Source organism: Malaclemys terrapin, chromosome 9 (assembly GCF_027887155.1).
Source record: "Malaclemys terrapin pileata isolate rMalTer1 chromosome 9, rMalTer1.hap1, whole genome shotgun sequence".
Classification (NCBI taxonomy): Eukaryota; Metazoa; Chordata; order Testudines; family Emydidae; genus Malaclemys; species Malaclemys terrapin.
The window spans coordinates 39,878,873-40,000,768 of NC_071513.1; the positions used below are offsets into that span (position 1 = coordinate 39,878,873).

The 121,896-nt window shown below is 46.7% G+C and overlaps 1 protein-coding gene across 5 annotated transcripts; it reads right to left on the minus strand.

Moving 5' to 3' along the window:
* Window positions 1–32,468: 32,468 nt before the first annotated feature.
* Window positions 32,469–121,666, minus strand: GABRE (gamma-aminobutyric acid type A receptor subunit epsilon). Of its 5 annotated transcripts, XM_054040837.1 has the most exons (9): window positions 121,304–121,666; window positions 111,052–111,200; window positions 110,415–110,482; window positions 69,724–69,944; window positions 68,954–69,036; window positions 58,746–58,883; window positions 54,168–54,320; window positions 38,221–38,423; window positions 32,469–37,108 (listed from the first exon to the last, which is right to left on the minus strand). In XM_054040837.1, exons 1-9 carry the CDS (start codon window positions 121,357–121,359, stop codon window positions 36,821–36,823), a joined length of 1,359 nt encoding a protein of 452 aa, XP_053896812.1. In that variant the 5' UTR covers window positions 121,360–121,666; the 3' UTR covers window positions 32,469–36,820. The 5 variants fall into 5 exon arrangements, with proteins under 5 accessions (XP_053896812.1, XP_053896813.1, XP_053896816.1 ...); XM_054040838.1 differs by lacking the exons at window positions 111,052–111,200; window positions 121,304–121,666 and adding an exon at window positions 82,301–82,380 and having other exon boundaries at window positions 110,415–110,427; XM_054040841.1 differs by lacking the exons at window positions 32,469–37,108; window positions 38,221–38,423 and adding an exon at window positions 51,062–51,133.
* Window positions 121,667–121,896: the final 230 nt, after the last annotated feature.

The window sequence follows — 121,896 nt, forward strand, 5'->3', positions numbered from 1 at the left end:
TTAAGTCCATGAAAAAGAGGATACTGGATGAATTTCAGCTGGAGTGCCGTTATTAACTCAGGGTTTTTTTCTTTCTTTTTAGGAATCAACTGTTTGTTACAGTTAGCTTTTATGTCCTGCCCCCGCAACTAACTAACCCTAAGAACCTTTTCTATATTTCTCACTCAGTTTGGTATGTTAAATTGTTTACATGTTTGATGTTCTGCCAGGTGACCTTTATTTTTAACAACTTATTTTGGGTTTCTTGTTGCAACAAATTAATTTTGCTCATAACTAATCTTTTTGTGATTTCACACTTTTAGTTAAAGCTAACAAAGGCCTGAAGTTTACTTTTTTAGGTTGTAATAAGACAAAGTTATTTTATTTTATGTATTGTAAGTACTTTCATTTTTAAGTGCTTTAAACTGTATGAATCCTTCTCCAGGAGAAAACATGGATGGGTAATCTCTCAGACCAAAAAGAGTTGGAGTTTATATACTTTTGGCATAACTTGTCAACTAAGGGGTATCAAAAATCTGAAAAGTCACATTAATCCTTTAAAAATATTTAAAGGGAAAGCATGACATTAATATTTTGCAAAATGGTTTTGTTACTGGAGAGTATATTAGAGTATTTTCTAAAATGCATGTTAAATTATAAATTTAAACATTTTTTTCAGGAGTTTATGCATAAAAAGTTACTCCTTTATATACTTTATTCAAAAAGGTAGCAGTTAAAAATGGAACTCACAATTGATTGAAGCAGTCACTAAATTGAAACATACATTAGCCTCAACTTCTGTGTTGGGTCAACCTGATTATTCACAACTTAACTATTTGGAAATAGCTGTTACACAGAGAGCACTAGCAGCTACCTTGGATCGGCCCAGAAATTCAAAACTCAGGCCAGTTGTTTAAGCATCTCTTCTGAGGGAAAAAATATTCTTGGCATGAGAAACTTATGCTGGCTACGTCTGGGGCTGTTAAACACTTTAACTTATATTGTGGGATTGTCACCTTTCGATCATCAACGCGCTGCACTTCACAATACAATTTCTGTTATCAAGCCAAGTAAAGGAAGGAAAAGTATCAAATACAAGATTAGCCAATGGGGCGCTGTTGTTACAAGATAGAGATGTTACAGCAAACCAAACATCTGGAGCCTTGTTATTGGCACATGACCTATTAAGGGAGACTCACATGAATGTCCTTTGCACATCTCCATTTACAGCTATGGCCTGGCAACAAACAAACAGCCAGGCACTAATGTTTTCATAGATGGTTCAGCATCTCAGGAGTGCAGTCCCAAAGTGGGGTTTGCTATTGAGTGCCAACTTGGAACGACACAGGGTGGAAACCAACTCAGCCCAGTTTGCTGAACTGGCAGCAGTAGTGCAAGTGCTGGAGATTTTTCCTGATTGCCTATTAATCATTTGGGAGTCACAATGGGTGTGCGTATCATTGACTGAGCAGGCTAGAACCGAGGCTGATGTGGCAGCCAAAACAGTATCTGTGGGTGCTCTGCTTTGGAAACTGCCATTCTGAGATTCCCACTGGGGTTCTTACATCTCAGTGGGAGAATATTGATTGGGTCAACTTGCAAAATCAAGCTCCTGCCATAGCTAAATTGAGCTCAGCCAGAGATTCAACAGAATATAACGGAGTTCCCTTCGAGATTATAGAACCCCCTGGTGGAGAATCAATCTAGGTAGCCAAAGCCAGTGATCAGTGGGTTTGGATCATACCACAACAATGTAAAACTAACTTTATTTACATGTGTCAGATGATTTATCCATTAAAGGGGTACCAAGTTGTTACCAATCTGCTGTATTCTTGACAGTAACAACAAGGAGTCTGGTGGCACCTTAAAGACTAACAGATTTATTTGGGCATAAGCTTTCGTGAGTAAAAACCTCACTTCTTCGGATGCATAGAAGTGAGGTTTTTACTCATGAAAGCTTATGCCCAAATAAATCTGTTAGTCTTTAAGGTGCCACCAGACTCCTTGTTGTTTTTGTAGATACAGACTAACACGGCTACCCCCTGATACTTGACACCATTCTTGACAGTGTAGTTTTAAGGATAAATCAGGATGTTAGGCAATATGTAGAAAGTTGTCTAGCATGTGCATGAGTACATTCTGAAACTGTCCAGAGAAAAGCAAAATTGAAACACCAACAAATTGAAGGTACATGGATTTGACTCCAAATTCATTGTATTGGACCATTGCCAAAAACAGCCTGAGGAAATCTATAGGCCTTGCTCATTGTGGATGCTTTCTCCAAATGGGTAGAAGCAATCCCTGTAAGAAAAAACAAGGCAGTTGCTACTGCTAAGGTTCTATTTGAGCATATCTTTACCAGATGGGGTCTTCCATGGGTAACTGATTTAGATCAGTGAACACATTTTACTGGTAAGATAATGCTGAGACTGCAGCAGAAATATCCTATCACTTATCCATAGTCGTCAGATCTGGTAGAAAGAATAAAACTTTAAAGGTTATGATTACTAAAATGCCTTAGAGAAAATAAAAAGATTGGAGCATTAAATTGCCCTGAGTACTGATGGTTCTTCAAGGTACTCCAAATAGAACAGGGATGGCTCCCTTTGAAATCATGACAGGCTGTAACATGGTGCTGCATGAACACCTGCTTTTGTGCTGTGCCAGGCTTGGTACAACACACTGTTGTAATTGATCAATGGGTTGCTACAGCTAAAAATGCTGATGTTAATCGGGGGGCCAGACAAAAACATGGGTGTGAGATAGATTGTTCAATGCTTTGATGCCACAACAACGGTGCAAGAGTGGCAAATAGGAGATCAAGTAATTGCAATGAAAAAGGAAACACAGGACAAGGTTATTTAGTCAAAATAAGGATGAAGTTGGAAATCACGCTGTGATGCTGAGCCAGCGAGGGTTAAGCAGACTGGTTGAACTAGCAGCAACCTTTAAGGACGTATTAGAAGAGTATTGTGTTGAATAGACTAGAGTTCTTGAGATTCAGGCCTGTATTGTCAGAGAATCCAAAGTAGATACTAATTGTATTTGTCTGTGTTTACCCATATCTTGTTAGATGTTTAACAGTGTGATCTAATTATCTCGTAGATGCTAAACTTCTGTTCCTGTCTCTAACATTTCATTACAGTATTCTTTTATTCAGAGATCAAAAAGGGATATTAACATTTAGATGGAACTTGTGGTATAATAATAATATTATCGTCTTTATTTCTCTTTGAAGTTTGTAGTAAAGTACCTATGAACTGTTTTGAATGGTTAATTGCCTTATGCTAATGAAGGCAACTAGTTATCAGTGTATGTCTAGGAAATAGATTTACTTCAAAGCAACAATGTACATCACCTATTCTTCATCCAAGGAATGCCTGCTGTGATCATTTGCTGCCAAAAGGCTTATCAACTGAACTTCAGCTATAAAGGATCTTTCGGGCCTGATCCTTACTATCTCAGATCTGCTTAAACTTTGTCAGGGGAAGTTCAAATTGTAAGACTGAGGTCTCCAGGTCTATTCTGGATGGAATTCTTATGGACGAATTTGAACAAACTCTGCACGTAGACTGCCTATTGGACTATAATTTTTTAAATTAATTCCAGAAGGATTTCTACAAATCAGCAGCCTCACCATCTCTGATATGAAATTGACCTAAGGACTTTATTCATATCTGTATGTATAATGATCTTTTAACCATTCTTTTATTTTTTATTAATAAATCTTAGATTTGTTAACAAGAATTGGCTGCAAGCGTGTATTTGAGATCAGAAATATTCATTGACCTGATGGGTCTATCTCTTGGGATTAGTAGAACTTTATATACGGTGAATAAGGTTTTCAGTAACCCTCACTATATTAGACTTGGCGATCTGGATGGGAGCCAAAGGCTGGATTGCTTAAAGGGAACTGGATTTTAGGTTCTTGGTAATCAGTAAGGTATTACAGAAGCAGTTTGGTTACTGGCTTGGTGAAATCTAATTATAGAATGAACCACCAGTTTTGGGAATTGTCTGCCCTATTCTTTGCAGTTTGCCCTGATTGAGCATGCTCAGTGTAGGCCCTGCAGCGACCATGGTCACACACGCAATGGGTAATATACACATTCAAAAAACCTTCAATATCGAAATAGGGAAAATGCCTAACCTCATTACCAATAAATATTTACTGGATTGGGATAGGAATTGAACACTAGTCTCAGAGGCTGATCGCCTCTGAAATCTAGCTGTGATAATATTATCACCTCTTCATTACTGGGCAGAAGACTTGCAAGTTTATTTCTCACTTTCCCTACCAACCATTGCGCAGAAGGATGTGAATGAGACAATAAGTGCCATCAAATTCCATTTGTAAGGAATCTGTGCAGGTATCGCAAATACTGGTGAAATGCTGTCAGGGATGGTGACAATCCCACCTGCTGGACTGCTGCACAAAGGTGCAAGCCAAAGGGAACTGCTGATATGATTTGCTAGGGGCCATGCCACCCAGCTGTGGTTTAAATCACAGTAATGCGATGGAAACCCAAGAAAGAGCTCATCTCAATTGCCCACTGCCAGGAATGGACATCAAACACGTATGTGGGAGATGGAGCAGTCATAATAGTTAAAATACAATTATGAAGGGAAAGTGTACCCAATTAATTAGTTCAATTGGTATTTTTATTCCTAAATTTTAAACTCATTGGAGCAGTCAAAATTATACCTAAGCCCAAATTTGTTAAACAAGTAGTGATAAAAGGTTAACCAAGCTTTGATTTTAAGGCTATACAGTTACTCATTAACTTGACAATACCTATTGCTAAATTGAAACGACACTTAGTCTTTGCTCAAATGAAATCAAAATAATTTAATTCACATTCAAGAAAATTAAATGCAGTTAGACCAGATGACCTTTGTGGTCCCTTCTAACCCTATAATTCTATGACATAATCAAATCAATACAATTGGGAAATATCCAACTATCACTTAATTCTAAGATATTGTTATGGATACAAGTGTTGATTTTAGTAATGCTTATGCTTTATTCTATAACACATTGTATGTTAAAGCACTGGTTCTCAACCAGGGGTACATGTACCCCTGGGGGTATGCAGTGGTCTTCCAGGGGGTACATTAACTCATGTAGAGATTTGTCTAGTTTTACAACAGGCTACATAAAAAGCACTAGCGAAGTCAGTACAAACTAAAATTTCAAACAGACAATGATTTGTTTATACTGCTCTATATACTATGCACTGAAATGTAAGTATGATATTTATATTCCAACTGATTTATTTTACAATTCTATGGTAAAAATGAGAAAGTCAGCAATTTTTCAGTACAAGTGTGCTGTGACACTTTTGTATTTTGATGTCTAATTTTGTTACAAGTAGCAAAGTAAAAAAAGTGAGGTGAAACCTGGGAGTACACAAGACAAATCAGACTCCAAAAAGGGATACAGTAGGCTGGAAAGGTTGAGAGCCACTTGTGTTAAAGGATTGGCTAAAGAAAGAAAAAAAGGAAACAAGCCATTGGAGTATATAATCTTACTCCATCACGTAAATTAAGTGATACCCTTGAAAACCATTATATTTCTCAGAGTGTTGGGTGTGTGTTTGTAACTTGAGGTACCATTGAAAGCAACTAAATATCAGGGCTCTAAAACTGAGTCACCCCTCAGGATGCATTAAACAGGAGAATTTCTGATGAAGTTCATGTAATGATTCGCAAAGAAAAGTGGACTTTGAAGGAAAAATCCATCTTTAATTAAGATAAGAAGTGTAGACATTTAAAGAATCATCAAGTTTTTCTGTAACTCCTGCTCCCATTTCTAATAGACTAAGGGTAGCACAGAATTACATATACTGACTCATAACATTGCATTGTAAAATGAAAACTTGATAATGGTAAGATTCAGAGCTGTGATAGCTGTATCTTTAATGATTTGTAATTATATAGAGTGAATGAGTACAAATGAGGCAACACTTGCTGGCATAAGTGTGGCTTTGCCCATTCTTTTACACAGAATTGTTAATCTGCTCTAAATGTTGTTACCTTTATTCTGTCAGCAACATGTGTTGGAAGGTGTAATAGAAGATACAGAAACATGTAATGGAAGATAAAACCCTCCTTTTCTTGGGAAGGCCTAGGATTGGGTGACACAAAATCAACATGCCCCAGAAACTGAAAACCCATCAGGAAAAATACAGAAATTGGGTAACTGAAGCTTGCTCATGCTTAATGTTCAGGTTATCTGCAATCCAAAGGGTTGAGGCACTAAAAAGCGATTGGATAAAGATTACTTAATCTGTAATGTAGATCTGTATAAAAGATCTCAGTGGACATGGGCCCCAACTGGGGAAACACCAGACCAGAAACTGAAGAACTGGACTGAAGGGCCAGACCAGGAAATCAGAGACAGCGGCAGCTCTCATGGAATGAGGAAGAACTTCCTGATGCCCCAGAATGCAGTAACTTGGGCCCATTTACCAAGTCTGTCTTGTGGGCTACATTTATGTCCGACAACTATGTCCAAACACTATGTAATAATAATTCTGTCTGAAATGGTATAAATAAAGGTGAAAATTGATTAAGCCAGAACTGGGTAGACTTGTGACTAAATTTTCCAACTTTTAACCCTTAACACACCCTTTCTCCACTGCTCGCACCACAAAAAGGAAAACCGGGGCTGTTCTTAGTGCAAACTAAAAGCTGTTGATTCTGTCTAGGGCACCAGCAATCCAGCCTCCAGCTCTAGGAACTGACTCTGCTCTGTCACAGATGCCCTGCATGGTCTTGGTCAAGTCACTTAGTAGCTCTGTGCCTCAGTTTCCCTGCTCCCCATCTGTAATCTCTGTCTTGTAGGGGTGTTGTGAGGATAAATGTTAGACTGTGAGGCACTCAGATACTGTGGTAATGGAGGTCATATGGTACCATAGAGAGGAATCCCATGTGTGTTTGTGAGGAGAGACTGCTAAGGGGACGTGGGAGGATGGGCTTGTGGTTAAAGCATTGATCTATCACTTAGGAGATCTCAACTCCATTCCTGTGTGAGGTATAGCCTGTAATTTAATCTGTGTCCATTTCCCTACATGTAAAATAGGGATTACAATGCTAATCCACCACCCAGGGTGGTTTGAGAGACTACTGCTGGTCAAAACTCAGGATTTCCTCTTTGCTGGAGACTTTGAAATTTGGTTTCAGTCCAATTAGAATAACAAATATCTTCAAAACTTCCTGCAGCCTGGAAAACTTCAGTTTTGGGAGTCTTCCATTTTGGAATTCCAAAAACTTATTTTCATTTTTGTCTTTCTCTTTTTATACAATGTGTGCATTACTACTATGTCATACGACATCATAGCTGAAATACTCTCTTGTTTTATCTTATCATTAAGGGCAGCTGCTACTTAGTACTAATTGAAACATTTTTGTCTTCTTTTCTAGATCAAAGGGTCGTTTTGAAATAATTCTTTCCTGCGGGAAGACTAGCTGCAGCCACCACGTTTTTGAAGAAATCCTTCTGCCCAGCTCTGGTGGTGAGTACAAATTCACTAATGTTTTTGTGATGTGCTCAGATATTACAGTGCCAAGCCCTCTGGAGAGGGGATGGGGCTCTGATTCAGCAATGACTGGTGCACCAGCTGCTGCGTCCGTTTCATGATCACTTCAAAGGCTTAAAATATCCTTTTGATATGATTTTTCGTATTAAAATTTCAGAACCCCCTACGTGTATGGGGGGCACTTTGGTACCTCTAAGGCATGTGTTAGACAATCAATACTGTAACAATACGGTCACGTATACCTGATCACAGGCCCCATCCAGCACCTTCATCCTTTATTGATGTGCGTCTGCTTTCATCTTTCTTTTCTCTTTTGCTTGGGTGGGTTTTTGTACTCTTGGTTGCTGGAGCAAAAAGAGAAGCTATAAGGGAAAGAATTTAGATCAGGGATACGGAGGAGTGCTCAGTAAGTTGGATGCTTAGCTCCTTTGAGTCTGCAAAACTGGGCTGGGGATAAACCGAGAACTGACTTTTTCATGAGGTTTCAACACTGCCTGGCTCAGCCAGAAACTAGAAAGGAACCCCAAGCAAACAACCTCTCCAACCAACATACCTCAGGCTTTGAGCAGTTTTAAATCTAAACCTACCTCCAAATTGGTGACTGGTCCTTATATCTGTTATCGGAGTCATCAGTCTTACTGAGTCCAGAGGCATGTTTGGGATGTTTGTAATTCAGGACTTAATAAGATGGCTTGGGCCTGTCTTTACCAGAAGGTCCTTGGAGGTGTGTGTGTGCATGCCGCTGCCATCTATTGAGTAGAAGCAGAACTGCTCTTATGTCATAGGCATGTGTCATAGGCTCCGTACTGCTAAATTAGTGCTCACAAGGACTTCCTGTAGGATGTTCCGAGTGGCCCTAGAGTGCAGCCCAGTGACAGCCACTGATCAGAGCCCTGGAGTCCATTTCCCCCACTGCAGGACACTGACACGGGGCTCACGAGGGAACAGAGGAGGAGAATAAATTGTTCCAAGTGTTCCACCTCTTAAAACAAGCCTGCATGACAAGGGCTAATTCCTGCCATGATGTACACCCCAAATGACTCCGTTATGCCCAGTGGGGCTGAGGCAGGGCAAGATTTGTCTTCTGTGTTTAAGAGTTCCCAGCCGCTGGTGCCTGAGCCTGCCAGAGAGCGTTCACAGCTCGTGTTAATGATGACACGTTCCCTTTCTGGAAGGTGACACTGTAAAGCAGCCGTGAATATGTCAAACTGACTTCACACAAAAGCGCAGCTGCTGGTGGTGGAAAAGCCCTAATTTAGGTCACTTTGTGCATCTCCCCTGGCTGGTGCAGGACTGTTCCCGAGGGGGTATCCCACAGCACTTGACTCTTTCAGTTTTAATTCCCAAGGAATAAATATATATAAAGACTTTACAATACATTTTTTGTGCTCTCTTTATTTCTTGAGCCATTTTTAACCTCAGGCTAATTCAGCTGGAAATATTAATAACCAAATAAGGACACCAGCTCCTTGTAATGAAGTGAAAAGGCCACTTCTGTTCAAATCGCACAACTCTTTCATTTTGTTCTCATCTAGGAACGTCTCCTCTCTTTAATTATTCAGTTGGCTTTTATATTCCTCTTACATCCACTCCCTGTTCTCTTGCCTTTGTCTCTCTGCTGTGCTGTCTAATCTCTGACACGTCCCCCATTACACACGCCCCTGTGAAGTGGCACAGAGCTGGATGACTTTGCCTGACCTGTGTATCAGCTCATCCCTCAATGGGCTGAGCTGGTGAGCATGGGGTTTTTAGAGTTGATTTGGAAAATTTCAGCTGGTGAATTGATGGTTTCCTCTGCAATCGCTGAGTGTGGTGGGTTGTTTGAGACTCGGTGGGGTGGGGGAATGGGTGTGTTGCAGTGACTGAGAGTTGGGGACTAGAGTGGATAAATTTGGGCAAATCCACCACCTGGGATATGCATATTCAGGATAGCCATTTATGAATGTTAATGGTCGGACCCTGGCTGGCCCTGCAATCCCTTTGTGTGAACTTTTTGGTGCAAGGTCCATGGGAAGCGCAGCACTCAGAACAGCTACATGAGCCCCAGTGAGGCTGCAGCTGGCTGGGGCAGGTGCATGGCAGCCTCCTCGCCTCAAGCTCTGGCTGGCACTGTGGGGAGTGTCTCTAAAACTAAACTGGCTCTTTATTAAGAGAACTATTTACAGAGGTGCTGCCACTGCAGCCAGCATTCCAGCCATGTGCACACAGACTGCCTTCCTGGTGCCTCCTCCAAACTCTTTCCTCCTGCAACCTCTGCTCATCCCTCCTAGTTCCATGCAGACTGCTCTGGGGAGTGAACAGTGCACCTCCAAAATGCCATAAGGATCTCAGCTGCCTGTACTCCCTGCGAGTGCTGATGTAGGCATGCCAGACTCTCTGAGCTCTGCGCGGGACATACCTCTGTCCATTGCTGCAGGTGCAGGACACTGCCATGGTATCATCCTGTGTCTGGGCCTGGGCTTGCAAAGGGCACAACAATGTGCTGAGACTGATAGGGGATGAGGCCACCAGGGAGAATTTGTGCAGCACTGTGGGATCCGTTGGGGCTATATATAGGCATGCAATTACTATTTAGGGATAATTATTATTATAGCCTCCTAAATAATTAATAACTATAATTAACGTTATAGACTGGAGAAGGGCAGAAACACCCTCTTAGGCAGCTATAACCACTCCCTCCCCCAAGGAGAGCTCCCTACAGAATACCCTGCAATGTTTTCTTCAGCTGAATGTTAAATGACTCGAGCAGCATGGGGCTTCCACCACTTGCCTCGGAGACTACCCAGTCCACAGGCTAATTATAACACTACAGCAGCTATTAAAAACGCCCACCAACAAACAAGGCTCCCTGGCAGCTGGGGTGAGTAAAGGTTTACGTAATCCTGGGAAGATTTGAGCAGAAGAGCCTGTCTCTGCACTCGACATAAATAACTTGAAAGCAAGATGGGAGTGTTGGGGCTAGAGGGGTTTTTATTGCGAGTGGCTGTTGTAGCCTTGGAGCACACCTGTGCTGCCTGAGCACTGTGTGTCCTGCTGGAGTCGAGGCATTATTGAAACCAGAAATCCATGCAAAACCCGGTTCCTGTTAACTTTTTCAGCTCTGAGCATTGCAGCTGTAGGCACAGTCCAATAACCCCTGGAGGCCTCACCTTAGCTCAGGGCCCTGTTACGCTAGTTACTGTGTGGACACGTAATAGGAGACACTTCCAGCCCCAAAGAGCCTATAATGTAAACAAAGTATTATTGCCATCACCAGTTTACAGATGGGGAAACCAAGGCGCACAGATTAAATGACTGTCTCAAGGTCACACAGTGACTATGGGAGAGTAGGGAATCGATCCTCTCTTCTCTTGCTAAAAGAAGTCCACTTCTCTGGCTGGCTGCTAGCTGCATGGCAATGTGCAGGGGTGCTGATTAGAGTTGTGGGAAGCTGGGGTCACATGATGGATTTCAACTCACTTTTTTCCCTTTCAGTTGGCATGCTTTTGCACCCCTGGGGTTTCACTTGAATAGCCTGATCCTTAGAGGAAACAAGTACTCACTGCTCCCACCAGAATCATTAGCTGTTCAAGACCACCCAGGAAGAGGCACTAAGCATATGTCTATGCTGAAAAAACAAAACCCTGCAATACCCTGTGGCAGCGAGTCTCAGATCCTGGGTCAGCTGACTTGGGCGTGTGGGGTTTGTGCTTTGGGGCAGCGGCGTAGATGTTTTTGCTCAGGGCTTTGGAACCTGGCCGGAGAGGGGTGTGTGGGTCTCAGAGTCTGGGCTCCAATCTGAGGGAAATGCTTAAACTGCTGTTTTTAGCCCCCACCAAGCCTGAGTCAGTTGACCTAGGTTCTGTCACTCGCTGCCATGGGTCCGTTTTTTTGTTTTTGCAGTGTGTTGGGGTAGTATGAACCCAGGTTACAAAGGAGATGATTCAATTAATTTTCCTTTCTAATATGGCTAAATAGCACTTTAAGTTTTGCCTCAAAACCAAATTAGACCATGAAACTCTGGAAAGAAAAGTCTGTGACTAGTTAGAGGCAGCAAAAAGGTTTCCCTTTGCATTTTTAATGAGAAGTCAGTTGGGCTGGAAACATATTTCCTTAGGATTTTGCTGGCTTGGGTCCTATGTTCAAACGCAGAATAAGCTTTGAATATTACAGGGCTTGGGGTTTGACACAGCCCTGAGCTCTGCCCCTGATGTTTGTATTCAGTGTCTGACACTAAAGAGTTGGAGATGACACAAGTTTAAAAATAGCTTGAAAAAGAATGGAAATGTCTAATAACATAGGGTGAGGGTTGAATTAATGTTAGGCTAAGGCCAGGCTATGAGAAATGTCAATTTCCACTGGCTTCATTAAGGCGGATCCCAGGTTTTTGATTACCGATGGGTAAATAAAGAATATTTGGATGAGGACAAGAAAAGGAGGAAATGAGTTGGCTAGCTCAAGAGTCTCAGAGGAGCCACTTTTAGAGGTGTTAGGGTAATTCTGTTCCTCTGCTGCATCTGTGTTTGAAACTGCCAACCCAGGTATCATCACCTTAATCATCTGTTATAATAAATTCCATTCCTAGCCAAAGGATGTATATCCCAGCAACAGCTATTGGCATTGTGAATATTCTAGATCTATCTCAGGCAATAGCAGCATGATCTTTGTGGATCATCCATGCAGCACGATGATAGCCTGAACTCGACAGAAATGCTAAGCTCGAGCATTGAGGGCAGTTGCTATAGAATTCAGTAGCTGTTTTTTAACATCAGGGAACAGATGGTGCTGTGTGACAAATGCAAATGGTTTCCTCCCCTTTTTGCTGCTGATGGAGAATCTAAAAGGATTGATGGTGATAATAATGACCTTGCCTGGGATCGCTGGCCTGGGGATTAATAGCCTGCTGGCTGGGGTTGGGTTTAATGGTCCAAGGAGATCAGCAGCCCAAAGCCAGTTTATTAATCAGCTGGGGCTAGAGTCATTAATATTGCTTAATGACAGAGCTCAGGTTGCATGGGGTGGTAGTAGAAGCTCAGGGTGTGCATAAACGGGGCTGACAGTTTAAAAAGCAAAATGTTATAGGGTGTGGTCCAGAGCCCATTGAACTAAATGGAAAGACACCCACTGACCTTAATGGATTTTGGATCAGGCCTATAGCAATTACAGCTGGGATTTGCAAAGGAACCCAAGAGAATTAGGTACACAAAGTGAGCACTTAACTCTCTTGGCCTCTTTTAAAAATTCCTAGCTTACAGCCCCACACAGCACCAGAGCAGGCCAATGGTCCATCCAGTTCAGGTTCGTGTCTCCAATATTAGCAAATAAGGGATGCTTTATCTTTAACCCCCCACCATGCACCTGACTGTAGAATACAATGCTAGGAGGAGTAATTTCTTCCTGGCACCTCTCTAGGGATCAGTTTATGCCCTGAAGCATGAGGATTGAGATCCTTATTATATTTCATTCCAGCTAGACTAATTGCAGAACCTATTCTTATTCATACAAATGTCTAATCCTCTTCCGATTCTCCCTGAGCTGTTGCATGTGCTTAGATTACATTCTACAGCAATGACTAATATAAATTGTAAAATATAACAATCCCTCTCCACTATGCAGCAGAGTCAATGGGGTGAGCAGCCATTGGCGTGTAACCCCTCCAGTGCTAAAGCATACAGGGGGATTCTGGCTGTATGCCAGTAGTATCTAATGGTCCCAGACAAGGTCAGGGTCTCATTGGCCTAGGTGCTGTACATACACTTAGACATATCCTAACTACCACTGCTATAGTGGCACAGCTGCAGTGCTGCAGCGACGCTGCTGTAGTGTAGATGCTTCATACATCTCTGAAAGGGGGCAGATAGGTTGACGGAAAAATCCTTCTGTCAACCTAGCTACTTACACACTGAAGATTAGATCCACCTAACCATGGTGCTTATAGTGTGAAAATTTTCACACCCGTGAGTGATGTAACTAGGTTGGCCTAAATTTTAGCTGTAGACCAGACAAGAGACAGTAACCACCCCAAAAAGATCACAGGATAAAGAACCAAAACGTGGGGGAATGGAACCGTAGGGAGATTAAGGCTTATAAGAAAGTGCCCCTTAGCTGACATAGGTGACTTTCTGTGTCACCAAAACCTGCAGTGTAGATGCAATTCTAGAGCTTCTTGCTAAGAAGTCAGACACTGGTAGAGACTTCCCTGCTGCCTATTCCATAATAGGGTTTAATTTCATCAAAGGCATGAGCAATCTCTAGCCTGTAAGGTCTCTTTCCCTGGACTTTACTGTCATTACAGAATGGCTGGTGATCTGTCAGAAGGGTGAAATGATCAAGACCCCGCAAATATCTTGTGAACCTTTCACATTCCTGTATACTTGCCAAACCTCTTCATTGGGGTTTACAGGCTCTCAGACTAATAGCCTGTGGAACAATTTGCTCCTGGCTTACAACCATCTCTCTGTAACAGGAGAAGCACCCCACTGAGACCACAGCTGCCAGCATCTGCTGAAAAGGCTGGAGATTAGGAAACATAAGGTGAGACATGGTCAATAGATGCTCTAGATCCCTGAAAATGGGCCTCTGTGGTTTATCCTCACAGGGTCTACTTTAAGCAACCTGCCAAGACCGTGGCTTTCTGAGGACAGGTTTGAATTTGCTCCAGAACCTGTCCCCCAGAGGGATTGCTTCAGTGCTGATACATTTTGAGATGGTAGGATCTTAACTGCAGCGTTGGCTTTTCCCAGCTCTGCCTTCCCCCACTACTTTAACAGACCCAGAGTTGGATTGACCAGAGAGATTTTTCCCTGTACTTAATTTTAGTTCAGCAACCACTTTTACCATCTAAACTTTGTACGTTCTTTCTCTGACTTCCCATAACCTCAACTGTATAAACGTCTGCTCCCTATGGGTCTCGCAGCACCTGGCTCATTTCCCTTAGGAAGATTGCTGGAGTGCTTGTCGTTCTCCTTGAGCTTTGAGAGTGAAACTCATCATGCCCTATTCATCACCATTGTCTCACCCCGCTGCTCTGGCCTTTGAAAAACATCATGTACAACACCCTGCGTTGCTGTTAGCTCAGTGTTTCAGACACGTCTCGGTGTCCTCCATTGGAGAAGAGCCCATCAGATCAGCAGGAGAATGCTATTTGTGCAAGAGCTTGTCAGTGGGCGGAAAAAGGCTTGGTGGGGAGTTGTGGAGGGGGGTTAGACATTCTCACTCTTGCCTAGGTTACTGCACATCTCTGAATAGAGCTTTCCAGTTTGCAAGCTGATGGCAGGCTGGATTTAATGAGCCTCAGAACAGAGGGAGGCTAACTCTAATGACATGCTGAGGGCTCGGAATTCCTTTTCCAGAGTGCTGAGACTGGAACTCTAAGCACTTTATTTGCCTTTGCAGACTGGAGACATCAGGAAGATGCATAGGGAAACTTTTAAACAGCTTTCAGGGCTTGTAGCTTACTGGAAATGTCTAGTTTCTTTGCTCTTCTGGGAAACCATTTTATTGTTACACATGCAAATAAAAAACCTTGGTCATGTTAGCCGGGGATTTCCTCACACCCCACACCAAGACTAAATAAAATGATGGGTCTCTTTTACCCTTTGTAACAATCCAGGGCTACAGATGTACCAAAGCCCCAATTTTCTCTATAGACCTTGCACAGAATTCATATCCATGTGCTCCCAAATCGGATGTGTCTACTGCTTTAGCTAGCAGAGTGGGGGGCCATCGCGACCATATATGAAGTGTGATCCTATCAGGCCTCACAAGCTCAGTATGATTGGATCTGATCAACACTTGCTTAGGAGACCTGCAAGGATGAATGAAGCAGGAAGGGGTGTTGGTGGTTCAGTACTGGCGGGAATAAGCTCTTTGGAGTCCATGCAGGGGTGCCCTATAATGCCCTATAATGAAGGGGTGGACAGAGGGAGCTGTGAAACAGAGGTTGTGGACATTGAAAATACAGTGGTGCTTTTTGGGAGTGCCAGGGGGTGGGTGGGTGGGGAAGCATAATAGGACTGTGGTCTCTTGCCATCAGCTGAATGAAGAAAACAATTCACGGAGCAGGGACTTTAATTACCACATTTGACAAAACATCGTGGAATAAAATTTATAAGGACATAAATAAATCAACTATGGACCTGAGGTTAAAATTAATCCAGCCGAAGAGAATCTGCTGGGCTTTGATTCATGTGCTGAGGATTGTATAAGCACACATGCTAGCTGAGGGAATCAATAAGCAGAGCTGAGACCTAGGTTATACCCATATCTGCTGTGACCTGTGAACATTCTCTGCCAGCGTAATTAGGAGAGTGCAGCCTTATCTACACAGATCTGGGGGCTGTGTTTAGAGACTGCGTTTAAGCACCATTGTGTCTAAGCCAATTTCTAAAGTACCTTTGGAGACAGAAGGCGTCCTCTATGCTCACTGACCAAAGCATGTTAGGGCCTGGATGAGCTGAGGGTAAAAATGGGACTCTCCTCACTAGCTACATTTTTTTTCAGTGTGCAAACCCCAGGGATGCGGAGTCTAAATTCAGTTCCTAAATGCTGTAGAAATGCCAAGCTTTCCAAAAAGCAACAGAGGGTCCTGTGGCACCTTTGAGACTAACAGAAGTATTGGGAGCATAAGCTTTCGTGGGTAAGAACCTCACTTCTTCAGATGCAACTGAAGAAGTGAGGTTCTTACCCACGAAAGCTTATGCTCCCAATACTTCTGTTAGTCTCAAAGGTGCCACAGGACCCCCTGTTGCTTTTTACAGATTCAGACTAACACGGCTACCCCTCTGAAGCTTTCCAAAGGCCACATAGGATACTGAACTTAATTTTCCTCCAGCATCCCAGTATATTTGGATTCTGTTGTGAATATTAACAAGGATCAAGGAAAACTTATTTTAAGGGTAAAGACATTAATTCTTCAAACTCGGCCATTAGCCAAAGAAATCAGTGTGGTTCTTTGTGTTGCAGGCCTTTCAGATACGTCTACGCTGCAGTCAGAGGTGTGACTACACTGCAGTCAGAGGTGCGACTGCAGCAGATGGAGACACCCCCGAGCTGGCTTTAATCTAGCTAGCTCAGGTACCCATAGCAATGATGCCACCAGGGCCGGCTCTAACTTTTTTGCTGCCCCAAGCAGCAAAAAAAAGGGCTGCCCCCCGAACCCCCCCTGCCGCCGAGCGCCGTGCCCCGCCCCGCGCTGCCGGAGCCCGCCCCCCCCGCCGAGCGCCGTCGGAACCCCCCCCAAGCGCCGCGCCCCGCGCTGCCCCCCTGGGAGCACCGCCAGAACCCCCCCGAGCACCGCGCCCCACGCCGCCCCCCTGCTGAGCACCGCCAGAATCCCCCCCGAGCGCTGCGCCACCCCCCGCCAAGCGCCGCGCCCGTGCCGCCACCTGCCGAGCACTGCGCCCGCGCCGCCACCCGCCGAATGCCACGCCGCCGGAGCCCGCCCCTCCCCCCCCGCCGAGCACCGCGCCACCGGAGCGCCCCCCCCGCGGAATGCCGCGTTCCCCCCGCCGCCCCTCACCAGGTGCCGCCCCAAGCATGTGCTTGGTTGCCTGGTGCCTGGAGCCGGCCCTGGATGCCATGACAGCACGAACTACCCTCTTGGGTAATTACCCAGCATCCCAAGTGGGCTTGTATAGCCTGCAATGAAGCCCATGGTGCTGTGGTATCTGAGGTAGGTAGATCAAAACGATGATCTGTATGTGTCTATATGTGCTGCAATCACCTCCCTCCTCGGACTGCAGTGCAGACATACCCTTAGGGGTATTGTCCACAGTGCAATTAAATACCTGCATCTGGCCCATGTTGACTCTAGGGCCTGTTTAATTGTGGTGTAGATGTTCTGGCTGGGGCTGCAGCCCGAGCTCTGGGACCCTCCCTCCTTGCAGAGTCCGGATATCTACACTGCAGTTAAACAGCCTCATAACCTGAGCTTGAGTCAGCTGGCATGGGCCAGCCCCGGGTTTTTAATTGCAGTGTATACATACCCTTAGTGACCATGTTCAGCTAGTAAAGATAAAAGGCCCGATTCTCCTCTCAGACTGCCGGAAGTGCAAAGAGGATCAAGTCCAAGATTTCACCTACGTGGTAGAGTAGAAAGAAATCAATAATAATGTCCTTGTTATTTGGGAGTATGAGGCTTTGGCAAAGTAATTGATATTGTTTTCTCTGCTGTGCACACCTCGTGCTGTTTTCCTTTCAGTTGAATGTATGTGTACTTAGCTGTGCCAATATTACGCTAATCATAACAGTCTGACTGTTTCCTTGTGCTCCCCCGTCTCTTTGCTGCATCCACTTGTTTTCTCTCGGACATTCGTAGACTGTAAATATTTTGGGGCAAGAATTGTTGTTTCATTAGAGGTTCCTAGCACAAAGGAGCACTGATCTTGGAGCTGATAGATACTACAGTTATAATAAATTGGTGATGATGCAACTGCTGCTCTCCTCCCTTGTTAAAATAAGGAAACATTTACATTTTATTTTAGAAAATGCTTAGCATTTCTTTTCTTTTTCTTTTTCTTTTTCAGGAGTAGGACTGTTAGATCTAGCATCTGAACCTGTTCCAATCGGGATAGTTACTTTCTGGCTCTGTAAATTCTTCCTGCAGCTTCTTGTGGAGACTGTTTCCTTCTCTTTCTGTCTTAGACTGTTGAGCAGTGTTTGGCTGCTGCTTTTCACCCCAGAACTGGCTGCATTTCTGAAAGGGAAAGGTCTGTGTATAGTTTGTTGGTTGGTCTGATCTAAGACCCAAAGTCAGGAAAGCAGTTAACCAAGTCTCCAACTTCATTAGGACTTCACGTTAAGGAAATGCTTACGTGCTTTCTTGAACAGGGTTGTTTTTCCTGGACGGGGTTATTATTATTATTAGTGTAATTAACACAAATTAATAATATCACAGAGTCTGCATCTTGTTTCAGGCCATTGGCCACTAGATGATGAGGCAATTTTAAGTGGATTAAACCAGCCCTAAATCAGAACCTATTTGAAATCGGAACCTGGATCCAGTTTTGGATAGTGTAAAGGCCTCCATTCTTTATGTTGGGCAGAACTGAAATCCTAGGCTCTACCAGCCCTGAACTTCATGGGTTTGAAATCTGGATTGGGATCTGGATCCTAGCTGTGTGGCTGTGGATCAGGTCTGACATATGTCTCCCAGCAGAGGAGAGCAGCACATACACAAAGGAGCCAGTACATTGCACGCAGTCAGAGTAGATACACTGCATTCCGCCCTCTGTGTGCCTAGTTGGCTCTGACTTAGAGTCAGCTGCTTACCCCACGGTGACAAAAACACTGAGAAAAGCACAATTATTGGAGGGGAATCACTGAGTTTCATCTCATGCGTTTGGAAGAGGTGGTGGCAGAAAACATTGCCGGGACCCATAACAGATGAGCCAGAAATCAGCTGGGTGATGGACTGGAGATGGCCCACTATCTCTGCACATGCCGTCATCCCTCCCTGCACAGCCAGAGGTTGTAGCTAAGCCTGGATTGCCATGTTACTGATACAGCATGGGACGCTATCTTCCACCTCAGGCTTCTGATGAGTGGGAACAAGACTAGAAGTAGTGAGATCATGGCAATAGGAGAAGGGTTATTATTCCAACTGCTCTGTGCCTTGTATTTCACAGTGTTCAGAATCTGCTGTCAACCAGCCAGGCACAGTAACACCAATTCTCCAATACAGATTGGAATCCCAGCTCCATCTGCGCAGTTGCAGGTCTCCTGTCTCCTGGCTGGAGCTGGCCAATGCTTTGTGGTTCTATCATTTTTCATCAACATATTTTAGTTTTAGATGAGCATTTGGAAACAAAAAATGTTGAAAATTTTCCCCAAATGTTGAACTGTTTCATTTTGTTTTAGTGGGGAAATCTCACTGTTTCTCCTGGTTTTACGCCTGCCTCTGTTCATTCCTAGTGAGGAAAAGTGGGGGGAAAAAAGAGATTTTCTATTGGGGGGAAAAAAGGGAGGTGAAGGGGAGAATAAAAAACTACAAAAAATGTTTGTGGTCTTACACTTAGTTGTGTGGGATTTTGTTCGTTTTACTAGCTCTTCTTCTGACTGCTCACCTGACCAAGTCTCTTCTCATTCCAAGGTGAGGACCTTTGCCCTTCAGCTGCATGGACAGTATTTGGGGCCAGATTTTCTAAAGAACTCTGTTCCCCTTTAAGCAGTAAAATGAGTGTCCAGAATTTGGCCCAAAGTCTCTATTCCCTGCTTACTGCTGTGCTGAGAGCCTGTTTGTGGTATCTCCGACGTCTGATGATGTCCCACACCTGGTGTGGTGACTTCACGTGCGGAAGAAAAGAAAGGGAGACCCCACTTCCTTCCCAGGGTCACTAAAAGAAAAAGACATGGGGGTTAGAGAAATCCGTGAGCTCTGTGATATGTGAGCAGGATGATTTCTGAACCAGAAGGGGTATGAAAATTTCTTTAGACCTCTTGGCTGGGCATTTGAATGGCAACTTGGAGAAGTCCCATACTCTGGAAGTTTGCATCTATCTGAGATTCCCTACTCGTCAACGCTGCCTTGGCTAGGACTGTGACTTCAGGAGATGTGCTGACACCCAAGGGACTTGCTCAGTACTGGGCAATGGAGCCTAGGTGCTGGTATTTCAGCCAGGGTACCCTTCTCTGAGTCAGAAAAGAAAAAATGTCTCAGCCTGGTGCTGCGGTGAGCTGTGCTGCTGGAGTTACTGGGCCTGATTTTCAGTTTTTCCAAGACTTATCATGCTGCTTTGGCACCACAGAGGAGCCTTAAAGTGAGTAGAAACACAGAGAATACAGAGAGGTGTAGAGTTGTTGCCAGGGCTCTATGCCCATCCTTCTCCCAACCCATGGTGTAGGGGTTGAATCACTAGCATATCACCGGTATATTGAGGCATGGCTGGAGTGCAATGCGCTGAGATGGTTCTCTGCTTCTCAGATGTCACGGGGCCATAAGCACCAATTAGAGCAGCCTTGGGGCTTCTCTGCCTAGTAAGTGAGAATTGGGCCCATTGTCTTTTGAATAACACCGGAAACTGAAGTCCTGACCTCCCATGGTCATTAAACTTCCCACGTCAATAGAGGTGTTATTCCTGGTGTCCTCACCAAGTTTCAACTTGGACCATTCTGTCCTATCCATGTTTACTCCCCTGACCATTCCAGACGCATATGACATTTTCTGCATCCTGACCTCAAGTGCCAGGAGGTGGTGCTGTGCACAGTTTAACAATTGATGCAGTTCATCCCAGAGGTACTCTGTTTCTGGGGCCAATTGATTATATCCTCTCTACATCCAATTAATTTAGCACTTATCTCTCTGCTGATGGAGAGACCGAGAAAGAGAGCTGATGGGCTGGTATCACAGAAATGTTTTACTGGCACAAGTCTGGAATGGCTGCCTGACTTATTAATGGGTAAGTCTGTATACTATGTGTTTTACAGAATGTTTTAGAGAGTGTTACAAAAAATAGTACCAATAAAATTTTTTATCCGTTTCTTTGCAAAGCCAGACTCCCTTAGGGTGGTAAATCCAGCTGTGCAAGGCTCAGAAGGAGAGAGAGAGATCGTAATGAATACATTTTAGAAACTTGTAAAAATGACTCCACATAGCTTTTTCCATTCATAGTGCCACGATTTTAACATCTGATATCTTGGGATCTCTCAGGGCTAGAAGCAAGTACTGTGTGCCATTGGGAGCTCTTCTCTTTCCAGCAGTATAAAGTCCCTGTGCCAAACTCTTTGCTGGTATAAATGAAAGCTAGTAGAAAATTTCTCCTCCTGGTTTTAGATCTCTGGGGTTGTTAGATGTTGAACTTTACACCTGTCACAGATTGATGAGTGAGTGTTGTCCACTCTAGATTTCAAGCCATTGAAGTCTAGAGGGAGAAATTGCTTATTTAGGCAGCAAGAAGAAAACATTTCTTTGGATTGATTGTATAAAGGGCATCTCTCTGAAGTTATTCTGAAATGTTTGAATAAGTCCTTTAGAGATGGATTAGTGGGCTGAGGTGGTAATAGGCTGGGACAAATGCCATGCTTTGGAAGCAGGGAATATTCAAAGACTATTATAGTGAGATGTGACAGATGCTGTGGACACATGGAATATTCAAATACTATTGCATCAACATATCTTTTTGGGCATTAGTTTGTATTCTTGGCTCAAAGGGTGAGCTAAAAATGTTTCCTCTAGGAACCAAAGTTGCTGGGGGGTAATTAATGCAAATATCTAATGCAGGTAAGTGGTCTGGAAATTTCACCTTGCCTCCCCCAGGGAACGAGGATACAGTGGTTCGACCTGGTTTCAGAGGCCTGATAAAGAAAGAACAGAAAATGGCATGAAGAGACAGCTCTGATCTGGGAGAAGGGTTATTCACTCTCAATTCAAGCATGGGCATGAGACTGGGACCAAGAAAGACAGGTTCTGAGGAGCAGGACCAGCTCCAGGGTTTTTGCTGCCCCAAGCGGCGGGAAAAAAAAAAGCCGTGATTGCAATTGCGATCGGCAGCACTTCGGCGGCAGCTCCACCGTGCCGCTTTCTTCTTCGGCGGGAATTCGGCGGCAGGTGCTTCGCCTCCGAGAGGGACCCGCCGCCGAATTGCCGCCGAACAGTCCGATGTGCCACCCCTTCCCCTTGGCCGCCCCAAGCACCTTCTTGCTGGGCTGGTACCTGGAGCTGGCCCTGCTGAGGAGGGCCTGAAGTACACATCTACCCTGATATAACGCAACCTGATATAACACAAATTCGGTGGCTCCTGAGGACAGTGTTATATCGAGGTAGAGGTGTACTTAAAATCCTACCAGGGTCTCCACGTGGAAGATGGGTAGCACCTGGCAAGCCAGTCTGGTGTATAAGCTGTTCATTGTTTTATGATATGTGTTCTCTGTAATGCTTTTGTTCTGAATATACAGTACTTTGCTTTGTGCAGGCTGGCTGGTAGGGTGACCAGACAGCAAATGTGAAAAATTGGGACGGGGGTGGAGGTAATAGGAGCCTATATAAGAAAAAGACCCAAAAATAGGGACTGTCCCTATAAAATTGGGACATCTGGTCACCCTGCTGGCTGGTCACTGGTTAACCCTCTCATTGCCCCTAAGAGAACAGGGCTAGAGGTGTTGAACTGATGTCAGACCACCTGAGATAATCACAGTGGATTGCAGGGCTTTGCAGCCCAAGTCCCCGGACTGCCTGGAGTGGATTGCAGGATCCCACCCTGAGAAAGGGGATGGCTGAATGCCTCAGACCTGAGTGAGTTGCCCTTAAGAGGGCCACAGGTGACATAGGCACGGTATAAAAACCTGAATAGAGTAGAAATAATATGGTAGTGAGGACCTCGTGTTTTGCTATGATTTGTGAGATGCAGAGGCATTCTCCAGGGTGAAAGGTGTCCACCAAACAAATGCAGAACTGAGGAGCAAGCCTCCCTGAACAGATACCATGAGCATCTGATTTTATATCACATCACAATCCCAGCCCAGTCACTTCAAGGTCACCCGCAGTAGTTCATCTGATGCTTGGGTAAGAAATATCCTTGAAGTGTGGTTCTACTCTGAAAAGTGACGGTAAAAACATCCCCTTCTTACTCAGCAGGCCTGCCCCCGGTGTGTTTCCAGAGTTATGTGAGCTGGCATTTATTGACTAGGAGTATTTTCCATCCTGTTAGCCTGGCAGAGCCAGCAAAGCGAAGGGAGAATGAGCCGGATTCTCTTTCAGCTTCTGCATCGTCAACAGACCTGTTAAATAAATTCTGACTGTAGAATCTTCCTTGTTGTTGATGCAGAGAGAACCCAGCTTGACTCTAAGGTCCCAGGCCTGATTTTGCATGGAGGGTATTTAGGAAACTTGTATTTTCACTGAGCAAAATTGATTGGGAATCATTGTGCGTCAGTCTGGAATCCCACAATGTCATTATTATTAGAGTCACTTGCTTCACTGGAACTGCACTTCAGATGAAAAATAATAACTCCGCCCCCAGCTCTTGAAAGGTTAAAAAAAAATCCCATTAAAATCCCAACACCTTTATAGCTCAAACCCTGCTGGCTGCTTTGAAGGCTTACTGGTTTCCATGGTGACGATGAGGGTCCCAGTGCCGTGCTGTTCCAGATCTTGACCATTTGGAAGCAGGCATTTCATATGGTTGTCCCAGAGGAGACTGAAATCCATGGTGACATTTCAGAAACCCCCCCAGCAGCCCTAACACGGGGGAGGGAGAAAGCCAGGGGAAAAAATGACTAAAGAGGGGGAAAAAATGAAAGACCGGACAAGACCTAGTTGATTGCAGCACGTGATCAGAGCAACGCCCCACTTTCTCTTTCCGTGGTCATCCCCTTGACATGCCTTTGTGATGTTTAATAAACAACATCTGGAATGGCAAACCTCAAGCAGCATCACTAATTACAGCAGCATATTTCCCCTCTCTCTACTCCTTTCTCTCCTGCAGGCCGGTGTGAGCAACTGACTTTGGTGCCCCTTGGGTCACTGCCTGGCAGTCTTCTCGCTGGGAACTTTGCCAGCTTTTCCCTAGTCGACCACCAGACTATCAGCTTCATCCAGGCTGAGCAAGGCCTGTGAGAAAACCCATGCGTGACTATAATGAAAGAGACATGGAGGGAGAGGTTTTCTTTCCACATTCATAGGAGTCTGTTCTGTTTTGGAACAAGGCTGCTATGTTCTTGAGGCCAAGGATCACACAGCAAAAGCTGCATGTCCACATCTCGTTAGAGACCCTGCAGGTCATTTTACACACTGTGATGGCATGAGAACAGTCAACGCAAAGTTGGGTAATGGTGCCACTCTCTGGCTGGTCAGCTGACACTCCCAAGGCTGTGGGCAAAAACATACCCACTAGTCTTACATCAGAGCTTTATCCATTAGGTTTGGGGTCGACTTAAAATTGGGGTGTTTTTTTTAAAACTTTATTTTAATCTTGCCTTTTTTTCTTCTGTGAATCAAAGATCCCCTAGGTAAGAAACACGAAAGATTCTCCTGTATGACAACGATGTGGACTAACTGGCCAATGTGGCCATTTCTAGTGATGCTGTAGTGAAGGTAGGAGACTGGGGTGTTGTTTGCAGAGGTGGGAAGTTGGTGCAGAAAGAAAAGTGTGTAAAGGAATGAGGGGCTGATAGTGGATGGGGAAAAATGTCATACAAGGTACAGGACTGGGAGTCTAGGACGGATGATGAGTGGCTGGGAGACCAAGTGGGAGATTGAAGAATTCCTCTCTTATGAAGTGATGAATTATAAGTACAATTAGTGTTCTATGCTTGTCATAACTATAAAGGGAAGGGTGTAACAGCTGTCCTGTGTACAGTACTATAAAATCCCTCCTGGCCAGAGACTCCAAAATCCTTTTCCCTGCAAAGGGTTAAGAAGCTCAGGTAACCTGGCTGGCATCTGACCCAAAGGACCAATAAGGGGACAAGATACTTTCAAATCTTGGCGGGGGAAAGGCTTTTGTTTGTGCTCTTTGTTTTGGGAGTTCGTTCGCTCTTGGGACTGAGAGGGACCAGACATCAATCCAGGTTCTCCACATCTTTCTAAACAAGTCTCTCCTATTTCAAACTTGTAAGTAAAGAGCCAGGCAAGGCGTCTTAGTTTTACTTTGTTTTCTCAACTTGTAAATGTACCTTTTACGAGAGTGTTTATCTTTGTTTGCTGTACTTTGAACCTAAGACTAGAGGGGAGTCCTCTGAGCTCTTTAGTTTGATTACCTTGTAAGGTTAATTTCCATACTGATTTTACAGAGATGATTTTTACCTTTTTCTTTAATTAAAAGCCTTCTTTTTAAGAACCTGATTGATTTTTCCTTGTTTTTAGATCCAAGGGGGTTGGATCTGTATTCACCAGGAGTTGGTGAAAGGAAGGAGGGGGAATGGTTAATTTCTCCTTGTTTTAGATCCAAGGGGGTTGGATCTGTATTCACCAGGGAATTGGTGAAGGTCTCTCAAGGCTACCCAGGGAAGGGAATTAGCTTTGGGATGGTGGCAGCGGACCAGACCTAAGCTGGTAGTTAAGCTTAGAAATTTTCATGCAGGCCCCCACATTTGTACCCTAAAGTTCAAAGTGGGGATACAGCCTTGATATGGTGGCATAGCGGTGGGATTCATTTTAAACCCAAAAGCCAGTAAGATTTTTTTTTTCCTTCTAGCTGCTTGGAAAGCAGAGCTGAAGGTAGATGCATATCTTATCTCTCCTTGCCTGAAGGCAGAGGTGTTAAGTTTTTTTAACAAGAGCCTTTGTTAAGAGAAGGGTTCAATTAATGAGCAAACGACTGGTAAAAGGAATTTACAAGCTGAATTTTTTTTTTCTTTTTACATCATCGGGAGTAGCTAGTTAGAAAGTCTCTGTTAACTCAGCAGCAGCCTGAGCTAAGTGCATTCCAGTTTCAGTCAACTGCAGAGGGGTGTGACCCAGCACAAGAAAACAGGAAAATGACTACCAAAGAAGTAGCTAACAAAATAGAACTGGCCAGACTAGAAGCAGAAGAAAATGAGAAAAAACATCAGAGACTGCTTCAAATTAAAAAACTCGAGAAAGAATCCCATGAAAGAGAAGAGAAAGCCAAAGAGGAGGCCCACAAGAGAGAGATGGAGCTGGAAAAAGCCAAAGAGGAGGCCCATAAGAGAACTATGGAGCTGGAAAAAGCCAAAGAGGAGGTCCACAAGAGAACTATGGAGCTGGAAAAAAACAAAGAGGAGGCGAGAGAAAAAGAAAGGAAGCATGACCTGGAAGGAGCAAGGGCTAGGCAGGATGCACCAGCCCATCCTAGCAACTCCTCTCCAGGTACCACTTCCCATCCCAGAAAATTCCCCACCTACAAGGCAGGCAATGATACTGAGGCCTTCTTAGAAAATTTTGAAAGGGCCTGCCTTGGATACAGCATCACTCCAGACCAGTACATGGTAGAGCTGAGGCTGCAGCTCAGTGGACCCTTAGCAGAGGTGGTGGCTGAAATGCCTAAGGAACACATGAACAATTATGAACTTTTTAAAAACAAGGTCAGAATCAGAATGGGGCTAACACCTGAGCATGCCCGTCAGCGGTTCAGAGCCCTAAGGTGGAAACCCGATGTGTCATTTACCCGACATGCCTACCACATTGGGAAAAATTGGGATGCCTGGATATCAGGAGCAAATGTTAAATCTACGGAAGAGTTGCCCTTCCTAATGCAAATGGAGCAGTTTTTAGAGGGTGTTCCTGAGGAAATAGAAAGGTACATCCTAGATGGGAAGCCCAAAACTGTAACCGAGGCGGGGGAGATTGGAGCCAAATGGGTGGAGGTGACAGAAAAGAAAAAAGCTAGTAGCAGTTGGAGCGAATATTAGAAGGGGCAAGCCAAAACAAAACCTTACCACCGGGGACAACCCAAGGCCCCACCCACATCCCAAGGGAAACCCCAGGCGCCTTCTCACCCCACCACACCAGTCTCCAGCAACCAACATCGCCCCGGTGATACCTTAGCAGGGCGATGTTTTAAATGAAATGAACTGGAACATATAAAGGCTCACTGCCCCAAGAACCCCAACCGATTATAGTTCATTACACCACAATCACACCAAAGATCCCCAGACCCAGATGCCTCTCTCATACCCTCAGAGTGAAGGGAAACCTTGAGAGTGGGTGGAAAGAAGGTTATCGCTTGGAGGGACACTGGGGCACAAGTGTCAACTATCCACCAATCCCTAGTGGACCCCAAACTCATCAACCCGGAGGCTCCAGTGACAATTCAACCCTTCGTGTCAGTCTGTAACCTTGCCTACAGCCAAGTTGCATGTCCAGTACAAAGGCTGGTCAGGAATGTGGACTTTTGCAGTCTATGACAATTATCCCATCCCCATGTTGCTGGGGGAAGACTTGGCCGACCATGTGAAGCTAGCCAAGAGGGTGGGAATAGTCACCCGCAGCCAGGCTAAGCAAGCTTTCACCCCCATCCCTGTTCCTGAGCCGTCCACCAGGGCCCTGTCTGTGTTACCAGAGACCCAAACAAAGGTGGTGGAACCGGATCCCCTGCCAATGACTGCAACAGCTGTAGTGGATCCAATCCCAGAGACCCAGCCAAAGCCAGTCCCAGAACCGGAACTGGCAACGCAACCAGCACCAGAACCATTGCCAGCACTGAGTCCAGCGCTTGCAAACCCGTCTACAACTTCAACGCCAGAGGGCACCAGCGAGCCTGACCTGGCAGAAGCAGCAGATAACCCTACCCAAGAGGCTCAGCCAGAGCCTGAAATACCACATAGTGCACCAGCGGACAGCGGTTCACAGTCAATGGAAACAGCCCCAGCACCTGCATCGCTTCCAGAGGGACCAAGCCCCAGTCCACAGTCCAAGGAGGAACTGATGTCTCCAGCATCAAGGGAACAGTTCCAGGCCGAGCAGGAAGCAGATGACAGCCTTCAGAAAGCTTGGGTGGCGGTGCGGAGCACCCCACCGCCTTTCAGCTCTTCTAACCGATCCCGGTTTGTTGTAGAACAAGGACTTTTATACAAGGAGACTCTTTCTGGTGGGCACCAGGAAGACTGGCATCCTCAAAGACAGTTGGTAGTTCCCACTAAGTATCGGGTAAAGCTCTTGAGCTTAGCCCATGATCATCCCAGTGGCCATTCTGGGGTGAACAGAACCAAAGACTGGTTGGGGAAGTCCTTCCACTGGAGGGAATGGGCAAGGACATTGCTAATTATGTCCGGTCTTGTGAGGTGTGCCAACGAGTGGGAAAGCCCCAAGACCAGGTTAAAGCCCCTCTCCAGCCACTACCCATAATTGAGGTCCCATTTCAGCAAGTAGCTGTGGATATTCTGGGTCCTTTCCCAAAGAAGACACCCAGAGGAAAGCAGTACGTACTGACTTTCATGGATTTTGCTACCCGATGGTCGGAAGCAGTACCCTTAAGCAACACCAGGGCTAAAAGTGTGTGCCAGGCATTAACAGACATTTTTGCCAGGGTAGGTTGGCCCTCTGACATCCTTACAGATTTGGGAACTAATTTCCTGGCAGGGATCATAAAAAACCTGTGGGAAGCTCATGGGGTGAATCACTTGGTTGCCACCCCTTACCACCATCAAACCAATGGCCTGGTGGAGAGGTTTAATGGAACTTTGGGGGCCATGATACGTAAATTCGTAAATGAACACTCCAATGATTGGGATCTAGTGTTGCAGCAGTTGCTTTTCACCTACAGGGCTGTACCACATCCCAGTTTAGGGTTTTCACCATTTGAACTTGTGTATGGCCACGAGGTTAAGGGGCCATTACAGTTGGTGAAGCAGCAATGGGAGGAGTTTATGCCTTCTCCAGGAACTAACATTCTAGACTTTGTAAGCAACCTACAAAGCACCCTCCGACACTCTTTAGCCCTTGCTAAAGAAAACCTAAAGGATGCTCAGGAAGAGCAAAAGGCCGGGTATGATAAACATTCCAGAGAACGGTCCTTCAAAGTAGGAGACCAAGTCATGGTCTTAAAGGCGCTCCAGGCTCATAAAATGGAAGCGTCGTGGGAAGGACCATTCACGGTCAGGAGCGCCTAGGAGCTGTTAACTATCTCATAGCCTCCCCCACCTCCAACATAAAGCCTAAGGTATACCATGTTAATTCTCTTAAGCCCTTTTATTCCAGAGAATTAAACGTTTGCCAGTTTACAGCCCAGGAAACAGATGACGCGGAGTGGCCTGAAGGTGTCTACTATGAAGGAAAAAAGGATGGTGGCGTGGAAGAGGTGAACCTCTCCACGACCCTTGGATGTCTGCAGCGACAGCAGATCAAGGAGCTGTGCACAAGCTTTGCACCAATTTTCTCAGCCACTCCAGGACGGACCGAACGGGCATACCACTCCATTGACACAAATAATGCTCACCCAATTAGAACCCCACCCTACTGGGAGTCACCTCATGCCCAAACTGCTATAAAAAGGGAGATCCAGGACATGCTACAGATGGGTATAATCCGCCCCTCTAATAGTGCATGGGCATCTCCAGTGGTTCTAGTTCCCAAACCAGATGGGGAAATACGCTTTTGCGTGGACTACCGTAAGCTAAATGCTGTAACTCGTCCTGACAACTATCCAATGCCACGCACAGATGAGCTATTGGAGAAATTGGGACATGCCCAATTCATCTCTACTTTAGACTTAACCAAGGGGTATTGGCAAGTACCACTAGATGAACCCGCTAAGGAAAGGTCAGCCTTCGTCACCCAGGCAGGGGTGTATGAATTCAATGTACTCCCTTTCGGGTTGCGAAATGCACCCGCCACCTTCCAAAGACTTGTAGATGGTCTCCTAGCGGGATTGGGAGAATCTGCAGTTGCCTACCTCGATGATGTGGCCATTTTTTCTGATTCATGGACAGAGCACCTGGAAAAAGTCTTTGAGTGCATCCGGCAGGCAGGACTAACTGTTAAGGCTAAAAAGTGTCAAATAGGCCAAAACAGAGTGACTTACCTGGGGCACCAGGTGGGTCGAGGAACTACCCCTACAGGCCAAAGTGGATGCTATCCAAAAGTGGCCGCTTCCAAAGTCTAAGAAACAGGTCCAATCCTTCTTAGGCTTGGCTGGATATTATAGGCGATTTGTACCCCACTACACCCAAATCGCCGCCCCGCTGACAGACCTAACCAGAAAGAAACCACCAAATGCAGTTCAGTGGACTGATGAGTGTCAAAAGGCCTTTAACCAGCTTAAGGCAACACTCATGTCTGACCCTGTGCTAAGGGCCCCAGACTTTGACAAACCGTTCCTAGTAACCACAGATGCGTCCGAGCGAGGCGTGGGAGCAGTTTTAATGCAGGAAGGACCGGATCAAGAAGTCCATACTGTCGTGTTTCTCAGCAAGAAACTGTCTGAGAGGGAAAGCCACTGGTCAATCAGCGAGAAGGAATGCTACGCCATTGTGTACGCGCTGGAAAAGCTACGCCCATATGTTTGGGGACGGCGTTTCCAACTACAAACAGACCATGCTGCGCTACAGTGGCTTCATACCGCCAAGGGAAATAACAAAAAACTTCTTCGGTGGAGTTTAGCTCTCCAAGATTTTGATTTTGAAATACAACACATTTCGGGAGCTTCTAACAAAGTGGCTGATGCACTCTCCCGGGAAAGTTTCCCAGAGTTAACTGGTTAAAAATTGTTCTTGGAATGTGGAACATATTGTTAGTTTTTATATAATCAGTAGTATGTCTAAAGGTACATGTGTCTTATTAACTCTGTTTTCTCCTAGAGCTCCAGGAAGAAATCACAGCCAGTGTGGAACCGGATGTCCAACACTATCTGTGATTTGGGGGGGCGTGTCATAACTATAAAGGGAAGGGTGTAACAGCTGTCCTGTGTACAGTACTATAAAATCCCTCCTGGCCAGAGACTCCAAAATCCTTTTCCCTGTAAAGGGTTAAGAAGCTCAGGTAACCTGGCTGGCATCTGACCCAAAGGACCAATAAGGGGACAAGATACTTTCAAATCTTGACGAGGGGGAAGGCTTTTGTTTGTGCTCTTTGTTTTGGGAGTTCATTCGCTCTTGGGACTGAGAGGGACCAGACATCAATCCAGGTTCTCCACATCTTTCTAAACAAGTCTCTCCTATTTCAAATAAAGAGCCAAGCAAGGCATCTTAGTTTTACTTTGTTTTCTCAACTTGTAAATGTACCTTTTACGAGAGTGTTTATCTTTGTTTGCTGTACTTTGAACCTAAGACTAGAGGGGAGTCCTCTGAGCTCTTTAGTTTGATTACCCTGTAAGGTTAATTTCCATACTGATTTTACAGAGATGATTTTTACCTTTTTCTTTAATTAAAAGCCTTCTTTTTAAGAACCTGATTGATTTTTCCTTGTTTTTAGATCCAAGGGGGTTGGATCTGTATTCACCAGGAGTTGGTGAAAGGAAGGAGGGGGAATGGTTAATTTCTCCTTGTTTTAGATCCAAGGGGGTTGGATCTGTATTCACCAGGGAATTGGTGAAGGTCTCTCAAGGCTACCCAGGGAAGGGAATTAGCTTTGGGATGGTGGCAGCGGACCAGACCTAAGCTGGTAGTTAAGCTTAGGCTTGGTCTACACTACCCCCCCTAATTCGAACTAAGGTACGCAACTTCAGCTACGTGAATAACGTAGCTGAAGTCGAAGTACCTTAGTTCGAACTTACCTTGGTCCACACGCGGCAGGCAGGCTCCCCCGTCGACTCCGCGGTACTCCTCTCGCCGAGCTGGAGTACCGCAGTCGACGGCAAGCACTTCCGGGTTCGACTTATCGCGTCCAGACTAGACGCGATAAGTCGAACCCAGAACTTCGATTTCCAGCCGTCGAACTAGCTGGTAAGTGTAGCCAAGGCCTTAGAAGTTTTCATGCAGGCCCCCACATTTGTACCCTAAAGTTCAAAGTGGGGATACAGCCTTGACAGTGCTGTATTCAGTATGCTCAAGAGCGGTCAATCTAAATGTAGTGAACAGTGTTTTTTGGGAACGTTCCCGTAGGCTCCTGTTGTTCTAGAAGTTACCAAGCATAGCCCCTGATATAACACTCTTCATACAGCTGTTTGAGAAATGGAATTTTCCTTATAGGGAAAATTTCGACACGTCAAGGTTGCTTTGCATACTAGATCGGAACAAAACATCAAATGTTCACGAAATGAAAAAAATTCTGAGAAGTTGTGACTCGGAATTGTCCACATGGAAGATTTTCATTATTTTTGGTTCAATTTTGAACCAAAAAATGTTGATTTTGAAACATTTTTCATTTTGCTTGGAAAATCAAACAATTTGGTCAAAACTAACATTTTCCCATGGGAAAATTTCAATTCTGAAGACACCACCTTTTCCATGCAAAAATTTCATATGCAAAATTTTGTCCTACTCTAGTGATAAAATTTGGCTTATCCATGTGGTATAAATAGGACAAGATAGCACTCGGATGAAGGGGTTTCATTTGTGCTGTATTCAGATCCCCTTGTTGGAACATTCCGTTCCATCTACAGTAGCAGGACAGAGAACAGCTTCATGGATGCAGACTGCTATTAATACTGTTTATTATTTACATTTACAGTTAACACCCAAGAGCCCCAACCAAGATCACAGCCCCAGTGTGCTTAGGGTGACCAAATGTCCTGATTTTATAGGGACAGTCCCAATTTTTGGGTCTCTTTCTTATATAGGCTCCTATTACCCCCCACTCCCATCCCGATTTTTCACATTTGCTGTCTGGTCACCCTAAGTGTGCCAGGGGCTGTACAAACACATAAGAGTCAGTCCCTGCCCTGAAGAGCTTACAGACTCAAACTGTTCCATTATACATCATATTTGTGGGGGGAGGTGACGGGAATGGGAGTCAGTGAAGTGACAAATGAGCCTTTTTCAAAGAAAATGTATAGAACATGAATGCTGGTGTTATGGCTTCAGTACAGTCATTAGTCTGGTGTGTTGTTTGGTCAGCATCTCAGCTCACCTTGTATGGACAACATACAAGGACATAAAAAGTCAGCAGCCATCCCATTTTAAAACAAAAACCAGACCACCATACATTGTTGGTTGTAATATAAACCAAAGAATTCATAATTAAGGCTGCCATTTTTACTTTAATCTGGGAAAGAAAGGGAACTATAGGTAGAGGAGGGTTCTACCCCTAGCTTTGCCACGGACTTGCTTTGTGGCCCAAGGGAAGTCAGTTTTTTTAAAAAAACCCTGTGCCTCAGTTTTCCTGATCTTAAAATGGTAGAATGATCCTTACCCATCCTTGCAAAGTACTTTGAAATTTATGGATAAAAAGTGCTATAGAAATGTAAAATGTTAATGAATACATTTATTTATTTATTGTAATAATTGGGATGGACACATTTTATCAAAGCCAGAGGAAACTCCTCCTATCCTTAGGAATCTGCTTGATTTTGATCTCTTGTGTTCCAGTCCTTGTAATTCCATTTCCCACTCTAAACTCTCCATCTTTCCAGGCCAGATTACCCTTTTTTTGCAGTATCTCATCAAATCCAAGTCCTACCCAGCCCAAGTGCTAACCATCTTTTCCCTTCCCTAGACCTCTCCTCTCCTCCTGTGTAATATAATAATCCTCAAGTTGAGTTGGCCCCAAATTGAACGTAGTTCTCCAAGGGCTGGATCCTACCAAGTGCTGCGTGAGCAGCTCTTTTGAGATGTGGAGTAACTCCCATTCTCATTGATCTGAATGGGAATTGAGGGTTCTGGGCACATTGTAGGATCCGTCCCCAGATCAGTATATACCATCATGGACCCAAGTGTAAACAGATAAAATTCCCATGACACCTCTGCCTACTCACTCAGCACTGATTTTGCCCATTGTTATATTAGCAGAGGGGGAGGTTTGTGTGTGTGTGTGGTGGTGGTGGTTGTGGGCGGGGGAATTCTATCCTCTTTTATAATATACCCAACCATCTATCTTGCTAAGTGCTGTTGCTTACTGGATAATCATGTTTTCCATGACAACCTCCTAAGTCAGTTTCCTTAGAAAAGTGTTCCAAACCCAGGGCTGTATCTGAGGAGTTTTCACTGTCTTTGCTGATGTGCATTACCCTTGTCTTCCATCATGTTTAAACCTGCCTGGAGTTTCTACTGGTGCTAGTGTCACTGGCATATTTCACTATCTGCTGCCCACTTACTCCACTTGATGAATATATTAAGTAATACTTCCAGTACAGACCAGTGGTGCCCCCACACTCACTTCGTTCTCCTCTGAGAACAGGCCTTTCCTATGTTTCTGTCACTTAAGCAATTTTTAATCCATGGCAATCTTTATTTTCTGGAATAGCCTCAAAGAGACCCTATTGGGGGATCATAGAAATTAGTGATGGCAGAACACCTATCTAGTTCAGCCATCTGTCAGGACAGAGTTGATTCGTACAGTATATTATGTTGCCACGTCCAATCTCGCTTTATTCAGCGGTGTAGTGGTAAAAAAGAGAAGTGAGTGAACTAATCTAACCTAAACTCCATATTCCCCAAATGGAAAGTGGGCAAATGCGAGTTACCCAAGTTTGCCCTTGACTACACTGCTGGTTTTACTATGTCAAGTGAGATTTCACCCCCCTTCGCTCAGGAGACAGTTCCGCAGCCCAACAGACTTCGTTGTCAGGAAACTATTTTTATCCTTCTCTTAGACTAGCTTTTTCTACATTAATTTCTTCTAATTAGAACCCCCCTTGTACCACCCTCAATAATTCTGCTCTATCTTGTCAAAAGCCATTGGAAAAATCCGAGTAAATTATGTCTGCTGGGAAACCTTTATCTCCTGATTTATTCAGCATTTCAAAGAACCCTAACAGGTTAGACAGGCATAATTTTCCCTTCCAGAAGCTATGCAGGTTTGACCGTATTAGGTTATACTTAGCCAAGTGTTGTACTATTGTAGCCTTAATTAGGCTCTTGTTGAGTCCCCCTGGAAGCAAGGTAAGGGTATATTTATGAATTAATTAAACATGACACATCATTATTCAGATCACATTCAACAGTGTCAAAATCCATCTTTAAACCAGATCAAATTTGCTCTCTAAGAATATATATCCCTCATGGCCCTATTAGCTGTCCGGTAAACCAGCCATTCCCAGCTACACTCCCTGCAGGTGTTGTCTCTCTACTTGGGACAAGCCTTTAAAGTGACAGTTATTTCTAAAACATGCTCTTTATAAAAGATTTATTTTTAATTTACACAGTAAGTAAATATGAATGGGAAGTCACTTTCAGCAGACAGCATGGTGGGACAGTTGCTCAGCTGGCATAAATGGGGCAGCAACAATTTACTTCAGTGGAGAATCCGGCTCTGTGTTTTTCTGCTATAGATGCAGACTCTTCCTGCTTAGCACTGAATGGCATATTTCCCCAGTCCTCACCAAGGAAAGATTGCTTCCCTCCCCAAGTTACATGGCCACACAAGTTCTGTGACAGTATGTGAGCAAGGAAACACCTACCTCCCCATGCTTGACCTGGCTAAGGGCTACTCAACATAGCAGACCTGGCACTTGCGGATGTTATTGAGTTGCTCTGCCCCGTCCTGGGAGCCACTCACCAGAAAAGGGGTGGGGAGTGTCAGAAAGTAGGCGAGCATGGCTTTCTCCTAAATCTTCCAGTTTAAATTTTCTTTCTGAATCCTAAAGATTTAAAAATAGATGTGTTTGTGCTGCCAGGGCCCCCAAAAGGACCTTGCATGTTTGTTATTTTAAATTCTGCAGGGCCTGATTCTGCCACCCTTACTCAGGTTGAGTAATACCTCAGTCCATGAGAAGCTCCATTGGTTTCAATAGGATGATTTGTGGTGTCAGATACTACCCACTGATGGAGGGCAGTAGAACTGGGATCACACTTTGTTCCCCTGAAGCAGAACTAAAAGAAGTCAGACCCTGTCTACACTACAAATAAAACAATATTAGGGGTAGGGCTGTCAACTAATCACAGTTAACGCAAGCAATTAACACAAAACAAATTAATTATATTAAAAAAACAGTTGCAATTAATCACAATTTTAATCTCACTGCTGAACAATAACAGAATATCAATTTAAATTTATTATAAATATTTTGGATGTTTTTCTACATTTTCAAATATATTGATTTCAGTTACAACACTGAATTCTGAGTAGTAACTGAAAGCAATATACATCTACATGACACAATACAACCAGGATGTAACAACAAATATAGGGTTGTATTTGTAGAGTAGATGGATCCTCACAGACTTATTTAAAACTTTCCAAATGCATAGCTTCATAGACTGACCAGTGTCAGGGAAAGTCCCTACTGCTGTGTCTTGGTACCATCTGCTACAGCAGGGGGCAGCTGTAGGCTACAGTGAGAGTCCCATAGCAACCCTGCAGGTAGAGGCTGCTGGGGGATGCACTGGTCCATCCCAGGTCTATGGCCATGCACCCTTTCTAGCAAGTACCATACACATTTTGAACAACACTGGCTCCTGATAGAGGACCTCCAGTCCTTGTGGACTTTTCCATGGCCCTTCACCAGGGTTTATGTCAACAGAAGCTGACTCAGGAGTAGAGTTGGTCGAGAAATTTATTTGATTTCCTGTAAAAATGAAAAAAAAATTCACTTTCATCAGCACTTTCCGTGAAATTATTGGGGTTTCATTGGAAATGGAAAAAACATTCAGGTTTGTATTTTTGCAGAAAATCGGAAATTTTCACAAGAAATTGACAACTGGTTTTCATCAAAGAGTTTGGCCATGAATTTTTTCCCCAACTGGTTCTACTCAGAAGGGGAGGAAGGGGTTAAGGTTGGGCAAGTGTCAAAAAAAAAAAAAAAGAATGACTAAAATGAGAAGCGACACTGTTTCCCTTTTTTGCAAATCTTGTTGGCCTCTGGTTTGTTTCAGCACAGACTGGGGAACAGCTAGAGATAGAGATAGGCGATCCAGTACACGATGTTGAAGAGCAGGAAGGCGGTGGGGAAGAAAACCCGGGAGTAGGAGTCCAGGCGGGAGATGTGAATGCGGATGCGGCCCTCCCGCCACGTCCCTGTCTGACAGTCCTCGATGCAGCAAAAAAACCTCTCACATTCCTTCCCTTCTAGGCAAGGGGCACCCGGCTCCTCCTCCTCCTCTACCTCAGGAGGCCAGTGCATGAGGTTGTTGATGTTGATGGTGGTGAAGGAGGGCATCACATGGGCATTGGCAGGTGGCTAGAACAAGGAGGAGAATGGGTTAGAGAAAAAGTAAAGATGAACCCTCATTTGCCCAGACAACAGACCCTGCAATTGGCAGTCAATCAGTCTCCTGGCGTCTCCTGGCATCTCCTGGATGTACTCAGTGCACAGGGATACTAGAGAGCTCTACTTTCCCATCTTCCTGTCTGACTGTAATTCAGTTCCCTGGCATATCCTGGGCACAGGTCTGGGGCGAGAAGACCTGAGTGCGCTAATCCCCCAGCACTGTCTCTGACATTCCATGCCCCACACAGCAGATGGTTTTCTCAGCCTGTCACATCCCTACTGAGCCTGGATGCGGTCTAGGAGTGCAGGATGCTGCCCAGACATGTTCTCTGATTGCCATCGCGTTTTCACATTCGCCACGGGAGAAAAGGGTGGGCAGTGCAGTGATTATAACAGCTCACTCTTGGAGAGGAAGTATGTCTTCAGCTCAGCAGCATAGCTCCTCTCCATCAGAGCAGGGCGGGGGCTTCCAGGAGAGATCCAGAATTCAGGTTTTCAGCCTCGTGCCACCTAGGAACTTGGGGATAAAGCCCTGTTTAAGGTCAGATATGCAGGACTGGTTGGTGTGTTGACGGCACCCACTGTGATCTTAAGCAAAGCCCACTGAAAGGCATGAGTACAATGGCTAGATTTAATACGTCCATACACAACAACTCTCCTTATGTACTCTGAAGGGCACTGCCACTCCCCTGGGCGCCCCTTGCTCCTAGAGTTCTGCCTCTTCAAGCATCCCCCCTCCAGGGGCCCACCAGCCTCTCTGATGCCTACAGTTTCTAAGCTTGGCCTCTTGCACCATCACACCCCTTTGGTGTGTTACTGCCTGTCTCTCTGCCTTGCCCAGTCTCTGGAGCCCCACTCCCTACCAGTCTATTGCCATGTGTCCCTCCTTTCGGCACTCTGGAGTGGCACACCATAGCAACATAGCATGAGAACAGGCTTTGCACCATTATGTCTTGTGAATACAATATGCTACTGGCCAGGAGCCAAAGAACACAGCGGTTCTCTGTGCAGACGGGATGCGGTGGCTTCAGGATATAGCAGCGCTAGCTCCCCATCTCTCCCTCCACCTTGTCCCTGCCTACCAGTCTGGGTTTCTTGTTGTTGTGGTCCGGCGGTTTCTTGTTTCCCACCAGGTAGTTGAGTGTGGCATACTCCATGAGAGCGGCAAAGACAAAGATGAAGCACACCGAGACAAAGAGGTCCATGGCAGTGATGTAGGAGACCCTCGGGAGGTGCTTGCGGGAGATGGTACTCAAGGTGGTCATGGTGAGCACTGTGGTGATACCTACAAGGGCATAGAGCACTGTCAGAAGTAGCAAAGCCAAGGACAGGAGCCAGTTGCTTACGTATAACATTACCAGTCATTCCCTTCCTCCATACGCCATCAGCGCAGGATTCCCCAGCGGCTCCAGCATGCCACTTTCCCTGACTCTCCAAAGGGAGCCAGGACGTCCTGACTGGCCGGCGAGGAGGTGAGCAAACTGTTCTATTACTGTATAACAGTTCTGTTGTGGAGATAGTGGAGGGGCAGGGCAGGGGAGTGTGTTCACCTGAAGTGTAATTCTATTCTGAAAGGGATGCTGCAAAAATGCTCTTGTAGGGTTCTGTGCCTATTGGGATTCCTGTGCCAAATATCATAGAATCCTAGAATATCACAGTTGGAAGGGACCTCAGGAGGTCATCTAGTCCAACCCCCTGCTCAAAGTAGGACCAATCCCCAACTAAATCATCCCAGCCATGGCTTTGTCAAGCCTGACCTTAAAAACCTCTAAGGAAAGAGATTCCACCACCTCCCTAGGTAACCCATTCCAGTGCTTCACCACCCTCCTAGTGAAAAAGTTTTTCCTAATATCCAACCTAAACCTCCCCCACTGCAACTTGAGACCATTACTCCCTGTTCTGTCATCTGGTACCACTGAGAACAGTCTAGATCCATCCTCTTTGGAACCCCCTTTCAGCTAGTTGAAAGCAGCTATCAAATCCCCCCTCATTCTTCTCTTCTGCAGACTAAATAATCCGAGTTCCCTCAGCCTCTCCTCATAAATCAATATGCTCAGTTTATACATAAAAGGAAGGCATAAGGGATGGGGCCAACTTGATTCAGGGACTTAACAACATTCTAACTTTCTGTCATTAAAAGCTAGAGCCAAGACTTCCAAGAGAATAGACTAATTTGGGGTGCCTCTGGCTTGAGACACCTAGGGCCAGATTTTTCAAAGTGCTGAGCCTCAAATGGGAGCAGCAGTGCTCCACAACTCTCAAGCTCACACTCTAAGTGGCTCACCCAAGACCACCCCACACCAATGGCTCCTTTTCAAAGTTAGGGTTACCATATTCAAACATTTAATAAAGAGGATACTCCACAGGGCCCTGGTCCCGCCCCTGGCCCCATCCCAACCCCGCCTCTTCCCCACCCCCATTCCAACCCCTTCCCCATAACCCCCAACCAATCTAACCTCCCATTCCCTATCCCTTGCCTGCACCAACTGCTCTCTACACCCCCTTCTCCTGACAGCCCCCCCAGACCCCCTGACCAATCTAACCCCGATCCCTGTCCCTTGCCTGCCCCAACCGCTGTCTACACCCCCTTCTCCTGACAGCCCCCCTCAGAACCCCCGACCAATCTAACCCCCCATTCCCTGTCCCTTGCCTGCTCCCCCCACCCCCACCAGGCCGAGGAAAAGCTGCAAGCTCCACGTGGAGCCAAACACTGTTCCGCGCTGCTCTGCGGGGGAGGAGGGAGCGGGGGAGGGGGAGGGACTCTGAAAGCCGCTCGCAGCCACTGGGGCCTCTAGCAGCCAATCAGGCCCAGCTGTCCAATCAGCTGCACCGCACTCTGCATGAGGGCAAGGGGGAAATCCCGGACATTTCTACTTTATTAGAAATCCCCCCCCAGACGGCCATTTAAAGCTGAAAAAGCCGGATATGTCCGGAGAAACCCGGACGGATGGTAACCCTATCAAAGTGCACACACAAGCATGAGCAAGACACACAAGCGACAAAAGCAGCTCTTGTTATCCTTTCCATGATGCCCTACCCCTACCCCTTGCAGAGTTATGCTGCAAAAGCTCCCAAGCCCAGGGTTCTGTCTTGCTGATTTGCCTGTAATGCTGTACAAAGAATAACAACGTCTTTGCAAGTTGTGTGGCTGCCCAGGACACATTTCACCAGAGGCAAATGGAGCCCAAGGCGCAAAAGTATCCAGTTCTATTCTAAATCTAGAACCCACCATTTGGAGAGGGCTCTAACTGTGGGGAAAGGAGTTCTATGGCAGGTTGTGCTCCCTTCCTACGTGCTCCTGGTCTGTGCTAGGAAGAGCTGTAGCAGTTTCCAGCTGTGTGCGCTATAGGTATGCATTTACACGCATTGTCCTGTCTGGGAGTGTCCTGGAAAGTCCCAGGGAGCAGGGGACAGCGTACAAAAGCCATATGGTAATTTTTGTCCTGCTCTCTCCCCTCACTGTGACAATGCCCCCCCAACCCTCTTCAGTCCCCCACTTCCTCCCCAGGCCTTTACTCATTAGGTTATCTGTACAAATTAGATGATAAATTTCTCTGGGCAATGACCTTGTCTAATTTTTTGTCTGTAAAGTGCCATACCCATCTACAGCATCCTGTACATCATTACAAATAATATCACCGCAGGCAGTGTGGCAGGGTTTGAATAAGAAGGTGGACTGTAAATAGCAAATGTTGCGAAGAGACAAGTCAAAGAGTTGTTTCAGAGTAGCAGCCGTGTTAGTCTGTATCCGCAAAAAGAACAGGAGTACTTGTGGCACCTTAGAGACTAACAAATTTATTAGAGCATAAGCTTTCATGGACTACAGCCCACTTCTTCGGATGCATACAGGGTGGAATAAATATTGAGGAGATATATATACACACATACAGAGAGCATAAACAGGTGGGAGTTGTCTTACCAACTCTGAGAGGCCAATTAAGTAAGAGAAAAAAAAAAAACTTTTGAAGTGATAATCAAGATAGCCCAGTACAGATAGTTTGATAAGTGTGAGAATACTTACAAGGGGAGATAGATTCAATGTTTGTAATGGCTCAGCCATTCCCAGTCCTTATTCAATCCTGAGTTGATTGTGTCTAGTTTGCATATCAATTCCAGCTCAGCAGTCTCTCGTTGGAGTCTGTTTTTGAAGTTTTTCTGTTGTAATTGTGTCCATTAATTCTTTTGCGGAGAGACTGTCCGGTTTGGCCAATGTACATGGCAGAGGGGCATTGCTGGCACATGATGGCATATATCACATTGGTAGATGTGTAGGTGAACGAGCCCCTGATGGTATGGCTGATGTGATTAGGTCCTATGATGATGTCACTTGAATAGATATGTGGACAGAGTTGGCATTGGGCTTTGTTACAAGGATAGGTTCCTGGGTCAGTGGTTTTGTTCAGTGATGTGTGGTTGCTGGTGAGTATTTGCTTTAGGTTGTGGGGTTGTCTGTAAGCGAGGACAGGTCTGTCTCCCAAGATCTGTGAGAGTAAAGGATCATCTTTCAGGATAGGTTGTAGATCTCTGATGATGCGCTGGAGAGGTTTTAGTTGGGGGCTGAAGGTGACAGCTAGTGGTGTTCTATTATTTTCTTTGTTGGGCCTGTCTTGTAGGAGGTGACGTCTGGGTACTCGTCTGGCTCTGTCAATCTGTTTTTTCACTTCAGCAGGTGGGTATTGTAGTTTTAAGAATGCTTGATAGAGATCTTGTAGGTGCTTGTCTCTATCTGAGGGATTGGAGCAAATGCGGTTATATCTTAGAGCTTGGTTGTAGACAATGGATCGTGTGGTGTGTCCTGGATGGAAGCTGGAGGCATGTAGGTAAGTATAGCGGTCAGTAGGTTTCCGGTATAAGGTGGTATTTATGTGACCATCGCTTATTAGCACAGTAGTGTCCAGGAAATGGACCGCTTGTGTGGATTGATCTAGGCTGCAGTTGATGGTGGGATGGAAATTATTGAAATCATGGTGAAATTCCTCAAGGGCTTCTTTTCCATGGGTCCAGATGATGAAGATGTCATCAATGTAGCGCAAGTAGAGTAGGGGCGTTAGGGGACGAGAGCTAAGGAAGCATTGTTCTAAGTCAGCCATAAAAATGTTGGCATATTGTGGGGCCATGCGGGTACCCATAGCAGTGCCGCTGACTTGAAGGTATATATTGTCCCCAAATGTGAAATAGTTGTGGGTGAGGACAAAGTCACAAAGTTCAGCCACCAGATTAGCTGTGACATTATCGGGGATACTGTTCCTGATAGCTTGTAGTCCATCTTTGTGTGGAATATTGGTGTAGAGGGCTTCTACGTCCATAGTGGCCAGGATGGTGTTTTCTGGAAGATCACCGATGGATTGTAGTTTCCTCAGGAAGTCAGTGGTGTCTCGAAGATAGCCGGGAGTGCTGGTAGCGTAGGGTCTGAGGAGAGAGTCCACATAACCAGACAAGCCTGATGTTAGGGTGCCAATGCCTGAGATGATGGGGCGTCCAGGATTTCCAGGTTTATGGATCTTGGGTAGCAAATAGAATACCCCTGGTCGGGGTTCTAGGCATGTGTCTGTACAGATTTGTTCCTGTGCTTTGTCAGGGAGTTTTTTAGCAGATGGTGTAGTTTCTTTAGGTAATCCTCAGTGGGATCAGAGGATAATGGCCTGTAGAATGTGGTGTTAGAGAGCTGTCTAGCAGCCTCTTGGTCATATTCCAATTTATTCATGATGACGACAGCACCTCCTTTGTCAGCCTTTTTGATTATGATGTCAGGGTTGTTTCTGAGGCTGTAGATGGCGTTGTGTTCAGCATGGCTGAGGTTATGGGGCAAGTGATGTTGCTTTTCCTCTCCAGCGCATCATCAGAGATCTACAACCTATCCTGAAAGATGATCCTTTACTCTCACAGATCTTGGGAGACAGACCTGTCCTCGCTTACAGACAACCCCACAACCTAAAGCAAATACTCACCAGCAACCACACATCACATTGTAACAAAGCCCAATGCCAACTCTGTCCACATATCTATTCAAGTGACATCATCATAGGACCTAACCACATCAGCCATACCATCAGGGGCTCGTTCACCTGCACATCTACCAATGTGATATATGCCATCATGTGCCCCTCTGCCATGTACATTGGCCAAACCGGACAGTCTCTCCGCAAAAGAATTAATGGACACAAATCTGACATCAGGAATCATAATACTCAAAAACCAGTGGGAGAACACTTTAACCTGTCTGGCCATTCAATGACAGACCTGCGGGTGGCTATATTACAACAGAAAAACTTCAAAAACAGACTCCAACGAGAGACTGCTGAGCTGGAATTGATATGCAAACTAGACACAATCAACTCAGGATTGAATAAGGACTGGGAATGGCTGAGCCATTACAAGCATTGAATCTATCTCCCCTTGTAAGTATTCTCACACTTATCAAACTATCTGTACTGGGCTATCTTGATTATCACTTCAAAAGTTTTTTTTTTTTTTCTCTTACTTAATTGGCCTCTCAGAGTTGGTAAGACAACTCCCACCTGTTCATGCTCTCTGTATGTGTGTATATATATCTCCTCAATATTTATTCCACTCTGTATGCATCCGAAGAAGTGGGCTGTAGTCCACGAAAGCTTATGCTCTAATAAATTTGTTAGTCTCTAAGGTGCCACAAGTCATAGAGTCTGCTTTTAGATTGTGCATGAAAACTGGTAACACACAGGTGACAAGGTAACCCAAGGAGAATCCATCTTTGGGGCTCTTACGCCTTGGCTTTTCATTGTCTGGGATATTAGCAGAGTCTCCTTATGGAATCATAGCCTTGGCTTCTATCACTGCGTATCTGTGACTTGAAGGGTAGATCTACACTTGGAGCTGGTGGGGGTGGGAGGTGGTTCCCAGCTAGAGGAGACATACCTGCACTAGCTCTCATCAAGCTAGCATGCTAAAAATAGCAGAGTAACTGCGGTAGCATGGGGAGCGGTGGGAAGGGCTAACTACCCTGGGTACAAACCCACCTGGATCCTGTGTGTACATACTCAGGTGGCTAGCCCGAGCTACTGTCTTTGCAACCACAACTACACTACTATTTTAGGGTGCTAGGTGTCATCAAGCTAGTGTGAGTATGTCTCCTTGAGAGGGGAATTATAACCCCCAGCCCCAAGTGGTTATCCTACACTAGCGAGTGGGTCACACAAGTGAACTCTTGTGAGGCTATCTCACTGCCACCTGATTTGTGTGGTATAGTCCAATGTACTTCCCAACGCCAGGGACTTCGTAATGTTTTCAACAGTTCTAAAGCATTGGCCAGAGAAAACGCCTCTGAGTGTTCCCTGTACAGTCTGTGTAGTGTGTCTGAGTCCAGCCCTGCGCCTGTTGAGGTCAGTGGTAATACTCAATGGCAGTAGAACTGGTCTATGTGTGTGATACCAAGTCACCAGCACAACTCCACCAAAGTCAGTCTGTAACTGAGTGGAGAATTTGGCTCTGTTTAATTCTATCACGTAGACATGGCTGCACAGCTCCCAAGCCCAGAAGCCCAGGGGGAGCTGTGCTAATGAGGGGAGAACAATAGGTAACCAGTAGTCTACCAGCCAGATTAATAAAGAGGTTTTATTAATGAGTTAAAATGACACATCAGCTGGAAAAATTTAATTGCTATCACATGGCAGGCACATATCATGGTTATCACCAGGGTGGATATAGATGCTGGAAGTGGTGCAGTTTTTCTATACCATGTAATGTTTAAACATTATCAGGCATTCAATCTGAAAAAATCATAAAATCACAAAAAGGGCCATAACTCGAAGTAACACAGTATAATTTTGACCAAAATTGGCAGCAACCTTCTAAATATAATTCCTAATGTAACTATGTGTTTTGGAAAGTTTGGGAAACCCCGGCGATATATTTTATGCATTTTCCCATATTTTTTTGCCTTTCATCAAAGCAAAAGTCTGTAGTCACATGACAGTCTGAGCTCGTTTATACCACGTAATACATTAAAATATTTGTCATTATCTGTAGAATGGACTGATCTGAGAAAAAGTTTTTCGGTCTGCTACTTTGGTTTATGAGTATTGGTTACTTTCCAATGATTACTGCACTGGCAACTGATGTTAATAGAGCGTATTGCAATCTGAAATATTTTCAGGTCATGTTCCACTCTCTGGGCCAAGACTGGACCTATGTAATGTATGATGAAGCAATCTACTGCAAAGCACAGTTGATTAAATGGAGGAATCAAAACAAATTTGACACTCATCACCTTGAGATGGGAGTCGTGCATCATGCAATGAATTTCATGGGTGATATATAGGCAGTGTGATGCAGGAAAGCGGGTTTGAAGACATCCTTGGGGAAGCCAACATGATGGTGCTTCCATCATCAGCCATGCTCTAAGAGAAAAAGGATGTAACTGTGGTGTTAGAATCCACAAACTTATGAATGAGGCAATGAATTGCTTGAAATGGATGGCACTTGGCGATTCCAGGAACAATGATGGTCTCCCAAATGATCAGAAGAGATGCATCATGGAGAAAGCTCAAACATGCATTGAAGCATTTGAAGATATGGAGAAGGCACACAAAGAAAACAAAGTGGTAGACTTCCCAATCACTCCAACAGCTCATGGACACTTGTGTTACCCAAGGAAAAATCTGTTCAGAGACATTTCTTTTCTGGGAAAACTATGTAACAGATTTCTCCCAACTACTGATGGATTACATTGCAGCAAAGAGAGATGATTACAAGTCCATGGGGCTTGAGACATTTGCAGAAATGATTCCAGTTGACTTCCAGTGTGGTCATACTAGATGAGACTATGTAAATGTAGCAGAAGCCAGATATATATCATGCTGTAGTTCATAGGGAGCAGTATACTGGACTGCCAGACCCTTCAGGGGTGTATGGCATGACTTGGCCATCAGGCAACCTCTCAACAAGGACTGTGGGAATCATCAGCCTCTTTGCACAAATATTAGGTGACTGCACATTTTAAGGCAGCTGTAACCGCTATGACAAATGTGTGGAATTCAGCCTTCAGCAACAGATCTCCACAAAGAAGCTATCAAAAAGCACATGACTGCTGATGAAATTGCTGTCCAAGATGTTATTAAAAGTTGTGACTGAAAGAATGACAAATCCTTTTAGCATTGAACCTGGAACAAACCCATACAACAGACAGCTACTTGTGAACATTGCAATATCTCCTATGACCCCATCTGAAACTGCAGAAAGTTTGCACATGGCAGGAGAGAACGGCACACAAGAAAAGCAGTTTGTGACTAGTAGGCTGTGAGGAGGTGAGGTAGACCTCTTTGATCTCATAAAAAATCATAATTTCAAATCATTAGATCCTCCTGGAATCTCCCATCGCTTCGACAGATGAGGGTTTAGCTAATGTTGATTTGAGTTCTGGGTTTATTTGATTTTAGGGTTTCTCGCATGGGAAGTGAGTCCAATCATGAATTTGCAAATGCAGTTGCATGTCTTGCAAATGCAGTCATTGTTGGGGAGAGGGTTTGAGGTGTTGGCCTTATGATGTGTGCTCTACTCCTGCAGAGACCTCATGGCACAGACCTCTCCATCTGGGTCTGTCCAGTGCAAGAGTTCCCAGGTTCTAATATCTACCTTGCATGCTCTGAGGTTGGCCTTCAAGGTGTCTTTCTATTTGAGGATGGGTTAAGCTCAGTCGGCTGTTGAGCACTGCTTTCAGTGTAAGGAAAACCTCCATGCAGATCATATGTCCCACCCAGCAAAGCTGAGCCCTGATGAGAACACTCTTCATTTCAGGGATCTGGCACCTCTCAAGGACTTCAGTGTTGTGGATCCTGTCCTGCCACTTGATATAGCAGCTGGAGCTTAGGGAGCGAAGGTGGAAACTCTCCAGCTGTTTGATGTAGCATTGGTAGAGCATCCATGTCTCACAGCCATAGAAGAGTGAGGTGAGTACAACAGTGTGATGAATTTTTATCTTGATTCTGAGGTAGACTCCATGCTTCCTCCAGAGCCTGTGGATGAGTCTGCCAGATGTCAAGTGTGGCGTTGCTGGAAAGTGTACTACCCAGGTAGCAGAATTTCATGACCGAGCTGAAGGGTGTGTTCTCAATTCTGTCATTGGCATCATGGTGCTCATGATGCTGGTGGTCTGGTGCATGACCTCCATCTTTTTCAGGCTCATTGTGAAACCGAAGCATTTTGAGCCATAGGCAAAGCAGTCCACAATAAGCTGAATGTTCTGAGTGCATATACAATGAGGGCACAGTAGTCAGCAAACAGGAGTTCTCTCAATAGCTGTTCAATTACCTTGGTGCGGGCCCTAAGTCACTGTCGATTGACTAGACCTCAGTCCAAGCTAAACTGGATGTGTGCGCCTCTGTCGAAGACCTGCAGTGCGAACAAGAGCTTGGCTGAGAAGACAATGGCAAACAGGACTAAAGCCATTATGCATCCTTGTTTGGTGCCATTGATAGGGAACACTTCTTATGAATCATCACACTCCCCATCACCCTGGCCATCATGCTATCGTGAACAGAGCGGATGACATCAATCATCTTCTCTGGGCAACCAAATTTATGAAGGAGTTTACATAAGCCCTTGCAATTCACTGTGTCGAAGGGTTTGGTCAGGTCAACAAACACCATGTACAAGTCCTTGTTCTGTTCACCAGCCTTCTCTTGTACTTGTCGGGATGCAAAAATCATGTCCATGGTTCCATGGCCAGCACAAAAGCCACACTGTGATTCTGGATACACCGAGTTCACTAGGTGGGAGACAAACCTGTTGAGGACAACCTGTGCAAGATCTTCCCTGCTATAGACAGCAATGAGATTCCACGATGGTTGTCACAGCTAGATATGATTCTCTTCCTTTTCTATAAATGGAGTATGAAAGCATCCTGATATTCCTGGGGCACAGTGCCTTGTTCCCATACAGTCTTGGAAGGGATGGTGAGTTTCCTGATCAGGTGGGCACCTCCACATTTGTATGCTTCAGGTGGAATATCATGGGGGTTGGAGATTTGCCCATGGACAGCTGCTTGATGGCCTTAGTAACTTCGTCTAAAGAAGGCTCCACAGACAACTCCTCCAGGACCGGATGCTGTGAGAGTGAGTCAATGATTTCATTGGACATAGTGGATAACGGCTCAGGACACTGTCAAAGTACTCCACCCAGCGAGAGAGAATATTGTTTTTGTGAGCAGCTGCTTATCATCTGCTATAAGGACAGGGGCTGTGCCACTGGATAGTGGGCCATACACAACATGGAGACTTACGTAGAATCATATTTGTCAACCACTTCCTGCATTTCTGTAGCCTTCTGCTCCCACTAGTGATTCTTCAGTAGCCTTAATTGGGTTTGTCATGTATGTTTGGTCTGGTGGTGTACTGGGACATTTCAGCAACCAGCCAGGTGTCCAGACACTGCCAATTATTGGGATGGACTATCAGTGATTCTGCTTGTTGCATTTAGCCATTTATTAGGACTTTGCAGGAACTTAGCATAACTAAGGCAAGCCAGGGGTGGGGGTGGGGTACAGGTATCACATGAAGTGGGATTGACTCTACACCTCTCTGATATGCTGGGGTATGCGTCTCTGAAAAACAGGAAGTCTGGCTATATTTCAGGACTGTTGTTATGGGGAAATATGACTGCCAGATTTACTGCTTGGAAATTGCTTGATTAACAATAATTTTTTTAGTGACATGTTTTTGTAACACTTGCTTTTGGCCCAGTGACTGATTTTGTTTGGTCAGCAATAGAACTTTTTTTTTTATTGATATGTCTCGGTAACTTTTTGAGTATAAGAAGGGAATTGTGGGTCTGGGCCAAGTGGATCGCTTCGTGGGTACATTGAGATCTCCAGCCACAGAGGGAAGACCAGCCTCTGGAAATCTGCAGCTGAATCACCTGCATAGTGCTCCAAACTCCTAGGGGATAATTATCAGTTTGGGGTGCTCTATAACGTATTGTGTTTGTATGTGCTTGAGATTAAACAAAGCAGTGACTTCAAGTAAAGGCATTCTAGGCAGAGTGCTGGCTTTAAGTGAAAGCACCTGGTTTTGATTTGTTTTTGTCAGCCATATAGCAGGCAGAAGCACTGCATCTCCCTTGGTCTGTCCTGATACCGCCTTGAGGAGAGTAAAGTTACCTAGAGCTTTGGGTTTGGGGAGGGTGTCTGCTTCCCCAGCTGCCTTGTGTGGAGTTAGGCAGCTTGGAGCATACCTACCAACCAGATCCAGACTCACAAGGAAGTGAGGCAGGGCAATGCCCATTTGCCCTGGTTGGGGAGTTGTGCTGGTGCTTCAGCATGAGATTAGGCCTCTGGTGCCTGGACTGAGGTAGAGGTACATGTGCTCAGAGGCACCAAGGGAACTTTTAGAGCAAAAACTTAGGTGCCAAGTGAGTTAGGAACCTACAGGGTTGGGTGGCAGCTGAGGGGGGATTTTGTGGCTCACAGAGGTGCCTAAAATGGGATTTAGGTGCCCAGGTCCCTTTGTGGATCTGGCTTTGTGTGCCTATAGTGTGGACTGAACATTCTTAGATTCCTCTGACTTCGGTGTTGTGGGCCTGTGGCATGTACTGAGCACACTCATTCTCAGTTCACTCCCCAGCTCAGCATTGCATGCCTGCTGCATCAGCAAGGTCTGTACTGCCACCTAAAACTCTGCTGGCATGCCCTGGGTAGTTTGCCCCATTGTAAAAACAGGTCAGAGGTAAGGGGAGGCTCTTGACATCCAAGATCCCTAAAATTGTACCCCAGATGTTATTCTGGGTCCTCATCTGGCATGCCTGCTCTCAAGCCAGTCTGGCTCCGCATTTGCATTTTAGAACATTTTAAAATTAAACCCAGCTCATTTGCTGGAAAAGGAAGGGCGCTGAATCTCAGGAACCTCATGACCATGACCGCAAATGGTACCCAAGGCCTTCTCCTAGCAAATTTCCATGCCAATGTGACTTGTCTATGAACTTTAGAGCACTTTGAAAGTTTACTTTTGAACAGAAATGCTACCGTAGCCTTCTGGTTTCTCTTGCGCCTGTTGACATTCCAGGTTTTGCTCACAGCAGCATCACTTTGTAGAACCAAAGTGAAAATGTAATAGAGTTTGTATGATTGGGTTTTGGAGCTGTGTGTTGGTCAGCTCAGGGGAAGGCTAGTGAGATGTGTTCTATGTGAATACTGCTCATTTCCTCCGCAGCTTTGTGCAAAAATCTTTCTTTCCCATCCCAAGAACAAGCGTGAAATATCAGCGGTGGTGTGTCAGTAACCTAACTGCATGCTGTCATTTATAAGACTGCTTCTATTACCTACAGTGTGAGCACTTTGAGAACAAAGAGCAGAAACACTCAGACATGGTCACATGTGAAAGATGATACATCAATGTAGAAGGTAGCTATGTCTCCGCCTGTTGATGGTTTTACAAAGTAGGACCATGCCTTTGAATTCATGGCATGGACAGCACTGACCTAACCAGGCAGTTAATGAAGAACACAGTAGTCGCTGAATTAAGTAGTCCTTGCTCAGTATCACTAGAGAGATTTGAAGGTAGGTAACTGCAGTCCAACCCAACTGCAGCTTTTCCAGGGTCAGCAGCCTATGTCTCACTGGTATCTTGCTTGTTTTTTACCAGAGTACATCTCTGGATAATATGTGCTACATGTTGTTTGCTAAGAAGAACAAAACAAGGGAGAAACTGCCTCCAACAATGGCCTCCTTCAGGCAGCATCTGAAATGTGCAAACTATCAGCCCTACAATATGAAATCATGCAGCAGTTCGGTATCTTCAAACGTCCCTGTCAACAACAGATGGGTGATAACATGGGACATCTTGTTCCTAAAATGATGGTGCTGCCACCTGCTCCAGAAGCCATCCTCACCTTTGTGCATTGTAGCTGTGAGAGTATCTGTGCAACAAGGAGATGCAAATGCTACAGGGAAGATACGGTGTTATGCGATGCATGCAGCTGTGACAGTGATGAGTGTAGCAACAGAGTATCAAACACATCAGAAAGGTTCTGAGGGGAAAATAGAAGTGTTTCAACTATCTCCAAATTACTGTGACTATTTTATGAGTAAATATAGCTCAAAGGGGTGTTGATTAGACATTCAGTAGTTTATAGTTATATAGAGAGGTTACATAAGAGTACATGATTATACTTCGTTATTCACATGGTATATTCATACAAGACAGTCTACAGACGTTCTTCTAAGAATCATTACTGTTATATAAGTAGTTTACATAGATTGTCATTGTATTCAGTGATGGTAAGAAGATAATTACAGTTGTACTAAGTTGCTTTAGACTTACGTCTCCAGCCAAGCAGATAACATCAAAAATATGTTTTGTAATTAGGGGGTAGGGGTCTTATTATTTGCATAACTTCATAAAAATAGCAGACAGAAAAACTCTTAACTTAGTCCATTCTACAAATGATGACAAATGTTTTGATGTATTACATGGTACAAACAAGTTCAGACTATCATGTGATTACAGATTTTTGCTTTAACTGAAGGCAAAGTAGTACAGCAAAATGCATAAAATATATCATGTGGGCTAAATATTTCCCCAAACAGTACTACTTTGAGTATATAATTACATTATGAATTGTATTTAGAAGGTTTCTGCCAATTTTGGCCAAAATTAGGCTGTTTTTATGAGTTATGGCCCTTTTTGTGAGTTTGATTTCTTTGGATTAGATGCCTGATAACATTTAAACATTTTGTGATACAGAAAAGCTGCACCACTTCCAGCATCTACATCCATGATATGTGCCTAACATATAGCAATGAAATTTTTCTAGCTGATGGGTTATGCCTTAGTGCCCAAAATGGGTCTGGGCTAGTAGATTACAGGCTTTGGACAGTGGAGGACCAATAGTGAGATTCTTGTCTAAGCCTGTGATGAGTGTAAAATTCCTGGAGAAAACAATGGTGAATTTCTAGTAGTAGCAAATTAAGCTATGGTTCACCAAGGGCCGAACTTCTGTAACTCCATTGACATCAATGAATTGACACCCACGATGAATTTGGCCTGTGCAGTTAGAGCCCAATCCCAAGCCTAGTGAGTCAATGGATGTCTTTCCCTTTACTTTAATGGGGGTTGGATCAAATGCTTAAATATTTCATACGTGGGATCCTGTAGCCTATTCACAGGGAGCAAATGTGGAGGTTGCCGTCTCTGAAGATAGCTCCTGTGGTCAATAGTGTGAACTCAGCAAGAATGCTGCACAGTACAGAGGGTTCTGGAGCAGGCAGTCTTCATACTCCTGCTTCTCCAGTTATCCTTCCTTCTATCCCTTCCACCCTGCTGAAGTTGCACAAGATATAAGTGGGGGTAGATTTTAACTTAATATATTTTCCTATTGTGTTTGCACTGGCATCTGGGATATGATTTAGCAGATTTTTCAAATACCACTGAAAGTAATGTAGGCTCTCTAATGTAGGCTGACTCTGGCTTTAAATACATTTGGGATTATTTTTATGAAATACAACAGGGCTATAGAGAGAATACATTACTTTTGACATCCTGAATCTCAGCATCCCATGGGGAGAGCCCCCTCCTGGGTAAATCCAGTTGTGGAAACCTGCCTTTGGAACGTATTTTACTGTAACAGTGCTTTTCCCAGCCCTGCTGAATGACCTGTTTATTGCCATTTATTCCTTCGGATGCTTAGAACGTAACTGATCTCTACCTCTATTAAAACCAACATTAAACTCCCCAACCTGCTCCCTGCTTCTTTTTATGGGGGTGGGGGTGTGGCATTGCAGAGATTGTGAGAGCATCCAACTAGCCCTGTCCAATGATGATGGTCTCTCCAGTGTCAGAGGAGATCTCACAGGCCTGATGCTGTTATTAACAATCCAGGTGAAAGAAAATGAGTGTGGGGAGGGGAAGAAAATACAAGATGCACATCATACTGCACAATCCAAATAGAGTTAAGAGCCTTGAAATGGGATCAGAAGAGCTAGAGGTGGTGAAGACCTGTTAGATCTCTAAACTCTATCTCCTGCTAGTGGTACCCCCTGCCTCCCCATATATAAGAACATAAGAGTGGCCATGCTGGGTCAAACCGAAGGTCCATCTAGCCCAGTATCCTGTCTTCTGACAGTGGCCAATGCCAGGTGCCCCAGAGGGAATGAACAGACAGGTTATCATCAAGTGATCCATCCCCTCTCGCCCATTCCAGCTTTCGGCACACAGAGGCTAGGGACACCATCCCTATATAATGGAGACCTCATGGGACAATAAATGGAGATTATTCTTGATCCTAACCAAAGAGTCAAAATATGCTTTATACCCACTTAAAGAGCCACCCAGAGATGGTGAGCAAACATAGACAATGAGCAGGGTCCTCACCTTTCCGCTTGCCTTGCACTCCTGTGTGCGCACACCTGCATGCATCTGAGCCTCAAACCTTTACCAGAGCCCACTGTCAGACTGACACCCCACTGGATAAAAAGTAGTAGCTCTACCAAGTGCACCAAAGAGATCTTCCCCCCGATAGCACTGTGCTCTCGGGAAGTCGCTGTTAGATACACAACTCACCCCTGTGGCAGGAGAGCCATGGCTGGCGGAGTGGTGCAACCTGCTAAAGTGATCTAACACTTCTGTGTGTGTGTCTGTCATTGTCACTGGCTTGGAGGAGAACAAGTGCCAGGGTTTTTCTCAGGCTAATGTGCAGAGACCCATGATGCGCTGCAGATTCTCCGCTAGACAGAACTGCAGTCCCAGCTCTCTCTTGCTGTTGGGCCTGTGTCAAGAACATTACAAATGAGGTGACCTCGCATCTAGGATGCTGGGTAACATTTTCAAAAGTACCTAAGTCCCAGAGCCTCAAAGGTACTTAGGCACCCATTGAAATCTGTGGAATTTAGGTGCCTAAATACCATTGAGGATCTGCACGCACAGGGCCCAGCAGTCTAAGTCCCACGAATTTTCACTAGCCCTGCTGAGTCACTTAGACATTTTGGAAAATGGCCCTGGCCAGCTAGCTGCACACACCTCTGCTGAGACAACAAGCGCCGGAGGTACAGTACAGTCTGCCTTACCCAGAGAAGTCCTGGCCGGTGTGGAGTCTCTCTTGATCCAGAAGGAAACCCAGGACAAAACTACGGTCAGGATGCAGGGGATATAGGTCTGAATGGCAAAATAGCCCATCCGCCTGCTCAGATCAAAGGAAACCGTCATGACCATATAGTCCCCTAGGAGAAGGCCAAAAAGAGGCAGACAAGTCAGCATAGTAGGAGGTGGAGATGGTTAATCACCCTTTTATTCCTATTATCTATTATACTTAGTCCCCAGGACCATACTATCTGAGCCCCTCACAAGCTTTAATGTATTTAGCTACACAACACCCTGGTGAGGTAGAAAAACACTACCCCACATGGGGCAACTGGAGGCACAAAGTGACTTGCCCAAGGACATGCACAAAGTCTGTAGCAGAGCAGGGAGTAGAAACCAGTTTTTCCTGTGTCACAGGCTAGAACCCTAACCACTGGGCCATGCTTCCTCATTACCCTTTGGGGAACAAACTCCCCTTCATGAAGAACTTCATTGCCTTTTTCTTCCTACATGACATTGAGGGTGGAGGCCCATGAGACCTTTGAATTCCTGTGGCAAGTTTGTGGCTTGCCTCCATAGTTGACCATTTGAACATGAACAAATAGAGGGCCTGAAGGTGCCATTGACTGCTTTACGAAAGAGCCAGGCCCTCAAAGCCTGATGCTGATTGGTGTCATTTGAGGCACAATTCACTCTCTCACCACCACGGCCAGCTATGAATGTCTACATGCAAAATTTTTACCTTAACACAAAAGAGGCCGAGAGGATCACAGCACTGTCACCTGCACCTCCATTTACTTGCCTCTCCTCCTTTGCTTTGACACTACACCCTTGTGTGCACGTGTGCATCCAAACACAGCCCTAGGCACTCACTATAGTGAAGTCTAGGAAGCAAGGAGAAGCTACACCTAGGCAGGGCTGCAGTGACAATGGGAGAGGTGGGATCCATTCAACATCTCTTTGCCATTAGAAGTATGGCTTCTAACTCAGTCAGCCCGTCATTTTACTCCTTAGTCAATATTGCTTACTGACAGATACTAGCCCCTTCTGTCACCCTCCATAAAGCAGCAACTAATTTGCAGACATCTTTACATACTGGTCCACCCATCAGCGCACTGATCATCGATTCCTAGCTCTGCTGCAGAAGAGTTTCTTCTCCTTCAAATCTCTCCTGAAAATCCGCTTCTCCCAGGGAGCCTGCCCAGCAGCCAAGTCCATGTCTTCTCCTTCCTGAGCTTTGGCCCCATGTCTCTGTGTGGGGCAGAGGAGGTTTTGGGGGGTGAGGGGAAGAGCCAGCCCCTCCCAATGAGGGAGAGAAGAGGCTGTGGGAGTGAGGGGGGCAAAGCCAATCCCTTCCAGTAAGGGCCAGGAGGAGCAAGAGGGGAAGAGCAACTCCCTCCCAACACAGGGCAGAGAGGGACTCTGGGGGTGAGAGGAGTAAGATGGGCATTTGAGCCGAGGAGGAAAGTGGCTAAGAACATAAGAACCGCCATACTGGGTCAGCCAATGGCCCATCTAGCCCAGTAGCCTGTTTCTGACAGTGTCCAGTACCAGAGCATCAAGGGGCGGGCACAGAGAGAGATCCACTCCATCGTCCCCTCCCAGCTTCAGGCAGTGAGTGCATTGCTGTGAGTATGGGCCTGCATCCCTGCCCAGCCTCACTAATAGCCACTGATGGCCCTATCCTCCATGGACTTGTCTAGTTGTTTTTTGAACCCAGTTATACCTTTGGCCTTCACAACATTTCCTGGCAAGGGAGTGCAACCCATGTAATTTAGGGCTTAGTTTCCTCTGTCTGATGTGATTTACTAGCTGGCCAGCATCCTTCTTGCTATTTCTGTAGCCAGCAGCCTGTCCGCTACAATTCTCAGATACATCCCACACGTGTCTATCAGTGCCATTGTGGGATATGCACGGCCCACTGCTGGCAGCTGGCATGGAGCTGATCCGACTGATCTGTGCATGCAGCACCTGCCTGGGGGGCCCGTGCTCTGTTCTCATTGGATGGGCTGCTACAGCCTTTGTCTGTCTGTCTCTACCTCTCAGCCTCTCTCCTGCTTTAATCCCTTTGCCCTCACTGCCAAGCTGCTAACTTTGGCATTTGAGCTTTTTAAACCAAGAGGTGTTGGCATAAATCTGTGCTTTTTGATGGTTTAACATATGTGCCTGGTTCCCCAGCCAGCTGCTTTCACCGGGAAAGGAGATGGGGAAAAGCGGTTTGTTTTGATGGGTCAGTTTCCCTTGCCATGGTGCAGAGTTATGTGCCAGGGGGCAGGTTTCACATCAGTAAGAATGAGAGATGTGGCAGTGCCTGTCTGTATTTCCCTGCGACGGATTCTTCGCTCCTACTTCCCCAAAGGGCTGATCCTGGAGAAACCCTTTGCTCCTGATGGGAGAAGGCAATTCTCTCTCCATGTGCTGTTCAAGCCTGGCTCCCATGGGTGCTGTTACTATCCTGGAGTTTGAAGTGCTCCATTTCCAGTGCTACCTCCTAGAGCACTCCCCATGCGTATACAGACCTGGGTTTCCTCCATACGGCTGCACCTCAGTTCTTAGGGTCCAAGCCTGAGGGCTTGCTGTCTTGTGTGGATCAGCCCCACTCCCACTGCTCCCCTTTGCAGTGCTGTTTTCCTTTCATCGGCAAGGCCCTGCCCTCTTCTGGCGCAAGGGCAGGGGGATTTGCTCTCCATGCTGTCCCTCTCCCCGGCTTCCCCTCCCGTCACATCACGCCAGCAATCCTACAGCAACCATGTGCTACCAACACAGCGTATACTGGGGAGTCAGCTGAGTCCCTCCCTATCACATCACATCTCCCCTCTTCTTCAGGAGGGCAGGCACTCCTCAGTGGTGATGCTCAGCTGGGCTTTCCTGAATGCGAGGCCTCTGCTGCTACCTTCTGCTGCACAGCTGTGCAATTCACATCTCCCTCACTGAAAGCCCCCTAATTTACAAGTTCACCTTGCTCCCCCTCTGCTGCCTACTCCACAAGTCCCAGTGTGGCAGCATTTTCTTCACACAGCTAATATTTGCCTGTCACGGACACCCCCTCTTCACTTGACCTTTTCTATGTGTAGTTGTGTTCTCTGGCCAGGCAGGCATCTCAACCACTGCCCTGATCCCTCCAGATACAAGCCTTCTCCAGTCCCGGAGAGGAGCCAGCGGTGGTGCTGAAACTTCCTGCTCCTAGGGCAATGGAGACAAGTGTTGACGATAAAAGAGATCACACTCCAGAAGCTGAATGGTAGAGCTAGAGAGTGGGGGTGACAGAGGATTTCAGGTTCCCTGGTGAGCTAAGTGAAGCTGATGATTGGCAGTGGGGCGGGGTTCCCTAATGATATCAGTAAAGCCACTGATGACGGGGAAGGGCTGGGGGCTGAAGATTCTCCATTCCCTGGTGATATTGGCATTGCAAAGCTGGTTTACATTCATACAGGTTTCTGCAGTGAGAGGCTGCAGCACATGGGAACATGGGTTGTCGTGTATCAGGCCCAGCTCTGCTAGCTAAAGGCATGTGTTGCTACTGAGCTTGCCAGTGTGGAATTACAAGTTTTCACTCCCCTCCTGTCATTCTTCACTGTCCTGTTGTCCTTCCTGAGACATTAATTTACAAATCTTTGCACTTCAGCAGCATCTTTCAAGAGAGGCTCTCATAGCACAATGCAAATGTTAGTGTATTCACCCTCACACCTATTCTCACCCTCAGTTTACAGAGAGGTATGCAGTGAGCCAGAAGGCTTCAATGACTTGCCCAAAGTCACACAGCAAATTCATAGCAGGGCAAGGAGTAAAACCAAGGCATCCTGACATCCTTCCACTTACTCCTGCTGTTAGACACCACTGTTGTCTTCACCTCCAAGGGTTTGCTTAGCTCCATTACCATCATACAACACAACTCACGTGCATTCCGGACAACGAGCACGTGGCAGGGTGGCCGTTAGATGGAACCTGAGTTCAGATTGAGTATGTCCCCCAGCTGCAGCCACAACTAACAGCAACTTCTGCATAACGTTCCATCAGCTGTCCTGTCCTGGAGATGGGCTAGCAGCATACTACAGCTATGGCTTCAGCCAGGACATTTACATTCAGGAACTGTCCTGAGACAAGGCCCTACTTCTCATTTACTCCTCCACTTCTCAGCCATTAACTCCCATTCTGCCTGGCCCTCATGCTGTCCCCAACCACACTCTTTATCTCCATTCCCCTTCCTACCTGACCCTTGCTGTCTCTAGCTAGGTCCTTTCTCTGCTCTACTCCAGCCTCAGGCTGTGGGTGGATATCTTGTGCCTTTGTCCTACCCCATACTGTGCCTAGCTACATGCTGGGTCTGCTGCCCTTCTCCATGGGCTTTAGCGAGCATATCTCCCTACAGGTTGCCTGTAGCTGGACCCTTCTTTTAATGACTCTATCTTGAGCTTTACAGCTTCCTGCTGTAACCCTCCCCAGCTGGTGCTTCCCACCAGTCCCCTAACCACTCTGCCCTCTACTACTCTGTGCACATGCTCTCTGAAACTAGGGAGAGCTCCCTTGTAACACAGCAGTGTTTCTATCGGGCCAGGATGCCTTACCAGCCCCTGTCCTGAGAACTTCTGATGTGTTCCTCAGGCCTGTGAAGTCAAATTGATAAAGTCTCCAGGTGCGCTGGTCTGAGACTTCAATGGAGTAACGCCTCCAGCGGTAGATAATCTCCTCTCGCGGGTAGCCATCTGGGGATGGGACAAGGACATAAGGACAATGGGTGAATTGCTATGACACCTTGTGCAGAAATAAGAACCTTGCATGTCTCTTTGGTGCCATCTGCTCTGGAGACAATTTGGACTGCGGTGATATATTAATGTTGCTATTTCGTATTTCTAGTGTGGTCGTGCCTAAAGGCCCTGCTCATGAGTGGGACCCTGTTGTTCTAGGCACTTTGCAAACACACAAGAAGATCTGGGCTGGGGTTCTCATTGACTCAAAGGCCATTATGCTTAATGAGTCTGACCTTCTGCATAAGGCAGGGCCTAGTTTCCAAGGGGAGTTGGGCACCTAACTCTTAGGCGCCTTTCAAAACCCAACTATGGTCCCCAAAGAACTTACAGCCTAAAGAGGCAAGACAGGCAAGCAGTAATACACAGATGACAGAGAAGCACTGGCTTGGATCCTGAGCCAGTGTAAATCAGTGTGGGTCCACAGAAGTCAAGAGAGCTAGGTTGCTTTACTGCTCCTGAGGGTCTAAGAGCCCCTTAAAATGTCCAAAGATCCCTGTCTTTTGTAGTTCCAGCCCCTTAACACTGCCTTCTCCCCATCCCTTGATCCAGGTGTCTGAGCCAACACTCCTCCATCCACCCTGGCCACCCTACAGATCACCTGGTTTTAGCCCTTCCCATGACTATGATTGTTTCTATTTTAACGCTTGTGCATTGGCTCACTCTTCTCTGCTGTGGTAATTTCAGACCTGCATCAATTCCCAACTGTACATTGGAAGCTTCTACTGAACATTTTTGACTGCTTTGTCCCTCACTCCCCCTCCTCCCACCCCGCCCATATCTGAGAGATCTAGTCCTGTAGACCTACACGGCCCTGCAGGCTGATGTGGCAAGCGACTACCATTCCCTGTAAGAGCAGACTGTGGAGCAGGTAGCTCACTAGAGCAGTGGGTTCCCTCTCTGTGTTGTAAATTGGCTCAATAGGCCAATCCCAATAGGCCAAAAGGAGTAAAGGTTGAAATCCAACACTAAGGGGTGGGATCCAAACCTTGACTCTAGTGGAGTTACATGGTGTGGGAGCCCACAATTGGGAGAACAGAGGGTTTGCTGGTCAGGATTGTGGTGCACTGGTGCTGCTGCATGGGAGATCATGGCTATGGCATAGCAGAGGGGGCTGCAGGATCTGAATGAAAAATTTAGTGCGGGGAGGTAGTGTGGCCTAGGGGATAGGGCACTGAACTACAACTCAGGAGACCTGCATTCAATTCCTAGTGCTGCCACCGCTTTACTGGGTAACTGTAGGTGAGCCAGTTCCCCACTCTGTGCCTCCATTTCCCCATCTGTAAAATGGGGATAATATTACTGCCCTCTTCCGTAAAGCACATTACTCTGTGGCTGAAAACAGATAAGTACTAGAAGTGGATTAGATGCTATAGGTCAGGGGTGGGGGTGGCCCCTGGATTGGAATAATGGGATGCTGCAGATCAGGGTCGAGCTGCACAGGAAGGACTGGGTGGAACAGCAGGTGTGTCGGGTCTGGACTGAGGTGTTTGAACTGGTGTGAAGGGACAGGCAGGGACTAGCAGGGGCACGGAGGCGCACCAGCAGAGCTAAGCTGGTCTAAGATGGGAAGGAAGGGGGGGCATGCCAGCAATTGGGTGCAATGGCAGCACTGCCTGGGAGACACTCGCTCAGGGCTAGGCCAGAGGAATTATCCATCACTTTCATTCATACCTAAATTCAGTTAAGAAGGTAACTGCCACTCAAACCTTTGGGAGATGTGCTGAGAAGCTGCATACTGGGCTGGAGGGCTTGGGGCTCCCCTTTACCCTTCTTTCCAGGGCAGCCCAGGGCATGGGCTCAGCCTTCCCATGCCTTGCTGGGAATTAGTGTATGGTTCCCTGCTCCCGGATCAGCCATTCCTGTGTGATCTGAGGGGAGGCTGCGGCTGCTTTGGGCCAGGCACGGCTGCAGCATCACAGCTGGTAGGCAACAGAATCAGACAGACTCCCCGAATGAGCGGCGCATCAGCAGCCAGTTAGCTGGATCAGAGAGAGAGACTGGGCTGTAATTAACGGCCAGTGGCTGGCTTAAGGAACTGCTGTCAAAGCTCTTCTCTCTCTTGGCTCCATGCCACACTGGAGTTCAGCGCTCTTCCTGCACAAGTCCCTGGGGCTCGTATGCTCTCTCTCTCTTCCATTGCTTTTCAGCAAACAGTCCCTGGAGCGCCCCTGACAGATGACACCCCTCAGAGGCCGGAGCAGCGGTGCAGGAGAAGCGTTGTATTTACCATAAGACCTATAGGCTCCTGTCTTACTATAGGCTATAGTTCGAGCTGAACTGGAACCAAAGGCTAATCTGATCCCAAAGCATGAGATAGGTTCCTCTGCTTACATCCGATACAAGTCTATCCAGAGGGCTGCCTCCTGGGTTCCAGCCTGTATCCAAGGGAGATCACCCGGCCCTACAGCCAGCCCCTTTATTATTCGTGACTCAAAACACCGATAGTTGGGGGAGAGGGGTGACCTCATTCCTCATTGATGACATTTGCAGCCACCCGCCCCGAGGAGCTTGGGAAATGACCCAGAAGTAATGCTGTGCTATGGTATGGGCTTTCCCATGTGGGACTGGGGAAGCTCAAACCCCACCTGATCAAATCAGGTTGCTTTAAAGGAAAGCTTAGTTGTCCATGCAGAGCCACTCCCAGGGTGTCTGCAGCCAGCTGGAAAATGGGTAATGGTAGAATTTCACCAGAGCCACACCACATGGTGAAGAAAACACCCTAAAGCAGTGGTTCCCAAACTAGGGGCACCGCTTGTTCAGAGAAAGCCCCTGGTGGGTTGGGCTGGTTTGTTTACCTGCTGCGTCCGCAGGTTCGGCCAATTGCAGCTCCCAGTGGCCAAGGTTTGCTGCTCCAGCCCAAAGGGGCCTGCGGGAAGCGGCGGCCAGCATGTCCCTCGGCCCATGCTGCTTCCTGCATCTCCCATTGGCCGAGAACGGCAAACCATGGCCACTGGGAGCTGCGATTGGCCGAAACTGCGGACGCGGCAGGTAAACAAACCGGCTTGGCCTACCAGGGGCTTTTCCTGGACAAATGGCGCCCCTAGTTTGGGAACCACTGCCCTAAGGCCATATCTACACTCGGTGAGCCCCAATTTCAGCTATCAGTGGCCAGTGACCGGTACTGCTGCACTGCTGCAATCCCAGCGTAGGCAGCCGAAACTGCTATTAGCACTGATGGTGCTTACCCCCGTGCAAATAGCGGCTTTGCCTGGTTACACTAGGGCTAGTACTGGTGCAGCTACAGCAATGACTGCAACCAGGCCAAAGCTCTGCTCTGATGCTTCTCCTTGCCTCTCCACCCACCTCCCAGCCTGAGCATATCTCCAGTTCCCCAGCAGCTGCACCTTGCAGCAATGGTTGCTTCTCGCAGGCCTGGTTTTATTTGTAAAATGAAATGTCAAACTTGTTTTGAAGCAGGGATCTTGACGCCTTTATGATAGCTCCTTGGGGGAGGGGAGACAGGGAGAGCCTGACAGCATAACTAAACTGTGTTTCTAATTAATTGTCGAGCATGCATGGCGTGTACTGTTAATTAGCAAAGAATGAGGGAGGGGCAAGAGGTGGGAGGGGATGAGGGGACCGTATCTCCTCCGCATTTTGTTTTCCTCATAAGCAGCTCACAGTCGCATGGTCTGAATCTCGTCAGTGGCAGGGAGATGGGGCAGGGAGCTGCTGGAGGTTATGAAGCTCTCATCTGCTTTGCAGTCTCCTGATGCTGATCAGAATCTCTTGTGAAGACATAAAATGGGATGACAGGCTCCAAGCTAAGTTACTGGTGGAGCCCAGTAGATAGCAGGCACCACCGGTGCCGCCCGCTCCAAAAACTTGGGGTATGTCTACACTGCACGCCGAGCCTGGGCTCTGACTCAGGTTTGAGTGCAAGCCGTGCTCCTGTCCACACACAAATCAGTCTGACTCGGGTTAGAAAACACACAGGACCCAGGTGTTCAGGCTCTGATGGGGGATGGGTCAGAGCCCAAGTCCCGCTGTGACTTGGGTCCAAGCCAAGTGTGGATGCAGCTCAAGCCACAGACTTGCGTCAGAAGCTCTTCATAGTGCAGTACATTAGCACAGCTGTGAGGCCTGGTCCAGCAATTATAAACTCAGTTTTACAATGCAGTGAGGATTCTCAGGCACAGGCTTGGAAATACTGAGTCCACTAGCCCGGGTCCCACAGAGCCAGGCTTAGAGTGAATGTAGACATACCCATAGGGTACATCTACACAGGAAAAAAAAAACCCTGTGGCGGCCAGCCTCAGAGCTTGAGACAAGAGACTCGGGGTTGCGCTACAATGCTGTAAATAGCTGTGCAGATGTTCTTGCTCCAGCTGAAGCCCAGGGAGGGGATGGGTGTCACAGCCCAAGCTCCAGCCTGAGCCAGAATAGCTACATGGCTATTTTTAATGCTGTCGCATGAGCCCAGCAACCCCAAGTGTGTAGACCCAGGCTCTGAGACTCATGGAGAATGAGCTCCAGGATCTCTGCCTTGCTATGTCCCCTTGTGCCACTCTGGTGGCCAAAGAGCATGGGCTATATCTTATCACCCTTGGCTTGGGGGAATCCCCACTGGGTCATCATAGATGGCCCCTATATCATCCTCCCCACTGCTTCTGGCTGGAGTGCAGTGTGCTCTAGCTACCTTCAATTGATAGATGATCCCATGGGGACCACTGCCAACTGGTGTAAGTTAAAACGACCTCCAGGCTACTCTAACCTGCTCCAAGGCTGGACAGATAATCAGGGAGCATAACTAATATCCCCATTTCCCCAGTCCCCCTCTATTGCACTGAGCAGAAATTTAATGCAGCACAGAATCTTGTCCCAGTAGCAGGAGGGTGTCCCAAGATAATGGTTGAGGTCTGTTGCTGGTGCTGTCTGGGAGAAGCCCAGCAGTACAGGAACATGGGGTCTGAATTAACACCCACCTAACAGAGTCTGTTCTCCTTGGTAAAGAGTTTGGGCCTGTTGAGTTTCTTCCTTAAACTGTATCTAAGGCCTGGTCTACACTACGGATTTAGGTCGACTTTAGCAGCGTTAAATCGAATTAAGCCTGGACACGTCCACACAACAAAGCCCTTTCTTTTGACATAAAGGGTCCTTTAAACCGGTTTCTTTACACCACCTCCGACGAGGGGATTAGCGATAAAACCGGCCTTTGCGGGTCGGAATTGGGGTAGTGTGGACGGAATTCGACGTTATTGGCCTCCGGGAGCTATCCCACAGTGCTTCATTGTGACCGCTCTGGACAGCACTCTCAACTCAGATGCACTGACCAGGTAGACAGGAAAAGACCCGCGAATGTTTGAATTTCATTTCCTGTTTGCTCAGCGTGGAGAGCACAGGTGACCACGCAGAGCTCATCAGCACAGGTAACCGTGATGGAGTCCCAGGATCGCAAAAGAGCTCCAGCATGGACCGAACGGGAGGTACGGGATCTGCTCGCCATATGGGGAGATGAATCAGTGCTAGCTGAACTCCGTAGCAGTAAAAGAAATGGCAAAGTATTAGAAAAGGTCTCCAAGGCCATGAAGGACCGAGGCCATAACAGGGACACACAGCAGTGCCGCGTGAAAATTAAGGAGCTACGGCAAGCTTACCACAAAGCCAGAGAAGCAAACGGAAGGTCCGGGGCAGAGCCGCAAACTTGCCGCTTCTACGTGGAGCTGCATGCCATTCTAGGGGGTGCAGCCACCACTACCCCAACCGTGTGCTATGACTCCGTCAATGGAGAAACACACAGGGAAGACGGTTCGGGGAACGAGGAAGATGAGGATGGAGGTACTGTAGGTAGCTCACAGCAGCAAGGAAGCGGAGAAACCGGTTTCCCCAACAGCCAGGATATGTTTGTTACCCTGGACCTGGAACCAGTAACCCCCGAACTCACCCAAGACCCTCAGGGCACACAGGAGACCTCTGGTGAGTGTAACTTTGTAAATATTTGTAAACATTACACATGGTTTAAAAGCAAGTGTGTTTAATGATTAATTTGCCCTGGCAATCGCGGCCAGTACATCTACTGGAAAAGTCTGTTAACGTGTATGGGGATGGAGAAGAAATCCTCCAGGGACATCTCCAGATAGCTCTCCTTTATGTACTCCCAAAGCCTTTGCAAAAGGTTTCTGGGGAGGGCTGCCTTATCCCGTCCGCCATGGTAGGACACTTTACCACGCCAGGCCAGTAGCACGTAGTCTGGAATCATTGCATAACAAAGCATGGCAGCGTATGGTGCCGGTGTTTGCTGGCATGCAGACAATATCCATTCCTTATCTCTCTTTGTTATCCTCAGGAGAGTGATATCATTCACGGTCACCTGGTTGAAATGGGGTGATTTTATTAAGGGGACATTCAGAGGCGCCCGTTCCTGCTCTTCTGAACAGAAATGTTCCCCGCTGTTAACCACGCGGTGGAGGGGAGGGGTGAAGTGATCATCCCAGAGAATCGTGTGTATGTGTGTGGGGGGTGGTTTACTTGGGTTTGTGCCGCATGTTAACCGGGAAACCGCAGCCCCTCCTTTTACATTGAAAACCCATTTTAAATGGACAACCCAATTCATCCTTGATATGGGAAATGCGCTGCTGTTTGAAACCTTTCCCGCATGTTAAGAAGGTTAAAAAAGCCAAAACACTGTGGCCTACCATGGCTGCCTGCAAGCCGAAATATGCGACCTTGTAATGAAAGAGTGTACCCATTGTTCTCTAAAATGTGTCTTTTTTAACCACCTCTCCCTTCTCCTCCACCAGCTGCAAATGTTTCTCCTTCGCAGAGGCTAGTGAACATTAGAAAGAGAAAACGTAGGACGAGAGACGATATATTCACGGAGCTGCAGATGTCCTCCCACGCTGATAGAGCACAGCAGAATGCGTGGAGGCAGTCAATGTCGGACATGAGAAAAGCACAATATGAACGAGAGGAGAGGTGGCGGGCTGAATGGCGGGATGAAAAGAGCAAGTGGCGGGCTGAAGACGATAGGTGGCGTCAGCTTGCAGACAGACGGCAAGAGTCAATGCTCCGTCTGCTGGAGCATCAAACTGATATGCTCGAGCGTATGGTTGAGCTGCAGGAAAGGCAGCAGGAGCAGAGACCGCCGCTACAGCCCCTGTTTAACCAACAGCCCTCCTCCCCAAGTTCCATAGCCTCCTCACCCAGATGCCCAAGAACACGGTGGGGGGGCCTCCGGCCACCCAGTCACTCCACCCCAGATGATCGCCCAAGCATCAGAAGGCTGGCCTTCAATAAGACTTAAAGTTTTAAAATGCAGTGTGTCCTTTTCCATCCCTCCTCCCCCACCCATCCCAGGCTACCTTGGCAATTATCCCCCTACTTCTGTGAGGAACTAATAAAGAATGCATGAATGTGAAAAAACAATGACTTTATTGCCTCTGCAAGCGGTGCTCGAATTGGGGAGGGGAGGGTGGGGTGGGGTGGTTGGTTTACAGGGAAGTAGAGTGAACCGGGTCGGGGGGGGGGGGGTTGGAGGGTTCATCAAGGAGAAACAAACAGAAGTTTCACACAGTAGCCTGGCCAGTCACAAAACTCGTTTTCAAAGCTCCTCTGATGCGCACCGCGCCCTGCTGTGCTCCTCTAACCGCCCTGGTGTCTGGCTGCGCGTAATCAGCGGCCAGGCGAGTTGCCTCAACCTCCCACCCCGCCATAAAGGTCTCCCCCTTACTCTCACAGATATTGTGGAGCGCACAGCAAGCAGCAATAACAATGGGGATATTCTTTTCGCTGAGGTCTGAGCGAGTCAGTAAGCTGCACCAGCGCGCTTTTAAACGTCCAAATGCACATTCCACCACCATTCGGCACTTGCTCAGCCTGTAGTTGAACAGATCCTGACTCCTGTCCATGCTGCCTGTGTACGGCTTCATGAGCCATGGCATTAAGGGGTAGGCTGGGTCCCCAAGGATCACGATAGGCATTTCAAAATCCCCAACGGTTACTTTCTGGTCCGGGAAGAAAGTCCCTTCCTCCAGCTTTCGAAACAGACCAGAGTTCCTGAAGACGCGAGCATCATGTACCTTTCCCGGCCATCCCACGTTGATGTTGGTGAAACGTCCCTTGTGATCCACCAGGGCTTGCAGCAGCATTGAAAAGTACCCCTTGCAGTTTACGTAGTCGGTGGCTTGGTGCTCCGGTGCCAAGATAGGGATATGGGTTCCGTCTATGGCCCCACCACAGTTTGGGAATCCCATTTCAGCAAAACCATCAACTATTGACTGCACGTTGCCCAGAGTCACTACCCTTGATATCACTAGTTCTTTCATTGCCCTGGCAAATTGGATCACAGCAGCCCCCACCGTAGATTTGCCCACTCCAAATTGATTCCCGACTGACCCGTAGCTGTCTGGCGTTGCAAGCTTCCAAAGGGCTATCGCCACTCGCTTCTCAACTGTGAGGACTGCTCTCATCTTGGTATCCTGGCGTTTCAGGGCAGGGGAAAGCAAGTCACAAAGTTCCATGAAAGTGGCCTTACGCATGCGAAAGTTTCGCAGCCACTGGGAATCGTCCCATACCTGCAGCACGATGTGGTCCCACCAGTCTGTGCTTGTTTCCCGGGCCCAGAATCGGCGTTCCACGGCATGAACCTGCCCCAGTGACACCATAATTTCCACATTGCTGGGGCCTGTGCCTTGTGAGAGGTCTATGTCCATGTCAATTTCCTCATCACTCTCTTCGCCGCGCTGCAATCGCCTCCTCGGCTGGTCCGGGTTTCGCCTTGGCATGTCCTGGCTCTGCATATACTCCAGGACAATGCGCGTGGTGTTCATAGTGCTCATAATTGCCGCGGTGATCTGAGCAGGCTCCATGATCCCAGTGCTAGCTATGGCGCCTGGTCAGAAAAAAGGCGCGAAACTAGTATCTGATGGACCAGGAGAAGGAGGGAGGGCGGGAGGGAGGGAGGGCCGAGTGACGACATGGCGTACAGGTACAGGAACAGGGAATTAAAATCAAGAAAGGTGGCTGTGCATCAGGGAGAAACACAAACAACTGTCACACAGAATGGTCCCCCCAAAGATTAAACTGAAAACCCTGGGCTTAGCAGGCCGTTGATTTCACGGAGGAAGGGGAAGCAAATGAATACAGAACAAATCTATTTTTTACATCTTAAGCTGGCAGCCGACGGTGCAGCATGAGTGATAGCCTCTGCAGTACGATGACGACGGTTACCAATTGTAATATACCATCTTCTACCAAAAGGCAAGGGGCTGCTGCTGTGTAGCAATGCAGCCCCACGTCTGCCAGCCCCACGTCCACCAGCACCCAGCATCGCCCTCGGCCTCTTCTGGGTGCTTAGCAGACAATACTGGGCAATTGGCAGAAAATAGTATACTACGACTGGTAGCCATCATCATCGAGACAGTAACATGTCTGCCCAGGTGCCCATGATTGACAGCCACTACAGTACGACGACGACGGATACCAGTCATAATATACCATCGCCTACCAAAGGGCAAGGGGCTGGTGCAATGCAGCCCTACGGCTGCCAGCCCCACGGCTATTACTCATGCTACACCGTCTACCGCCAAAAGGCAGTTAGCAGCTGCTGCTGTGTAGCAATGCAGTCCCACGTCTGCCGGCACCCAGAGGACATATGGTGACGGTGAGCTCAGCTGAGCTGAGCGGGCTCCATGCTTGCCGTGGTATGTTGTCTGCACAGGTAACCCAGGTAAAAAGGCGCGAATCTATTGTCTGCTGTTGCTGTGACGGGGGGGGAGGGGTCTGACGACATGTACCCAGAACCTCCCGCGACACTGTTTTGCATCATCCGGGCATTGGGATCTCAACCCAGAATTCCAAGGGTCGGCGGAGACTGCGGGAACTGTGGGATATCTACCCATAGTGCAATGCTCTGGAAGTCGACGCTAGCCTCGTACTGTGGACGCGGTCCGCCGACTAGAGCACTTAGAGCATTTTATGTGGGGACACACACAATCGGCTGTATACAACCGATTTCTATAAAACCGGCTTCTATAAATTCGAACTAATTTCGTAGTGTAGACATACCCTAAGGCACTGATACTCACAACTGGAGAAAACCAGTGGGCAGGAGTGTGTGTCCATTGGAAAATTCTGCAGCTGGAGTAGACATTCCGCCTCTATCGTCAGCCTGGAAGTGAGACAAAAGATTCAGCCTCAATGCAGCTTATTCTGACTTCAGACACAGCTGTGTAATAAACCCACATTGGAATTTTCTGGCAAAACAGTTGTCAAAAAATGCTGAGTTGTCAAAACAGAAATGGTTTATAGGAAAGGGTCAGGTTCACCACATTTTTTACTCAACAATTTTTTGGATATTTTTTTTAGAAATTGTTGAAATGTTTCATTTTGACATTTTTAAAACAAAACATTCCAGTTTGAAATGACTGCTCATTTAGAAATTTAAGCTAATTCGGGTAAAAATGGTCAAAATTGAAATAAAACATTTCAAAAGAGTCAAACTGATTTTTTTCCCCACGGATTTTTGGTTCACAAAAATGTCCACGATTTTGAATTTTCATCCTGATTTGGGATGGTAAGACTTTTTGATATCTCTGTCTAGCTGTGTAACCTCCACTAGCACCAGGAACCCCCAGCACTGAGATATCACTGCATCCCCTCTGCTAGATCACAGCACAGCCCCCCAGTGACACCCAGCACTGAGATACCAGTGCATCATCTTGCTATATGCACAGCACCTGGGAACTTCTTGCACTGTGACCCAACTGCATCATCATCTCTGTGCTCCAGCACAGCAGCACAAAGCTGCAAGGGTTATTTAGTTGCTTTGCGTTTGCGGCTGATGCCCGAGACATACCGGAGCGTGTAGAGCACCTTGCCATCATTCCAGATCCTGAGCAGCTGGTTGGGTGTGGTTATCCAGTGTGAGTCAGCCCGCTTGGAGTTCCTGAAAAAGGTGTCTGGGATCCAGATGCGGCTCACCATGTTAGTGTTTAGAGTGAGGGCTTTGAGGGTACTGTTAAAGCGAAGGCGCCGGTCATACCAGGTCTGAGCAAAGAAGATATCAATGGTATATTCCTGCCAAATGAGACAAGAGAGCATATCCTATTATGAGGAATTATCTAGCCTAGAACAGACACACAGCGCTTTGCTCCCAAAGCCCAGAGTGCAGGGTCTTGGGGCCACTGAGTCAGATCCACACCCAGAACTCCTGGGAAACAGAAGATGAAGAAGGCATCCAGCTGGAGTGAGCAGGGGAAGATGGGTGGGTTGCCCATGTTACTGTTATTTATTACACCTAGCACCTACCGGCACCAGTTGAGATGCCATGGAGACAGAATATATGTGTATAGTAGTATAAGCATTGTGCATACTATTAGTATATAGGTTTATTTGTCTGCCTGAGATAGAATTTTGGATTTGACTTTTTGCTACTCTTATATCTTATACTAATATGTGTAAACAAAGGACAAAGACTGTGTATGTTGCTGCCTAGTCAGATGGATTTGTTAGTACAATGGGAACAGATAAGAGTGATTAAAGTGTTACTCAGTAAGATTGCCTCAACCCCTATCTCAAGGCAACCTCAAGCAACCAGTCAGGAGGGGCAAGGGAGGATTGGGGAGAAGGTATAAAATATTAAAAGACTAAAGAAATGCCTGTCTCTGACCGTAGCACAACCTCACTCCTTACCCCTCCCATGAGGTACAAAAGGGGTGGGACTGTAGGCGTGCATTGCAGGTATATTTGGGCCTGCTAAGAAGGAGGAGGGGGGAATAGGGAATGAGAATGGGGACACAGGCAAGGCTCTGCAGTGTCAGAGCTGGAAAGGGGGGCAGGAGGGGTAAACACTGTGAGGCGTCAGAGCTGGGAACAGAACACTGGGAAACAGACTCTGCCGGCGTGTAGAGCTATGGATATACTTCCTTGGAACTAACCCCAATAAACATTGCATTGCCTGAACTTTGGACTTCTGGTCCTGTCTGTGTGACAAGAACCAGGGGAAAGGGGAAAGGGAAAGCCCTCTGACACATACGCTTAGTAAGAGACAGCCCCTACCATGGAGCGCTTACATTCTAAATGGACAAGACGGACAAAGAGTGGGAGCAGGGATACATTACTATCCCCATTTTACAGCTGGGAAACTGAGGCATGGAGCAATTAACTGACTGGCCGAGGGTCACACGAATAGTCTGTGGCAGAACCAGGAAGTGAGCCCAGCTCTTGGAAAAAGCTTTGATGGAACAGTTTTCCATCGGAAAATGCAGTTCTGTCAAAATCAAAAGGCATCACATAATCAGGTTGATTCTGCCGAAATTCTGATTTTGAGAACAAAAGGGGAAAAAGTTCCGACATTGGTGACACATCCCCAGTTGATGTTCTCTGGATGAAATGTTTAGAAAGGGAATTTCTGTTCTGTGCCCAGCTCTGCTCTGAGTACCAGGCCAGTGCCTTAGTGACAAGACTATCTGTCCTCCTGAATTTTATCAGCCAGGGTGACTGAGCAGCTTCCCACAGAGGACCCTCTTGAGTGCTTGGGAACTGGAAAGCCTGCTAGAAAGGCAGTTTATTCAGGGTCAGCGCATGACCCGGATTGCTGCCTCACAGTAGTGAAATGAGGGAGTTACTTCATCTTGACCAGCATAGTGCTTCAATTCACTGGTGTGTGTTATCCTAGTCGCATGGTCCTTCCAGTGGGATAGGAACCAGAAACCTCATGGCTCACAGGCAGCTATTCTAGCAGGTGAGCCAAAAGAGAACGCCCCTCAGGCCAAGCCGGCAGGAGCCAGGCTGACCGTTCACACTTGTGAGATGCTTTGGGTCTAGTCTACATTCCCATTCCACTGAAGTAAACAATGCACGTGAAAGGGTTTGCTAGCCCTGGAGACTAAATGCTGGCTCTTCCTGGAATAAGGGTGGGACATACTTCCCTCATCAGTATACCTGTAGACCTCCAAAGCCCATGGACCAGTCAAGCCTAGTACCAGCTGGGAATATGCCTGTCTGAGATGGGGACTCATGTCTGCTAGGAACTGGGCTGAGACCACCAAACTCATTTCACACTAGCCATGAGATTGCAATGGCCTTTGATAACTACTGTCCTGTTCCTTCCTGATCTCCTCCACTCCAGTAAAATCCTTAATGCACTCAGGCAGTGTCTGTCTCTCCTCCCTCCTGGACGATGATGAATAGTGTCTGACTCTGCCACCTCTCTCCCTCCTTCTCTTGATTTATCTCAGTGCAAGTTTTCATGACTGCATCATGTCCTCCCCCTGCTGCCCTGGCCACTGGTTTAGAACCGGCATCCGAAAATTGGCTATTAAAATAGAAGCACGACCTTGAAAAATGTGTCCTCCCCACATGGGGAGGGGAGCGGAGTGCTAGACACTCTGCTTCATCTTCCCTGCTTTGAAATGTTGTCCTTCTGCTGTCAACTGACCAGTGATGAATGTCATTGGTGTTGAATGTGCCCCTCACATGAGAATGAGATCATGGCAGAAGAGCAATGCCGAGGGATGGTAGATTCATCGTGTGTGCTGGATCCTAGGAACCTGGTCTCAGTGAGAGATGGGTGGAGGAGGCTGCCGATCCAGATCATGTTTAGCAAGGGTTCAGCATTCATGCCTGGGCTCAAGCTGCATGGGTGGCAAGGTTTTCCGAAGAGTTCAGGGCCAGATTTTCAGAAGTGGCCAGCGCCCCGCAGCTCCCGTTGTGACACTGACAGATTTTTAAACGAGCGCAGCGTGAAAAATGTTGAGCTTTTCTGAAAATCTGGCCTCCTTTTGTGAGCCCTTCCCTGGGGTCTGTACCTGGACACAGTGCAATGCTATGCCAGCGCCAGTGGAGTTTTAACTTGGGAGGATTACCTGAGACAGATGCATCAAAGGGTAGGGGCCAGATCAAAAGCAGTCCACTGACCCTCCAAGATGGGGGTTGAGCTACAGCCAAAAATGGATCTTTGTAAAATACTTATGGAAACATAACCATTCCATTTGCCATTCCAGCAAACATCGTGACAGACAGGGATGCCTGAAACTCATTTATGCCCTAAACACACTCTGATGGAATGGGAAGAATTCAGATTGTGAGTGCGGAGCCTTCCTGGGAATTCCAGCTTTGCATCTAATTGCAGCGGATATTGTGAGCAAAGCTGGGTGAACAGTTTGCAGGGAAAAATTTACTGGCTGAGTTTGTCCCCTTTGTTCCTTGGTGAATGCTGTATGGGTAGACATTGATATTTATGAATGTGTTTGTTATTCAAAATTAGCCAAGGCATGATTTATGCAAACACATTTTAGCCTGCGGGTGGCACCTGACCCACTGCACTCTGTGACTATTGCTATTCATAACGTCCTATTTGCTCTGTGCGTTTGGTCATCTAAGTCACATGACCTTGTGCTTCCTCAGTGGCTGACTCCCAGTCCCGCAAGGAACTTTCAAGGTGCTAGTGAATGATGTGAATACTCACGTAAAGATCTAGTCACGCAATTATTCATAAAACTTTCCCTTTCCCCATGCACAACTGTTCCTGGCAAGCCTCACAAGTACTAGCAAAGCAAAGGTGTGGATTTTATTTGAAAAATTGCTTGCAAATATTTTTGTTGCAGATTCTGCCTGTGGGATTTTTGCCATATTGCATGATGGAAAGCTCATGAAATCATCTAGATCGCTTAGATTTCAAGCTCTAGCAGTACAATGTGGTATTGTAGCCATCTTAAATTCAGGTGCTACTTGACACAGCATAAGTCTGCGCTCTGAATGCTGGTCATATACAATTTACTTAAGGGGTCTCTCCTGCCAGGATTCCCAGATTCCTTGTCTGCCACTGGGTCACTCTGTGACTTTGAGCAAGACTTCTCTGCGCCTCAGTTTCCCCACCTGGAAAATGGTTATTGCAAAACATTCCTATGACAATATTGCAGAGGCTATTGTGAGGATTAACTGATGTGTGAAATATGTTTTTGGATCACTTGATGAAAGGTGCTAAAGAAGTGGAACATCTTCTAAGAGCTAAGTATCAATCCAGCCATCTGGGCAATATTTGGTGTACCACACATACACATGCTCCAATATGACGTGCAAAAGAAACAGCTAGAGACTATTAAAGAGAACTACCAGCCACTGAAAAGACTGGCTGCCTGAAGGCCACCAAAACTCCAGCTGTGACAACACGTAGTTATCCAAAGCCCAGATGGGGCGATATGACATTCTTTATTTGGGAGTCCTGTGGACTCAGATCTGATTTGGCCATTCAGCACTTCCCTATCACCCTGCCATCTACACTCAATCAATCCCATCACCGGGAGCTGCTTTTATGCCACTCTGCTCCATTTCATCTGCCAGTCGTTGTTCTTTTCTTGTGTCAATGTTGTCGATGCTAGCGGAGGCCGGCTCCCAGAAGGCTGCCCATGCCTGCTTTACTCGTGTAGCTGAGGCAGGATATTTGGGAAGAGGAGGAGTGGAGAAGGGAGAGGATCAGGGCTGCCTATACAGTGTTAAGTGATGCAATTAACATGTGGGTGGATGGCATTCAATCTACAGTTTCCTTTGTGCCGCGCAGAACATGTCTCCTCATTGCATATGCATGAAATGGTAATTGAGCTCAGTGACCAATTTTATTTCAGGCTGCTAAGCTACATTTGGAATTATTATCGTGTCATCTGAGATCCATATGGTGTGGTCTGTATCCACTGCTCAAGCAAAACTATACACATTACCCAACACCACGGAGCGTCTGAAACACATAACAAGCAGGAAATGCAGAGGGGGAGAGAAAAGGTTGTCCTCAAGCAGCCTTGGCGTATATTAGAGACTCAGGCTAGCAGTGTTGTAGTTCTAGTGGAGGTGGCAGTTTCCTTCTAAAATGACTTATTTTCTCCCAAATTACCCTGCCAGCCAAAATTTCATATGCACAGTCTCAGCCCAGAAGCAAATGTGTATATGTAGATAGCTGAATGAATTGCTTTTGGAATTAGCTATGTTCCAGTCTATATGCATCCGAAGAAGTGGGCTGTAGCCCACGAAAGCTTATGCTCTAATAAATTTGTTAGTCTCTAAGGTGCCACAAGTACTCCTGTTCTTTTTGCGGATACAGACTAACACGGCTGCTACTCTGAAACCTGTCATTGAGCTAGTTATTTGAAGGCAAAATAATACATATTCCATTACTTTGCCATTTCCTGTCCCTGTTCACAACTCCCTACCCGTGCTGTAGGAGAGAGAGCCTTCTCCTCTGCGGAAACCTCCCTCCATCTTTTCTCCTCACTGACTGCCAACCTCTTTTCCCTCTCATCCGCCATCACCCTCACCTTTCCCGGTGCTAATCTCTGCAGAGCATTAGGGAATGCATTTCTGAAGGGTACTATATGCAAGGCAGACAGCAGGGGGTTGAGTGTGGGACTGGGAGCCAGGAATTCTAATCCCAGCTGTGACAATGGGGGCCAAATTCAGAGGAGACTCTAATGGATTCTAAACTGGTGTAATTCACACCTTCTCCTGGTTCTTTTGTAAATTACTTCTGTTAAGACTCACACCCTACAGTCTCTACCTTATATCTTTTCTTGCAGATCACTTCGGAATCTGACCCCGTGAACGCAGAGGAGTCTAAAATGTTGTAATTTACAGACTGAAGGCCAAGTTCAGACCACCCCCACCCTCCTTCTATTATCTTAACTCACACTGTTCAGTGCCCTTATCTTAGACCTACTTATACCCACTGCCCAGGTGTATAAGGGACTCTATGTTAAGGAGCTAGAAGAAGCTGTAAGTTAAAGTAGGGTGGAAGTTATTTTACTGTAATGTAATCCACTGACACCTTCTCTTAGGGTAGGTCTACACTACTGCTTAAGTTGATGTAACTTATGACACTCAGGGGTGTGAAAAAGACACCCCTATGAGTGATGCAAGTTACAGCGACCTAAGCGCCGTCCACACCAGTGCTATGTTGCCAGGCGACGGTCTCTTGCCAACAGAGCTTCTGCCTCCCACGGAGGTGGAGTAATTATGCTGACCGGAGAGTGCTTCACCAGACACGCTACAGTGGCACAGCTGCATCAGTACAGCTGTGCTGATGTAGCACTGTAGTGTAGACTTGCCCTTAGTTGCTTTTCATGCTATGCCTCTCTCTGCTGGCCCTGGATGTGTACATTACACAGGCTCAGACTGTCTTAGACTCTGTGGGCTGGATTCAAGGCAATATATAGGTGGGGCATAAATTACATATCAATTAGCAGGTCTGAGCCTACAGGAGTCTAAGAGCAGCTGAGTAGATGTGATGAGCTGGCCAGAAGAAAGGATGGATTACAGCAGCTTTGACTCATGTAGGCCTTGTCAACATGGGAAAGTTGCACCATCTCAATTTCAGGCTTGTCTACACGGGGACACTCAAGAAAATTCAACCAAAATAACTATTGAAATTGAAAGTGGATTAGTTAAACTATATTAAACCATTGCGTAGACACTCTCCTTCAGAATTAAAGTGACCTTAATTTGATTTAGCTTAATTCACTTCCAAAGCAAAGACATTAAAATCAGTGGTTAAACCCATTTAGTTAAACCAGTGCAAACCTGTGTAGACAGTCTTAATTTGATTTAAAATGGGTTATTACGGATTATTTTAAATAGATTGGGAACATATTTAAGCCAAGTCAAAATAAACTGAGCATCCACATAGGGATTTATACTGTTTTAACTAAATGGGTTTAAAACCAATTTAAGTTAAACTGCTGCAATTTTCCCATGTAGACAGGGCCTTGGATGCCTCTCGGAATTCAGTCCTGCCTTGCTGTGTAGACCTAGGAAAGCCAGGAGTCCTCCCTTTGTGTCAAGTTCTTTCAGCAGAAGTGCTTCCCCACTCCCCAGAGCTGTGCTGAGGATTAGTTAGTTAATCTTCCAAGAGTGCTTTAAAGCACTATGTTGTTAAGTACTTTTATTAGAACATAAAGTTGCATTGTACAATTCTCTAGACTGTAAGTTCTCCAGGGAAGGACGCTGTCTAGACCCAGCATGAGGGGGCCCTGATCCTGATAGGGGCGCACAAGACAATCATAACCTACTTATTAAGCAGCAATAAGAACTAAAGATGCTTTTTGGACTCAAAATGTATGACCTTGTTTGAAATCTTCAAACCTGATGCATCCCATCCTCACCCCCCTCCAACCATGGGGCACTGGCATGACACTTCAGCAAAACACTTTAAAATCAGCAGCACACTTGAGGCCTATTAAATGCATGAGCTGTTGCTCCACTTGTTTCTTCTTCACAACCACATTAGCCATGCTAGGGTTTTTCTGTGCAGAGCTGGAATAAAAGGGGGAAGTAGCAGGCCAGGATGGAGGTGAACTGGCAGAACTGCATACAAAATCCCAGTACTGGAATAGCCAGATGTGCTGCCGGTTGATTCAGAGCTACATTGGCACAGCTACCTATGGGGGAAGTTTATGCACTTCCAGTCTGCACTATGTCTGGGTCAAGTAGTGCGATTCATCTCTGACTTTCAGCAACCCATAAATTCACTCACACATTAAAAAACAGCACAGATCCTTAGAGAGCATCACAAACAACCTTTAGAAAAGGGATAGCTAGCTGTGCACACAGTCCAGTTAAACAAGGGCTAGCATTGCCCTTCTTGCACATGGGGCTCTGAACTGGCATTGGGTCAGGGAACCAATCTAACTCTTGTTCTCCTATTGTGATGACTCTTCAGCGATCATCCCTTTTCTGCTGCGGCTGGCTTTGAATTCAGTGGAGCTATGCTGATTTACACCAGCTGTGCATCTGACCCCCTTATGTTTTTTTTTCCCCCCAAAGCACAATGCATCTGATCCCTTTGAAGAAAAATTGTGTATGTCTACCCTGGGAGTAAAAATGCCCACTGCTGGCCTGGATCCGCGGACTTGGGCTCACAGACTGAAAAATTGCTGTGGAGATGTCTGGGCTTAGGCTGGAGCCTGAGCTCTGGGACCCTGTAAGGATGGCTACACAGCAACTGTTAGTCCCTTAGCCTGAGCCCTAGGAACCTGGGCCAGCTGCGTCCATGCTGCATATCTTTTATCCCTGTGTAGACATACTCATTGAGATCAACGCTGGGATTTTTCCAGAACTCCCACTCTGTGGGGCACATCCTCCACTGGTGTCAACTGTCATAGCTCTGTTGACTTCAATGGGGCTTTGACAATTTACAGTGGCTGAGGATGTGTTCCTATGTCTTCATGGGCCTCAACCAAAATCCATGGACATCAATGGGAATCTTTCCCCTGACCTCAGGGGGCTTTGGAGCAGCTCCTACATGACTGGACTATTCTTTTTCTGTTTACCAGTTAAATACTTAGGATCGGCTCTTTCTTTTTCTTGCTCGGTTGCTTGCTTTTCTTGCTCTAGAAAGGTGGTAAGAATTAATTCAATCTATAAATTGTATTGTTGGGGAAAAGTAAATAGTTTTAATAAAAGTACACCCTTAATGGGACTTGAGCTCAGAGTCAATATAAAGCAGACCCTTGATCTACTTTATTGAATAGTCTTTGGTTAACGTCCTTGGAGATTTGGAATTATTATTGCGGCCATTGGAGAATGCCAGTATTTTCTGCAAATGAAACATACTGAAAATGTTAATGCTGCTACGAATAATCAGACCAAGTTGAATGGAAAGGCTGTGAAGTCCAAACAACACGCATTTCCCACTTTATACTGCGGCAGTGGCCTGGGAGAGAGGTGAGTTGGATTCTAGTCCTAGCTCAGCCACTGACCTACTCTGTGACCTTGGGCCAGCCACTTTACTGCTCTCTGCCACTGTTTCCCCTCCCTTTCTTCATCCATAGTGTGCATTTAGATTATAAGCTCTTTGGGGCGGGGACAATCTAACCCTATGTGTTTGTACAGCACCTGGCACAAGGGGGCCCTATGATGAGGTGTCCACCCCCACTCAAGGCAGACCAGGTGAAGTGAGGTCCATTAACCTGATAGTCTGCTCCTGAGGGAGAGCTTGGGACTGAAAACCTGATTGAAGTTAGAGCCCAGCTATGAAGGAACAGGTGTGGCTCGTATAAAGCCAGGAAATTGGCAGCAGAAAGGGGCTGCAGGGGAAGTAGTTTCCAGTCACTCCCTGGGAGAAGGAGCGGTGTTAGGGGCTATGGAGTTCAGTAGTCTGCACTTACTGCCTGGCAGGAAGGAGTTTGGGCTGGACTACCAACACAAAGAAGTGAGGGGGGCATGGGGCATGATGAAATAGGTTTGAGAACCACTGACCTAGAGCAAATCATTTAACCTTCCATTTCCCCCGATCAGAGATGTAGTCTTACAGGGATGTTTAGGGGATTAACTGGCTAATGACTACGGTGCTTTGATCTCCTGCTGCCTTCTCACCCTTTCCCCTTGGCTTTGTGATTTTTCCCTTTTGGCAAATGCCAACATCTGCTCATCGCAGTCATTGTCCAGTCAGAGTAATGAGACATTTCCACTGCTCTGAGGCTTCCCCATACATCTTTAACAGGGAACCATTCCCGCACAATGCATTTTCCTGCCTTCTAGCGATGTCATTTCCTCTTGGAACCCTAAGGCGGGATGTTGTTACCTTGGTGGGTTGCTGTCTGCCTGGCAGTGAAGCCTGGTATGCCAATTCATTCACCCTTGACTCCAGAGCACATGACCCAGAAGTGTATATTTTAGCTTCTGATTAGCAGCCATCTCCCAAGGGGAATCAGGAAAATTCTTGAGTTGAGACATGACATCAGCCAGACTCTGGCTAGTAAAAGCACAGTCTGTCCACATGTTCGCTGATGAGGTTATTATTAAAAAGGCACAGGCGTGGACACGGAAGGTTAAAAGCAGATGAGATGGCATAATGAACATGGTGGAGTCAGACCATCTCAGTGAAATCCTATGCCAGGCACTGCAGGAGAGAAACAGTCTCCTTTCAGTCTTGTTAACTGTTTTCTTTCCCCAGTGCAGGGTGTAAAGCCATGTGCAAGCAAACAAGGATGCCCTCCAGCGAAGGTGACCTCCAGAAAGCACTCAAACCATTAGCAAAGCCATGCCAGAGATACCAGAAGTGTTGCATTGTGCGAGATCCTGGGTGGGCTACTTTTTAAATGCTGCTTTGTATGTCAGGGTTAGAGTGACAACTCACATGATCTGGGGGTGAGGGAGTGGTGAGAGGGGAATATCAAAAAGACATGGACAATAATGAGGAGAGAATCATGAGTAGCATAGAGCAGGCCAGGCAGGCGCTCTTGTTTATTTGACCTTTAATACAAAAAGGGAGCACTCAATGAAATCAGAAGGGATGGAAGGAAATACCTTTTCACGCAGTGTGCAATTAACCTGTCAGGACTGCTGCGACAGGACAGCCTGAGGACGCTCAAGCAAGGAGCTGCAATTTCTATAAATAAGACTAGCATCTGCAGTGACACTCACCAGGGTAAAAAAAAATACAAGGGCTACCAATTAGCAAGTTTCAGGGCATATGCTGCTCAGCAGGTGAGGTCAGGCAGAAACATCCCCTATATAGTTATAGTTACTATAACACTCGAAGTCTTAGGACTTTTTCAGAAGTATCCAGCCCTAGGCTCTGTTGGAAACAGGAGACTGGGTTAGACTTCTTGTCTGCTACAGCAGACATAAGGGCCCCTGGGTTTCCATGCACCTGGCCAGTTTATTGCCCTGCTTCTCTGAAGCAATCATGCCTCCACCTCAGTTTCTCCATGTCCTTCGTTTCCCTTTGTCCTTCCTATTTCTGAGCATCCACCTGGCTTCTTGTTCTGGTCTGAAAACCTCTCCAAGCATCAGTGTTCTTGGTCCTATTATTAGAAGCAGCACGCCTGAACACTCCAGCTCCTACTGCTTGTTCCCTCTCCAGTGCGGGGGCAGGAAGGTTAGGCGTTCCCTATCATGATTACTCTCCATTCACAGGGGAAGGGCCCGATGTCCAATCCCTCAGGTGGAGGAATAAGACTGTTGAGAAAAGAACGCAGCTCAAAATGACACTGAAATCAAAGGCCCTCACTATTCAGATGATGAAAAAAAACCCAGTGTTGTGACTTTTAGGGCAATTTGCCCATGTTTACCCATCAGGTTTCGCACTAAAACTTGTCCTGTTAAAAATTCTGGAGTTTGAGTCTGTGGGGAGCATCTCTGTGCTGTGCTGAGGAGCCAACTGCAGAGATGATAGCTGGAGTATGAACCCTCCGGGTACCTTTCCTCCCCCAACAAACAACTCAGCTTTAGTGCTTCCCTTCTCTTTGATCAATAAATAATAACCAGGAGTGATGGCCCAGTGATGCAAAGTCCAGATCTAGAGCTGAACATCACCAAAGTTTTGGGGGTGTTGGGGGGGGAGGTTCTGGTTTGAGCCATTGTACAAAGAGGAAACAGATCCAAGTTACGGGCGCTGAGCCCTCCTGAAAACTCCAGCCTGGCTCAGAGATTCTAATCAGATGCTGGAGTCATTGGGTCACAACATTACACTCCCAGTCCTGCTTGGCAGCAGCGCAGCCAGCTCTCACCTCAGGGTGGTGCTCAGATGTGACTGCTGCTATAGCAGGCCCCTTGTTTTGAGGGGATGGGGAGGGGGATAGAGTGACTCCACCATGGTGGTAGCTGCCGTAAAAGAGTGAAATGGTAGATTTGGCAGCATGTTCCCAGGTTGGGGAAGTGGCACGCTGAGCCCCAGGGAAGAGAAGGGAGGGCAGCAACAATTCAACAGGAACAGTAGTCAAGCAAAGGGTGGCACTGATTGGCCACAAAGGGGGGCTATTGAAATACAATGTTCTCACAGCAGGGGGAAGAGTCTCATGCCTCCAGTCAAGCCGAGCAGAGGGACAGGGATGCTTGGGATCCCATCTGGAGTGGGGAGGACCCCCATCTGAGACCGGAGGGAGCAGTATAGACAGCACTGGGACCCATGTCCATATAAACATCCCTCCCCACTCCCTCATCCACAAGATTCAGGCTCATTGAGCTTCAGAGCCACTCTGCTAATGATCATGTTTACAAGCTGCTGTCCATAGTGCTGAGATTCCCAGGCCCAGAGGAACTTCAGTGTCTGTGGTTTATCCCACCCCTTTCCAGCTCTCTGGGAAAAATCAATGCAGAGAAAGTTCACCTCACAAAAGGGAGCATGCTGCAGAAATACACTCCTGACACAGCTATCTCCTGGCCCAGAGAGGTGTGGGGAGCAATTCGCTCCAGTGACTCTCCACATGAAAGCGGTTTCATTCTCTCACTTCCTCCCCCACCAGCTCCTCTCGCTCATCTCCTCTTTTCTCCCTCTGTTTGTCCTACCTCTCATCTCATCCCCAATCCCTCGCTTCCCCTCTTCTCCTGCCTCTGTTAATTCAGATCTGTCCTCTTAATGGGGTTTCAAGGAGCAAGATAAACCCAGAACAGGCAACAAGGAGAAAGAGACCAGACTACAGAAAAGGAACTGTGGGGATCCCTACCCTTTCACTGCAGCCTCCCTCCATGGACAGGCTTAGGCTTAGCCCTGACCAGCCAGTTTCTTTGCTGAGCTCAAAGCAACCTGTAATGTGACGACAAAATGGAAGCACAAGTCAGATTTATGCTCCTTTCATAGACAAAAGCAATGGAACAGATCTACCTAGGAAGTTATATCCCTGTCTCCCCGGACCATTTAGTCCCCAGAATCTCAGCTGTTTGCCCAAGTCTTCCTTTCCTAACTGCTTTGTTGTAAGGGCTGCATAGTATACATGGAGCTGTTCCAAGAGTGGAGGCTGGGAATTTCAAAGGACACATTGATTTAGGGGCCCAAATTCCACTGAAATTCAATGGTATTCAGGTACCCACTCCCTTAGGCCCCTTGAAAAGCCCCAGGATTAATATATGCCTTTTGTGAAACCAGCCATTTTATAGTATTTTAATTCCCTGGTTTGCCCACGCCATAAGAAACGGGCCTGAGCCAACAGCCAGAATCCAAACAGAGCCAAGTTCCAAAGAGGAAGAAGAGGCTTCCCCAGTTCTCCTCAGCTCCAGGCCTCTACCTTGAGCTCCTTCCTCTTCAAGACTGTCCCTGCCAGACACAGCCTCCCTGCTCCCCACAGACCATCTCCATGGCAGTCAGGAGCTGAGACATACGCCACAGTGGGTCAAGCGCTGCCGTGCTGCAAATCAGTGCACTCAGGGCAGTTAACTATGTTGTCCTACCTCTAGCTCTTTCCCTGGCCAGTCTCTGGGCAGGGTCTCTACATGCCCCCATCACACAGAGCAACGGTGCTAGAACTCTGGACTGTGAGAAATAAGCCCCAGTAGCAGCCGCAGGACTGTCAGCTGATTACTGCCAATAAAGTTCCTGTGTTATCAGGGGCTGCTCAGATCGGCTGCCGGTTAGGCATAGGCTGCTTGTAGCCCTGCCAACAGTTTGAGTCTCTACTTTGTGTGAAGGATCTGCAGCTTTGCACAAGGTGCACTGAGTGCAAAACCACAGATCCACCACATGGTGCAGGGCTGGAGGCTCTTGGCAGGCTCACCAATCCATCCCTGGCTGCCAGTCCAAGGAAACCAGTGACAACATTCCTCCATTGGCTCCCTGGAGAGAGGAGAGGATTTGGTGATTAGCCCTGGAACCTCTAGGCAGGACAAGGTGAAGAACTTGCAGTACAGAGGTGGTGCCACGTGAATCTCATTCCAGTCCTGGCTCTCTCTAGCAGAGAAGAACAGAGAAGCCTGTCTATTCCTGACGGTCCTTGCAGGTCCTCCCCCCTGTGTTTGGTAGTTGGGATGGCTACCAATAGGTGCAAGCCCAGACAATCACCGCCAGGGAATTACTTTGGGTGTGTAATACCTGACCTGCTAGTTTCCTCATGTACCTAGTGGATCAGGTTTCTGGGGATATATCAGCTGCCTAGGTAGCCGGGGCTCACCTGATTTCATGCTGGTATTTGGTGCTACCTGGCCCACTTAATGCGTCTCTACAGCTAAATCCCTCAGGTTTAGGCTCCTACTTCTTGTTCCCTCCTCAAAACACACACATTTTTGTCTCTATACCACCTTGAAAGCAGGTGGAAGGGAGGGGCTGAATTCAGGCCACAGTGACAGGTAGGCACGCACCTTGCAGGACTGGATCGTGAAATAGCCGAGGTTGTTTCTGGTCAGGATGGAGAAGCACTGGGAGATCTGAGGGGGGCCCAGGTCTGGAATACCAGGGTGAGTAGAGATGTATTGCCAGAGCTAATGGAGGGTAGCAGTGCAAGAGCATGGGAGTGTTGGACTGAAGCGCACAGCCCTGGCCCATTCTCTGCTGTTAACAGGCAGCACGATCACAGCCACACATTCACAAGCATCAAATTCATTCACAAATAAAGCAGGTGTCTTTGCAGGTAAATCTTCATCCTTGCTCTGGCAGCAATTTCCTTATTTGGTGGAACTGGTCAGGCAAACAATTAAAGCACATCCAGCCAGTTGCAGGTTGTGATAAATGAGAGGGGATGATAGCTCCCTTTTGTGGGCAGCCAGCCAGCCAGTTAGCTACAAAATCCCTCTTGGTGCTGTTCTCTACTTGCTTTACCCGTAAAGGGTTAACAAGCCCACAAGTAAAAGGAAAGGAGTGGGCACCTGACCAAAAGAGCCAATGGGAGGGCTAGAACTTCTTAAAATGGGGTGGGGAAAACTTTCCCTTCATCTGTTGTTCTCTGGAGAGCAGAGACACTGAGCAGCAATGCTGTAAGCAGCTTTAAACCAGGTATGAAAAAAGCATCAATTCATACCTTGAACCTACTGATCTGAAACCCAGATATGCAAGTAGATCAGGAATGTCTAGAAAGATGTGGTTAGGTTTATTTCTTTTATTTTGTTAGGCTTTGGGACTCCTCTGTGCTAACCCCAGATGCTTTTGTTTTGCTTGTAATCTTTAAGCTGAACCTCAAGAGAGCTATCTTGATGTTTAATGTTTGTAATTGTTTCTTTTAAGATCTAGCAAAAAGCCTAAGTTCCAAATGTATTCCCTTTCTTTTTGGGTTTAATACAATTTACCTTTTTAAAGAACAGGACTGGATTTTTGTGTCCCTAAGAGGTTTGTGCATATGCAGTTTAATTAGCTGGGGGCAACAGCTAATTTCCTTTGTTTTGTTTCTTGGCTCTTTCCTGGAGGGAGGTGAAAGGGCTTGAGGGTACCCCACAGGAAGGAATTCCCAAGTGCGTCTTCCTGGTTTCCAAGGGGTTTGCATTTGGGTGGTGGTAGCATCTACCCACCCAACGTCAGAGAGAAGCTGTAACTTGGGAGTTTAATACCAGCCTGGAGTGGCCAATATTAATTTTTAGAATCCTTGTGGGCCCCCACCTTCTGCACTCAGAGTGCCAGAGGGGGAATTGGCCTTGACACAGGTCAAAGAACAATCAAGGAGACATTCACTCACTGCAAAGCCCCCTACTTACTAAGCAAAGCCTTTCTTATCACACAGCATTTCTGGGGCACTTAGGAGCAATGCTTACTTGAGAGAGCCACCTTCTGCTTTGATGCCAGCAATCTCCAGAGTTGTGAACAAAACCCAGGCTGGTCACGCTGTGGTGCATGTTGAACATGCCAGCCTCCCATCAGTGCCATCTCTCTGCCCACATTGCAGCACCAATGGGGCATCTGCCAGCAGAAATCTCCTGAACAATTCATTTTCCTTCAGGCAGTCTGTATTGAGGACACAGGACCCAACCAACTATGAAATGTCTGCACACCCCACGGCACACATCTTCACTACATATTAAATGCACCAGCAGTTTGTTTCACTCTGTAGCTTCCGCACCCAGCATGGTGCCAGGCAAGGGAGAGTATAGACAATATTTATCTAGAAGGTAGAGTGGCCGACCATCTACAGAGCTGGGTTCAGATTGCTTTGGTCAGGCCTGGTTGGGATTTGGATGACACTTGTGCAGAGATTGCAAAGGGTTTTGCAGGGGTGGCGTGAGAGCATCAGCAGAGCTGCTGTGAGGCAGTCGCAGGATGTTCTGCAGACCGATCATGGGTTTCATCGTCTGTGTGGTGGCCCAAATAGCTGGGGTTGCTGCAGAGCAGAACTGAGGTGCTTTGGCAGAAAGTGCAAGGGAAGTTTGCACAGCCCCTGCCGTAGCCAGGTCTGGAACTAGCAAGTGCAATAAATCTCTCCTGTGAGCACTAATCCAAATGTGTACAAATCAGGAGGGGAGAAAAAGCAATTAACAATGGCTGGGAGATGCAGGGAAGGTGTGCATGCAGGAGAGCGTTAAGAGTGGCAGATAAAGGAAGGTAGAGAGATTCTTTGATGTGGCCAGCACTGGTGCCTTGCTGGCTCTCAGAGTGGCTGTGTCACCAAGCCACTTCTGTTTGTGTAATTTGTGTCTTTGGTGATTAAATGCCAGACCCTTGTAGGTTCACACAGAAGACATTCTAGAGTCTGATTAATGCATCGTTCAGCAGGTGGGACTGACACAGTTTTGACAAGATGCAAATTCCATTTCAGATCGCTATTGCTCTGTCCAGTTACTGAACTCTCATACGTGCTAAGTGGGGCAAGAAGAGGATTCTGCCAAAGATGTTTCTCTGCTTCCATTCTTTCCTTTCAGGAAGGGGGCTGTCTTTCTTTTAGACTCAGGGTGAATTCACTCTCCATGCATATGCAACCCTGAACATCCTGCACACTGCCCCACCAGTGGGACCCCAAGCCAGGCCTGCCAGTGACCACCCATAGCCATTGAATTCCAGGTAATGTTCGTCGATTAATAGTTATAAACTTACAAATTATGGCTCATTGATCATGCAATAGTAACCAATAAACTTTAATGGAGATATTAGAGCTGGTCCAAAAATATTAAATGGAAAAGTTCATCAAAAAATGAAGTTTTGTTGAAATCAAAATGTTTTGTGGGAAAGTGATTTAGACAACACTTCCTACGGGAAAAAGTTGAAAAGAATAATTTCAACTTTTGCATTTCATTTCCATAAGACAAAAATGTTTTGATTTGACTCATTTTGATTAATTTCATTTTGACATTAGTATAAAATACTAAATAATGTAAAGTCTAAATGAAATTATGACATTGAAACCAAACTAATCAATATGGAAACAAAATGTTTTGATTGTCTCAAATTGAAATTTTTGTGAATTTTCATTTCACAGGAAGTTTTGAAATGTCAAGTTTTTTTTCTGATTCAGCATGAAAAGAAATTCAAACTGTAATTTTCCAGGGAATGAAATTCTGGGTTCTGACCAGCATTAGGAGATACTACACTTGGTCTTAGTTCTGAGGAGCTAAGCTCTTAATACACATAACTCTCCCCAGAAAAGATCTGAAGCTATTAGCTCAGATAAATCAACCCCACCCTGAAAATATCTCCATTCTTCATGTGGCAACTATTGGTGCATCTAAAAGGCCATTTCTTTCAAAATTGCCACTGTGGTTTTTTCCCCCCGGTATTTGGACTAATCAAGTCACAGTCACTTGGGGAAGAATGGACCAGAATCAGGAATCAGACCTGGATTACTTGATGCACCCATACACACTGTACGTACCATGGTATTTTGGTAACCAGGTTGAGACTCCCTTAACTGTTCCATTTACAATTAACATGGTTGTGTCCATGCTGTGGGTTTGTTCACAATACAGCTGTGTGTCACCCACGTATGTGAGTCCACACTTACCATGCTCCCAAACATGTCTGTGTCAGTGCGTTAGGGGTAAATTTGAGCAGCTCTCTTTCAATGTCTCAGCAGAGGATAGTGCTCCTGGAGGACATTCAGGCAGAGTAGCACCAACAGAGTGCGGAGCAATATCCTCCCTTACATAGTGCCGGGAGGAAGGAGGACTATCAACCTGTTGGCATAGGCATGGTTAGAGAATGTCCTGCTGCCACAGCAAAACAGTGTTATGACTTAATTACAGATAGACAATCACATGCCATCTTAGGCCGCTGGAAGGAGATAGAGAGAAATGTAGCTGCCATGGTTACAGACAGAGCATTAAACAATGGGTGGACTTTTAAGAGTGCGTCATTAATGTAAAAAGAACAGGAGTACTTGTGGCACCTTAGAGACTAAAAAATTTATTAGAGCAGGGGTCGGCAACGTTGGCACGTGGCTCTCCAGGGTAAGCACTCTGGCGGGCCGGGCCAGTTTTATTTACCTGCTGACGCGGCAGGTTTGGCCAATTGCGAAGCCGCGGCCAGCACATCGCTCGCCCACGCCGCTTCTTGCTGCCCCCATTGGCCCGGGATGGTGAACCGCGGCCACTGGGGGCTGCAATTGACCGAACCTGCCGCGTCAGCAGGTAAATAAAACTGGCCCGGCCCGCCAGGGTGCTTACCCTGGCGTGCCGCATGCCAATGTTGCCGACCCCTGTATTAGAGCATAAGCTTTCGTGGGCTACAGCCCACTTCTTCGGATGCATATAGAATGGAACATATATTGAGATCATGCTCTCTGTATGTGTGTGTGTGTGTGTGTATGTATATAGATATATATCTCCTCAATATATGTTCCATTCTATATGCATCTGAAGAAGTGGGCTGTAGCCCATGAAAGCTTACAGCTCTAATAAATTTGTTAGTCTCTAAGGTGCCACAAGTACTCCTGTTCTTTTTGCGGATACAGACTAACACGGCTGCTACTCTGAAACCCGTCATTAGTGTATGTTCTAATGAAAGAAATGGAAAGTTGAAGATGCATGACTGTGTGGTTTTGCCTAATCAGCGGCAACAGGGAAGGTGTTAAGAACATGGATGGGTCTCCTTGTTGGTTATGTGAAGGATGGAGAATCAAGAGTTATGCAGTCACTTGTAGACCAGGCAGAGAGCTTGTGAGAAATGACAGGAAGAGCCTTCAGTCAGTGTCCTTCATGAAGGGTCCCTATTGATTTCAGGGCAAGTGTTAAAAATAGCTTGGCCAGACAGAAAAAAAAAAAAAATCAACAGCAAGATCAGCTAAAGGATAGGTGCTTTCTCCCAGTGCTACCATGAAATGAATTCATAGTAGAGATGTTCTTGCCAGGAGGAACATCTGGAATTTACCAGAGATGGTTGCTTAATTATGAATGTTGTCTTCTATGTTGCTCAAAGTCCTGAGGCCCTTGTCTTAGTTACTTGTTACACAAGTGAAGTCACTGCCTCCCTGCATTCAAATTCCAGTGGCGAATTTAAGACTCTTGATTGAGTACAACCAACTTTCCTGTTTCAGCATTTGATTGGGGAGCACAGATGTTAATTAACCTCGGGGCTTTGTTCTCCAGAAATACATCCCAAAGCAAGCATTTTCCTCAGGAGGCACCAGATCAGATTTTCATTTTTTTATTGAGCTCTCTTCTTAAAGTGACAAAAACCCAACTTTCATTCCATTGCTAACTGACTCCATAAGTTTTCTACACAATAAACTGCTTATAAATAAATTACTGACATGGATGTCACTGAGAGGAGATAGCTGGAGGGGGATTAGTGTATGTTCTACTAATAAATGGAGTGGGCTGAATTATTCATTGTGAATAAACCAGCCCTTTTCCTCTTGGGGAGCTGATCCTGATTTCTGTGAATGTGTTATGTGCCGTGATCAGTAACTGTTCAACTGGACATTTGTTTGTCATGGTATGTGATTGGTCACCTCAGTCACATGATATTGCTACTGGTCCTTGATTGATCAAGAGTTGTGGGTTTTTTTTTTTTTGTTTTTTTTTTGAGAACAACTGTATCCTGGGCACTCTTCTTTGTGTACGGAGATACGAGGACTGATATGAAGAAGCGCCATTCCCCAAACACTTGTGTGAACAAGAACGGGTTCACGTGAACATTCAGTAATAAGGGGTTGAAGCAAAGTGCTGTTTGAAAACCTGAACGAATAGCTGCAAACACTTTTGAAAGATTCAAGCAGCTCTAACAATGAACCAGGATAGAATGATGAGCCATGCTTAGAAGCCAAGGGCTTAATCCAAAGCTCTCTGAAGTGAATGGAGCTCCAAATAAGCAGTACATATTTTCAGACTGGATAGTACTCCATACATCTACTTCAAATGCAGACCGCATTCTTCTTCATTTTCCATCAGATACTGCCCCAGTTACACTGGCATGAATCCAGAGCAATGGCTCTGAAATCAATGGAGTTACATTGGTGTGGCTGGGATGAGAATCTGGACCTTGTTGCTGTATGCTGTTACAGACATCATTTTTCACCCCAGAGGTGGAATATTTGAACAGATGAGTGCAGAGTTAAGTGATTCCTGTCTAGATTGTTTGTGAAGCACTTTGAGATCTTTCAGGAAGAGAAGCATAATGTAAATGTAGGATTTTAATATTATTGGGAAAAAACTACCACCATCTATAGAGTTATATTGTGTTCAGCACCACAGCATCTGAGCACCTTAAAAAAAATAAAATAAAGTATTACACCCATTTCAGGACTGCAGTCTAGTTTCCTCCCTACTTACTCCAGGGAAGTCAAGCTAGTATAGTCAAGATGTAAATATTCCTTTGAGCCTGGCAGTTTTTATTGCTCGTTTTTAACAGACGAGGAAAAAGTCATAAAGCAACTGACCTGTGACTTGCACACACTGATTTAATGGCAAAACTCTGGCTAGAACCCAGGAGGAAGCCAGAGTCCCATTTCATGTTCTAACCCAGGGGTGGACAAACTACGGCCCGCAGGCTGGATCTGGCCTGCGGGCAGCTTTAAGCCAGCCTGCGAGCTCCTGCTGGGAAGTGCGCCACGCAGCTCCCGGAAGCTGGCTTCTACATGCTCCAATGGCCCCCTCCGGCACTCCAATGGGAGCTGCAGGGGCGGTGCCTGCAGATGGGGCAGCGTGCAGAGTCGCTTGGCCGTGCCTCTGCGTAGGAGCCAGAGAAGGGACATGCCGCCACTGCCAGGAACTGCTTGAGGTAAGCACTGCTGGGACCCTGCACCCCTGAGCCTCTCCCCATGACCCAACTCAATGCCCCAGCCCTGATCCCCCTCCTGCCCTCCAAACCCCTTGATCACAGCCCAGTGCACCCTCATGTACCCCAAACACCCCAACCCGAGAGCCTGCACCCCCAGCTGGAGCCCTCACCCTCACCCCCTCCCACACCCAACCCCAATTTGGTGAGCATTTATGGCCCACCATACAATTTCTATTCCCAGATCTGGCCCTTGGGCCAAAAAGTTTGCCCACCCCTACTCTAACCACTACACTCACTGCCTTCAAAGCAAGCTATTGCTCTGATACAGAAATGACAGACTAAATAACCCAAGGGTTTGTTTCCAATCTCTTTTCACCAGGAGATCAGAACAAGGGACCTTTCTCAAGTCATCTTTGTGGAACCAGACCTTCCTTCGTAGCAGTCACGTTTGTCAGCTTTCACTCTGAAACCCTCTTTCCCTGACTACTTGAGATGTACATGAAAGCGGTTGGTGGGGAGTTTTCTTCACTCAAGCTGCGCTTATACTTTAAATGATAAAGTGTGGCCAATGAGGATATAACTTATATTTTACAAGACAACGTTTGTAAGTTAATTACGCATCAGCTGATCATGAACAAACATGGGCTCCCCCTCCCCCCCAGCATTTTAACAAGTGCACCATAGATGCAGATCTATTCCGCAGCAGTTCAAATCTTGGAAAATATGTTCTTCATAGCCAATTTAGTTTGCATGCTGCATAGTAACTACTGCAACTAGGTGCAGCATTACAGATGTAATAGAGGCACTACTATTTGCTAGAGAAATATGGAAGGATATTCAAAAAGCACATGTTCAGAGATTTAACTGCTATGGGGGTCTATCCAACCACTTATGCAGAGAGCTGAGCGAATGATCTGCTATGAATAATGTATGAAGAAGCAGTCCAACTTCCATTGAAGCCACGGGCACTTTAGTGAGCCGGATTTGGCCATAGATGAATTTCAGTGGCCTGCTTCTCCCTGATGTGTATGATGAAGTAGGTATTCACCCACGAAAGCTTATGCTCCAATACATCTGTTAGTCTTTAAGGTGCCACAGGACTTTTTGTTGCTTTTTACAGATCCAGACTAACACAGCTACCCCTGTGATACCTGCTTCTCCCTTGTGCATCTTGTGTGGTCATTTGCACCAGTGCAAAGTGGGTACAAAAAGCTACCTACTCAGAATGGCAATGTTTCCAGCATTTCAACCAGCTCTGGTGTGGAACATTGCGCCTACCCCACCATGCCCAGCACACATCTCCAGGGCATGTGGTCTATTGCCACCTGTTCGTGTCTTTGGCTTGTTCCATTCCCTTTTTCCATGGTCCTTGCAAATATCATGGTGAAGAGTCACCAGCCTCCAATGAGTCACTGCTGTGTTGACTCATGTCCTGGGGCTTACAAGTAGCACCATCACTTTTGCACACTCAGGGAGGCACTGTGCTTAAGTTTATTATGGCCATGTTTATTCAGTAATTGTGTGGTTGTCACTGTGCTTGTGTGGTTGAGTTTTGTGCTTTGCAGGGGAATGAAATGTTGTATCTTGAGGATCCAGAGAGGGGAGAGGTCTGAGCCACAGTCTGCTGTGAGGACACAGCACTCCATGGCCCAGGAAGTTCTCACTATCCCTGCTCCCCTCCCATCCACACCAACTCTCACGTTATTTAGTGAACTCTTATTTTTACTGAGTTATTTTTTTAAGCTTTAAACACCCCAGAAGGAAGGCTCTAAGTGCCCTTGACACCAGTTAACACTGTAATCTGTAGCGATAAACCCATCACACAACAAAAGAGCTGTAAATCCCTCCAGCAAACAGCCACCATCAGCAAAAATTAATTAAAAAGCAGAACTTCCTAGTCCCTCAGGTCTCCAACAGAAATCATCACCCCTCCCCCCATTGCCACAGCCTCCCCACCCCCTGCCACCCCCAAATGCCTGTTGTCATGAGCACCATCAAAGAGAACCACTATAGTTTTGCAAATGATTCACAATGAGACCAAAGAGCTAATACTGAGATTTGCAAAGCTGCTGCCAAGGGGATTCAGGCACCCAAATGCCATCAAGATGAATGGGAATCTAACTGGGCATCCAAATCCCCTAGGCAGCTTTGAAAATAGCAACATTGTTTGTGACAGCTCATTTGGCCAGTCGTGTTCCTGGCCTCCACCCAAGCATCTCAGTGCACAGCCTCTGTAAGTGTCTGTGGCCGAGCTGTGTCCTTGAATGATGAATCAGGATGTTTTTACACTTGCCTCATCAGATGCAGTTGGAGGCTGGGATTTCTGAGGTGAGTCGGGTGCCCAAATCCCACTGAGAGATGATAGTAGCTAGGTGTACGACTTTCTTTGGGCCCTTTAGAAACTCTGGCCTAGCTGTGTGGTTAGCTCAGAGACTCAGCTTTGTGAATGTTACTTGAACTCCTAACAGTAGCTTCAGCCTCTCCACTCTCTCCTCCAGGTCTATCCTAGGGTGGCCTCTGGATGTACCCCTGGTGCCAAGGATGGCCTCATCCTCTGCCAGTCCTCCCTTCTGCAGGAGGGTCTTGGATTCCCACATCTGGGGCCAAACGTTATAGAGTGACCCTGACATGAGTGCCCTCCTGCAGCTGACCTTGGCAGCACAGGCATGACCTGCCTCAGTTTTCCCCCTCCAGCCACCCATGGAAAGATCTATTGTCAACAGCAAATTCAACCTTTTTATTCATATAAAAACCCACAGTCCACAGATCTCTCATGGCAAAAAGAAATTCTCCCATATCCCCAAAGGAGAACAAGGTGACAAGGCAGCAGCTCTTCAATCCCATTCCCAGGTCACCCACCCGAAAGTCATTAAGCATGTAGTCCCAGTTCCTTTAGCCCCACTCCCCTGGCCCTCTGCCTGGGAGTTCCCAGGCCGCCTTCTCTCCCAGGAACCTTCTCCCATAGCCCCACATCAGGTCTCCTACAAGAGGCTCTCTACAGTGTTTCACTGCCCAGGCCTCCTAATCTGAGTCTCACCCCTGCTCCTGGGGACCTCTCGTCAGAGTCAACACCTTGCTTCTGGGCTCAGCTTACACTAACCACACTGGTTCTTCCCTGCATTCCTAGGGGCCTCTTCACAAGCCTCCCCTGCCACTCAGCAGGGCTCCCCAGCTCTAACCAGTCCTCCCAACAGCTTTTCCCCAAACGCATCACCAGCAGCTCACCATGACAGCTCACCTTCAGTCTTCCAACAGCTCCTTCCCTTGGCAACTCCCTGCTGCTCCTCCTGCCTTTCACCTATTCTCAGGCACCTCTCCCTGGTCCCTTCCTGTCTTCTAGGGCCCAGCTGGGAGACAGCTGACCAGGCACAGCTGCACTTGCCTCCTTCCTCTTAAAGGGGCCAGTCACATTGTGACAAGGCCCTTCTCTTCCTTCAAGCCTCTTTCCTTGAACCTTTCCTTACCAGCTTACCTCCAGCTCCCAGGTCAGACCCCTCCTTTATCTCCAAGTTCTCTGACCGCCTCTCCTTGATTGGCTTCTTCTCCATCCTCATCCTCACTGGGAGCTTCATTTTCTTTGCTGATGTACCCCTTACCCCTTTCCCTCTGCCCTTTCCTCCCTAGGGTCCACACACTGGGTCCATAGAAGTCAATGGGAGTCCATCTGATTGGGATTTGATGCATATTCTTATTCAGTCTGCCATGCTCACCCCAGCCATTCCCTTGGGGAGCTCACTATCAGCCATTCCCGCTCTGTCTTCAGCCTGCCTGTGATCTTACCTGCACTGATGGCTCCCTTGTGATGTTCAAACACTCTCCAGATCCGAAAATGACCCTATGGGGTGTCTTGCCCTGCTGTGAGGCTGTATTTCATGCACTGGCTAGTCAGTACACCCAGGGGCTTTGAGTGCAGGTCAGATCAAATCAACAGCGTGCCCCTGAGAAGGGACATACCAAACAACACAGGTTAAAACAATAGCTCATTTCTGCTGGGCAAGTATGTTGCAGACTCTCCCCCATGCTCCGGAGCAGGTGCGAGACTCCTCATTCCCTCCCTGTGCAATCAGTGTCTGTCCTAGGAAGGGAGTTTAATCTCACGCACATGGTGGATTGTGGAGAAGACTCAGAATTAAAATCAATTAAGTGAGCAACTCCACTTAATCCCAGGCCCTGAAGCCGCCCCTTGCAAAGAAATGCACCTTGCAGAGAAATGCATCATAATAATGACTCCTAAAGACACTTAACAAAGCCCTTTGCTAAAGGAGAGTTAAGGATGAAGGTGTTTTCAGTGGAGTCCAGCTAACACTCAAGCCACAAGATGACCCATCTGGAAATAAATAGGGAAGGGATTTACTGGTGCCCCACCACCATACTCTCCTGCCTCATTCATCATCACCCCACCTGATTTACACTGCCCACCCAACCCTGACCGTGCCCCCTAGCTCCCACAGAACCCTTCCCCACTCAGCGCCTGAGCCAAACCCAGTTCAGCCAGACTCCAGAATGGGGTGTCTGGGGTTTGGAAACAAGATGAGCCAAGGAAGGGGCGAGGGCCATTTTCAGAACACACCCATGAGCATGATTCTCCACTGCCTTCCCCCTGGGTCATGCCTGTGCAAAGTGATGCAACATGCTACCAGTGCTTATTGATGCTTCAGTAGTGGCTAGAGTCCCCAGTTGAGATCAAGACAACATTGTGCTAGTCCTGCACAGACACCGGAAGAGACAGTGCTGGCCATGAGGAGCTTACAATCTGCAAACAGCAAGACATACAGAAGGCGGGGGAGTGATTTGCCACGGTCACCTGGCAGGTCAGTGGCAGAGCTAGATCCCAGGCCTCCTGATTCTCACTTCAGCACGCCGTGTGCTACACCATGCTGTCCCATGCTGACTTGAGACTGTTTTACATCTGCTTTACACTGGGAAAAGTGACTCTACCAGCTGAAAGGCAGTGGGGGGGGGGGGGGAATCAGCCCCCAAATCTTTACCATACCTTTTCTGATTTTTACCAGCTCAGCAGAAAAACTCTCCCCTGGGTTGATGTGTCACGTGTGAAATTTCAGGGAAATCCTTCTTTCTTTTGTGCAGGGATTGAGAGGTTTGTCCATTGCTAATAAATAACTCTAAGTATGAGCCAATAATCAACACACACAGATGAGATAGATGGTCCTTTCAGTCTGTACAGGATACTGTAAAGCTTGTTTGCATTTTTTCAGCCTGTCTGCCTTCAGCTAGCTCCTGATTAATAACACTGTTCACACGGGATGATTGATGAGAAGGATCCTAAATTCACACCTAAAGCAGGGCCTTTCAAATCCCCTTTTCATTTTTAAGGAACAAAATAAGTTTTCTGCCCTGATGTGATTTATCATTTGAAGGTTGAACCAGAGATGAATAAGATGACAGCTCCTACCACTGATAAAATAGTGCCACATTGATGGATGAAGGGAGTATTATAATTAATTTGCATTTCCATAGCACCTAGGTGCCCTACTCATGGATCAGGATCCCATTGGACTAGGTAGTTAACTATTACAGTACAGTATTGAAAGGAAACCATGGTGTGTCCAATACTCAAACTTGGTTGCCTGCATAAGGGCCTTTAATTCCACCTGCATGTAATCATCCCCACCACAGGGCATCAGAGAGACTGAACCTGTAAGCTACAGCACCAAAAGCACAGACTACTACTACTGAAGCTAAAGGAATAGCTCCATCAGCCAGTAGCAGTAGTAGGCTCTTATCTTCTATGTGGACCAGCCACTAGAAGGGGTACTGACACGCTTAGCCAAGGTGCTATAAGTAGTGATGTAACTGAAAGATATTAGCATTTTGTTCCCTGTGTACTTCACCTTTATGTTTAGAGGAGTGTCTGCTGCTAGCAGAGCTGTTTTTTCAGCTCAAATGCAGGAGGTCACAAAGCGAGTCTCACACATTATGCTCTTGCAGGCACACTCTTGTTCTTTGTCTAGTTGTTGATTTCCTTACTTTGAAATGCAGGTCATCTAGACTGAAAGTACATGGTTTGCTCTTTGCATATGGAAAAAAAATTAGAGAGAGATCAGGCAACCAGAAAGAGCTCAGAGTTTGGGGTAGAAGTGGCGAAGAGGTTCCTTGGTTAAAAAGCAGCAGCACAGAAAAGGTAAAAGATCAGAATTGAGCAGTTTCTATTAAAACCAGAAGGCAGAAGAATTTGGATCATATGTTCAGAGGCGTGGGTAGTGTATTTCTGCCAATGCCACTGAAGACAGTACCAACAGAAAGTCCTAGTTTCTAGCATTGATGTGAAAAGCAGTCTGCAGCTGCTGGAGTCTGGAGAGCTAGGAACCGTACAGAGCCAAAGCAGTCTCCTTAGGCCAGGACAAGTTCAGTCTCACTTCTTTTCATCACTCCTAAGAAGGAGATACTGCTCCTCTGACACACACAGGTAGAATTGCAATGGCACAAGTGGCACTTTGGCACCTGACTCCTATTGGAGGTCAGTGAGAGTTAGGCACCTAGCTGCCACATGTGCCTTTGCAAACGTACCCTGCAGTCTCGGAGCTTTTCAAAAGTGATTCACGTTCTTGGGGGCCACAGTTGTGGGGGTTCCAGCCTGAGATGTCATGAAGTGGGAACGTTCTCAGCCAATAATATTAGGCTCACTTTTGAAACTCTTGGCTTCTGGTCACAGGGAAGGAGGAGGAGCTGGGAATCCAACTCAGATCTGCCATGTTAGCAGCATCTGCATGTACTATAAAAAAACCAATGGGGCCAGCTGTGACTATGATACACAGCTGTCTCGCGAGGCCGAGAGCCAGCGGCATCACGCTTCCCAGGCCCCACTGCTTTGCCCCGAATGGTTCATCGGAATGGAAGTCCTGGCTACAGTGATTATTTAGTGCACAAAAAGTTCTGCTTGTCAGAGGCTGCAGCTGTGTGAATCAGCCCAGCAAAAGCAACTTCCCTGCTGGAGCCCTGCAGATGTGGGTCATTTCCCAGAGCCAGCCATGCCTTAATGCTCCTTATGCACAGTGAGTGCACAGTGCCTGCACCAGAGACTCTGCACACTCTTGGATCCCAACTTAGAAAAGGATTAAAAACTTGCACTAATACTTAAAAACACCCTCCCTCTCAGCTCATGCTCTAAACTCCCAGTTGCATCTCCCGTATTCTGATTTACATTTCCTTGCTTGGGGAAAGGGTAGAGCTTTCGAGGAGAGGGGGATTTTTGTAAGTGGAGGTCAGACAGAAATGGATCACTCTCACATGTCAATGCTATAGGTGCATATAGTGATCAGCTCTGTGGATCACAGACCAGGTCCTCAAATGATGTAAATCAACAATAATCTCAATGGAGGCATGCTCCTTTACACTACTTGAGCATCTGGCACCATGTCTACATGGCATGAACTCCCCAAGTTCCCTCAGCATTTGCTGGCCTGAGTGTAAGATATGGGATGGGAACAATTTCCTTGGATTGTTTCCAAAGCTGGTCCAGGAATCTAGAGGGATATTCCCTGAGCATTACTCATAGACTTTAAGGTTACTAGAGCTGATCCTGATCATCTAGTCTGACCTCCTGCACATTGCAGGCCACAGACCCTCACCCACCCACTCCTATAATAGACCCCTAATCTCTGGCTGGGTTACTGAAGTCCTGAAATCACGATTTAAAGACTAAGTTATAGACTCATAGACTTTAAGGTCAGAAGGGACCATTATGATCATCTAGTCTGACCTTCTGCACAATGCAGGCCACAGAATCTCACCCACCCACTCCTGTAACAAACCCCTAAGCTATGCCTGAGTTACTGAAGTCCTCAAATCATGGTTTAAAGACCTCAAGGTGCAGAGAAGCCTCCAGCAAGTGACCCATGCCCCACGCTGCAGAGGAAGGCGAAAAACCTCCAGGGCCTCTGCCAATCTGCCCTGGAGGAAAATTCCTTCCCAACCCCAAATATGGCAATCAGGTAAATCCTGAGCATATTGGCAAGACTCACCAGCCAGCACCCAGGAAAGAATTCTCTGTAGTAACTCAGATCCCATCCCATCTAACATCCCATCACAGACCATTGGGCATATTTACCTGCTAGTAGTCAAAGACGAATGAATTGCCCAAATTAGGCTATCCCATCATACCATCCCCTCCATAAACTTATCAAGCTTAGTCTTGAAGCCAAATATGTCTTTTGCCCCCATTACTCCCCTGGGAAGGCTGTTCCAGAACTTCACTCCTCTAATGGTTAGAAACCATCGTCTAATTTCAAGTCTAAACTTCCTAATGTCCAGTTTATATCCATTTGTTCTTGTGTCCACATTGGTACTAAGCTTAAATAATTCCTCTCCCTCCCTGATATTTATCCCTCTGATATATTTATAAAGAGCAATCATATCTCCCCTCAGCCTTCTTTTGGTTAGGCTAAACAAGCCAAGCTCTTTGAGTCTCCTTTCATAAGACAGGTTTTCCATTCCTCGGATCATCCTAGTAGCCCTAATTACAGAGAATCCATGATTTACACTAGTTTAAACCTTCAAGTGACCTGTGCCCCATGCTGCAGAGGAAGGCAAAAATGCCCCAGGGTCTCTGCCGATCGGACCTGAGGGAAAATTCCTTCCTGACCCCAAATATGGTGATGAGTTAGATCCTGAGCACCTGGGCAAGACCCACCAGGCAGATACCTGGGAAAGAATTCTCTGTAGTAACTCAGAGCCCTCCCCTTCTAGGGTCCCATCTCTGGGTATTGGGGATATTTGTACTAGCAGCCACCATGGGCCACATGCCGTTGTAGGCAGTCTCCTCATACCATACCATCCATAAATTTATCAAGCTCAGTCTTGAAGCCAGTTAGTTTTTTTTGCCCCCACTGGTCCCCTTGGAAGCCTGTTCCAGAACTTCACTCCTCTGAGGGTTAGAAATCATCTAATTTCAAGCCTAAACTCGTTGATCGCCAGTTTATATCCATTTATTCTGGGGTCTATATTGGTAGTTAACTTAAATAACTCCTCTCCCTCCCTGGTATTTATTCCTCTGATGTATTTATAGAGAGCAACCATATCTCCCGTCAGCCTTTGCTTGGCTAGGCTAAACAAGCCAAGCTGCTTGTGTCTCCTCTTGTAAGGTAGATTCTCCATTCCTTTGATCATCCTAGTAGCCCTTCTCTGCACCTGTTCCAGACTGAATTCATCCTTCTTACACATGGTTGACCAGAACTGCACACAATACGCTCAATCCAGGATCTGAACATTGTGATCACAGCAGAAAGTGGTGTGCAGACAGCAAATTAATCTGTAGCTTTTGTGAACAAAGACACAGCTCTAAACCTCTGCATCTGCCTCTCCCTCACTTCAGACAAGGCGCTGAGGGTGGAAGGAGGCCACATCAGCTATAGTACACCTTCACAACAAATCATGCTCTGGTGTAAAGGGGCTGCCCAGGAGCTCCAAGGAACTTTCTGATACGGTCTCCCACCATATTCTTGCCAGCAAGTTAAAGAAGTATGGGCTGGATGAATGGACTATAAGGTGGATAGAAAGCTGGCTAGATTGTTGGGCTCAATGGGTAGTGATCAATATGTTGTCGGAGAAAAACTGAGTTTTTACTATTTGTTTAGGTACAGCAAGTCAGAGCTTTATTAACTCTCACATGTGCAGAGGGAGAGCAAACAGGTCTCTTTTCTTGGTAACTAATTACAGCAAGCATTTATACCTTTCATTACAAAAATAATGAGGGACAGCAGCATTTTTGTTTATACATAGGCCATCTTGATATCTTATTTCCTCAGTTGTTTTGACTCTTGCCAACATACAATTATTTTTTATACTTTATTTACCCAAGGTCTTCTACACTTTATTTATGCTGAGGTCATCATAACTTCTTACACAGCTCTTTCTCACCCGCCTCACACAATCTTCGCTTCTACAAATCTCGCGTTATCAGGGTTACAGTTAGCCTGACTCTTGCTAACAAACGTCATGCATTACAGTTCCTTTCTGTCAGTTCTTTTTTCTGCTTCCACAACCCCCCCTTTTGTACTTCTAGTACAACAAACATTCTTAAATTTTTATTTGCATTAAGTCTTGGACTTCTGATTCTAAATCAGATGCTTCAACTTTAGGGGTTTTGATTGGATGCAATGACAATGCATGATTAGCATGAACATGAAAGGTATTACTATTATTACGTTTTTTACAACAACAATAACATAATTTTAAACTAACTAATAACAATACAAGCAATAACATTTTTATAGCAATACTATAATGGGGTTGTTGTACAGCTTTTGTTATAAAGCACAATACATTATATTTAGTACATAAGGTAGCTACTCTATAAGCAGTGTGAAAGGCATACTTTTTTACTTGATATACATTTTGAAGCATGTGAATTTGTCTTTGTACCTCAGAGATTTTCTGAATCTCAGGTAACAATGAAAGCAAATTTTGAAATTTATTAGATAGTAAGCTAGTCTAATTAAAGGGTATTTGGAACTTAAGGGCTACTTGAAAAACTCTATTTGCAGGCCAATAAATGATATGATTGCCTGCAGTGGTAGTGAGATTAAAATGTATGTCTTGCAATGTAGTGGCTTTAACATACACACAGCTATTATTAGCTTAAAAAAATAAGTGTCTTGTTAGGGTAGTTTTTTGTTTTTTACTTTTTTAGCAAATGTAGTCATGAAGAGTAACAACTTCTCCTGGCTTTAGTTTACGGATACACTGAAGCTGTGGGGGTTGTAACGGCCAAAATGTTTATTGTCTTTTTAACTTTACTTAAATGTCAGATGTAATTTTAGGAGCACTGACTAAAAATCGATTGGGCATACTAGGAGGTTTAATTTTTTAGATGTTTCGGTGAATTACTTAATTTTACATGCATTTTTTTTATGGACTTGGCAGGATTCGGTATGTGGGAGCCCACACCTCCTGAACCGGTCTATATGCTTGGAAGGAGCACTGAGAACGTCTACACTTTTACTTAGAAAGTTTTTAAGTATGTTTTTATGGCTACAGATCAGATGGTACTTTTAACGTGTCTGTAAGGGCAGTGGGCCAAGCTTGGTGCTCTAGATTATTCTGAATGGCTATTAGCTGGTCATTTAAGAAATTTTGAATTTTTGAGCATGCTAGATCCCACTGCAATGCCTTCCCAGCCTCAGTGATATTCAATACTATTTTTGTTAGCAACTTTTGGGTCATTGAACTAAGGGCAGAAATAACATGTAACTCACCAACTCCAGCCTGTACTTGGGTTAGTTGTGCTTTAGAAACAAGGCCTATGGCCTTCTTTAGTTGGCCTAATTTTTTATTATGTTTTTGGTTTTTAAAAATATTTTAGACTGCTACTGCATTATTGGCCCTATCTCACAGGGATCCGGTCAAGTCTCTTTTTTTTTTAGAAGAAATAACTCAAGCCCTCTGTTGTGCTAATTTAATGGCAGCCCCCTGTGAGCAATTTGGGTATGTAGAGGTAATCTGGAAACTGGATAAGGGTAATGAAAATTTAACAGTTTCTAGTGTAGTGTTAATTACAGTTTATTGATATTTTAATACATTTTTTTTTGGTGTAGTACTATACTACATTTTTAAGCATGGGTCCCACAAGTTTTTTTTTGCTAGTGTATAATTTTTTGTTTTTTTACTAGGGTCAGTTTTTAATGTTTTTTGTAGTTAGGAATTTTTGGACTTTGTGGTTTTAATGAAGCAAGTGTTTTTTTTTTTTTTTTTTTGAAACAGTGTGGTTTAGCATTATACAGGGGAGAGGTTACTAGCACATTACCCTGTAATGGTTTTGCTTTTTTTAGAAAAATCTAGAGGCACAGTAGGTTTGTCAGTGGACAAGGGAGAGGTTACTAGCACTTTACTTTGTTTTTTTTTTTTTTTTTTTTTTTTTTTTTTTGCTGTTTAGAAGACACAGCAGAGCTAGAAGGAGAAATAGGCTTATTATTAGTCGGAGAGTTCTTTCGAGGTGGAGGGGTTTTTTTACAGTGAGAAGCATGGGTCTAGGCAGGTAGTTTTTGGCACTTCACAGTGGTGGTGGTGGTTAACAGGACTTGGAAAGGGCCTTTCCAGTGTGGAGCCAAAGCAGTCTTTCGTTGATAGACTTTACGTAGACTTAGTTTTTTTGTTTTAATGAATGGCAGGGCTGCTAGGGTCTTTGGGTAGCACTTTTTTTATTTGTGAGAAAAGAAACCTAACACATTTTATTAATGCTTGGCAGTGTTTTTTAGATTTCATAGTTGCTTGGGCACATTTAGGCCCCCCTTTTCTTGGCTATTAGCCAAGTCTTAGCTGTGGGCAGTGTCTTTGGATGGTGCCAGCATTTTATTTTTGGACTGAGCTTGCTAGCTATTTTTTTTTAGTTAACTTATTTTGTTTTTTTTTTTTTTTTTTTTTTTGGCTTTTTTTAATTTACAAAGGAAACTTTTACTTTTTACTTATACACTTTTTTTTAACAATGAACACATACACATTGTTATTATACAGTACATTAGTTTTTTTGTCAGTGTATAACGTTCAGAGAAGGTGCTGTGCAATTTTTAACTTGCTTTTTTTTTTGGGAGGGCAGTTCTTTTACACTTTGAGGTTTTTTGGGGCGTCTTTTTAGTGATTTCAGTCCAGGCCGGCTACTTGTGGCTTTTTTAGCTTTCTTAAACTACGCCAGCTCCAGGGTCGCAAAGGCAGACTGTTGGATTTTACTGGACAGTTAAGCTTTGCAAATGTAATTTTAGCATTTTAACTTGTATTGCTTTTGGTTTGACTATGTCTATATTTTTTTACAGTCAGCTGGGGCCGAAAGCAGTTTTTTTTTATACTTAGTCTGGTTTGCATTGATTTTTGACTTTGAACGCAGATTAATTTTTTTTTTTATTTTTGGACTAAGCTGAATTTCAAATTAACTTGTTTTTTTTCTTAATAGACAAATTGCTTTTATTTGTGTCAGAGGCTTTTTTGTGATTAAAAGCTCCTCTGAGATGTATGATTTTATTTAGATTGAAGGTACTTTTTAGTGGGCATTGTTTAGATGAATTTTCACGCGTGTAATGATTTCAATTCTCTAAATACTTGCAGGTTTTAGTACTATAATGTACGTACATGAAATAAGCTGGGGTACCCTTAGTGGGTGAGAGGGAATCTTTAGACTGTCCCTTACTTATTTTCCAATCACACACACAGGGAGGAGGATGCCTTGTCCGCGCTAGCGGCACATAAACTAAGGATCTTTTCTTACAGGGTATTCACACAGGAGAGACTAACGAGGATGGCCACGACTTTTTTACACCTCCCTTCAGCAAAGAGCGTCGGCTAGTCTCAGAGAGACGGCGCCGCTTACTCTGTTGCATCTAGTGAGATGATCAGACTGTCAGTGGCTCACACGGAGAGGAAAAGGGGAGGGAAGATGGGTGCACACACTCCTAGACCCAGGTAGCCTCCTCGCCGGACGATGCCAGGCCGAGTCAACCTACATGGGTCGGATCTCTTAAAAGATCCTCTAGTTACCGGGCTTGCGTTAGAGTAGTTCTGGTCACGAGCCAAAAGACTTTGCAGAGTACTCTGGGCGTCTTTCGGTAACACTCAATTCACACTGTGTACACACACACACACAGACCATACACACACTAAGGCCTTATACCAGGTACTACTCTTGAGTACTTCCAGGTACTATTTTTAAGTACTTCGATGCATCACTTGAGGCGGTAAAAACTTTTCTTGAGGCGGTAACAACCCCTCAACACAGGTGCAAACTTTATGCACCTAGCATATGCATACAGGGGGCGGCAAACAATTTCTCTATTACGCCGCTCAGCATTTGACCTTGCTGCACAGTCAATAAGTTCGGATGGCGTGAGCCCAACAGGGGCAGACGGCCCCACGGACAGTCCTTCTTCGACACCCCAATAGAGATTTTAAAAGGTCTCTTACCTTTATTGTGGCGCCATGGGGTTCGAAGGGGAACGATCCGTAGCAGCTGCCGGTGCCTCTGCGGGCGTAACCGATCCCGGACGAGCCCCCAAATTGTCGGAGAAAAACTGAGTTCTCACTATTTGTTTAGGTACAGCAAGTCAGAGCTTTATTAACTCTCACATGTGCAGAGGGAGAGCAAACAGGTCTCTCTTCCTGGTAACTAATTACAGCAAGCATTTATACCTTTCATTACAAAAATAATGAGGGACAGCAGCATTTTTGTTTATACATAGGCCATCTTGATATCTTATTTCCTCAGTTGTTTTGACTCTTGCCAACATACAATTATTTTTTATACTTTATTTACCCAAGGTCTTCTACACTTTATTTATGCTGAGGTCATCATAACTTCTTACACAGCTCTTTCTCACCCGCCTCACACAATCTTCGCTTCTACAAATCTCGCGTTATCAGGGTTACAGTTAGCCTGACTCTTGCTAACAAACGTCATGCATTACAGTTCCTTTCTGTCAGTTCTTTTTTCTGCTTCCACAATGTCCATGTCTAGTTGGCAGCCGGTATCAAGCAGAGTGCCCCAAGGGTCGGTCCTGGGGCCGGTTTTGTTCAATATCTTCATTAAGGATCTGGAGGATGGTGTGGAGTGCACCCTCAGCAAGTTTGCAGATGATACTAAACTGGGAGGAGTGGTAGATATGCTGGAAGGTAGGGATAGGATACAGAGGGACCTAGACAAATTAGAGGATTGAGCCAAAAGAAATCTGATGAGGTTCAACAAGGACAAGTGCAGAGTCCTGCACTTAGGAAGGAAGAATCCAATGCACTGCTACAGACTAGGGACTGAGTGGCTAGGCAGCAGTTCTACAGAAAAGGGATTACGGTGGACAAGAAGCTGGATATGAGTCAACAGTGTGCCCTTGTTGCCAAGAAGGCTAACAGCATTTTGGTCTGTATATGTAGGGGCATTGCCAGCGGATTGAGGGACGTGATCATTGCCCTCTCTTTGGCACTGGTGAAGCCTCATCTGGAGTACTGTGTCCAGTTTTGGGCCCCAGACTACAAGAAGGATATGGAAAAATTGGAAAGAGTCCAGTGGAGGGCAACAAAAACGATTAGGGGGCTGGAGCACATGACTTATGAGGAGAGGTTGAGGGAACTGGGATTGTTTAGTCTGCAGAAGAGAAGAATGATGGGGGATTTGATAGCAGCCTTCAACTACCTGAAGGGGGGTTCCAAAGAGGATGGAGCTTGGCTGTTCTCAGTGGTGGCAGACGACAGAACAAGGAGCAATGGTCTCAAGTTGCAGTGGGGGAGGTCCAGGTTGGATATCAGGAAAAACTATTTCACTAGGAGGGTGGTGAAACACTGGAATGCGTTACCTAGGGAGGTGGTGGAGTCTCCTTCCTTGGAGGTTTTTAAGGCCCGTCTTGACAAAGCCCTGGCTGGGATGATTTAGCTGGGAATTGGTCCTGCTTTGAGCAGGGGGTTGGACTAGATGACCTCTTGAGGTCCCTTCCAACTCTGATATTCTATGATTCTATGATTCTATGACTAGATGACCTCCCGAGGTCCCTTCCAAGCCTGATATTCTATGATTCTATGCCTTAAAGGAGTTAGAAGATGAAACAGAGGAAGAGTTGTTGGGACACAGTGAGATGGAGGAGGTGGAGGTGACACATGGAAATAGAGCTGTAGCAGCCACACTGAGGCCTTTTGTTTTAGGTGTCCTGCACCTTTACATTTCTGAGGACTCATTTTGTTCCCCGAGTCACTGCTGCCTAAAGAGGAGATGCACACACTATGCTCTCCCATGGAGACTTTACTTTGGGTTTGTCTTGTTGTTTTCTCCTTGGTAAAATGAAAGCCATTTAGACAGACAGCATGTAGTCTGCTTTGTTAAGGGAAATATAAGGGAACTCATGGAAACACTGAGGAGTGGATTTGTTAGGAGGGAGTGGGCGGCGTTAAGAGCTCACAAACCCCACTGCTCACAGCATGTTAAGAACTGATGTAAAGCGCTGCACTGACAAAGCCATCTGCAGTGTACAAAGGATGTTATTAGTCCACAAACTCTACCTATTCTTGAGTGTCATCTACTGGCACTTATCTATTAACTAACTATTACATGTATATACAGACATAGAGCTTTCCTGTAACAGGTGGGATACATGGAACCAGAGAGGGAACAGATAGGAGGAATGGACAGGGAGCAGGAATGGGCAGAATACAGAGAATCAGAGTGACCGGTCCTGGTAATTTTTAAGATCAGGGATTTTTATTTGCTGATTTTCTCAGACCTTACCATATCCCCACACTGGCTCTGAACAGTACATTAAGATCTGATGGCTGTTTACGGTGAGCAGTGGACTCTGTCTCACACCTGAGATAGTGGCAGCAATATGGAGCAATCATATGATCTCATCCCACCTCATATCCCTTGCACCCCTCTAAGTCCCTCTCAATTGATGCCAACGTTCCGGCACGTATAGTACAGCTAGCAGCACTGGACAGGGCTGGCTTGGTTGTCTGCCTTACCCACAGGGCTACCTGGAATGCAGCTAAGAAATTCAACATGGCAGCCATCCTGCTGCACCCCTCCCCTTCTCCTTCTTGGGGAGGGGGTTTTCTCATCACCCACATGTGTAACTTTCATCTGCCTTGAGCCACCTCCCTGAAAAGCACTGGGCAAGGGGAAGCAATGGAAGAGGCCCTCTGAATATAAGATGGGGGAGTCATTCCCTAAGCCTCCTGATAATATCTTCATTATTCAAGCAGTGCACAGCCAGGTCCCCATCTGGCTAGCTTGCATGCTGCCATCTGCAGTATTCACTTCCCAGGGGCAAACACTGCTACACCTTATGGCTTACATTTAGAGACAGTCCAAATGTTTTAATCAAAACTTAGAAACAACCCCCCCCCACACAAAATGGTGGCTCAACCAAAATGAACCCATTTGTAGAACATCTTTGTCTTCATTGAAATTATCAACTTTTTCAATGAAAAAGAATGGAAACTGAAAAATTTCCAGGGTCTGGTACAAACTTTCAGCTTTAATTTGTTTTTTTTTTGGTAAAATAAAATAAAGTCGAGTTCCTGGAAACCAAAAACGTCCTCAATCCCCCGGTCCAAATTTTACTGATAACTATCTTCAAAACCTTTCAGTTAGTTTCTTTACTGAACCCATGAATGGATTTCATGAAAAGTTTTTTGGGGAAAAGGAACTTTTTAAAAATTTCTCCCCCTAAAAATTGGCATTTTCCAATCACCTAGAGTTAGCTTGCACGCCCGTTGGGGCAGAGACCTTCTTTCTGTTGTGTGTTTTTACAGGGCCTAGCGCAATGGGGTCCTGGTTCTTGTGTGGGGCCTGTATATACTACTGCAATTAAAATATGAACATTAATTATGGCTGCTCAGTCTGACCCATCCAGATTTCATACATGGCAACCTACAAGCTCATGCACCCATATTTCACACTATGATTCCATTACCATAGCAACTATCCCCAGGGTGTATATTCCTATCTCCCGGTGAATTACACTGCTCTCTCTCACACAGCCTAACATCTCATCGTGACACACTGTCATCCCAGCAGCATCAGTGCTGTTCACTAGTATGAAGGGTGCCTGAGAATGAGAACAATCTCCTTCCTTCCCACCAGGCTGGGGGAAGCTGTCACACAAAGATGCCTGTTCATGCATCAAAGATCAGGAAGGCAACAGCATCCATCACTGTCAGAACATCCTCTGTCACTTGGTGGTGCAGGATCATTTATCCAAAGCGCAGGCACCTGGGGCATTTGGAGAAGGGGGACCTGGTGTAATGGGGTTCACTCACCACTGCTTCTGGGGATCAGCTCTTGTTCAGTCTAGACCCCCCTTTTGTCACTCACTCGCTCCATGGTCCCTCTGACTCTCCAGGACTTAGGGTGCTCTCTCTTCTTGACTCATCCCTCCTGCCAGGTCACTATATTATTTTCCCCTTCCAGGGTTGCCAGACAATCCCGCCAGACAATTTGCCCATGCACCATCACAGGCAGTCCTCCATGCCAATTCGCAGTCTGTGCTACTTCCCCAGTGGCTGGTACGGGAACCTGGGCCCACTTGCTACTCCAGGTTCCAGCCCAGGGACTCTATCAGTGGCAGCCAAGGTCTGCACAATCTCAACCCCCACTGCTCTTTCTTTGGCTTCTTCCTTGCATAGGCTTTCTTCCCCACAACTCCTTTGGGTAAACCACTTCCATCAGGGACAGGATTCCAGGGCTTGTGCTCCCCACTGCATCTCCTTCTACCCACCACTCTGTGCCCAGAGAGTGACCACCAGCACTTTCCCTGCAGCCCACTTCTGCTCTCAACTTCCTGGCATTATACAAGCCCAGCCTGCTCCTGCCCAGCTGGGCTTCATCATCCCCTAGACCAGGGTAGGCAACCTTTCAGAAGTGGTGTGCCGAGTCTTCATTTATTCATTTTAATTTAAGGTTTTGCGTGCCGGTAATACATTTTAACGTTTTTTAGAAGGTCTCTCTCTATAAGTCTATATTATATAACTAAACTATTGTATGTAAAGTAAACAAGGTTTTCAAAATGTTTAAGAAGCTTCATTTAAAATTAAATTAAAATGCTGATCTTACACCACCAGCCTGCTCAGCCCACTGCCAGCCTGGGGTTCTGTTCACCTAGGTCGGCAGTGGGCTGAGCGGGGCCTGCGGCCAGGATGCTGGCTGGCAAGGGGCCGGCAGCCAGGACCCCAGACCTGGGGGGAGGCTCAGGGGTCAGGGCAGAGGGCTGGGTGTGTGTGTGGGGGGTGCAGGGCAGAAGGCTGGGTGTGTGTGGGGGGTCAGGGGTCAGGGCAGAGGGCTGGGTGTGTTTGGGGGGTGCAGGGCAGAAGGCTGGGTGTGTGTGGAGGGTTCAGGGGTCAGGGCAGAGGGCTGGGGGTGTGTAGGGGTACAGGGCAGAAGGCTGGGTGTAGGGGGGGTTCAGGGATCAGGGCAGAGGGCTGGGGTGCTCCCAGCCCCCTGCCATGAGCGGCTCATGGCAGGGGTCTGGAAGGGATATGCCCTCTTCCACCCCCTTCCCCAAGGTCCCATCCCTACCTCTTCTCTGCCTCCTCTACGGAGCAGCGAGCACGCTGCCATTCGTCCCCCTCCCCCTCGCAAGGGCCATCAGCTGATCAGCGGCAGAGAGAGGGAGGGGGAGGAGGAGGGGCAGGAAAGCACCACGTTGGGGGAAGAAGTGGGGGAGGGGGGAAGCTTGGCTGCCACAGGACCAAGCTTCTGCCTCCTGCCCCCGCAGGGGAGAGTGGTGGGTGGGGGGGCTGAGTGGGGCTGGGGGCCGGGACCACAGCAGGCAGCAGTGTGCCAGTCAAAATCAGATTGTGTGCCCTGTTTGGCACGCATACTGTAGGTTGCCAACCTCTGCCTTAGACCTTAGCAGCCCTGCCTCTCCTCCAGGTACAGTTTATAAGGTTAATTGGGCCTCATCTGAGCCACCTTAACCCATTCAGGGCTGGTGTGTATGTGTGTGTGGTGCGGGGGCCTTCTTTTTGGCCTGCAAAACCAGAACCCAGCAGGCAAACATTTCCAAGCCCCAGACTTGCCTGTCTCCAGCAGCAATCAGCTGTGCTCCTGGCATCTCTTTCCCAGGGAAGGAGAAGAAATCTGGATCCCTCTGTAAAAGTGCCACCTAGGCCATGACACATGACACAGGGATGGTAATGATTTGGAGGCATTTCGGGGGTGGGAGGCTCAGTTGAGATCCCAAATTCCCTGTTCTCACTCTCTACAATCTTCCTTGGCCCTAGTAGCCTTTAACACTCACCATCTGGATGACGGAGACCGGCCCAATGCTGTTCACATAGATATCCACATCGATGAATGTGGGCTTGACTGGAAAGAGAGTGAAAAGGACGTGGATGAGCCAGGGGCAGGTGCGTACAGGGAGGAACATGGGAGTATGGGTGGAATAGGCAGGCACAAGCTGAAAGCCCCTGAATTGAGGGCTGGGAGACCGCAAGAGAACTATCAGCGCTAGACCTGGAACGTGGGTGTATAGATCTGGGGGTTCTAGAATAGCTTGAGGCTATTTCTGTTACAGGATGGGGACTGCAGGGAAAAACTCACATTGCTGAGTTCCCTTTGCTGGTATTGGTGGACACCGCTGGGAGGAAGCTCACAGCACTGGATTCCCCCTTAGCTGTGCTGACAGGGCACCACTGGGAGGAAGCTCACAGCACTGGATTCCCCCCAGCTGGTGCTGACAGGGCACCGCTGGGAGGAAGCTCACAGCACTGGATTCCCCCCAGCTGGTGCTGACAGGGCACCGCTGGGAAGAAGCTCAAAGGGTCTGGAACAAACCGAGCATTTCCTGGAAGCAACCATTAAGAACTTACTCCCTCCCCGCACACCAATGGGCCTGGAGACCCAGGAAAGGCTGAGGCTCGGAGGGGGGCACTTACTGCCGATGTCGGGCCTCAGTTTGTTGTCATAGTTCTTCAGCAGTGAGTTGAGGATTTGTGTGGCGTCCGTCTCCTGCGCCTTGGGGGTCAGGACCCAGGTTTTATTGACACTGAGGTAATCGTAGTCATACTCCTCCATGCTTTCTGTCCTGGAGTAAACAGGCAAAGAATGAGCGAGCCGCCCCCATGGCCCCAAGGCTACCCACCATCACAGGGATAAAGCAGGACTGCGCCTCAGAGGAATACACCCGCCCTTGGGAGTTTCTAAGGTTCTCCAGGGTCTACCTCAGACACTTGCCCAGCATTCTCACTATGTCCTGGGGCAATGGGTAGAGCAAACTGGAGTAGGAAGGGGAGTTGGATTTCCTACCATTGCCTTTTTCTTTCCCCCACTCCAAGGTCAGCTTGAGGCATTTATAAGGTGCTCAAGGAGAGAGGGCCAGGAGCTTTCCTTGCTACTAGGGTCAGGGCTCCATTCCTTCCTTTGAACTACTCAGGGAAGCTGGTTATCCATGGAGGGGAAGCTCCCTGCACCCTCCTGGAGCTCCCTCAGGAGCCATGTTGCACATTTGTACCCCTACAACCGGTCTGTGCCTAGCAAAGCACAGTCCTGCCCTCAATGAGAATATGGTGTCCTAGTCACAAAGAGAATTGCACCTCTAACCCCTCCTGTCTCATCAAGTCCCTCCACTACCATATCTTGGGCCTCAAGCCATCCCCTGGCCCCAAGTGGAACCACATGATTCACCCACTCTCAGAGCAGGCCCTGGGTGGCAGCTCCCTAGTACTAACCGAGATTACCTACGTGATATAGGCTTTATTCCCCACAACAGTCCTGATAGTGGTTATTACACTGACCAAACAGCCTTCTCAAAGCCAAGCCTTATTTACTTAGAACAAAAGCATTTAAGAGACAACAGGTCTTAAGGGAATAAAGCAGACTGTATGCATGTCTAGGGCACCAGGTGTCTAATCATCTTTCATGCGGGGATCCTGGCAGGTCTCAGATTCCCAGAGATCCCCCCATAATCTCCAAGACTAGTGTCATAGTCTGGTCCCTTAACTCACCAACCATTTCTCCCTGTTTCAGGGAAACTGTTGACTTCCAGGCTTGGCAAGACAAGTTTGCCTCTTCCTTGAAGGTAACAGTTTGCTCCACTCTTTTTCAAGTAGATGCTAGGCTGCCTTTACCTAGAGTTCCTGGGTTGCTTTCCTGTTTGCTTTTCCCACAGCTCCCTACTAAGTCAGATCACTACCATCATCCAGGAAGTTCCAATAACCCCCAGTAGTTATATTGACCACACTATTCATTCCATCAGTACATCGCAGTACCGATCGATTACTACAGAGCAATTCCACATCTACATTTGCTATGACTTTTAAGAATGTCTCCTAGCTGTACATGTCAGTTGTCATTCTCTCCAGTGCTGGAGAGGGCTTCTCCACGGGAGCTGCCATTGTGCTGATACATCCCAGCAGCAGCCCTGCAACGCTGACACGGAAGCAGGACCTGGGAATGCAGACCTCCTTTTAATACAGAAGGAGGCAAAGACTGGCAGAAGGCTTGAATTGAAACACTATTCCCTTCCAAAGTTGTAGTTAATTAATCAGGGGTTCCTAATGTTAAAACCCATATAAAACTTGTTCCATGACCTGACTGAAGTTCTCTGCCTTTCCTGTGTGTTCAGAGGTGGAGGAGTTTTTGTTATCAGAGGATCGGACCCATTTAGCTGTCTGCCTGCCTCTGTGTTTTAGATATTTACACATCGTGTCATCACTTCCTGTCTGATTGCTCATTATCCCTTTTGATTATGGGAAAGGAGTCGTGTGCAAGTTTGCTAGGATTCCTTTTCCTATCCAAGAGGAGGCAGTGATTGGACTAGGTTGTATATTACGCTGCTGTTTGCCTTTTTAACATGCCCAATCGGAAGAAGCAAAGAGTGGAGATTGTTGCAGTAGGAAAGAAGGGATCACCTGCTGGCAATGAGCCACCTACCTATTTAACTGGGCCTAAAGGTCTTGGGCCAGAGGCAGCCCCGCCGGTGCAGGCTGGAGTAAATTACGCACTAGCCTGGCCCAGCTCAGGGTGGAATAACTCAATGGCGAGCAGGCAACCCTGGCATTATGCCTCTCCATCTACTGCCACCTATCCTTTGTGTGGTGGTGGTTCACAGCAAGCCCTTCAATAGAGGAATTATACCAGCAGAAACCAGAGTAACCCTGGGTTACATCTAGCTCTCATTTTAATGTTCTTTAGACCCTCTTGTAAGGGAGCCCTGAACAGGTCACATGCAGGGATTGACCCCAGGACTTAGGACTTGAAAAACAACACACTGCTACACCTGATCTAAAGCCCAAGTCCCACAACAGCAAGGCAGTAGCAGACTCACCAAACTCAATACCAGATGCCACCACCCAGGGCCAGCTCCAGCATTTCTGCCGCCCCAAGCAAAAAAAAAAGCCGCGATCACAATCGCGACCGGCGGCAGCAATTGGGGGGGGGGGGGGGGGGAACCCGCGATCGGCGGCGGCAGTTCAGCGGCAGGTCCTTCACTCCTAGAGGGAGTGAGGGACCTGCCGCCCCTGAATTGCCACACGTGCCGCCCCTCTCCCTTGGCTGCCCCAAGCACCTGCTTGTTAAGCTGGTGCCTGGAGCTGGCCCTGCCACCACCAGAGTCCTTATATGCTATATCAGGGTGGGTTACTCTACTTTCAGGCTGGCACAGTAATGTCTATTAGGAGAGTGGGGCTTCTTGTGTGATTTGGAGGGTTTTTTGTGTGGCATTTCCATATTGGCAAAAGCTCTAGAGCAGGCCCAGTTATACCAGTGTAAAAGAGCTTTTGCCAGTACACTTATTTTGCTCCCTGGACTGCTATAAGCTACATCAGAGAAAGCACATTTTTGCCAGTATAAACTGCATCTACACTAAGGTTTTCCAGCATAGCTATTCCAGCAACCCTTTTCTAGTACAGACCTGGCCTTATCCCCCATTAAGGGCTAAAGTATCTTGTTATTAGATCCATGGGGAGGATTTAGTTCAGTTCCAGGTGAAATGGTCCTTTTCTGTTGCTACACACCATTGCCAGGTTGTGACAAAAATATCTGGAAGGAGGGCGTGTGTGTGCATGTTTGGGTTAGGAAAGGGTGTGGCTCTAATGACACCCCTTCCCAGCTCCCTGTTTCCCAGCCCCCCCCCCCCCCCCCCCAAGTCAGGCTGGGAAGATGTACTAACTGATGCCCAAAAGCTACTGCAAAGACAGAGCAAACAGGGAGATAGAAAGCCGTGTCTGTGCACTGAGACACACGCACAGCTGCCAATGGAAATGTCACATAGCAAATATTTAGCAATCAAGCACATGCAGTGGCTGTTCCCGGGACTGGAGGATATATCTCCTTGTGCCCAAGCAATTCTGATTGGCAACTTGTGACAGGTACAATCCAGCCCCCATATGTCTCCTGCAGACACAGGGGGAAGCTGGATCCCCGCTCCTCACATCAGCTCGTCGAAATGTCAAACCACTCACCTCTCAGCATGGCAACGCAGCTGAGAAGTGGGTGAGCAGAGTGAAGCAGTCAGAGCTCAGCAAGGAGCTGGGTGGGCAGCGGGGCTGTCAGACATCTGGCGAGGAACCCCCCTGGTATGGCAAACACTGTGAATGACACAATCGCTCCCTGCCCTGCGACCAGGCTGTGTGGCATGTGTGACAGCGATCAGATGCACTCTTGTTTATGGATGGAGTCAGATATCCCCTCCTTGGGCAACGCGTGACATTATTGCGCAAGAACGCAGTGTTATTTGCTTTGTGTCTGTAATTCCGAGTGTTGCTTTTCTCAAGCAGCCTCTTGCTGTGTTGAGGACGATGGCACAGGAAAGGGGACTGATAGCTGCTGAACAATCAGAGCCTCTATTTCTGCCTGCGAGGCCAGCTAATCCAAAGAGCTCAGGTTTTCCAGGGCTCAGCCCCCAATGATCTGCTCTCTTCTTCAAATCTGGCCTCAATTAGAGGAGCTGCGCCTCTCCAAAAATTCTAGCCCTAGCAGTTATGCCGTGTGGTGCAGTCTAGCAAAGAGGTGACTGGGAGTCAGGAGACCTCCATTCTGTTCCTATCACTGCCACAGTCATTTAACCAACCCCCTCAGTTTCCCCAGTCACAAAAGATGGATGATGTTACTTCCACACCTTTATGAAGTGTCTTGAGAGCTATGAATTCATAGCACTGGATATGTGCTCTGTATTATTTTTATCACGGGACGTGACAGAGCAAGCTTCCCTGCACCCTGACAGCCAGTGTGCCCCAACTCTGGGATAATTCTATACTCATTGGCCAAACAGTGCTGCTGCAATTAGAATTTAGCGTCAGATACAAATGAGGATATTTTTGTGATGTGGACACGTGCCCTCCGGGAAGCAGCCTGGTGCTGTAGATACATGGCACTGAACAACTGTCACTGGATTTAAGCTGTCAACGGGAAGGTGTAAAACTCAGCAGCACATTCTCAGTCCCCAGAGCTGGCCAGTTCCTTTCGTGTGCTTTTATGGCTGGTACTTTTTACTTTCAAACCTAAACTCCCGGTGCACAGCTGGGAAAACTTTTTCAGACAAATTGTTTATTCGCCACAAAATGCAGTTTTGGGTTGTGAGTTTGTGTCAAATTCAGCAAATAGTTTTGGCCAAAAAAAACAAAGATTTTTCCTACCCAAAAGTCAACATGTTTTGTTTCTACTTTTCATTTAGAAAATGAGTTAGTCATTTAAACGAGCGAGCAAACAAATGGGTTAAAAAAAACCCAACCACAAATGAAACAAAATGAAAACACAAAAACAAAGAATAATAATTATTTTCAGATTGCATTAAGTGTTTTGTTTGCTCCAAAATCAAATGAAATAAATGGAAAAAGCTGTTATTCACTCAGTTCTCTCTAACTGTAAGCCCAGGGTTAGTAGAAGTCAAGAAGCAGACCCTGGGTTTGTTATCCTGGGGCGTGAGCATCTGCACTTATTTGTAACCCCAGGTTAGGAACTGTTGAACCCTGGGTCTACACTGCATCATGTGGGCCTGAATCCAACCACCCATATCCCAGACTTCCTAGTGCCCTCCCAAAATGTGGCCACTCTAGCCCTTTCTTCATGGTGCAGTGTGGGAAAACTGGACTTTCCAGAGGAGAAAGGAAGTCAGCCCATGGGATTGTGGGATACTTTTGGCAGGCTCTCAGAGCACAAGTCCAGTGGGGCTGCATCTACACTGGAAAGCAATATGGCTTGCACCAGGGTTCCCAGCTTGACTTAGGCTTGGACCCTTCACCCCTGTAGGGTGCTAGGTCAGAATCCTGGGTTAGGGCGATTTGGGTGTAGACAAAAGGGGGTGAGGCTTGAGCCTGAGTTCATACTCTGGGCTTACACTGCAGTGTGGACATACCCTAGGTGTCCATGGGTGATCATTATCCCACACTTGCATCTTTACCTCTTGAGGGATCCAGTTGCGGGGGCCTTCCCATGTAATGAAAATATCATGCACCGAGTTCTCCTTTTTGCCACATGTAACAGTGTCACTGAATATCTGTGCTAGGTAGGATAAAAGTCTCTGTACATTCAGATATGGGCAGAGAGGAGGAAATAAGCAGTCTGGCCAGTGTGACCCCAACCAGAGGGGACACCTTGAATCAGGACCCTGTGCACAATGTTACCCCAGGGGTGGGCAGCCCTTTGGCGGGGATGTAGAAACCCCTGCCACAGATACATGCCTCACCCCCAAATTAAAGGGGCAGGCAGAGCAGGGTCTTGAATGTAGCTGGGTGACCTCTTGGTGGGCTCTGACATGCTGGCAGTGGGGAATCCCTCAGAGAAGGGGAGCTCATCCAGGAGCACAGTCTCTGAGGTGGCATCATGGGTGGGCATGTCAGATACCACGCAACCTAACCAGCCCTTCAGGAGAAGCAGAAGCTCCTGAACTGCTACCAACATGGATCTCCCCTAAAGATGGGCCCAGCACAGCCCCCTGGATTCACACAGCTCAGCACTTTGGGTAAGTTCAGGTCCTGATCTGGCTTGGGATGGGCTCCAACCTGCAGCATCCCAAAGGGGAATCTGTGACTCAGCCCACTGCACATTTATTGCCACCAGTGCCTAAGGGCCCAACTGCAGGGGTCTCACTGTCCCAGAGGTCAATGCTCCGCTGTACTAAACTAAACAGGTCCTCAGCTGGTGTCATGTGGCGTAGCTGTGTTGCCTTCAGTGGCAGGAGTTGTGCCCATTCACACTGCTGGGGATCTGCCCTAGGAAATGATGACGCGTAAGACGCCTCGGCCCCGTTGCTGGGTGGGTGGTCTGGGGAGTGTGGAGTTAGCTGAACACAAAGGATCCAGCTGGTGCCAGGGGACTCGTCGTTGCAGCTCATGCTGGGCGGAGAGATGGAATGAATCAGTTTGAGCTCTACCAACTGGTCACATCCAGGCTCAGCCCCACTTGGATTGAGCCCCGGGCACTAAGTGTGACAGAGTCTCACATCACAAGCCGTAGGCGTGAAAATCCAGCAAATATGGGCTGGGAAGCTGGTGGACCTCACTCTCCTCCCACCCCTCAGCAGCCATCCGCTCCCACCCCACAAGCTCCATGCTTAGCTTAGAGCTGTTCGGGAGTGGGGCTCGCTGGAGAACCCCAAGTCTCTTTGGGGGATGGGAGAGGCACTCTTGTGGAGACATAGCTGGCTGGGGGAGGGAGAGACGGAACAGTTGATCGCGTGGGGCTTCCCCCTTAGAGATGTGAGTACATGGAATTAAAACCTCCAAATAACCCTGCAACCTTCCAACCTTCAACTGTAGTGCTCAGTGAGCGAATCTGTCACTGGAGATGCCCGGGCCATAAAGCAGAGCACTTCTGCCAGGATCCACATTCTCAGCCTCAGAGTATAGGAAGATCCACAAACTAATATACTAGTGCAAGGAATTTCACTCTCAGCCTTTGCACTCAGATACTATGGTGATGTGCACATTAGACAGCACAGCAGGACACACTAGCAGTGCAAGAGTTCATGTCCCCAGCCTCATAAACCAGAAGGATCCATGTAATAGTGCAATAGCACCAGCATTCATGCCCCCAGCCTCAGAGTTCACTAGGACCTGCACATTAGTGCAATTGCACTGGGGTTCATGAAGATCCACACACTAGTGCAAATGCACTGGGGTTCATGTTCCCGGCCTTGGCATTCCGGAGGATTGACACACCAGCATACTGGTATCAGGATTCATGCTCTCTGCCCCAGACTGCATTTGTAATGGGATTTGATCGGCTTTACGTCGGCTTATTCTGCCAATTAGCTTCAGCCAGTAAAATCCCTCTTCCCCCGAGCCCGGGGGGTAATGATCTGCTGACAACATGTTCTTTTCCCGATCTGGCCGTTAAGCTCACCAGCAGGGTTAGGAATAGTAAAAACGTGAATACCCTTGCTTGGGGCTTTCAGCGCTGTTTACAGAAAAGCTTTACAAGCTGCTGGCTTTGGGACAGAGCCCTAATCGCCCCACACAATGCCACTGGAGCATCCCATTGAAACGGGCATCAAGGTCCCGGGAAACAACAGGGACCTGCCAACCTGCAGAGTTTGTCAGAGATGAATGCTCCCTCCCTCCTTCCTGGCTCTGTTCTTCAACCATGGGGTGCCCATCCTGGGATGCCCTGGGTGCTTCCTGATCATGGTTGGCCACCTTGCATGCTGGATACATGTGCTCCCTCCTGCCACACTGGCAAACTGTGCCCTCCTGGAAGTGGACCCTGATCCACTGAAAAGGGGCAGGCAGAAATGCACAGCCTCCTTGACCCATGTGCATTAGTGGCTGAGTCCTACGAGGGACTGAGCGTTCCTCCCCTTCCCATTGCAGTCAGTGGGAACGGCTGGCACTCACAGCCAGAGATGAGACACATCTGCAGGAGATTTGAGTTACAAGGGTGCAAAAAGAATCTAAGGCAAACGTTTTTCTCTCTCTGCATGGAAAGAGTCCTTTGAAGTCAAAGGGATTTACACCAGTTGAGGAGCCTGGCCAGTAGCTAGAAGCATCAGTTGGATTCCAAAACAAACCAGAAGAGAGAGAAAGAGGAAATTAAGACAAAAAGGAAAATGTAACAATACTGACAGTGCTGGGAAATCTGTGTCTGCTCTATGCTTGTGCACTGCAGTGTCGTTTGTCTAAGGCTCTCAAGGTGCTGTACCATGGGGTGAAAGTATCGTTATTATCCCCATTTCACAGGTGTGGAAACTGATGCACAAAGAGAAGTGACTTGTCCAAGGTCACATAGTGAGTCAGTCAAGCTGGGAACGGAACATAAGAAAGGTCACATTGGGTCAGACCCATGGTCTATGTAGCTCAGCACCCTGTCTTCTGACAGAACAGAGGCCAGTGCCAGATGCTTCAGAAGAAAGGAACAGATCAGGGCAATTTACAGAGTGATCCATCCCCTGTCGCCCAGCTTCTGGCAGTCAGAGATTTAGGGACACCCAGATTATGGGGTTGTGTCTCTGACCATCTTGGCTAATAGCCATTGATAGGCCTATCCTCCATGAATTTATACTTCTGGTTTCACAGCATCCCCTGGCAACAAGTTCCACAGGTTGACTGCGTTGGGTGAAGAAGTTCTTCCCTTTGTGTGTTTTAAACCTGCTGCCCATTAAATTTAATTGGGTGACCCCTGGTTCTTGTATTGTGTGAAGGGATAAACAACACTTTCTTATTCACTTTCTCTGCACCATTCATGGTTTTATAGACCTCTATCAGATCCCCCTCAGTTGTCACTTTTCTAAGCTGAACAGTCCCAATCTTTTAAATCTCTCCTTGTACGGAAGCTGTTCCAGACTCCTAAGAATTTTGGTTGCCTTTTTCTGTAACTTTTCCAATTCTAATATATCTTTCTGGAGATGGGGTGACTAGAACTGGAGGCAGTATTCAATGTGTGGGCGTTCCATGGATTTATATAAAGCCATTATGATATTTTCTGTCTTATTTTCTATCCCTTTCCTCATGGTTCCTAATATTCTGTTAGCTTTTTCAACTGGTGCGGCACTGAGCGGATGTTTTCGGAGAACTATCCACCCTGAATCCAAGATCTCTTTCTTAAGTGGTAACTGCTAATTTAGACTCTATCATTTTGTATGTATAGTTGGGATTATGTTTTCCGATGTGCATTACTTTGCATTCATCAGCATTGAATTTCATCTGCCATTTTGTTACCTTAGCCCAGATCTCCTGACTCCCAGTCCTCTCCACTGAATATGGGATCAAGGCAATGGCCTTTTCTTCAGAAATCATCCCTCTCCGCAGCATACTAGCTGCAGGGGATTGAGGGAAGGTTGATGGAGCCAGGGTGGGAGTTCTCTGCTTGCCTGGGGTTCAGAGCAGTGGCAGGTTCATGCAGGCACACATGGCATGGTGCTGAGGGAATGGTAATGGCAGATGGGCAGAGTGGGCGCAGCATGTGGGTTTGGGGATGGACGGGGGAGCCTGAAACGTCACATCTGGCCAGAGAGGCAATTTCCACCCCGGCTGGAAGCCAATGCCAGAAAACAGTGAGAAAGCCCACCATGTGGAGATTAGTGCTAACCCTTGTGTGACAGAGCCACCTCCGGGACCATCTGCTCCCTCCCCACTGCACTTCTGGGCCCTCTCATCGGACTCTTGAACCGAGCAAGAGAGACGTGCTATTCCACATGCAAAACAATACTTGGCACCTTTCACCTGAGCCTCCCAAAGTGGAGAACAGCTGTTAACAAAGACAGGCAGCGTCTCTGAGAGCTGTCATGCCCCATTCTACAGTGGAGAGCAGTGAAGTGCTGAGAGGAGAAGGGACTTGTCCAAGGTCACCCAGCAGGTGACAGGGCACAAAGAGAATGCAGGGGGTCCTGACTCCTGTGCCAGATGTATAGGGACAGGGAGCATCCCTGGTTAATTGCTCATCATTCCAAGCACCTATCTGCTTCTTCGTACTATGTTTAGTCCCTTCCCTCCAGGGAGCAGAACTAGTGGCTCTGCCCCAAAGGTCCCATAAGGCTTCTTTCCTTTCCACGACTCCAACCCCACCTGGCATGCGAAATGAAGGCAGAAGGGTCCGAGCTTGGACCAGACAAGCAACACAGCCTACAAAATACAGCCGGGCTCATTAGGAGCAGGCAGGCGAGTGGATGCCAGGGAGAGGGTGAGGGGGTTGTTATCAATCCCAGCGTCTCTTTGGGGTTGGGGTAGGTATATTAGGAGAAAGCAGGGTTCTCACCTTATCTGTAGGGCGGGATAGATTGTCAGGTACATCAGGAAAACTTTCCCAGCCATCTTAAACGCACGAGCCAGGCGATCCCAGGGAAGCGCAGTGTCCACATAAAGAGAGGCAGCTTGGGCTGGCGTGACTGCAGTTTGACAGATTCCTTCCTATCCAGTTTGCAGGGGGGCCCAGGGGCTCCCCTCTCTCCTTCCCCAGTCTGCCCCAAAGGATGGCCAGCTCGGTCCAGGTGTGCTGCAGCTGGAGTCTCTGGGGACCAGGAAAGAAAACACTTGTAGCAACCAAACAAAAAACTAAAGGTGGTGGTGGCGGGGGAAACCCACCCAGGAGAATCCAAGTTCAGAAGGAGGAGGAAAGCCAAGCCTGGTGCCTTTGTGTCTCTTTGACCTCCAGCAAGTTTAGGGGCTTTTCTTCCATTCCTGCCTGCTTGGGCACGGCCTCTGTGGCTTTATTGTTGAATTCCCAATGTCCAATCTCTTTACGGAAGGGTTTCCCCTCTTCTCTTTTCTCCCAGCTCACCAGCTGTGGCTGTGCCCAGCAGACAGGTGCAGTGAGAGCTGTGTGTGTGCGCACAGCACAAGCCCCACCGG

What these genes read in the sequence shown, in the direction of transcription:
- GABRE (XM_054040837.1), bottom strand. Translation starts at nt 121,359, where the DNA reads ATGGCTGGGAAAGTTTTCCTGATGTACCTGACAATCTATCCCGCCCTA. An exon ending in TATCCCGCCCTACAGATAAG is followed by an intron (nt 111,201 to 121,303) that starts GTGAGAACCCTG and finishes TGTTTACTCCAG; the next exon opens with GACAGAAAGCATGGAGGAGT. An exon ending in ACAACAAGAAACCCAGACTG is followed by an intron (nt 37,109 to 38,220) that starts GTAGGCAGGGAC and finishes TCCTTGTTCTAG; the next exon opens with CCACCTGCCAATGCCCATGT.